This window comes from Xyrauchen texanus, chromosome 12, assembly GCF_025860055.1.
Source record: "Xyrauchen texanus isolate HMW12.3.18 chromosome 12, RBS_HiC_50CHRs, whole genome shotgun sequence".
Classification (NCBI taxonomy): Eukaryota; Metazoa; Chordata; class Actinopteri; order Cypriniformes; family Catostomidae; genus Xyrauchen; species Xyrauchen texanus.
Window position 1 is genome coordinate 17,281,379 of NC_068287.1, and position 117,927 is coordinate 17,399,305.

The 117,927-nt window shown below is 37.8% G+C and overlaps 5 protein-coding genes, 1 long non-coding RNA gene and 1 other non-coding gene across 9 annotated transcripts; 3 read left to right on the top strand and 4 right to left on the bottom strand.

Moving 5' to 3' along the window:
• The first annotated feature begins 16,384 nt into the window (after nt 1-16,384).
• Nucleotides 16,385-19,081, top strand: rmi2 (RecQ mediated genome instability 2). Its single transcript, XM_052139729.1, has 2 exons — nt 16,385-16,728; nt 18,919-19,081. Exons 1-2 carry the CDS (start codon nt 16,431-16,433, stop codon nt 19,068-19,070), a joined length of 450 nt encoding a protein of 149 aa, XP_051995689.1. The 5' UTR covers nt 16,385-16,430; the 3' UTR covers nt 19,071-19,081.
• Nucleotides 19,082-19,086: 5 nt separating this feature from the next.
• Nucleotides 19,087-21,590, bottom strand: litaf (lipopolysaccharide-induced TNF factor). The gene is made up of 4 exons (XM_052139728.1): nt 21,392-21,590; nt 20,858-21,082; nt 19,809-19,965; nt 19,087-19,681 (listed from the first exon to the last, which is right to left on the bottom strand). The coding sequence occupies exons 2-4, from the start codon at nt 21,069-21,071 to the stop codon at nt 19,573-19,575; spliced, it is 480 nt and encodes a 159-aa protein (XP_051995688.1). The 5' UTR covers nt 21,072-21,082; nt 21,392-21,590; the 3' UTR covers nt 19,087-19,572.
• A 6,414-nt stretch (nt 21,591-28,004) lies between these two features.
• On the top strand, nt 28,005-32,362 carry snn (stannin). Its single transcript, XM_052139523.1, has 2 exons — nt 28,005-28,180; nt 28,977-32,362. Exon 2 carries the CDS (start codon nt 29,066-29,068, stop codon nt 29,327-29,329), a length of 264 nt encoding a protein of 87 aa, XP_051995483.1. The 5' UTR covers nt 28,005-28,180; nt 28,977-29,065; the 3' UTR covers nt 29,330-32,362.
• zc3h7a (zinc finger CCCH-type containing 7A) lies at nt 31,947-56,061 on the bottom strand. 3 transcript variants are annotated; one of them, XM_052139520.1, is made up of 23 exons: nt 55,415-55,730; nt 55,140-55,245; nt 54,836-54,875; nt 54,545-54,742; nt 54,232-54,390; nt 54,066-54,146; nt 52,204-52,257; nt 52,087-52,129; nt 51,682-51,989; nt 51,064-51,304; nt 50,073-50,104; nt 49,804-49,975; nt 49,552-49,710; nt 43,696-43,901; nt 42,827-42,927; nt 42,480-42,661; nt 42,326-42,396; nt 41,741-41,877; nt 41,231-41,336; nt 40,973-41,081; nt 35,152-35,285; nt 33,013-33,176; nt 31,947-32,923 (listed from the first exon to the last, which is right to left on the bottom strand). In XM_052139520.1, the coding sequence occupies exons 2-23, from the start codon at nt 55,205-55,207 to the stop codon at nt 32,734-32,736; spliced, it is 2,955 nt and encodes a 984-aa protein (XP_051995480.1). In that variant the 5' UTR covers nt 55,208-55,245; nt 55,415-55,730; the 3' UTR covers nt 31,947-32,733. The 3 variants fall into 3 exon arrangements, with proteins under 3 accessions (XP_051995480.1, XP_051995479.1, XP_051995481.1); XM_052139519.1 differs by lacking the exon at nt 55,415-55,730 and adding an exon at nt 55,947-56,061 and having other exon boundaries at nt 31,948-32,923; XM_052139521.1 differs by lacking the exon at nt 55,415-55,730 and adding an exon at nt 55,947-56,061 and having other exon boundaries at nt 31,949-32,923; nt 52,087-52,126.
• Nucleotides 56,062-57,481: 1,420 nt separating this feature from the next.
• pla2g10 (phospholipase A2 group X) lies at nt 57,482-65,755 on the top strand. Its single transcript, XM_052138387.1, has 4 exons — nt 57,482-57,784; nt 60,165-60,333; nt 62,786-62,892; nt 64,829-65,755. Exons 1-4 carry the CDS (start codon nt 57,748-57,750, stop codon nt 64,975-64,977), a joined length of 462 nt encoding a protein of 153 aa, XP_051994347.1. The 5' UTR covers nt 57,482-57,747; the 3' UTR covers nt 64,978-65,755.
• An 8,558-nt stretch (nt 65,756-74,313) lies between these two features.
• LOC127653281 (uncharacterized) lies at nt 74,314-95,105 on the bottom strand. Its single transcript, XR_007971789.1, has 3 exons — nt 94,990-95,105; nt 89,151-89,242; nt 74,314-74,680 (listed from the first exon to the last, which is right to left on the bottom strand). It is a non-coding gene; the product is annotated as an uncharacterized LOC127653281 (long non-coding RNA).
• Nucleotides 95,106-98,851: 3,746 nt separating this feature from the next.
• On the bottom strand, nt 98,852-98,923 carry trnat-cgu (transfer RNA threonine (anticodon CGU)). The gene has a single exon. It is a non-coding gene; the product is annotated as a tRNA-Thr (tRNA).
• Nucleotides 98,924-117,927: the final 19,004 nt, after the last annotated feature.

The following is a 117,927-nucleotide window of genomic DNA, read 5'->3' on the forward strand; positions in this document are numbered from 1 at the left end:
CAGAATAAAACACAAGAATCAATTCAAATCCTGTGCATTTGAAGCTCAGGAGATAAATGCAAGTCACGTCTTTATATCAAACTGGTTAATTTTTATGTATATATTGATAACTGACCTATTTAAAGGGATAGTTCTCCCCAAAATGAAAATTCTCTCATCATTTACTCACTGTCATTCCATCCCATGATGTGTATAACTTTCTTCTGCTGAACACAAACAAAGATTTTTAGAAGAATATCTTAGCTGAAAGTCTCATGGCTAAACTAAACTCTTGATCCATTTCTCACCCACACCTATCATATCGCATGGATTAAATGACTGGAGTCTTAAGGATTACTTTTATGCTGACTTTATGTGCTTTTGGAGCTTCAAAGTTCTGGACACCTATTCACTTGCTTTGTATTGACCTACAGAGCTGAAATATTCATCTAAAAATCGTCATTTGGGTTCAGCAGAAGAAACAAAATCAAACACATCTGGGATGGCATGAGGATGAGTTATTGATGAGAGAATTTTCATTTGTGGGTGAACTATCCCTTTAATGTAAAGTGTCACCCATGTTTTATAATTGGCTTTTTGAGTTGCTGATGTTCAGATTTTGCCTACAAAGCTGACTTTGTAACAGTGCAAACAGCCTTGATGAATGGCTGTTGCTGAACTTCCAAACATTCTCTACTATCGCAAGTTTAGGAGATTTCACAACTCTGAACCAGAAATTTAACGAAGTAAAGAGAGAACAGAGCAGTTTACCACTTTAAGTATATTTCATATGCGCTCATTCAAATCATATATTTATTGCTGAAATAACTTATTTCAATCTTTTTGTTTCTTTGTTTCTGGTTGTTATAGACAAGCTCACCCCAGAGCGGAGAGCTCACCTGATCTTTAAACTAGGAGCATCTGGTAATCTAAATAATGTTTTTCCAAAGTTTCCTGAAGCCACTCCGTTATTGAGACCATTTGGAACATTCATCAACAGTATGCCTTTATTTCTCTCATTAGGAATTGTTGTGCTTTGATTGCACATTTTCTCAAAATGTCAATATATATTATTATTATTATTATTTTAATGAATGAATGATTAATGAAAATGTTATCAAAATCAAAATGTGTAAGATAGCTATGAATCCAGTGGACTTAATTCACTGCTTCAAGATAAAGTACCATGTATTTTCTGTCTATGAGTCAGAGCTGAAACTACACAGCTTCTGGTGAACTGGACGCTGAACTTTCTCTCATAAAACACAACAAAATTACACAACTAATGCTTTTAACATCAGCCATATTAAAGGGTAATTAAACACCTGCTCAGAGTCTGACTCCACGCACTAGAAATATTTGAAAATGCAGGAAAAGTGGGCAGACCCCGGCGGGGATAGAGGGAACGAACCGAGTGCGGGGCTGAGCGGGGGGCTGAGACTTGTAGTGACGGATTAATTGACAGCTGCTGTCAGACTCTATGTTATTAGGCTTGTTTGAGATGAGCAAAATCTGCGCAGAACCGATCACCGGTGATCAGCGCGTAATGCATGCCGGTTAGAAATGTGTCCGAGAGTAGTCCGCCTTGCTCTGATGTCATGCTGACGTATGTCAAAAAACACTCGCGAGCGCAAGGCGCACGTGTCGGATTCTGCAGTCGCGCGCAGTTGCTCTCCACCGACTGCGCTGATCAAAAGCATGATGGGAAACGACTTGCTGACGACACAACTTAATGCTCATTGGCTGCGATTGTCAGCTGATATTTTTTTCCCTTAATTCTAAGAAGTCCATTACCTATAGCCTAATACTATTTACTTTTTCTATAGTACTTTATTAGTAATTAGTACATGTGCTTTATTTATCCTTTTATTTTTATTTTCTTGGTTTTAAGTCCTGTTTGTTGTAATTTTCTCTTTATTGTATTGTATGCTTGTGTTAATTTTGTACATTGACATTTTTGTACCACATTATTCCATTAATAAATTAGTCAATCCATCAATACATGCATACATACATCTAATGTGACGGTTTTACAATTAGGCCTCATGTTTGTGTGTTTTTATCTGATATCTTTATCTGGGTATGTCTTATTCCTGGAGTGCAGTAAACCCACACATGCATGCTAATTTCTTAATTTAGAATGTGTTTTTGTTTCATATTATTTTTGAATAATAATTTGCTGTACACACTTTTCCTAATCATTAAACATGAAATTCAAACTTACATTAAGGTGACAAACAATTGTGTAATATATTTATATAGAATATTTTTCATGTAAAAAGGGATAGTTCACCCAAATATTTTTTTTTCTTTGGGTAAACTATCCCTTAAGTAGGATACACATCATTAGGTTAATCAGCTGTGCCATATCCCACTCTGAAATGTTTAACCCATAATTAGGGATAACAATGTAAACAGCATCTGTATGCTCAACATTTCTCATTATGGCTTTGTTTATAAGAGGCACCCACAAAGTTAACAATTGTAGCAAGATGGAGAATGTGTTATTAACACTATCAGACTCCCAGGGAGCAATAACATTAACAGTAAGCAAAGAAATTGCTGAGACAATAAAGAATGGTGAGGAAAAAAAATAAAAAATTTGGATGCTTGATGATGGAATTAATTTTATTTTATTGATTTAAATTCCTTTTACAGATAAAAAATATGCAGCATATATAATGCAACAAGTGAGAAATGCAGAACAGAAACAAGGTAAGGCATTTTAAGTAATGAGCACTGTTCACTCTCCTCATCATAACCATCTTCGTGTAAAAACAGTGGTATTTCAATTGCATCCACTTCGTCTGCGATAAAGAACGCGAACGCGATCTCTTCCATTGCTGACGTTTGCAGTCCACAACACAGCGAGATTCAGGAAGTGTCCGGCTTGCCTGCACTTTTTTCACTCCTCCCCTCACTGCAGCCGCCTACTCTCACCTACATTTCAGGCGAGGCAAGGCGCATCTCAAACAAGCCTATTATTATTCCTCACACGGTCGCAAGACGACATGTACATGAATCTGGCGTGGTGAGCTGGAACCTGCTTACGTCAGCTGTCACCGCTTACGTCACGAAGTACCGCAACAGCCAATAGGAAAATTCAACTGCAGTAGCCACCGTTCAACCTGAAGAGGGCAGCACTCAGACGTTTTTACACCATATATTGTAGATATATATGGAGTTTAAATACACCAAAATGGATAGCACACCAAAGAATGAAATTAACTGCAAAATAAATGAGACCCTAAACAGAAATAATGTAACATTTCATGGAAGACTAAAACATGTTATGTAGAATAAATATTTTTTATAATCTGTTCTTAGAAAATTTGGGGAAAGTAATGTATGTAAAGTATTAAAGGGATAGTTCACCCAAAAATGAACATTCTCTCATCATTTACTCACCGTCATGCCATCCCAGATATGTATAACTTTCTTTCTTCTGCTGAACAAAAATTAAGATTTTAAGAAGAATATCTGAACTCTGTAGGTCCATACAATGCAAGTGAATGCTTACTAAACTTCGAAGGTCTAAAAAGCATATAAAGGCAGCATAAAAGTAATCCAGAAGACTCCAGGGTTTAAATCCATGTCTTTAGTAGCGATATGATAGGTGGGTGAGAAACAGATCATAAAAATACTGATAAATATTGATCTGTAATATATATATATATATGTATATACAGTGGTGTGCAAAAGTTTGGGCACCCCTGATCAAAATTTCTGTTGCTCTGAATAGCTAAGCGAGCAATAGATGTCCTGATTTTCAACAGGCATAAAGTTAAAGATGACACATTTCTTTAATGTTTTAAGCACTTTTACTTTTTTATATCCATCTTTTACAGTTTCAAAATAAAAAACGGGAAAAGGGCCCGAAGCAAAGGTTTGGGCACCCTGCATGGTCAGTACTTAGTAACACCCCCTGGCAAGAATCCCAGCTTGTAAAAACTTATTGTAGCCAACTAAATGTGTTTCAATTCTTGTTTGGGGGAATTTTTTCCCCATTCTTCTTTGCAAAAGGCTTTTGGTTCTGTGAGGTTCTTGGGCCGTCACAGTCTTGCATGCACTGCTCTTTTCAGGTCTATCCACAGATTTTCGATGGTGTTTAGGTCAGGGGACTGTGAGGACCATGGCAAAACCTTCAGCTTGCTCCTCTTGAGATACTCCATTATGGATTTTGAGGTGTGTTTAGGATCATTATCCTGTTGTAGAAGCAATCCTCTTTTCATCTTCAGCTTTTTAACAGATGGTGTGACTTTTGCTTCCAGAATTTGCTGGTATTTAATTTAATCCATTCTTTCCTCTACCAGAGAAATGTTCCCCTGTGCCACTTGCATCAACACAAGCCCAAAGCATGATTGATCCACCCCCGTGCTTAACAGTTGGAGAGGTGTTCTTTTCATGAAATTCTCCACCCTTTTTTCTCCAAACATATCTTTGCTCAATGCGGCCAAAAGTTATATTTTAAGTTCATCAGTCCACAGGACTTGTTTCTAAAATGCATCCGGCTTGTTTAGATGTTCATTTGCAAACTTCTAACACTGAAATTTGTGGTGAGGATGCAAGAAAGGTTTTATTCTCATGACTCGTCCATGAAGGTCATATTTGTGCAGGTGTCACTGCACAGTAGAACAGTGCACCACTACACCAGAGTCTGCTAAATCTTCCTTAAAGTCTTTTGCAGTCAAACAGGGGTATTGATTTGCCTTTCTAGCAATCCTACAAAGAGTTCTCTCTGAAAGTTTTCTTGGTCTTCCAGACCTCAACTTTACCTCCACCGTTCCTGTAAACTGTCATTTCTTAATTACATTCCGAACTGAGGAAATGGCTACCTGAAAATGCTTTGCTATCTTCTTATAGCCTTTTCCTGCTTTGTGGGCAATTATTTAACTAATTATTCAATTATTTACATTTTCAGAGTGCTAGGCAGTTAGAGGAGCCCATGGCTACTGATTGTTAGGACACGATTTGATGAGTCACTGTATAAAGCTTTGACATTTGCATCACCTGGCCTTTTCAAATGATGATTGTGAACAAGCCTTAGCCCTAACAAGCTAATTAAGGTCTGAGAACTTGGTAAAAGTAATTGCCCAAACTTTTGAATGGTGCTCCTTTCCTTTTTTTTCACTCAAAAATTTTACAAAATAAAAATAATTCACAAACATTTATATACATATATAATATATGTATTTTTTTTATTTTTGTGCACCGGAAGCTCTAGTCACCAAGACAAATTCCTTGTATGTGTAAGCATACCTTTTCAGATTCAGATTTTTGGGGCTTCAAAGTTTTGGTCACCATTCACTTGGTTTGTCTGTGACATGGCATGGAGAAGTCTGGGAATCGGCTGTGACATGGCATGAAGCAAACTGCGGTTTGTCAGTGACATGGCCTGGAGCCGACTCTGGCTCGGCGACAGCCATGTCGAGGAACTCTGGCTTGGTATCCACCTCCCCTACAGTGAACATGGAACCAAAGATCTGCAGGGCGAGGTCGATATATTGGGCCAGATTGAGGGGACTGTGACCGCCAAGCATCAAGGAGGAGATGGGCTCATTAAGTCCCACCCGAAAAATTTCCATGGCAACCTCATTGACCATTTAAATTTTTACATTTATGCATTTGGCAGACGCTTTTATCCAAAGCGACTTACAGTATTACAGGGGCAATCCCCCTGAAGCAACCTGGAGTTAAGTGCCTTGCTCAAGGGCCCAACAGTGGCATCTTGGTGGTGCTGGGGCTTGAACCCCCGACCTTCTGGTCAGTAACCCTGAGCCTCAACCACTGAGCCAACACTGCCCCCATTGAAGCCCACCTTGCTGGCCAGATCGCAGAAATCTCCACATATTCCTCCAGGGGAGAATACCCCTGCTGTAGGCTGAGGAGCTGAACTGCTGAGTTCAATGTTGTGGGATGAGTATTCTGTAATGTTTCTGGCAGGCAGGACACAGGAGCAGACGAAGACAATGATGAGATGAACTCAAGTGCAGTTTATTTACATCAGTGGTAATTCCAAAACGTGAATCCAAAACATAACAACATAAATTACTTGACATAGACTTAAACGTGACTTAGACTTTGAATGAATCATGAAATGACATTACATATATGACAATACTTGACAAAGGACAATGGCAAACATGAGGCTATAAATACATGGACTTGGGAGAACACATGAACAAGATAACCAATCACAAGACTGAACTAATAAACAAGATAACAAGACAATTACCATGAACCAGTGAAATAACTAGAACTGATAACAACATAATGAAACAATAAACCTATGAAAACAAGACACATAAATATGGAGGGAAAACAGGACATCGCATGACTAGACAAGGAAGTGAACCATCCATCCATCCATCCATCGTCAACCGCTTATCCTGTGTACAGGGTCGCGGGGGGCTGGAGCCTATCCCAGCTAACATTGGTCGAAAGGCGGGGGACACCCTGGACAGGTCGCCAGTCCATCGCAGAAGGAAGTGAACAAATTCCAAAATAAAAGGCACGAAAAACAGGAACCAACGGAATAAACATTACATTATCATTGTGTTAATATTGGCAGGAGGATGTTCTACTGCTGTTGAGTTTAAGACAATTAGCTGATTTTTACTGCTACCCCTGTTGTAATGACAGATCTTCGAAATGCCATCAGTGTAATGCAAATTGTGAAGGATTACCAGTTGCGTGCTTTCTTTGACATCTTTTCTCCAGCAGTGCAGGTATAAAGAAAACATTTAACTTTATTAAATGTTTTAATAAAGGCTTACATATAAACTTTATATCTAGATAGTAATTAAAAATTGTGGATAATCTTGCAATAATATTCACCTTCTCTCATTCACAAATCTCACTCACACAAGATGTCAAAGTCACACTGATGCAACAGATATTTGATAGTCAATCTGTCTAATCTAAACATTCATAAAGAGGAAGTTCTGGTCTGGATCAAGGATAGACTAAAACCTCTTATAAACAACCAACAGCCTTGTGGCTCCATTTTCAGCATCCTCAATACAGGGACTGCAACATCACTCAAGCTGTGTAAAAACAGGTTTCCTATTAAGTTTATTTTACCTCAGATTTCCAAGGCGGTGGCATCAGAGCCCGGAAAGCGGTCAAATTTGGAATTGCCCAAAGCCCAGCAGGCTTTAATTGAGGAACATTGCTGTTTCTGTAGCACCTCAGAGGCTGTGCAACTACAAGAAAGGGACATTATTTCTTGCAGATTATCTCATTTGAAACAAAACGTTAATTTGGTTTGGGATTATGTAAATAATTTTATGGAAATTATCATGACACACCACAACTTTCCTGTGATGTTAATGTCATTGACAAAATTCAGATTTAGAAGCCAGAGTCTAGAAATAGCTTTATGATTTTGAAGCTCACTGTAAATGTAAACTAATTTTTTAGTCATTTATTTCAGCTCATAAACTCCATAGCTACTGCTGAGCTGGGAATCTACCTCAGACAGCCAGATGTAGTGGACAATGAGGCAGAGATCTGTGTTTTTCTTAAAAACTTTGTCAGAACCCCATAGTTCTTGGAAACTGTGAGTTCTGCTTTGGAATTTTTAATGGCCATGGAAAGTCAAACAACTTCAATTCTTGGAAACTTGAATACATCTTGCTCCGATGTGTATTCTGAGGTAAATATTCTTTTAAAAAAACACACTCTCATAACGAAACATCACTATAAAAAATTTTGCCTGCACCATCAAAACGTAACCCTTGGTCCATATGTTAAAAAAGGCTACATTTCTAAAATGAAATTCTGTGATCATTTCCTCGTTATCATTTCATTTTTATTTTGTTTGCCATTGGACACAAAGGAAGGTTTCATTTGTAACCGATTGTATGGATGTATCTTTTTAATTAAGATGTGACTGCCTCACACAGTTTCACTCTGTCCCTCACAAAAAGCTATTGTGTGGCTTCAGAAGACTTGGAATGCAGCATGAGTTGCCTGGAATACTTGTTTTTAAATAAATTATTGTACCTGTACTGTTTATCTGATTTTTACATATTTTATATTGTTGAGAAGCGGTTAGGTTTAGGCTTATGGATGGCTTTAGGGAATCAAAAATATTTTTAAAGGTATAATGTAACACTTATACTGTATTTATATAATCGTATAATAAAACATATTGTGACTAAACACACATCGAAGAGTGCCAAGCCTATGATGGAATGCACCAAACCGAGGTGAGAGTGTGATGACGCTGATGTGTCCGTGGTGCAAGCAAAAAGTCCCTTCAGTAACGTTTCCCTTATGAGACTATCCTGAACTTACTGATGTTCCATTACTTCAGATATCTACTGTCCTTGCTGGAAATATCAAAACCATAAATGCCAATACTTTTAATACATTGGGAAATGTAATTTTTGGCCTAACAACTGTTCAGTTAAACTCTGCAACACCAGCAGTTCTGGCCAGTGGACTCTCAGTACTCCGCACTGTGTTTGGGTGGACCCACAGACAGGCTAAGGCAATCATAGGAGTGCTTTTCAGTGGAAAATTTCAGGTAAAATTATTTTAAGATGGAAATATACTGTCTATTAAATATTTACATTTAATACATTCAGTATATGATCCTCAAAATCCTGCTTATATGCACTAAGTTAACAGCAGAACATTGCTAAAACAACTCTTCTGATTTCATCTGCAGCTCATCAGTGCCAACAATTTGCTGAGTCAAGGATCTATGATCAGAGGCATCCCTTCAGCAAAACTGACTGGCATTGCTCCAGACCAAATTCTACTAACTTCTAAAGACCCAAAATTGAGCCAAAACATACTTAGTGCCCCAGAGATTGTTCAGAAGACCTATGTGACCCAGATATAAGATCAAGATTCTTGTAAATTAAGGGAGCCAACTCAAAAGTCATGTCATTTTTATTTGTATAGCGCTTTTCACAACACACATCGTTGAAAGTAGCTTTACAGAAAATAATGTTGTAACAGAAAATTAAGCTGTGATGTCTGTAATGTTTTAAAGTCATGTTTATGCCTTAAAATAACATTTATTGTGGGAGTCACGTAACGCCTTGCGAGGATCGTACATGTGAACAGTGAGGAGACTTTAATCTTTTGATTAATTCAGTCTTTGATCATAATGACGCAAATGTGTAAGCCCCCTAGAGCAACATTGACACTTCACAGGGTTTGTCAAACATCTTGGTCTTACCATTATTTGGAGGCTTTTGAACCCATCTGGAAGGGACTATACATTTTTTTTATCAGTTCATAAGATTTACTATAGATTTTAGATATTATTCTAAGTCTCTCATTTCATCTGTTGTTTATTGCTCAATTATAAAACATTTTAGTCTCAGATCATGCTGTAAAGGGGTTAAAGAGAAAGGAGGAGGCTAGAACCGGCTTGACAATATAAATAGTTTAATATAAAACTTAACCAAAAAGACAAACACACAAAGGTGTCGGACAGCTGTCCGTAAATCTCTCTCTCCATCGCATTGCAGCTTCCAGTCTGCCTTTATCCCTCTCTGAGACTTGATTAGCCTGATTACGGGCTGGGTGTGTGGAATCAAGACCCGGCCCCACCCTCCGCTCTGTCACATTCCTCCCTCGTTCTCTCAGGCTGGGGAGCCCCCGGTATGACGTACACCCCCTGCCCTGGGGAGGGGGGGCGTGCCTTCTGCACCGTCTGCCTGCAGGTCATCCCTGTCTACCTGGATGAGGGAGGGGACAAGGAGAGGGAAACAAAAAAAATAAAAATTGCCGCCTGCACGCGGTAATGTTGACTGTGCTAAATTAACAAAACATTTTAAAAAGAGAGGGAAAGGCCAACACGGAGCGGCAGTGGAAGAGAGAGAGGAAGAAATCACAACTCGGCCCCACCCTCCGCCCTGTGTAGAGGTGTTGCCACATATGAAGAAAAGGAAATCATAGTTGCCACTTTAATGTATCCCTCTTGCAAAATCCTGAATTCCAACAAATGTTAAAGGCTGAAATCAGTGTTTATATGGAGATCAACTGGTCCTCAGTATCCTCTGGGGGCGTGGCTTGGGAGGCACTTAAGGCAGTACAGTATGCCGCTTTCACCAAAAAAATCCAAAACACAAGAACTGGAAGGGAATGTTAAAAGGCAGAGCTGAAGCGCCGAATGTAGGCTAATCCGATAGAAATACAGATATAATACTATTTTGTCCTGGAAGGTGTAGTTTTGGCTATTAAGGGCAAGATAGTCATACGGTGAGTTGGGAGACAAAGCAGGTAAACATCTGGCTAGATAAATAAAGCAGAGAGAGAATTTCTCTTCCATTCTCTCAGTGAAATCCTGCTGTTGGTGATATCTTCACCTTGGCCATCGATATTCATAATGCTTTTAAAAGAGTTCTACCTTGATCTTTATAGCTCCACGTCTTCGTCTACTGATGGAAATATTAGACATTTTGTGTAACCATTAGAACTCCCTAAACTGATGACTGAGCAAAAATATTCTTGATTCTGAGATAAACTTGGAGCTTGATGAGGTAATTAATGCTTGCCTACAGGCAAGGGTCCGGGGCCAGATTGCTTTGCTGCTGACATTTTTCGATCTTATGCTACAGAATTGGTTCCACATTTGTTAGAATTTATATGGAATCATTAAAGAATGGAAAGCTTCCGCCAACCATGACACAAGCCCGGATCAGTCTGATTCTTAAAAAGGACAAAGATCCAATCGAGTTTAAGAGTTACCGTCAAAATTTCCCTGATCCAGCTAGACGTTCATTTTGTTTTACAAATTCTGGCTAACCGGATTAAGTAGTTATGTCAACTCTTATACATATAAATCTGGTGGGGTTTATTCGGAGCCGCAGCTTTTCTGATAATATTAGGCATTTCATCAATATCATGTGGTAAGTGGTGAATGATCAAACTCCGGTCGCTACCATCTCACTTGACGCCGAAAAGGCGTTTGATATGGAAGAATGGGATTATCTTTTTAAGATTTTGGAAATATATGGTTTCAGGGAATACTTTATTTGGATGGATTAAGTTACTTTAGAGACGTCCGGTAGCGGTGGTACAAACAAAGGGATTCATTTCAGATAATTTCACTCTGGATAGGGGCACTCGGCAGGGTTGCCCTCTTTCGCCATTACTGTTCTGTTTTGCCCTGGAACCATTAGCATATAAGAAGAAAAGATGATTTTCCAGGGATGGTGGCGGGAGGTGTGGTGCATAAGCTTTTGCTTTACGCAGATTATATTTTATTATTCGTCTCTGACCCCATCACCCGCCAAATAAAAGTTTAAACTTACGTGCAGATTTAAAAGAAAACAGTCCAATCGGAAAACCTGATAAAGCAATTACATACTCAAGGATGAAAACATCAGGGCTCTTCCTCTGTGTCTGCATGATTTGAACATGCAGGGTGCCAAACTGACAAGCACACACATCTGAAGCTAAACTAACACAGGTACTCCACAGAACAACCAATTATTTTGCTTGAAATGTTGCGTTTGTGCTTAGATTAAATCTCAACTGCATCTGGGAGAAACAGCACTTCCTTTGTCTTCATGACTTTTTTGCATTTATTGTCATTTAGTAACACACTGATATAGTGATGGATGTATGTCCATATAAATTCATACATGCTCTCCTCAAAATCCCAACACCACAATGAAAGAATGAATTGACGTCCACTGCAACAACATCTGTTTTAACTTGACAACGGAAGTAACACCCATATTTCTCGCTAAGCATCACAGGATGCAGGAAAAAGGTGGATACAATAGGTGGAAAACATTTAAGTAAACGGTTTCTTCTTTTTTTAAATTTAAAAATTTAAGGGGATTGTTCACCCAAAAAATGAAATTCTCTTATCATTTATTCACCCTCATGCTATCCCAGATGTGTTTGACTATGTTTCTTCTGCAGAACACAAATTAAGATTTTTAGAAGAATATCTAAAAAGATTTAGAATAATCAACTCTGTAGGTCCATACAATGCAGGTGAATGTGATCAGAAATCTGAAAGTTCTTAAAGGACATAAATGCAGCATAAAAATAATCCACATGACTCCAGTAGTTAAATTCATGTCTTCAGAAGCAATTTGATAGGTGTGGGTGAGAAATAGATTAATATTTAAGTTTTTTTTTTTTATTATAAATCTCCACTCACACAATCTGAAAGTGAAGGTTAAAGTAAAAAAGGATTGAAATATTGATATGTTTCTTACCCAAAGTGATTGCATTGCGTCATAAGTTTCACGTCTGTAACGCGAATGAGGCAGCGAAGGCAGACGAGGAGGTGCGGATCCAAATGCAGTTACTTTATTCAATGATCAAATAAACAAATAAACACAAAGGAAAAACCCACAATGGGGAAACAGGAAACTTAAACACAGAGAACTCGGGCAGGGAAAACATACCAGGCTAACAACACTCAAGGATTGACAGAGGGGAGTGAAAACAACTGGGTTAAAATACATGGACAAGGGAAAACGGGAGCCAATGAACAAACAGACCTCAAACAAGATGATAAGGTGATAAACAGAAACCAAAGGGAAACCTAATGAGGGCAGGTGAAAACAATGAACAGTGAACACGAGGGCTGACAGGAAGACTATGGAGGTACAAGGGTGACAAAAGTGAAAACTAAGGAATAACAAAAGTGACAAAAATGACAAACAAAGGGCAACAGTGAGACAAGACAAGGTATACGTAACAGAGCCCCCCCTCAAAGGATCGGATCCCAGACGATCCTAAAACAAAAACCAAAGACAAAAAAACCCCACAAAAAACAAAATGAGGGCACCAGGGGCAGACAGGCAGACCAGGGGGGGTACAAGAACAAGAAGGCAGTCCAAGGGGCACAGAGGGCAGGCAGGAAGTCCAAGGGGGCAACGAGGGGCAGACAGGCAGTCCAAGGGGCAACGAGGGGCAATGAGATGGTCCACAAGGGCACAAAGGGAAATGAGACAATCCACGGGGCCAATTAGGCAGTCCCTGGGGGCACAAAGGGACAGGTTTGGGGGGCCAGGGAGGCATCGACCGGGCAGGGACAGGTTTAGATGGCCCGGGGGCTGGCCATAAGGCAAGGGCCGGCTCAGGGGGCCTAGGAGGAGGCCACAGGACAGAAGCCGGTTTTGGTGGCCTGGGAGATGGCCGTGGGCCAAGGGCTGGTTCAGGGGACCTGGGACGTGGCCACAGGACAGAGGCTGGTTTTGGTGGCCTAGGAGATGGCCATGGGGCAAGGACTGGTTCAGGAGGTCTGGGAGCTGGCCACAGGGCGAGGATAGGTTCAGGAGGCTTGGGACCTGGCCGCAGGGCAAGGACAGGTGCAGGAGGTCTGGGAGCTGACCTCAGGGCAAGGACAGGCGCAGGAGGTCTGGGAGCTGGCCATAGGGCAAGGATAGGTTCAGGAGGCCTGGGAGCTGGCCACAGGGCAGGGACAGGTTCAGGAGGCCTGGGAGTTGACCATGGGATGTGGGTATGCTTGGGGGACCTGGGTGGTGGCCTCAGGATAGGGGCCGGCGGAGCCGCATGAGGCGGAGCCAAGGAGGACTTCGGAGGCGTAGCCGTAGAAGACTTGGGAGGCGGCGCCGAAGGAGGCGTAGGCAGGTCCGTGGGGGGCTTAGGAGGCGGAGCCGAGGGAGGCCCAGGACGTGGAACCGTAGAGGACTTGTGAGGTGGAGCCAAGGAGTGCTTGGGGGGCAACGCCGAGGATGGCTCAGGAGGCGGAGCCGGGTAAGGAGCCGGAGGCGGGGCCGAGGGAGGCTTGGGAGGCCGAGCCGCGGGAGGCTGAGCCGTAGGAGGCTCGGGAGGCGGAGCCGTAGGAGGCTCTGGGGGCGGAGCCGTAGAGGGCTCGAGAGGCTTGAGAGGTGGAGCTCTGGGAAGCTCGGAGGGCGGAGCTCTGGACGGCTCGAGAGACTTGAGGGGTGGAGCTGTGGGAGGCTCGGGAGGTGGAGCCGGAGGAGGCGGAGGTGGAGCCGCAGGAGGCGGAGCCGCAGGAGGCTCGGGAGGCGGAGCCGTAGGAGGCTGAGCCATAGGAGGCGGGGCCGTAGGAGGCTCGGGAGGCGGAGCCGTAGGAGGCTCAGGAGGCTCTGGGGCGGAGCCGTAGAAGGCTCGAGAGGCCTGAGGGGCGGAGCCCTGGACGGCTCGAGAGGCTTAAGGGGCGGAGCCCCGGCAGGCTCGAGAGACTTGAGAGGCGGAGCCCTAGAAGGCTTGAGAGGCTTGAGAGGCGGAGCTCTGGGAAGCTTGGAGGGCGGAGCTCTGGAAAGCTCGGGAGGCGGAGCTCTGGAAAGCTCAAGAAGCTCGGAAGGCGGGGCTCTGGAAAGACCGGAAGGCGGAGCTCTGGAAAGCTCGGAAGGCGGAGCCCTGGAAGGCTCGGACGGTGGAGCCCTGGAAAGCTGGGGAAACTTGGAAGGCGGAGCTCTGGAAAGCTCGGGAGGAGGAGCCCTGGAAGACTAGAGACTTGAGAGACTTGGGAGGTGGAGCCCTGGAAGGCTCGAGAGGCTTGAGAGGCGGAGCCCTGGAAGGCTCGGGAGGAGGAGCCCTGGAAGGCTCGGGAGGCGCTGGCTCTAGGACGGGCACGACCACTGGCGCTGGTTCTTGGACGGTCCTGGCTACTGGCGCTGGCTCTGGGACGGTCACGGCTACTGGCGCTGGCTCGTGGGACGGTCGAGGCTACAGGTGCTGGCTCGGGGACGGTCGAGGCTACAGGCGCTGGCTCGGGGACGGTCGAGGCTACAGGCGCTGGCTCGGGGACGGTCGAGGCTACAGGCGCTGGCTCGGGGACGGTCGAGGCTACAGGCGCTGGCTCGGGAACGGTCGAGGCTACAGACGCTGGCTCACGGACTTCTGAGGCTACAGGCACTGGCTCATTGACGTTGGAGGCAACAGGCATTGGCTGGTTGACCGTGGTATGCGCGAGCTTGGGTTCGCTGGACGCTGGGAGCCGAGCCACGGGGGGTTCTGGTGACGGAGTTGCGGTAGACGGAGGCTGGAGAGCAGAGCCCCTTCCCTTTCTCCTCTTCCTCCGGGCGGATGAGGCTGACAACGCTGGAACGCTGTTCGTGGTTGGTGTGACCTCAGGCTCGCTGACTGTGGCAGGAGTGGGCACAGGCTCGCTGACCGTGACAGGCGTGGGCTCGCTCACAGTGACAGGCGTGGGCACTGGCTCGCAGACCGGGCAGGTGTGGGCTCCAGGGTGGCTGAGGGGTCTCTACTGTGGGTGGGATGCTCGCTAGTAGGGTCGCCTCTATGTAGTCGAGGAGAGTCCAGCCGGGCGTTAGCAATGGTGCCCGCTCCCTCAGCGAGGGGTTCAAGTTGTCCCTGAAGAAGACCATCAACATTGAGTCCGGGAAGTTTGTAAGATTCGCCAGAGGGAGAAAGTTGAAAACGTGGTCTACTATTGGGCGGTCTCCTTGTTTCAAGTTGAGCAACTGGTGGCTGGCCCAAATAACTACTGGATCCATGGTAAGGGTCAATCGTTCTGTCACGTCTGTAATGTAATGAGGCAGCGAAGGCAGACGAGGAGGTGCGGATCCAAATGCAGTTACTTTATTCAATGATCAAATAAACAAATAAACACAAAGGAAAAACCCACAATGGGGAAACAGGAAACTTAAACTGGGTTAAAATACATGGACAAGGGAAAACGGGAGCCAATGAACAAACAGAACTCAAACAAGATGATAAGGTGATAAACAGAAACCAAAGGGAAACTTAACGAGGGCAGGTGAAAACAATGAACAGTGAACACGAGGGCTGACAGGAAGACTATGGAGGGTGACAAAAGTGAAAACTAAGGAATAACAAAAGTGACAAAAATGACAAACAAAGGGCAACAGTGAGACAAGACAAGGTATACGTAACAATAAGACATGGATTTGTATGGGTTACATTTATGCTGACTTTATGTGATATTTGGATCTTGAAAGGTCTGGTCACCATACAATTATAGTTTATGGAAATATTCTTCTAAAAGATTTTGTTTGTGTTCAGTAGAAGAAAGAAAGTCAAACACATCTGGGATGGCATGAGAGTGAGTAAATGATGAGATAATTTTCATTTTTAGGTAAAATCTTTAGACCTAAAAAAAGTTTAGTATTAACATTAATATTTAACATAAATAACACATATATTCAAAAATTATTGTAGTGTAAATTAGTAGTGTTCAAATGATCATACAATAGAAGAAAAAAAATCCAGTTTCTTTTTGGTCAGTAAATATTAAATGTTTGTTTGTATGGATGTACATTAATGGAATAAATAATTAATAGTCTCTTTTTATATACTACAGAATATACGTGTAATATCGATTGTGTTTTTTTTTTTTTTTTTAAATCATTTCTGCGTTTACTTGTTTAAAAACAAAAAGACGTAGAGTCGAGAGCTTTTATTTTGAAACAAAGTCGTAATTTCCGGTCTGATGGTTTGCTACCCATGTATAAAAAAAAATACCGCGATTTTGATGTGCACAGAAAATGATCGGTGCAAGTTTTTTGAGTGGAGATAAAACACGAAGTCCGCCTGTAAAAGTGTTATCAAGTCAGTTGCGTGAGGGGAAAGAGTGTCAAACACCACATGGGAAATCAGAGTATGTTATTAGAAGACTGGGATCAAGCACAGCGACTTCTTTACCGGTGTCAGTAGTCTGGATGCAAGGGACTGTGGTGGAGGTCAAGTCTGATCTCAACACTGTGCTGATTCTGGACGAAACCGGCAATTTTCTCGTCAGTGGCGTTAACAACGTGCCAAAAGGAAAACCCTGCCTTAATCCTGGTTAGTCGCTTTGACGTAATGAATGGTTATTAATTACTTTTCATAGGACCATGAATATGTATGATGCTGCTGCTTCCCCCCACTGACTCCAACAAAGTACAGAATGATTTTCCCAAAATAATAACAATGGTCTTTATGATAAATGTGTCTTTAGATTATAAACACTCACATTGATTGCTTCTTTTTGCACACAGTGTATTTAACTCGGCTGTTTTTATAGACCTTATTTGACATTTTTAACTAGAATTTGTAGAAAATGTACTAGATTTACGTAGCATAACACAACTGGTTTAAAAAATAGTAAACATCTTTAAAAAAAAATTGCATAAAATAAATAAATAAATACTTGTGCAAGGCCAAATATTAATTCGTAAATTTTGCAGTCGTGTACTTATATTATATCCAGGTTCAATTCAAGTTAAAGGTGCACTCATTAATTTTCCTCATTAAAAAGGTTTAACTCCTAAAGACATGATATGTCTTTTTACAATATATGTAGAACATCATGAGCTCTCACATTAAAATGAAGACCCCAGTCATATCAGTAACCTTATAAAAGCTGTTTTATTCTACATGGAGAGGGTCCGCACATGAGGGCTGCCATATTAACATCACATGACCAGCCGAATAATACTCGCTTAATCTCAGTAACCGTACTGTTATTTAATACTTTCACTTATTGATTAAAATAATCATGACTGACTGTGAATACAAAGTTTGTATAAATAACTGAAAACTATTGATTTTAAATGATGCTGCATCCAAGCCGCTAGGTGTCAGTGTAAGTCCAAGATGACAAAGACAAATGTTATTGAGAGCACCTTTAAGCTCAATAAACAGCATTTTTGGCATGATTACTACAAAAATACATTTCGACTTGTACCTCCTTTTCTTAAAAAAGGGGAAAATCTGGGTTACAGTGAGGCACTTACAATGGAAGTGAATGGGGACAATCTGTAAATGTTAAAATACTCACTGTTTCAAACGCATATGAAAACAGAATGCATGTTTATTATTTATATGATTTTGGTGTGATGAAATTGCTTAATAATCTTTTCTGAGTGAAGTTATCCAATTTTATCATTTCTTTGCCATGGTGGTGGTGGTGGCGTAGTGGGCTAAAGCACATAACTGTTAATCAGAAGGTCGCTGGTTCGATCCCCACAGCCACCACCATTGTGTCCTTGAGCAAGGCACTTAACTCCAGGTTGCTCCGGGGGGATTGTCTCTGTAATAAATGCACTGTAAGTCGCTTTGGATAAAAGTGTCTGCCAAATGCGTAAATGTAAATGATAGTGTAATGTCGTAAACCCTAAAATGACGTGATTTAAACAACTTAACAGTTTAAATAGTACACAAGTTGAATCGGAACAGTTATTTAAGTGCTTTTATAAAATTATAAGCTTCACATTTCTGCATTTAATCCCTCCAAAAAGTGTCCCCATTCACTTCCATTGTAAGTGCCTCATTGTAACCATGTTTTTTTCTATAAAGGTGGGACTAGGTGAAAGTAGTTTTTGTGGTAATCAATATTATGCCACAAATGCTGTCAATTTATCTTAACTTGTATTGAACCTGGAATATTCCAATTTTAATAAACTTAAAGGTTCTCCTTTGATTAATCTTTTGATTAATCCATTTATCAATGAGTTTAAATGGCACTTTCCACAAATAGACAATTTGGAGTTCCATTGCAAGCAATAAAGTCACAAATCCAATGTTCTTTGGAACGAAAACTGCTAGTTATGTACAAATTTTGGTAACAGTGATGCAAAAATCGCAAATCTCATATAAAAAGAGAATAAAACAATTTAAATGTTTAATTTTACCTCCAGAGATGGACGACATTTTCTAATTTGACCTTTTCTTGAAAAAGCCGCTTTGAATACTTTTTGTGAAATTGCCACAACATTTTGTGTGTGTGAATATAAAATTTACGGTTGGTTGTCCTGGTGGCAAATTAACGAGACATACTCATAAGATTATAACATGGTTTGTATGACCATATTAATATTCATGAGCTGTTCCATCACTGAGTTTTAAATCATACTTTGGTGTCCACAATTAGTAAGATTACGATATTTAAAAAATAAAATAAAAGCAACCAATTGCATATAGAGGATTCTAGTTGTCAAGAAACTAAAGTAGTGTTTGCAATGTGATGCTCAATCTGTTGAGTTGTTTCTACAGGTAAATATGTCATGGTTATGGGGGTCATCCAGTCTCATAGTCCAGAGCCAGTACTGCGTGCAGTGAAGATGGCAGATCTATCTGAAAATGCAACGATTCACAGGAGAAATTGGATATTTGAAGTGGAAGACCTCCAGCAGACATTACCATAAACCTTTTTTGTTGTTTGTTTCATGAGACTGGCTTTTATTCATTTTGCTGCTGCACCATGACTTCACAAAATTTGCACAACAAGTCACAATGAAGTGAAATATACACTTTTGCTGTTTTAACTGAGAAAACATATACATAATATTTAGTTCATCATGAAGCAGGTAACAGTATAAAGAGAATGTTATGCTTTCTAAACAGCAATAGTTCTGCATAATAAACTTTTTGTGCTACAAATTTTACAAATGGGAATGTGTTATTACGTAAATTATTATAGTGATTATTACAATGTGATTAAAGAAAATGATCGAAACATATTAAATCTAGTTTTAGTGAAAATCTGTCCGTATTCAGACCTTAAATTAAATACATATGTGCATACTATCTGTTTGAATATATATGTATACATATACCTATGTATATTTGGGTTAAGTCACAGTAACATTTTGTTCTTTCATTAAAAATTATACAAAGCACATGTTATAAAGTAAACTGTAAACTGCTTTAGATTCTCTTTTTGACTCCTAAAACGTTGTTGCAATTTGGACAGTGGTGTGTAACATCCTTCAAACTGTCCACACAGAAGGGAATCAGGCAACACCCATAGATGCAACTAGAGTAAGAGGAAAAACAACAAAGAGCAGAACAATAGGGGGACATTTCAAGTGACACCAAGCATAGAATTGTTATCAGTTCTTTAAAAAGCAAAAGATTGTATATTAAGTATTGCTTGTCCTTACCCAAAAATGGCCAGGCCTGCACAAGAGAGCCAGGCTAATGCTCCTGATGTGTAGCGCAGTTGAGTTACCACATTTTGTGCGCATACTGGGCAGTGTACCTGCACCGGAACATCTCCAAACATCAGAGCAGACTGCACGTATACAGTCTGCACGGCCACTAAAAAGCAAAGAAATGGTTAGAGGTCGTGCTTCATATGTTTGCAGTTCTCGGAATTCAAAGATGCTCTCTGAAACCAGCAATCTTTTTTTTTTTTTTTTAGCTGCATGCTGGTTTAGGTGGTTTATTAGCTGGACTACAAGCTAGTGATGTGGAAGTTGACCTGGTTATAGCTGTCCAAACTGCTACCAGCAAAAAGACTAGCGTGACCTAATTTGTTCAGCAGGGTATCCACTAATGTGATTAACCTTGTAAGGACTAGTTCACCGAAAAATGAAAATTCTAATAATTTTCTGCATGCCATCCCATGTGTGTATTACATGATCGCAGTCTCCTTGGCGATCATGATTTCAAGCTTGATTATACTTCCTAACGCAATCTAGAGCTCTGTGTGTGCATCAAGGAGGATGTGTAATTGGGCTTGAATCATGATCGTGCCTAGAGACTGAAATAGCAAGATGTACAGTGAAATAGGAGTTATATTTTGGTCTGTTATTGCCCAAAATCGATTATGGATTTAACCTCTGGAGTCCTATGGGTTACTTTTGTGATGTCTGTATGTCCTTTTTAGAGCTTCAAATTTCTGGTCACCATTCACTTGCATTGTGAGAACCAACCGAGCTGAAATATTCTTCTAAAAATCGTAATTTATGTTCTGCAGAAGAAAGAAAATCATACGCATCTGGGATGAGGGTGAGTAAATAATGAGAGGATTTTTATTTTTTGGGTGAACTGTTCCTTTAAATTCTAAATCATTCTTAAAATTGGAGTGATGTATTATTTTTGGAGAGAAATATGAAGCATCTTTGTTTAATTACATTTGTAGTAAAAAAAAAAAATTAAAAAAAAACTAAAAAAAAAGAATCATGTTCAAAGAATAGAGTGTCATTACCAGGACTGGTAGAGTCAAATTGAGCTTGTTGGGGTGGTGGATACATCTGGGCATTGGCTTGTGTTGAATATGGAGGCAGAAATGCCTTTGTATCAACAGGAGGATAGGGCATCGGACCTCCTGGTGGGTAGTTCTGGCTTGTACCTACTGTTTCCTCATAGGATGGTGGATATCCCACAAGTGTTGTTGTCTCCAATGGGGGTGCGCTTGCCATTACCTTTGGTGCTTTAAAGTAATAAAATAAAATATAATTAGTAATCGTTCTCGTTTTAATGTAACGTCATTTACAGCATGATTCAATTCCCGAACATTACGAAAAGCAGAAATCTGTTAATAACTAGTTTCGTTTTAACTAAAAGTGAAACAAAGTTCCCAAATCTGTTCGTTAGAATTCAAAACCTCAATACAACACCACTTTGCTCGTTTGAAAAAACATTTTTTTTAAATAACAGCAAAAAGTAGTAATGTTTGTTCGCGTCTTGTGAACACAAACCCAAGAGATCAAGAAATGTCCAGTTCTAGTTTTTTACTCACTAGCTGTACGTCCAATCCACTAGGTGTTTTCCAGTCTGTTCAAAGATTATGAAACTTAATGAAAACTGTCGACAAAATGAGATGTATATAAAGTAAATATGTAGGCTATAGCTAAATGCGTGTAACGTAAACGCGAGTAGGCCTATTACGGATTTTGGCAAGAAGGGAAATGGACGGTTCCCTCAGGTTCTGTGTTTGGTCACATGAGTTACAGGCAGTCCTTCACAATGAGAGTGTAGAATTACATTACACAAGTCTGTGAACTAGTTGTGTTAGCATGTCTCCATATGCAGTAGCCGTGGTTTTAACCAACACGCACACCACGCAATGAGGGGTGATATGATGTTCTGGGTAGGCTACACGTGTGCTGTTGTCAGCGCTGAAAGTGGTTCAAATTAGTGGTCCATTGGGTTCTGGTCATTCAAGTAGGACTTTGGGTTGGGTTTTGTAATTTATGAAAAAATATACATGACTTCTGAACTTGTTTCGCCCACGAGTTAAGGGCTGTTAACAATGAACGTGTTTTTGTGTGCTTACTCTATTTTTCTATGTAAACACGTTCTAGACGAACGTCCTTGACTGCTGTACGGCGTCTCGCTGTTTCTTCAGTGTCTTCAGTATTAAAAATAACTTGATAACAAAAACGCCCGCCGAGACACCTGCTTTCTGTTTCATTAGTTGCGCTGCGTCTATTGTTTTTTTTAGCGCAGGTGTCACAAAGATTTCACGGTCTGATCAAGTTCAGGTTGCAAAGAGGTGACTGTTACAATGTTGAACATTATTCCAGATTATTCTGCACCAAGCAAAGATTCAGTGCTTGATAAACGGCATTGTTTTCCCGCTCTAGTGTGCTGATGGGCTGCCATGCCTTATATGTTTACTGTAACGAATGTTGCCTATGATGCTAACATAAAATACAACCTTTTGCAACATGGTGAACAAATACACTGCAGATGAAAGTAAAGTAAATAAGACAGAAACATATTACCATTGTACACCCTCTTGAGACCCAGCTATTTATCTTTTTATCCACACTAAATAAACTTACTTAATATTGAACAATATAAAAAGAAAAAAGTATATAAATAATAATAATTAAAAAAATATAGGCCTATTGTAATACTTCAGATATTGTTGACTTTTGTACAACAAACTGCTTCTCATTGCTTCCTCATTTGTAAGTCTGCTAAATGACTAAATGTAAATGTTCTTAAGAGAAAACCCTGGGCTTTTCAGAGATAAGAAATGTTTAGGAGTTTGGCCACAACATCTTCCTTGGTCTGTAGAAATGTACATTGAATGGCATTCAGCACAGCAAATCGAATAAAAAAAGAAAGAATATATATATATATATATATATATATATATATATATATATATATATATATATATATATATATATATATATATATATATTATGTGATTTTTATTCACAAAACACAAAAAAAGTTACAAGTTTTTTATTTTTATTTAATTTATTTTATTTTTTTGCTGGGTCTCAGGAGGATAAAACAAATCCTCAAAGTAATAATAATAATACTGCTTCATACTGTATTATAATGAAAAATGGACAACAAAGAATAAATGTTGGGTTATAATAATAATTATAGTAGTAGGTTTTGCACACCCTGTTCATATAAAAAGGTGTTTTTGTAGATATATGTAGGAAATATTGCTTTTTTTATCACTGTATTGTAAAAAAAGAAAAAAAAAGAAAAGGAAATCATGCATTAATTAACTTTCAAAATGTTTAATGAAATAAAATTCTAGTTAATGTTCTTGGCTGATAGGATGAATAAAAAAGAATTATTTAATATACATTTTATGTAATGTTTTGAGCAAAATTTACTAATGGGGCCCCGGGCTGGTCAGTTGCTTTGGGCCTCAGAAATCGTAAACCAGCCACTGGTGTGGCAATGACTTATGCAGAAGTAACTTTAAACAAACATTAAGATACCCAAACCAGGTGCAAATAGAAGCTCATGTTTTTTAAGTAAAAACAAACATTGTCAGCAAATATTTATTGACTTTTGTTAATTATTTAAATTATGTTTGGCAACATTTTAATCTCATGATTAATACAAATGGATTGTATCATTTGCTTGGCTTGAACCATGTGTATGTGTAATAATTATAATAACAATTCGTTATTAGTTAGTGTGTATGTATGTATGTGTGTGTGTATATATATATATATATATATATATATATATATATATATATATATATATATATATAATTTGGAATAATGTACAGACTTTGCTGTTTCGGAAGTGAAATTATTCACACAAAGTGGCATTCAACTGATCACAATCTTTAGTCAGTACATTAATAATGTGAAAAATTATTATTACAATTTGAAAATTTTTTCAGAACAACTTCTAAGAATTTTCAATGTCCCTATTTCAAAGAGTTATCATAAAAATAAAAATAAATGTATTTAAAAAAATCCTCCTCGTGCAGCAATGACAGCTTTGCAGATCTTTGACATTTTAGCTGTCAGTTTCTCCCACACTTCCTGTTGCACTTGCCATAGATGTGACTGTCTTGTCGGGCACTTCTCACGCATCTTACAGTCTAGCTGATCCCACAAAAGCTCAATGGGGTTAAGATCCATAACACTCTTTTCCAATTATCTGTCCAATGTCTGTTTCTTTGGCCACTCTAACCTTTTTTCTTTGTTTTTCTAATTCAAAAGTGGCTTTTCTTTGCAATTCTTCCCATAATTCCTGCACCCCTGAGTCTTCTCTTTACTGTTGTACATGAAACTGGTGTTGAGCGGGTAGAATTCAATGAAGCGGTCAGCTGAGGACATGTGAGGCGTCTATTTCTCAAACTAGAGACTCTGATGTACTTATCCTCATGTTTAGTTGTACATCTGGCCTTCCACATCTCTTTCTGTCCTTGTTAGAGCCAGTTGTCCTTTGTCTTTGAAGAATGTAGTGTACACCTTTGCATAACAGTTTCAGTTTTTTTTTGGCCATTTCAAGCATTATGTAGCCTTCATTCTTCAAAACAATGATTGACTGACGAGTTTCTAGAGAAAGATGTTTCTTTTTTGCTATTTGCCATAGTGATGGTGCTGTTTTTTTTACATCAGTAATGTCCTGACTATACTTTGTGATCAGTTGAATGCCACTTTGGTGAATTAAAGTACCAAACAGCAAACTCTTTTCATTATTCCAAACTTTTGGTCGCCAGTGTATATATATTTAGTATGTATGTATTAATGTATGTTTGTATGTAATGTAATGTAATGTATGTATGTTTAAATACCAATGTTCTAACCAACCCAAAAAACAATGTGATCTTTTTGTAAATTATGTTAGTCAATTTGCATTACTGCCAAATTGGCTAACAAATCTTGAATGAAAACATAACTAATACCATCACTATAAAATAAAATTAATATATAAAAAAAAACTGTTCTCATTATTATCTTTAACATTTTTGCAGAGAGGTTTCATTTTTGTTTTTGACAGGTAAAATGAAAAGTTGTCTGTCCCTTAACAGATTTTAGCATTGAATGTCCTGTCAGAATCTTTTATATATATATATATATATATATATATTCATTATCTTCCCTGATGTCCACTGATAATGTTAGTAAAGTTTTATTTTTTCACCAAAACGGTCATCATTTAGTAATATATGATCATTTACCACCTTGTCTCAGGCCATCTTTTTTGAAAAGCTTGATTTTTGCCTCGGCTCCTCCTTTAAACTTCAACGCAAATGCACTATGTTCTGATTGGCTTACAGCATGCAGCCACTCAAATTCAGCCATTTTGTAAACTCAGTCATAAGAGAATGAACAAGCACCAAAACATTAGAAATTTACATTTCACAGGTTACAAATAACACCCATCCAACACATTGCATCTGAATATATTACACTATTCATCTCAAGCACAACTGTTAACACTCACACGTCTACAACAGACATTAATGATGCTGTCAACAATGGAAAACAGCCTCAATCCGTCACGTCAATGGACATTCCCAGTATAGACAGCGAGTCAGCATCATAAACAATCATGACATTTGAAATATTAATGAATGGAACTGTTTAGTTACGTTTTTGATCAAGTCCAATAGTCAACAATATCTTCAATATCGCACCACCAAGTTCTCACATATGCTGGAGTAGTAAAGATGCTAGCGCACAAGAAAGAGACAAAGATATGTATTTTTATTTTTATATATATATATATATTTTTTAAAGTAAGTGAATTCAGTGTGGATTGGTTAATAGCCCATCAAACAGTGTTCGATGTTTTCAACTGTTTCTTGAATACTGAGATGGTTTCAGCAGATTGTGTGGAGGTTGGAAGCTCATTCCACCACAGTGGACCAGAGAGAGTGAATGATCGTGAAATAGCCTTTGAGCCTCTTTGCGACGGGAACTTTATTTACTTTAAAAAGAGGTATGTCACACGAATTGCTTCTAATTATCATTTATATTACTGTTTCTACTTAATTGAATTGAATCAAATGAAATTAATGACTGAGGTCAGTCATTAAACTTGATTCATACTACAGCTTTGCACATTCATATGGACAAGAGGGAAAAAAGAGGATCCAACTTCACCAAAGGGAACACTAGTCACCCTATTGGTTACGAAATAACTAATAACAGTAAAATAACATCACTAATACTAAAAAGGGCAGAAATCTCTATTTATTTCCTAATAACTAATTAACCCTTGTGAAGGACATTTTTGTGTTTTTCATTTTAGTTTTTTCGATCATTTTGTCTGTTAATATCAATGGCATAAATATTGCCAAAGGTGTGTATTTTTGGGGGAATTTTGATATTTCAACCTCAGTTCCTAAAATACATCTATAATACACTGTGTACACAAAATAATTACACTCAGGAACTTCAGGACAATAATTTTCAACCAGATGGTGTTTTTCATGTTTAGCCTATGGAGCAAATACATGCTGTTTTCCTATTGTCTGTTTGCTGTATTATAGAGCACTGCAGGCCAATTTAATAAATGATGCAGCTAACATTGTGTGGGTATGGATGTCAGAGTGTGTTTTGTATGTGTGAATTGAGAAATTTGTGAGTGTGGGTGTGTGTGTAAAACAACAGCGGCATTATGTAAACAAACTGCCATTTAAAGGGTTAAAATCCTGAAAACTAATGAATATTTGGTAGTTATGATCAGGACTGATGTTGTGAAGTCAGTGAAAGTGGAAAAGAATATTCATATCTAATATTATTATGGCAGTTTATTGACATAGACATTTTTGTCCGTTAATGTGGCATTTTTTTTTTGTATTGAAGCTTAAGGGTTAAATGTCCCAATAAGTTATTTTTGACTCAACAAACATGCTTAAATTATTCTTGCTTAAGGGCTTATGGGTATTCCCCACAACCTCAGTTCTGTACTTGATCATTTGAGTTAGTAGTACTTAAAATCTTTAAAGTGCACTCAGTACGTTTTTGTTCATATCGTCTAAGACTTACACTGACACCTAGTGGCCTGGTTGCAGCATCATTAAAACGCAATATTTTTCAGTTACTGATTCCAATGTAAAACTTTACAATTCACAGACAGCCATTATTAATTAATCCATGAGTTATAGTGTCCAATAACAAGGCGGTTACTGAAATGAAGCAAGTAGTATTAGGCTGGTCATGTGATTCTAACATGGCAGCCCCCATTAGGAGACGCTCTCCATGTGGAATAAAACAGTTTTTATGCCAGGTCTCCTAAGAAACCAAATTGGCCCGGTTGCTAGGGAGGGTAGAATCACATGGGGCAAACTCCTTGTGGTAACAATTAGGGGTTCTCGTAATTTGTGCGTGGATCACGGAGAGTAGCATGAGTCTCCACATGCTGTGAGTCTCCGCGGTGTCATGCACAATGAGCCATGTGATAAGATGCACGGATTGACAGTCTCAGAAGTGGAGGCAACTGAGACTAGTCCTCCGCCACCTAGATTGAGGTGAGTAACCGCGCCACCATGAGGACCTAGTAAGTAGTGGGAATTGGGAATTCCAAAATTGGGGAGAAAAGGGGATTAATTACGATTAATTTCTTAAGGAGTACAGCTTTTTTAATGAGGAAAAAATTACTTTAATTTCAAGCTCACAGTCGTTCATTTAATTTATGTATCACTCTAAGTTCAAAATGAATAACTTCAAAATGTATATTTTGTGTTGTACACGTTTTATAAATATGTACGTTTATGAGTAGAAGCAATTTATTATCATATGTTATGGTTGTTGTGCCAACAATGTTTTTTTCAGTGTTGGAAGGTATGAAATTGTGATAAAATATTTAATATCCAAAATGCATAAATGTCATTTGTGAATCTCTTTTCATTCATCTGTGAATATAACACAAAGTTCGCCCATAAGAAGGCCTTCTCTGATAGACAGCCCATGTCCGCGCAACCTCTTTTGCTGTTGGTTGAAACAACATTCGCTGTATTTGATTGGATATGCATTTTATAATTTTTTACAGCTGTGATCTCATTTCCGGTACTGTGACAGGATATTTATTTATATAATATATATATATATATATATATATATATATGTACATATATATATATATATATATATATATATATATATATATGCATAGGCTAACAGGAATATAGGATATTGGGTTTAGAGTTTGCTCTATAAAATATAACCGCTGGTAAAGGACTGATTGTTGCTGCTTGCTGCGCGTGGAAGCATGAAGTATCGCGTTTCGTCCACAATATGGTTCAGAACCAGACAACGCATATAACGGTTATTCTTTAAGAAAAGTCGGCCTGGTTTCGGTAAGATTCACTTTTAAGTATGACAGTTTCCTTCATTTCATATCAGTATTTGTATCTGAAACGCTATTGTTTATTCCAGTCCACGGTCATTTATATCGCATGTAAATCGTCACTGTTAGGAATAAAAAGGCTACATGACTGACCCCCCCCCGTTCAGAAAGCAGTTTTGTGCAGAAACAATGGCTGCGGCCTTACTTGACACTTTCGTTTCCGATGATAGTTTTGAAATGTCGTAACAAATACATTTCAGTAAGCGAGGCTCATTCAGAATGATAATTAGAGCTCGAGCGCATGTATCACTGTGGCGCGTGGGTTAGGTGGAAAGACTTTTCCGAGATGCTCACAGCAAATGTTGCATAACCTGTGGCTTCATGTAGGAGATACGCAACATTTTGTACAGCAATGATAGCATTCCTTACTGCGTAGTTACACTTAAGCTCGCAACAGTAGTTTCATAGCAATAATGACCTATCACGTGTCGTGTTGATCATATCCCCAAATACAATCGTGAATGTAAATTCACCAAAAATATGCTAAATATGTCAGAGGACTGCAAACAGCACATTTTATTGATTGTAAGATTGCCAATTTTAAGTTTTCCCAAAGTTAAGATAGCATCATCCTCGGCTGAGGCTCACAGACAATTAATTTCACTTTCTGTGGTGCTCAGTTTCATGCACTTGTCTCATCCAAGGGGTACTAGAGGGGGCATTGCACCCCTGGTTTTTTCTTGTGCACCCCTTTTAATAGTTCCCTCTTATTGTTAGTCATATGTCTTATTTCTAATGTCTTTCAGCTGTTGGAGGAACAATAATCTACAACCGCTTTGCAGAAGCCTCTGCCTCTTGTGGAGACCAGTAGCTGAATTTTTCATTGCCGGACAGCATGTCTATCATGGATCATAGCCCCACCACTGCAGTTGTGACAATCATTGTAATACTCATTGCCGTTGCTGCACTAGGGGCATTAATTCTTGGCTGTTGGTGCTACTTGCGACTGCAGCGTATCGGCCAGTCTGAAGATGAAGAAAGCATTGTCGGTGAAGGTGAAACCAAGGAGCCCTTCTTGCTGGTACAGTATTCAGCCAAGGGCCCACGGGTGGAGCACAAGACCAAGCTCACCCCTAACGGCACAGAGAGCCACACTTAATCTCTCTTCGCAATGTAAAATATGTGGTGGACCATGTTCAGGCTCTTTCAAGTCTAATGATTTCAATACGTCATATTATTACGCAGTACTGACGTTAAATTCCATTTGAAATGGTGCTAGAACTTCACCTTTTAAACAAGCTGATAAATGATGACAAAATTAGTGCATGCAGTTGTCTAGTTTGTTGCTTTGAGTAATGACCATTGATTGTTTTCACCCCTTTTGTGGTGGTCCGGTATAGAGCCCTATCATAATGTGAAATTGCTGATTGTCTGCATTTGTTGTCATATGCAATGCTATTTATTTATTTTGTTTGCCCTTAACTGCTTTCATCCAGAGCTGGCTCTGGTATCAAGATCAATACACATTTTCATTTCACTGACCATGTCAAAACGATGGTTAAAGCTTTTGAACAGTTTAAAGCTTATTAACCACTTGTCATCGTTATATTTTTAATAGAAGCACGCCAAGATGCCATAAATGGGTGACTAACAAAATCTGTCAAGAAATGTCCAGGTGTAACCCAAAATGTATGCAAAAAATTATTATGTTTTTAGGACCTTTAATGGGATAGTTTCCCCAAAAATGAAAATGCTCTCATAATTTACTCACCCTCACGCTATGCCAGATGTATACACTTATTTGTTCTGCTCAACACAAAGATTTTTAGAAAAATATTTCAGATCTGTTGGTCCATACAATGCAAGTGAATGGTGACTAGAACTTTGAAGCTTCAAAAAGCATATAAATTAGGCATGAAAAAAATCCATAAGACTTCAGTGGTTTAATCCATGTCTTCAGAAGTGATATGATAGGTGTTGGGAGAAACAGATCAATATTTAAGTTTAATTAACCTTTTTACAATAAATCTCCTCTTCCAATTTTTTTGGGCATTTCACCCCCTACTGTTAAGTTGAATTTATTGTTAAAAAAAAATACTTCTGCAGAATTGGGGTCAAATGTGCTAAGTATCATGAATGTTAATGGTCCTCCATTTTTTGATTTTGAAGTCAAATTGGACCAGGACATTTTCTTGACAGGCTTGGTGAGAACCCAAGTTGTGTAAAAGTAAATTGGTTTACCAAAGGTCTTAGATTACATTCAACCATGGTTTACAATCATGCTATCATTTGCACTTTTTAACTTTCATTTAATGTGTTACTGATTTCATAACAGCACTTGCTGTTTTCAATTTAATCCTGCTAGGAAGCCACAATAAGAATGAAGGCCAATGACTGGGCCCCATTTATTATAGTTTTATTCTGTTGGATCCAGAGGCATTCACTTTTGTGGTTGAGCACATTTCTACATTGTAAGGTTGAGATCATTTTAAAGTGTAAAATTATTTTTATAGATGGCTTGTTGTGCAGCTGGATAACAAAAACAGTCCTTCACAGTATCATTTACTTTCATTTGAATCCAGATGTTTTGGTGATGTAGCAGTGTTTGATGTTTGTACATGTTAAGAAATTGAGAGAGATTATTTATTTTTATACAAGATCCATGCAAATGTTGTCTCTAGAATTCATTGAGCAAAGTCAACAAGCCTTTTAAGGAAGGTAGCCAAATCAAAGCCTAAAATGCAGCTAAAATTATTTAATTGATGTTACTAGTACTTTATCATATATTTAGGGCACTGTCATACATTCTATGGCGAATGATTTTTGTGAATTGAACAATGAGAGCTCTCCAATAAGCCACATGAAGGATAGTGCATGCATGTTAATTGAATTTGCATATTTGAGAAGGCTGAGCATTGATGAGATTGTCACTCATCCCAGTGAGTCCAGCGTTTTGAACAATAAAACTGCATTTGTAACTAGAGGAAATGTCAGCCTAGTGTCTGCTCATGAGTTTTGTTTGTATTTGCAAGATTTTAAAATGGTACCTTTTACACTTCAATGTTATAAGTAGCACTAGGTTTGAATTGAATGGCTTATTGATACCAAACATAGTACCTTATATGGCTCTCATTTGAAGGTACCAAATGGATTAATAATAGTATTTTGTGTTTGAAACACACTGTTGCTGGTACACAATCCAAAAAACCAAAAACATACTGAATACATCCATTTAGGCCCAATCGTGCATTAAATCAGATACTGGATTCTGACTTACAATTCTTACAAAAGTGTATGTCCAATTTGGATAATTAAGTCAGCTATAATAAAGTTGAATGCTTTTACAGATTTAAATGATCTTGCTTGTATAGCATGATTACTGTATTTACTTGTAAGTATAAAAATTCATAGGAGTGTTGAGAAACCGAATGTCTGATGAATGCAAACTATGTGCAGTGTCTGAGGTATGCAGTGCAGAAATGTTTGAAAGAGTAGATGTGACTACAGAAAAGTGCCATACATGTCTAAGAGCTTGTGTAGTGTACCCAACGGTGTATAACATACCTTTAATTAAATTGCAGTTCACCAAAAAAATTATTTAGTTTGTGGTGACTCATGTAAACTTCCACTGAACAGTACTGAAGTTTACATCAAAATAAGGGAGTTGCCCCACCTTTTGACCAGTTCTTAAGACAAAAATAGATTTAATCATTTGTTTTTATTAACTATAGTCACCATCTGATTTTAAACCAGAGCATGTGTGTCATTCAATAATAATAATTAAAAAAAAAGGATTAAAATGTAGGAAATAAAAATGCTCAAAGAGCAAAATCTAAATGCTCACCAGATCCAAGCCAGAATGCATTTATTGAAAATTTGTATAGAAGTGCAAATAGAAAGGTCATTCTTTTCCAGTATCTCTCACTCATGGGTAAAACATGTCATGACATCAACCAAACTCACTTGTGTGATGCCAACTATATCCCTTATCACATCTCTATTAATACACCAAAATGGTATCAATTTGGAAGCTGAAAAGATGAAGACTTTGCGTTTTATGTTGGTCCATATAATACCAACAGGCTTTAACACAGCAATCATACAATATACTAATTTGGTGAGGATGTTGAATAACAGAAACAGGACCCAACATTCCAAAACGACAGTAAAGAAACAGCAAAAAAAAAAAAAAGAAACTTCATGGAAATCTCAGATGGCTTCTCTCACTATATCCATTATGTCCTTCCATATCTATATACTGCACTTTTGCTTGGATTCATGAACAAAATCCACATTCCACTTCCTGAAAGGTGATCCGCCGTGATATTTAATAACAAAAAAATAAAAAAGGCAATGGTGCGTTCATTTTAATCAGTCATAAAAGCAACAAAGCCAGTGATAACTCTGAACACAAGGCCAGCTCTGTGCTTTCCATTAAAATCTAGGAGGAACGTTTTTCCTCCTACACCGAGAGCTACACCATGCTCTCCTGATTCAATACTGAGCCAAAGATGTATTTTAATTCCAGAACACCCTGCATCAATCGTCAAATTAATTAAAACATTAGTTAATATCTTTAAGCAGAAAACTATATTTGCCAAAGTCATTATCATTTGGTGCCATCAAGTGATCTTTTCTGGCTTTGGCCAGTTTCATCAAAAGGAATTCTCTTCGGTCCTTCCATTCCTTCAACTCCTCCTCCCCATGTGCCAGTTTACAAAGTTCCTCCTCCGTGCAGGTGCCCTTGAGGAACCTGGAACGATCGAAACAAATACGTTAACACTACTTGTCTCAGCCTTTCAGAACACTTTGACTGGTGTTACATATTAACATGCGACTCACCGCTCACAGACTTTGAAGGTGCCTGTAGGGAAGCGATATTGCCAGCAGTTCTGATCGTCCTCCGAGTTGAACACTCGCTCCTTGTGCTTCTCAGAGGTGATGTGCTGCTGCCACTGCTTGTCGCTGTTGCAGTTTTTCCCACACAACCAACAATGGTTGCCAGCCTGATGAAACAGCAATATTTAGAACAGGTCTACTCAACTTCGGAAAGTCAGGTGCCGCAAAGTTGCATCCCTGTACCCTCGAGGGCCTCAATCTTAATTAATATATATTGTTCACCTAAAAATTCTCTCATCATTTCCTCACCTTCATGCCATCCCTGATGTGTATAACATTCTTTTGCTGAAGACAAATTAAATACATATCTCTGCTCTGTGGATGAGACACAGATCAACATTTATGTCCTTGGCATTTTTTACTATAAATCTTCACATTCACTTTTAGATGTGAAGTTGAAAATTTATTGTAAAATAACGACTTAAATATTTATCCGTTTCTCACCCACAGCTATTATAAAATCGCTTCTGAGGACAGGATTTCACCACTGGTTTCTTATGGATTACTTTTATGCTGCCTTTGTGCGTTTTGGAGCTTGAAAGGTCTAGCCACCATTCACTTGCCTTGTATGGACCTACAGAGCTGAAATATTCTTTTAAAAATCTTAATTTGTGTACTGCAGAAGAAAGGTCATACACATCTAAGATGGCACATGAGGAAATAAATGAGCAGTTTCATTTTTAGGTCAACAATTCCTTTGTCATTTTTTTTTTTAAACAGAAGGTCGCTGGTTCAATCCCCACAGCCACCATTGTGTCCTTGAGCAAGGCACCCAAGCAACCAGGTTGCTCCGGGGGGGATTGTCCCTGTAATATGTGCACGAAGTCGCTTTGGATAAAAGCGTCTGCCAAATGCATAAATGTAAATGCAAGTTTGATTTTCTGATACAGATCAGTTCTGTGGTCACTGTGATTATCAACTAACAAACACTATGAGTGTTCAACATCACACACCAGAGATGTGTTCAAAAACAAGAGCGATATATCCAAAATTAGCAGCAAAAAGGTGTGTACACACTGCCAGCGACATCGCGCGCGACAGCGACTCAATACCATTCATTTTCAATGCGAGCACAGCGACTTCCGGCGACACGAGCTGTCGCGACCGTTGGCGCGAGATGTGGGTGTGTCCAGCGACGCGACAAAGTTGAGAAAAGTTCAACTTTGGAGCGACTAACGGAAGCGACAGCCAATAGGAGAGAAGACGGGAGAGCTCACGTGATCCTTCTCTCTCTCTCAGCTCCTTGCTGTTAGAAATTTTCCAGTGTTCTATGATATGATATGTCTCTTCCCACGTACAAGGACATTTTTAAGAAAAATAATGTGCGGAAAGGTGTATCTGAGATCGCGGGGATTTTATGGACCCAGACAGACCGGCATTTGCATTTTCGCCGCAAATAAACAGCCGCTATGGCAAACAGCACGCCTTGTTTCTCATTCATCTTTCATATAAAGCATGTTATGTACTGATTCCATTTATATTTAGTCTTTTCCCTCCAAAATGTTTGTTTTTAGGTGGCAAGAAAAGAGATTCGCTGTCAACAGCAATGGAATGGCATCCGTGAATGTCATTTATAAACGTTACTAGGCAACCAGTAGTGGGAACACCCACTAGCGACTTCACATACGGTGTATGAACGTGCGCACAGACTGTTGACTGCTCTCATAACATCAGCCATGCCCAGATATTATTCGTTTTTGTAACATCCTCTTGCAATTGAATTTCCTCTTAAACGTGTTTCAGCAATGTAGAGAATAATCATAAATCCTCATGAAAACAGACAACTTAAAATTCATACAGATTTGATAGGCTGCTAATGTCTGATGGTGACACAACACAGGCTGCCAAAGATTGCTCGATGGCCACGTGTTGTGTTGCAATGATTTAAAATAATGTTTTAAGAAAGCATTTCATTAAGTTCTTTCTGATATGAGGAAGAGCTACTAAGGAAGTTGACAAAAGCAAATGGAAAAGGTGCAAGTGATCTTACGAATGCCAATCATAAGATCTAAATTTACATTATTGTACTACAGAGTTTCTCTGATATATAGCACTTGAAATTAAATATTAAAATGTCCATACCACTTCCTCTGCATAATCTGTGGGCATGTGAATCTGTTTGCCATTCTCTCTGGCAGCACTGCTGGAGGTTTCCTCACTCCAGCCCGGCTTCTGTGACTGCAGCCACATCTCATACAGCTGCTCCATGTCTGCAACTATACACACATGATATTGGTGACAATCTATTAAACGCAGTGTTGAGAAATGGACTACATGTAATCTGGATTATAGAATCGCATTACAAAATAAAGTATTTGTAATTACATCAGATTAATTACTAGTTTATGGATTACATATCAATTCAAGGGACAGACAAATAGCAAATTGATTTCATGTTTCCTAAGTGTTGGGAGTTTAACAAGGATAAATAATAAATTTTATTTAAAACCAACATAACCTAACTGATTTCTGGATGGCTTTACAGGAGAGTTTTATTCACTTTTCTGGTCAGAGTTAGTTCCATTGTTTATGTTGATGTTAAATGAATTTTATAGCCAAGGCATTATTCCAGATTCTATGAGTACAGCTCAGATATCTTAAAAAGGATAAAGACCCTTTAAATTGCTCCTCATATCCCCCAATCGGTCTCCTAAAATCAGACTATACAATAGTTACAAAAATAACTGCTTCACGACTTGACACTGCTTTCAAAACGGGCAGACTGGTTGTCAAAGAGAGATCCGTCTCAGATAACACTAGGATATTCTTTAACCTAATGGATTATATTAAGTCACATAAAAGTCCTGCTTTATTGATATCATTAGACACAGAAAAAGCTTTCTATAGAGTGGAATGGTAATTTATATTTTCAGTTCTTGAGAAATGTAATATGGCTTTTATTTGTATTAATTGGATGAAAAAAAAATTTACACATTACCAAAAGGCAGTAATTACTACAAACTCATTGAATTCGAAGATGGGTTGAATCGAAGTTAACGTTATCGACAACGTCAATCATAAAAAAAAAAATACAAAAAATTCAACACATATTAGATGTCGGATAGTTAACATTTAACATGAGATCATTTAAAATGCTAATGATGACGCAGGAGAGCAGCACTTTAGCTGTCCTCGATCAAGTCCGATTGAGGAGAGGAAGAATGAACAGCGATGTAGACCACAAAGTATGAAGGAATTATAATAAAAATGCAAAATAAGTAAATACAGAACAGAAGCAGTGCCGTTGTGATGTAAAATAAAGCAGAGCCATACATGCCATCCCACTGAAGAAAAACTTGCCTGTCAGAGCATCTAAAAAGGAAACACCCCAGTGTTAAATCTTTAATAAAAGGATGCACGAAAGTTCAAAGCAGGTTGTATAAATGAACAAACTCAGAAACTGGCATTTCTCTGTGGGGTCAAAAAGTGTTTCAAACTTCTCCCAGCTCATTCACTATCTCACACGGAGGAGCTCTTCACTCGCTGCAGCTAGATTATAACGTGATGGCTCGTGACATTGCGAATCATAATGTGCATCATGGTGTGCATCTTATTGTGAAGAAAATAGTGATTCAAGCTCTATTAGGGAGAGTGTTTGAGTTAAAGATGGATCGAAATCAAGAGAACAATAAGGTGAGTGTAGTCTTTGCCCATTAAAAAATGTTTTGGTTTTTCCAATATAAATACCCAAAACTCCTTAAATACATTTACTTTTCTGCAGAAGAAAAAAAAATTGTTATCTGAGAATGCTGAATATAATATTTAAATATTTTTTAAATATCTAAAAATCCTTTATTAAAAAAAATAAATAAATAATTAGGCAAGGCAAGTTTATTTATATAGCACATTTCATACACAATGGTAATTCAAAGTGCTTTACATAGAAGAGATTAAAATAAGAATAATTGAAACAGTTTAGAATATAAAATAAAATCCAGTACAAACAGTCGGACACACAGTGGCACAGTGCTCATTCAGTAAATGCACAGCTAAACAGATGTGTTTTAAGTCTGGATTTGAATGTGACTAATGTAGGAGCACATCTGATCTCTTCTGGAGAAACAAGATATTTAGACTTCCTTTCAGAGAATGCATCTTGAATAGAAGTAAATTCTCACTTTACTGCACTGGCAGAAGTATGAACAAGTGACAAAATACACTAATATACAAATATTCAACATACATTCTCTGAAAGCAAGTCTAAATATCTTCTATAAGCTATTGCTTCAAGTAAATATTTCTTGTTTTAAGGATTTTTTTTAGACAATTTTAAATGGAAAACAAGACACAGTTGATAACAATAGGATTTTTCGCAATGATTTTTAACAAATTAAACAAATCAAGTATTTTTCCCCTTTAATTCAGTGAATGTCATTTAGAGGTATTTTATGATGATTTTGTCCACTTTATTGTTAGTAAACTTGTTTAATGCAACCTTTTAAGTCGGGCACAATCTGAATAATCAGTTAAAAGCTAATGGTTAATCGTTGCAATAAGCACACAAATTATCGTTAAATTAGTAGATTATCAATATCATCGTTAGAGCCCCAATTTGAAGATTTTACGTTAACGAGGGGAGCAACGCAGGGTTGACCTTTGTCCCCTTTATTATTTGCTCTAATATTAGAGCCTTTGGAATCAGTTAGGACCATTATTAATATACAGTGAATTCAAGTAGATAATTTTGCATCAAACTCTTTGTACGCAGATGCTGTATTGCTTTTTATGATGAATCGGATACAGTCACCTCTTAAATACAATTCTTGAACAGCTGTCTGGGAAGAAACATTTAATACATCTTTAGCTTGCCCATTAAATCAGATTTCTTTTTATACTTACCAAAAGTACTGTACTAAATTAGGACTACCAAAATTACATATTTTATTTTCGTAATGTTAATAAAATTATACATAATGTTTCTCCCCCACCCCACCCCACCCCAGTAATGCTTAATTGTAAATTTGAATTTAATACACTTGATTTATACAAATTATTATTGGTTTTTTTTAAATGCAATAAGTAACCCAAAAGGTAATCAGATTAGATTACCTAAAGAGGGTAATTTTAAATTATACTTTTAATAGATTTTAACCTGATTATATTTCAGATTTAACCTACCCAACACTGAATAAGTGATTTTGGTAATGCTTTACAATAAGGTTGTATTCATTACTATTGGTTAACTACGGAAGCCCTGAAAAAAAAAAGTGAAAAAAGAAAGGTGAAAAAAAAAAAGTGTGTCTCAGTTCCTCCCTGAGCCCAAGTCTTAATTTTCTTGAAAAAATACTCACCCCTCAAAAGAAATATTTTTTTCCCCACATAAAAACAAAACAAATGCAGTACCAACCTTGGCCACTAGGTGCTACTATAAGTGAACATGTAATCTTGTGCTTTTAATGCTTTAAAGTTGCCATGTGCAGACTTTTATGGTGAAATTTAATTTTAAAGTTTTTTTTCTCCACCATGCGGTTTATGGAGCTAAAAGAGTCTCAATAAAGATAAATGCACACACTACATTCACATATGCACACACAGGATTCATACATGCACACACAGGATACACAAATGTGCACAAAATTCACAAATGCACGCACAAAATTTAAAAAGCACAGAAGATTCACAAATGCATAAAAAAATCATAAATGCACACAAAATTCATAAATACACACACAATTCAGAAATGCAAACAAAATTTACAAATGCACACAAGATTAAGAAATGCACAGGACAAGATTCAGAAATGTATTTCTGATGCACGCACAAATATATCTTGATTTACAAACTTTTTGCGGTCTGTGAACTTCACTGCATTTGTGTGTGAATTTTGAGACTCCCCTGACTTGGCTCGACACACAAATGCCTTTTTTAAACAAGGAATGATCTGGAACCAATCAGATATCTCCCTTGTTTTAGCCAATCACGAGAACGCACCCCACGTGGGGGATTGAGCCAATCACATGAACGCGTTCGCACAGCGCGTGCATGTGGTGCGGGCGCGTTCACGGTCATTGTCACTCAGTTGAGACCTCAACATGGCTTCTGGCAACGACAGGGGAGCGGTAAGTATAACTTAACGTGTTTAGCTAGTTATAGCTACGGAAGCTCAAAGAGGCCATGCGTTATTATTATTTTTCTGTCTCGTTTTCTCGTGATCTTGACATAACTAAGGTTGTTATCTCGTGATCATGACTTAATTTTCTCGTGATCTCGACATAACAAAAAGTTGTTTTCTCGTGATCTCGACATAACAAAAAGTTGTTTTCTCGTGATCATGACTTAATTTTCGAGATCTCGACGTCTCTCTGTCATTGACAACTTCCAGATTAGTGTCAGACACTTTAGAAGAAGACTATCACGTCTACAACTTTTTCGTAGAAAATACAGTGAACGTTTGGAACGTTTGGTCAATTTCATTGCCCGCCAACTTGAGGGACCGGGACTTCTGCATGACTGCAGTCAAGCCAGCCGCGATTTAGATCCGAGTGCGCGCATATTACAGTATTAACGGTACTTTGCGGAAAGCACATAAAGACGTGCTTCTTGACTCCTGTTGAGTGCAGAAGAAAGCAAGTCTTTCTATATTGATGAAAAGCGTTTATTAAGTGTTTGTGACGTGCTGCCTGGTGTTTATTAATATGTTTGATTTAGCCTATGTGAAAGGTGACTGGTTAGAACACTCTTGGATAGGGCAGGTGAATATTTTATAACCAAAGTGTAATGAATTAACATAACTTTACATTTACATATAATAAATTGTACTTTTCTGCCAAAGATCTCTCATTGTCCTTCATACCTTATAATAAACTTTTAATTGTAAATCCTGTAGCTCAATTAAAAACTGTATAGAAAATTAAAGGCAAAAACAACTTTTTGTTATGTCGAGATCACGAGAAAACAACTTTTTGTTATGCCGAGATCGAGAAAATTAAGTCATGATCACGAGATAACAACCTTAGTTATGTCGAGATCACGAGAAAACGAGACAGAAAAATAATAATAACGCATGGCCTCTTTTAGCTTCCGTAGCTATAACTAGCTAAACACGTTAAGTTATACTTACTGCTCCCCTGTCGTTGCCAGAAGCCATGTTGAGGTCTCAACTGAGTGACAATGACCGTGAACGCGCCCGCGCCCGCACCACATGCACGTGCTGTGTGAACGCGTTCATGTGATTGGCTCAATCCCCCACGTGGGGTGCGTTCTCGTGATTGGCTAAAACAAGGGAGATATCTGATTGGTTCCAGATCATTCCTTGTTTAAAAAAAGGCATTTGTGTGTCGAGCCAAGTCAGGGGAGTCTCAAAATTCACACACAAATGCAGTGAAGTTCACAGACCGCAAAAAGTTTGTAAATCAAGATATATTTGTGCGTGCATCAGAAATACATTTCTGAATCTTGTCCTGTGCATTTCTTAATCTTGTGTGCATTTATGATTTTTTTATGCATTTGAGAATCTTCTGTGCTTATTAAATTTTGTGAATTTTGTGCGCATTTGTGTATCCTGTGTGTGCATGTATGAATCCTGTGTGTGCATATGTGAATGTAGTGTGTGCATTTATCTTCATTGAGACTCTTTTAGCTCCATACGGTTCAGGGCTTCCGTAGTTAACATGAACTAAGATGAACAATAATTTAAATATTAATCTCCTTTTTAATGTTAAGTTCAACAAACTAACACATTTTTAAAAGTTGTATTTGTTAAAATGAATACATAATTAACTAACTTGAACTATAAATGAACAATTTTATCTTTACAAAAGAATAAAGATTAATGCTGTAAAAATATATTGCACATTTTTAGTTCATGATCCCTAATGCATGGAAGTAATCAAATAAAACCTTATTGTAAAGTGTTGCTGTGTTTAATTATTGGCATTGAGCAATCCTAAAAGGTACTACTTACTATTGTTTTCTTTCATGAAAGTCCATAAATCTCGTTCCTCTGTGCTGTGCGCAAAGGTGCAGTTTCCAATGTACTGACACTTTTTGCCTGATGCCACATGCAGACAAATCTACAAACATGCAAATAACACAATTAATCAATAGACAGAGGTTATTATATTCATAAACCTTAAACTTGGTGAAAAAAAAAAAAGTGATGGAAAAAAAACTGGAATCTTTCATTAAAATTTTGTAAGCATGAATTCTACGTTACACTTACTTCAAACTGAGCAGGAATGGGCTTTTTTGTTGGGAGAGGGCGAACTGTTGTCCACTTTTTCCGTTCAACTGAGCTAACCAGAACCACTCGTCTCTCTTTAGACCAACTGGTCAACAGGAAGTCGCAAAAAAAAATACTATTAGTCACTGTCAAAATATTCGACTTAAAAGCTGATGTGTGTAATTTTTTTCAGTGTTTAAATTCTGGGATACCCAGCTTAATATGCAGTCTCAAAAATAAGTTAGCCATTTGTAGGTTTATTTCACCTAAAATGAGTAACATTGTGGTGCTATTAAAACATTGCTGTTTGAGCAGTCCGATGAGCCCGACAAAGCAGTTTGGGTCAGGGCAATCTATTTTGTACAGACAATGGGAGGAACATTTCTATTTTTTTTATTTATTTATTTATTTTTTTAAACAGATGTAATTTTTGCTATTCTGTCTGGTGACAGAATTACACACTTCAGTTTTAAAAACTGCAGTTCAGTGAGATAATAATTCCATACTCACGGATGCCTAGCCTTGGCACTGCAGTACTTCTTGTCTTTGTCTGGCTCACTGACTTGACCGTTTCTCCAACACTGTGCACATACGAACTGCAACTTCAGGTTAGGTGGTCCAAATCTGCGCAGAGCTTGATGGAGCTCCTATGAGGTCGCAAAAAGAAAGACAATCCAAGAGATGTCTCAGAGAAATGTGGGCATAGATGTGCTATGATATGCAGGGTTCCCAAACCTTTTGACCAATGAATTTCCATGACCATTCCAGTCGTTTGAGACAACTGGATACAAATTTTAACAAATAATGTTGATTTAGACCAAATTGTTAATGAGTCTTTTAAACAAACATGTGAACCAGACAGAGCAATTCAATGAGAAGAATTGACTTAACAGAAAGATTTGCTAAAAAAATAAATAAATCAGGTAACAATATTGCTTGCCAGTAAGTTTCACTCCACAAAAGAGCATTGCCAAGCCAATTAAATACTTAAGAGCAAAGTATAATAACTTTCATTAATTTTGATATTCCCGAATTTTCCATGACCTTATGAACCCTGGATATATAGTCGGTAGTTCCGCTACAAACTAACTCTACCTGGGCATGAGGAGCAGCATCCATATTCCAATATTTCTGGGACTCTTGAACGATACTTTCATGTTTGATACCTAAAAGCAAAAAAGGTATTTAAATAGTGTTTTATGTACTCTTATGTCTTAATATAATTCACTCATCCTGAGTGGCAGGTCACCTTGTTCACTCTGCATCATCCAGACTTTGAGCTCGATGAGGCTGTGCGCATAAAAGCAGGAATCCTCTCTCTGACACCCATATCGCACCTCATGCCTACACAGATCCATCTGGCAATATGGGTGGTAGAGACGGATTTTGGAGTACCTAACGGTTTTGTCCTTCAAAATATGTACAAGGCACCTGAAGAATAAAGCAATAACAGCCTTTTGTTATTCACAAAACTTTGCATGACATCACGAGTGTCACACAATGGGTTTTTATCTTTTATTCAGAACAACTTCATTCACTGCAAGGCATGCCCAGACAGTAAATGTGCATATTCATGCCCACACAAGAGATGCTTACTTCTTTTCCTCAAATGCATGCTTTGTCACTGGGTGAGAGCATAGACTGGGGTTGTCCTTATTGGTTTTGCTGATTATTCTGGGTTTGTGATCAAAGCATACCTAGAGACCAAGTCACACACATTAGATATGTACAGCTTCATAAAAATTATGCAAATTTCAACTGTGACTTGACAAACACTGAAACTCCATTCCTTTGAAAACCGGTAATTCAAGTTGACGAATGATGAAATGAGATTAGGCAGATTAAAAGGCAGATAATCAGTTGCTAAAAAAAAAAAACTGACTTTGACAATGACAACTGTCAAATTACTTAGACTTTTCAACCCCACTTTATCTAGAGTCATTGTCTAAGTTTGTTCACATAAAAAAATCTGGGATTCAAAAATGTAAACACGCAGTAAAAATTTAAACAAGCAGAAAATAGACATTGACGCAAACCGAAAAAGCAATGGTTTGCGCACTATTTATAGGTCACTAAACAAATATAAAAGGAAATTTGTGACATTGACCATGTTAACAGATTTCCTTGTGTCCATTGAAGCACACAAGACACAAGGGAATCTCCAATCATGCTGGATAACACAGATTATTAGATTTTCCACAAATTTATGAATTCCATGACAGTTTTTGTGCATGCTGTCATTAAAGTAAAATGGGTAAATTCATGCTAACTCTTCTCTCAAATTGTTATGCTGAATCTAATGTGTGATGAACTGTATTAAATAAGAAAAATGTTAAATCGAAGCCTTTCACAAGCAGTTTGAGACTTTTTGATCTCAAATGTACAGCAGGTAAATTAACTTACAGATGTATCAGGGATTTCATCTATATCGAACAAGCCATTTGAACAAAAACAGCACAATTTACCTCACAGAGGAACATAAATATCCCATGGTGCTCCTGTAGGATTTTAGGAACAGACAAATTGATCTTGGGTCTCGATCCATAAGGATCACACAGATTGTCTCTGCAGATGAAGCCTTTGCGTTCCAGGGTCCACACATCAATTTCCTCTTGGCAGTAAGCAAAGGTACAGTGTCCTAGATACCTGCATTCTTGTCCCATTGCTACATCTATAAAGCATAATATTTGAAGCCTTTAAGTAAGGGATAATTTACAGCCAGCAGATATTTATTGCAAACATGTTGCTCAGGACCCAGTTGCAAAATTAGAGGTAATTTAGCGGTCAGTATTAGGGCTGTGAATCAATAAAAATTGTAACCAAATAAATTACATGATATGCCAATTAATCACATATCAATACTTGCTGAGAGGACCCCAAATAAATACAAAATACAAATAACTAAATATCTATAATATAATAATTCAGATCATTGAAAAAAAAACATTAGTGTGGCAGACGAGTAAAGAAATTATTATTAGACCATACAAAAAAGGCAATATCATATCACTGAACATAAGCTTATCACTGGCCTACAGTGCAAAGTAATCAGTTTTGCAATTGAGTTCAACAATTTGTAGAAGTAGACGTAAGGGCTGTGCACACAAGCAGAGTTTTTACGTTCTGTATAGTATAGCATCACTGTACATCCAACTACACAAGTCCCATTACAATTGGCAAAAGGTTTCAAAAGTCATAAGCAATTACACAATTTGACAAGTTTGGCGCTGTCCTCAAACTTAATACCTTCAGGACATGGCTTCGGTGACACATACCAAATTGTGTAATAAGCCAATGAGTTTCTAAAATACAACTAAAGAAAAAATTCTATATGGTCAATGCACAATATGGTCAACATACAAAAATTGGGGAACATTCTACTCTATATGCCCCAACGAATCTAAAAGAGACCAGTCTCATTTGTCTTAGGCCAAACTATTCAGAAGTTAAAAGCAAAAGCCATTTTGCATATTTCTTGACCATTAGGTGACACTGTGCCGGTACATTCAACTCATGCTTGTGATCATATAAACTAATACGTTTCGTGTTACAGCCTCAAGTCCATTTTGGGATCCTCGTCGTTGAATATGTTCCTGTCCTTGTCACAAGTGTCTATAGATGCTGCATACAAAACTACAAGCGAATCGGACCTACTGTCTCAGAGATCAAAAAAGTACACTAGCGGCCAAATTTTTACAGATGTACAAAATGTACAGATTTTGTCATTTCGGTAGGAAATTGGTACTTTAATTCACCAAAGTGTCATTCAGCTGATCACAAAGTATAGTCAGAACATTACTGATGTAAAAAAAAAAAAAAACAGCACATCACTATTTTTTATTTAGATCAAAACTTGACAGGCCCCATTTCCAGCAGCCATCACTCCAACACATTATCCTTGGAGTTATCATGCTAATGCAGTTTACAATACACGATTTTAAGCCCGATATGCATGCGCCGACAGTTTTGTGGAGATTGAAGACAAAAGCCTGAAATCGTAGGCAAATCAGAGCTCGCTCCAGTGAGTGAAGATCGCAAATGTATGAACTATCAAAGATGTGATTTGAGAGAAGCGCCGATGCGTCACCAATGTCAGCGAGATATCTAGAATGTTAAATGTCTGGACCTGTCTGCGATTCCAAAACACGCAATGTGAAATATGTTTTGACTGAATACATCTGCAACGTTGACCTACAGGCAATGAGAGAGAGCAAGAAATTGGGCACAGGAAGTTTCAGTGGAGTCCTGATGTACCTGCAACAGAACATCAACTAGCATGTGGCATCAAGTAAGACTCATTGGAACGTAGAAATGGAGGAAAATGTTTAACTTTGACAGGAGCACTAGTGCCTATTTGATGTTTCCTCTGAACTGTACCACAACCGGGTGGAGAAAGAGAGGAGTTGGGAGAGAAATCGTCAATTCTCCTGGACAATTAGGTAAGCAAATAGGTAGATTTTTCATTAGGAGGTACTTTCATATTGGAACCAATAAAATATCCGATTAAAAAACCTACTAGGGCTGCACGATATATCGTTTCAGCATCGATATCGCGATGTGCGCATCCGCAATGGTCACATCGCAGAACGTGCGATGTAGTAAGATAAACATAGTCTACTTGTGTTGTCAAATACTTTCGAACGCTCACAACAAGCAAAAGATGGCAACAAGCAAAGCAGAAGCTGCTGCGGAGGCTCAACTGAATCTGGTCGAAAAGAAAAGTGGAAAAAGCCAGTTTTGGAAATTCTTTAGATTTGAGGCTGGTGAAAAGGGAAATGTCATAGATAAGCAAAAACCTATTTGTAAACGCTGCTTTCGCAATTTTCTGATGAGAGGAGGAAACGCATCTTTAAAGGAAACATGCGTTACATCTTAAATGCAGTTATATTTAATGTGTTATAGCTTTCTTAAAGTTCAAATAATACAGAAGCAGATCATGTTAATAACTATAAACTGGCATTTCTCTGTGTGGCGAGCGCCTCTTCTATGAGTTGCGCGAATGTACCGATCTAAGGGGGGAGAGATTGAAACTGCACCAGCTGAGAGAGACTCTGCCTCAGATACGCTCATCCCTCAAACGCGGACGCTTAATGCAGCTAGATTAGAACGAGATTGCTTGAGACTTATTTAATCATAATATATGTCATTGTGCATTTCTTATCGTGAAGAAAATTGGCAATATGCAGCTTTATTAATAAGAGAGCACTCAGCGCATTAGTTTGGAAATTGTTTTTTATTCATTCTATTGTATTTTTTTTAGTACTTGGTAAAAACTTAAAAAGTAAAAGTTGCAAAAGTTGAAGCAAATCTTATATAAGAGTTCAAAAATACTTTAAACATACATTGTACAGATTTTTTATAATTCAAAATTAATATATTTAACTCAAGTGTTGCTCAAATGGCATATTTCTGTTCTTAGTTCTGCTGCTAATGTTTTGTTAACTTTGTTAATAAAAAAGTGTTGTTTAGTAACCTGTTTTTGTGTTTTACTTTGGTACCAAAAAGGTATTAGTACTACTGAAATTTTGGTACCGTGACAACACTATAGTCTACAATATTTTTTTTCCAATAGGAAAAGAAGCATTAAATCTGGCTGATATTACGGAATTTACTTTGATTTATGGGTTCATAGATACAGAGTTTATTATAATTCTTAAAAAAAAAAACATTCATTGCTGCACGTTGTTGACGTGCAGGCTCTGCTTGCGCTTGATGAAACGATGAGCGAGGAACAGGCAAAAAGAAATGGAGGATTTGGTTGCAAAAAGAAATACATTGTCAGTTATACGGAAATATTGTGTCTACAGACAGGATGATGTTGACCAAAACAAAAAACTATTTCAGATGCCTTTGCCAGTTACACCATACGAGAAAGTTTCCAAACGGCAGAGAAAAATCAATGCTTCAGTAACATTCCACCTTGCGAAAGACATGGTAACAATTTAGCAAAGAGGGTTATAAAAACATGATCCAGTCACTTGACAAGCGGTATGTAATACAATCAAGCAACTATTTAAGTTATTTATTTTATAAACATTTTATGTTGTATTTTTGTAAACCACTCAGGGTTGGTGAATAGCTGCACTTTCCCCCCCCAAAGGGTTTAAATAAAAATATATTTATCGTTTAAATTTCTTTAAAAAAAAAAAAAAGTTTGAAATCTAATTTGTAATATAATAAAATGTTAAATTATTAACTTATTTTGTAATTCACATAAATTATTGTGATAATGAAACTTCCTTAGTGTAATGCTCCATTTTAACCTGGTTGGAGTACAGAGATAAAGCCTCCTGTAATCTCCCGAATCCCTTCTAGACACCACCTTTATTTTAGGGTAAGCAACATGCATTATTAATATCATAACATGTTAGATTGTTGACTTTAGGGTGAATTGATATAGTAGTATTACATGAATACAATGGAACCATGGTGAATTAAACAGTATTAATTATAATAAAATAAACTACCCAAAATGTGTCAAACAAAAGTCATTTTCTTTTTTTAATTAAAATTTTCCATGAAGATGCAGTTCTCTACAAAATCACCCCAATCATTCTAGAATAATTAATTCTTCTCAAACAGAGCTATTCAAGTCATCTGGCGAAGTTATCCTGTATTTTTTCATATCGCAACATATATCGCAATGTCAGTTTTTTCCAATATCATGCAGCCCTAAAACCTACACACCATATTTTGAAATGCATAACATATGATGCATGCATTGGGTTTTCGTATCTCGCATCACTTCTCGCTTGTAGGCCTACTCTGTTGTGAAACGTAATTTGAGTCCAGGCAGAGTGTCAGGGATTCGTCAATAGTGAAATGTTTTGTAATGCGTTCACCCGTTGCCGATTTCTTGTGTAATTTGAAAACGCTATGACTTCCATGACAAGACGGACAGTTGTGTAATATGAACGGTACCACGTTCTGATGTCTTTGAAAGTAGTCTAGTGCATAGGAGGCATAAAATCACTTGCCATTATATCAACACTGCTGAAAGCTATTTGGCTCATTAAATGAAGCTTAACATTGTCTGTGTTTGTATTTGAGTTGCCACAGTATGCAATGGACTGGCATGCCTTAAGGTCAATATTAGGTCAAAAATAAAAATAAAAACTGCTTTCTCTAAAAACTCAGTCAATCATTGTTTTGGAGGAATGAAAGCTTGAAATTGCCAAAAAACTGAAGATGTTATGCTAAGGTGTACACTAGTTTTCAAAGACAAAGGACAACTGGCTCTAACAAGGACAGAAAGAGATGTGGCCGGCCAGATGTACAAATAAACAAGAGGGTAAGTACATAAGAGTCTCTAATTTGAGAAATAGACGCCTCACATGTCCTCAGCTGACCGCTTCATTGAATTCTACCCGCTCGACACCAGTTTCATGTACAACAGTAAAGAGAAGACTCAGGGGTGCTGGCCTTATGGGAAGAAGTGCAAAGAAAAAGCCACTTTTGAAACAGAAAAACAAAGAAAAAAAAGGTTAGAGTGGCCAAAGAAACAGACATTGGACAACAGACAATTGGAAAAGAGTGTTATGGATCTTAACCCCATTGAGCTTTTGTGGGATCAGCTAGACTGTAAGGTGTGGGAGAAGTGCCCGACAAGACATCTATGGCAAGTGCTACAGGAAGTGTGGGGTGAAATGTCACCCGAATATCTGGACAAACTGACAGCTAGAATGCCAAGGATCTGCAAAGCTGTCATTGCTGCACGTGGAGGATTTATTTTTATTAGAACACTTAGTAGTTTAAGTAGTTCTGAAAAAAAAATCCAAGTAATTTTTCATGTTATTATGTCATGACTAAACATTGTGATCAGTTGAATTCTACTTGGGTGAATTAAAGTACCAATAAGAACTAAATCTGTACATTATTCCAAACTTTTGGAAAATTCAAAATGCCAGAAAATCTAGTGAGCAGAGCTTTGAAACGATGCAACCTACTGGGACTCAACATGACCTAAGAAATCAAAGGAAATCATTTAGTTTTTAGGCCTTATGGTTCAAAAGTAATAGGCTGAAACGGGTGTGCCACTTTGAACCATTTGTGGCACAAAAGGGGTCAATTTCTTTTGAGAGTGATCTCAATCAGGGTTCCAAATTTCATAACTTTCCCATGTATGGTTATATAGGTCATAGACTTTAAGTGCAGAATAATAATAATAAGGATAATAGATACAAAAACTACTCTGCCCTTAAATATTAGACTTCTCAATGTCTTGATTGACCAATCAAAATTAAGTATTCCAGAAAAAGAAGTAATAATCTGGGAAAGAGCTTTATGGGAAGTCACAACCTATACATTCAAATCTGCTTTACCTTTGCAAATATAATAAGGCCCCATGTACTGGTTTTTGGTGGGTCTTGGACGAATAAGCTTCCATGTTGGGAGTTCTGTGTGTTTAAGTCGTCCCAAAAGCAAATCATTTTTGCATTTGTGGTCCTCTGGATGGTAGGTGTAATCCAGTACTCCAGGTCCTGTGTATTTAAGCAGGTGATAAAGCATTCATATGCAAAACCTCATGAGCTGCAAATGTTGCCTAGCAGCACTTCTACATGACTGATGCTTACCGGTTTTAATATAGCATGAGGAACAGGCCTGTTTGAAATCATGGGTATCAGCAAGAGGATTCTTGGCAAGATCCAACTGTGGCGGATAATCATGCATATATGTCCCATTGGATGAGCTGAAACCCATCCCGATGGGTGGAATACTTGGCACTTGCATGTCACTGTTGCCCAGCTGAAGGAGCAAATCAAAGAGTTAAACCAAAGAGAATCAATGAGCACAGCTGAATGTAATGTTAACCAAAGGGAAAATAAATATATAAACTTCTTACCGACATGAAATGATGCTGGCTAAAATGATTTTCTGGTCCATTTTTGAGGTTTAAAGAAAAGGAACAGAAAAGATAAATCAGAATATATAAGACAAAACAGACAGAATTCTTCTTGAAGAACAGTACAGTTTCCAATTACCATTTAAAAATGTATGAATTTGTAAGTGCATTGAATATAAAAGTGCCATTTGCAAACACTGACTTCTGAGGAAAGGCATTTTTTTTTCTTAGCTGTTTTTGCAATTCATTTTACAGTAATTCTCCCAAATATTTAAATTCTCATATAATTTACTCACCCTCATGCCATCCCAAATGTGCATAACTTTTTTCTTCTGCAAAATGTAAACAAAGATTTTTAGAAGAAAATCTCAGCTCTGTATTTCCATAGAAGTGAATGGGCTCCAAAGAAATAAATACATAAAACACGAAGTCAGCATAAAACTAATCCAGAAAAGTCAAGTGGTTTAATCCATGTCTTCTGAAATGATCCAATCAATTTTAGGTGAGTACGGACCAAAATAGAACTCATTTTTCACTGTACATCTTGCCATTGCAGTCACAAGGCAGGATCATGATTTCAAGCTTGATTACACTTCATAGTGCCTGACGCATGCACAGAGCACTATAGCCAAGGAGACTGCTCATGATCAACATTTACAGAGAAAAAAGGAGTTGCATTTTGGTCTGTTCTCACCAAAAACTGATCGGATTGCTTCAGAAGTCCACTTCTGGTTTACTTTTAAGCTGTCTTTATGCCCTTTTTGGAGCCTGAAAGTTTTGGTCATTATTCACTTGCATAGTATGGTCCTACAGAGCTGAAATATTCTTCTAAAAATCTTTAGAATCTGCAGAAGAAAGTCATACGTATCAGGTATGGCTTGAGGGCAAGTAAATATTGAGAGAATTTCATTCTGGTGAAACCATTCCCGTTGTCCAAATAATTCTTGGGGCTACTGTATGTTAAGATATCTATAATGTTATGGAAACATACCTGTCTGAGACTCTGAAAATGACAAACTATCCAATGAATCCAATGATGTAAATGTGTCCAAACCAAGAGAATATGATGAAATTGGTTTGTGGTAGGGAGCAGGCAAATTTATTGTGCAATGTGAAGCCATGTTCATAAATGGATGGCTCAGGTGGGAAGGCATGAGCAGAGAACTCTGCATTGAACAGCTGGCAGCAATACTGGTTGGTAAAGGAATAGGACCATCTACTGTAGGAATATCCTTGATGGGGAAAATAGAAACATAATTAACATCAAGATATTGTTTTCGTTTTCTTTTTCTTTTGTTTGCACTCAAATCTTAAATTGATCTCATGCTTTAAAAGGGATAGTTCACTCCAATAAAGATTCACAAGGACATAAATTATTCACCCTTATTTTGGGTGAACACATAAGGAGGTGTTATTCAGAATGTTATTCTCAGTCACCATTTACTTTCTTAATTTTTTTTAAAATAAAATGAAAGTGAAAAGTGACTAAGCCTGTCATTCAGCCAAAATTCTCATTTTGCGTTTCACAGCAGAAAGTCAAAGGTTTGGCACACCACAAGGATGATTAAATGACAGAATTTCCATTTTTGGGTTAACTACCCATTCTTACCAAAGAATTCTCTGAAGGACTTGCTCTGTCTAACAGCTCATCTAAATCATCGCCAATTATATCTGTATCATAGTCCAAGCGAGACTCTGGTATTGTGTAAGAGTCATTGGGCCTGGTTCCATTAACCAGGGGAACATGCAGAGGCATGGGAACAGGCTCTGGGTACTGAGTTTCAACTGGGATGACTGGTGGTGAGATTACACCGGCAGGAGGCTTCACCTCAACCTCATCCTTCTCAATTACAGTGCAACACACTGGCATGCTGACTGGTAATGGGCCACCCATACCCTGCATAGACTGGCCAACTTCTATGAAGCAAATGGGGACAATGAGGCATTAATGAGATGAGCGCAACCGATTTCCAAAACTAGTAGTTCCTGTATAAAAAAAAAAACATTGACTTACCCATTTCAATGTCCTCAACAGATGCAGAGTTTTGAGAATGCTGCTGGGATACAAATTGATTCAGCAAAAATTTCTCTTTACTACATTCACAAAATTTTACACTGTAAGAAGTCTTACCTTATCATTAACAGCTCCTGACAGACTGGAGCCAGGCAAAACATTTAAGGCAGGCTGTTTAAAAAAGAAAAAAAGGGATAGTCAATTTAGCACAAACATACATCATTTTATAATAATTTACTCAAGCTCATGTTGTTGCAAACCTGTATGCCACAGTCAACATTCACTTTCATTCTATGAAAAAAATGTTGCATGAGAGTAAATGGAAACTGATGCAAACGTTCTGCCTAAAATCTCCTTTTGGTTTCCATGTAAGAATGAAAATCATACGGGTTTGGAGTGCATGATGACAATTATAATTTTCAGGTGAACTATTCCAAAAAGTAAAATTTTCTCTGGGACAATCAATTAATTAACGTTCATCCTTTTTATGCATGCACTACATTTTTATGGCTGATGCTGATATTTAAGCTAATATTGTACCTAAAAGGGTACAAAAGCATAATGCATATATATATATATTTTTTCTACCAATAAATAATTAAACATGGATTGGAACTGTTGAACACATGACAGGCCAAACTTTTTAAGAGAGTCAGCCACAATGAAAGATAAATAGAAGATAAAATAGATAGACAAAAAATAAATAAAAAATATAGCATGATGATTGATGGGGGCAAAACTTTTTTGCATTTTTGTTTTTGCTCTTCAAAACAACAGAACTCACATTTTAAATGCATGTATATGATAGAAAATTACAAATTCATACTATTGAGCAATTCCACAGAAATGTCAACCACATCATTGAAAAATAAGAATTTTAATCAATGCCCTTTTCTGTGCTACTAGTGGCACCAAATGGAATTATAAGTGCAGGGCATATTAGCGACATTTGCAGCAATCTCATTATTAGCACTCTTGTTTGCCAGAGCGATCTCATCATTCGTGGTGGTGGTGTGTGCCTCCACCAACTTGTAAATGCAACGGCAATGTTCAATCTGGTTTTAATCAGTTCTCCATATTTTGGCCTAGCTACATTTATTTTCCTCTGTACACGTCTGCTCATATACCCCCAGGCGGAACAGGTAGCCAAACACATGCAATAGTTTGAGCTAGAAAGGGACGGGTGGGGCAGAGCAGGCCGCTCAAAATATAAACAAAGTTTATATTTTTAGGGATTGTAAACCAACTTACAGCGGTCAATGAACATAAAACTGTGATAGTAGCACGTATTTTGAAATAATGATAAAAAAATAAGTTACACACTTCACCTTTAGATTATATTATGGAGTAATGGATAATGCCATACAGACCGCTAGACACAGTGCTCACACATTGCTGAAAGCAGACTATATTTTAAAACGCAGCCTTTAAGCTTTAATAATTGTGCGAGACGATATGGTGATATTAATCTTAACTCAGTCAATCATGCAGCCTTAATGGATATCATACCGAGGTCTCAGAAGTCAAATTGAGCCAAAGCATTTTGGATGTTTTCTCTCGTCATCTAGTCTATAGGCAAGTGCAACTTTCACAACTGTCACTCAGGTTTGTCCTCAATGTGTGAACGAGAAATATATATATTTTTAAAATATTACTTGCTTTTAAGAGTGCCAACCCTTCTACATTTTATGGCTTACATTATGTCTGGCTTATTTATGGCTTACATAGAATTTACAGAGTTTTTACAAAACATGTTGACAATTATAAATAAACCATAGGTTTTTCATATCGCATTTTCATGCTTATAACTTATATGTTAATGGTTTTAATTAGGTCAATAATTTGCTGATAAATATCGGTAACCGATACGCTGGTGCATCCCTAAAAATTTAGAGAATGTCTAATTTCTAAACCTTAAAATTCAAATTTCCAGTTTGCTACAAAATGGCCTGGCCTAAACAGGAAAACAAAAAGGTTACCTTGCTCCTCACATAAGCCTTACGGATTTTCAAGCCCAACATTTTGGCAAGCTCCTGAGTCATTTCAATCACATGAGTATCCTGCAAAGTAAATGAAACGTGAAGAACAAAGTCTTACTACTATTAATACTATTCGATTAAACCCCTCAAAGTAAAGTGGTCTGACCTGAGGCACTGCCAAGGAGCATTTAGCAACAGCCTCATAAGCCTCTTGATGTCTTCCAAGCTCTTTAAGACATCGTGCTTTCCGGTAAAGTGCCCTGTAGTTGCTTTCATTCAACTGGAGAGCTTTTTCACAGTCTTCCAGGGCTTGATCGTGCACTCCCTGCATCAAGAACCACAAACAAACGCATTAAGATGCATTTAAAAACCAACAGCGACAATTTACTTGTTCATTCTGCGACATAAGTACTCATCAAAACCCACAAGAAATATAGTATACGTGTATATAATATCTGCATGTGAGTGGATTTTCGTACAATGTTTATGTAGGATGCTGCACGATTAGCATGAAGATTCTCCCAAATGTTTTGAGAGATGCAGATGTCCTCTGATTCTGCATACTCTGCTATGTTTAAGGCCTCAGTGTATGATTCAACAGATCTCGCCCAGTCGCCTTCCAGAAACATGTCATTTCCCTCACCAAACAGATTCCTCACCAAACTCTGAATGAACACCTACAGGTAGGAATCATTGCACATTATTAAGCATCCACTGGTAATCTGAAAACAACATCAATACTTGACAAATTGTGAATGTGATCAACAAACCTCATACTGCTCCTGGGTGCCAGGAAAGGGCAGTGTAGACCTGCAATTAACCACATGGTTAAGAGTATATTTAGAGACAAAGTAGTATAAAAAAATCTGTTGAGAAAATACTAGTGCATGTCACTATAAATTAGCTGTGACATACAGCAACATGACATTTTCTGAAAATTAAATAAACCATCACGTTACAACTACTGTCCTTTGTAACACAAACCATTTACAGTAGTCTTTGTCGTAAAAGCTCACCAGTCTTCTCAGTTTACATACAGATCCTTTAAATCTAATGAAAAAAAAAATTACTTACTGAATAAACTGCAGTCCTTTCTGAATGTCTTGCCACCGGCTGCTTCGGTCCGGACATGTTGTTGACATTTTCCCTTTCGCGCGTAGGACTTGCCTGTGGTCAAACCCTACGAATTTTAGATATAAAGATCGATTAGGCAGATCTTCATTAGCATTTTATGGCAGTGCCTTCCTGTCCCGTTCTCGGTTTTAAACGCCCCATCAACGGCCAGATTTCCTAACTATGGACAGTGAAATTAGCATGAACGTGGCATAAATCAGAACACGCTTCCTTACCTTTTGCCCGATGTTACATATATTTGCCTAGAACTTTAAGGCAACGTTGGGGAATTTATTCAGAGGTGGCGTCAGATACTGATTGTTGTAGCCAGATGGAAACTTCTGACACGACTAACAAAGAAAGCGCGATTCGCTGGAAAAAGACGTCCGTCTAGCGCGCGTTCACATAGAAAAAACGATTGAAGAAAAAATAGCGCAGACGGGCACAAAACGTGTTTTGGCCATTAACTATTGTTACACCGCCAATGTACGGTCAAATAGGTCAAAAAGGAACGCTTTAATTACCATTATGAGCGTCAGTATTCCGAAACTGTTCTTAATAAATAAAGTAAGGAACACTTAGATCACGTGTTCTCGCCTGATGTTTAGTCATGCGAACTCCTGCGCTACATGAGCAGTCGCTAGGTAGACTAGCATGGTAGCACTTTTACCGCGCAGCTGTGCCCACTATACCAGCTAAATCAGCCTCCAGCCGAGCATATGTGTGTGTGTACAAACAAATATATACATTACGATCGTAAAGACTCACCTTAAAGAGATAAATCATAAGTAGAAAGCAGGCTACTCCATTCAAACACTAATGTTTTCATATGTCCGTCAATCGCGTCTCTTTGTGGAGACTTGTGTCTCTGCAGAACAAAAATGGGCTTTTCTCAATCAGTGGGCGTTTTCAAACCTTTGAGATTCGCTATTTCATTGGATAGTTTGGAAACGTTAAACTTGTCTTTGGGCAACGTGATCTTCTTCATGACGTCTTGTTCACTTTTTTAAGGGTTAGTAGTTGAAGATGGTTAGAGCGCCCCCTAATGGACACACTTGACAACAGCCAGCTGAGTTTTTATTTCCTGATTGATTGATTGATTGATTTGGGAAAGATGTTTTTTTCTCAATATTTTGTCAGTTGAAAGTTTAACCCTTAAACCCATACCTTGGGTCTTTAGTGACCCGGGATCTCATTTCACCCCCTGTATCTCATACATTTTTGGGATTTGTGCCCACTCTTTAGTGTTCCTTATTCTATAAATAGTGTAAAAAAAAAATAATAAAAAAATGGCAAGGTAACAATTCATGTCTTTAGGAGTTTAACTTTTTAAATGAGGGAATAATTACTGAGTTTAAGTACCAAAAGTGTATAGGGTAATTCGAGACCCAATAGGTTACTATGTACGTTTTTGTTGTTATTGTTGTTGTTGTTGTTGTTGTTTTTTTGCACTTCTATAAATTATATTTTTATGATTATTTCATACCTATTTAAGCTTAATATTACCGGATCTCTATTTCTTTTGTTTATTACAAGATAAACAAGTACTATATTCATACAAATAAACACTGTATCATGTTTCTTTTCTGTGCAACAATGAATTAACAACAATGGTGATTTATCAGTATTCAATATGCCTGTACACATTCATATTATACATGGTATTTCTTACTCAAGGTGGCGCTGATGTTTCAGTGATTGACTTGATTACATTTGACATTGCTGGCTGACATACTAACTACATGGAAGTAAACTATAGCAAGTATAACACATGCACAGTATGATATTACTATTGTCATTTGGGTGTACTCTGAAACTAGGTAAGCTGCATGTATTTAGACTTAATAAGTGCCTGAGAAAATACTTTTGTGTCTCAGGAATATATAAAATTGACAATCTCTGGGCATTTTGTAGATCTATTTGTGATAGATCTAAATTCTGGGTTTCTGAAGAACCAACTATGTAAGTGTATGGTGAATTTCATGCATTCAATGGTTAATTCAAACAACACTTGCTACAGCCACCAGCCAAATATGTAACATCGCGCTACTTAGAAAAACTGTTAACGAATATTAACTTGAGCAAAAATAAATAAAGTATACAATATGCCAAACTAATACATAGAGCAGTGAAGACTGTAACAAATTGTTCCAGTGAAACGCCCTAAACAAACGTCTATGAATGAATAAACAAGCTACTTCGTGTACAGAGTAAATAGCTCGGGTGCGTGTTGGCGTGTTCAAGGACTTCCCATCTGGCAGCATTGCTCAGTTCAAGCTGTTTCAACCCATAGGGCGGTCCTGACCTGATCGTCCAACTTATCATCATTGGGGTACATCATCCAACATTCCCTCACTTTAAACTTTTCCTTCATTCTAAACCTGAGGGAAAAGCAACCTCCAGGAGTTAAATAGCGCGAGGATTAGAGTAGACTAGAGTGAGGAGTGATGTCCAGAGATTACTCATTGAGTTAATTTATCTAAAAAAAAAATTAAAAAAGCCCAGCACTGAAAAAGTGTTTATCCGAGAGTAAGCAGAGACTCGACAATAACCTGCTGCTGTGAGCACAATGACTCCACTGTATCGGACACTCCTGCTCTTCACAGGTGAGACAGTCCACATCTCATTTCAACAATCCACTTTCACATGTACATTTATTCATTTAGCATTCAATCATTGCGATTAGCCTTTTGAGGTGGGCTCAGGGCACATAATACACTCAAAACAATTAGGGGTGACACTTCACAATAAGATTCAATTTGTTAACTAACAATGAACAATACTTTTACGTCATTTATAAGCTTTGGTTAATGTTAATAAAAATATTTTTAAAACCAAAACGTGTATATTAACAAAAGTTTATGCACAATGGACTTACATGAACTAACAATGAACAATTGTATTTTTATTAACAGACATTAACAAAGATAAATACATGCTGTAAAAACATGTTGTTCATTGTTAGTTGGCATAGAAGTCATTTTAAATGTGTGTATGTGTTTGGGGGGGGGGTTTAATCTGCTATCTGTAGGTGACTTTCACAATTAAAATAGCTTTAAATATTTAACACAGATCTAGTGACCGATTAAACTATTACCTCACAAACGTGTAAAAAGCATAACTTAATGAAGACTCTGATGCAGAATACAGTAAACGCTTAATAGAAGAATTGTCCTTTGTTTTTGTTTTGCAGTGCATTTCAGGTAATGCTGCCAATCAGGAATGATATGCTGATAAATAACTCTCGGTTGTGTGTTCCCCATCTCTAGATTATTAATTTAGATCAACATCAATGCCGATAAAAAACATGGATAAAAGAGCATTGTTGAAAGCAACTTTGTAGAAATTAACGGAGCCGCGTTGTTTAGACTGACGGTTGTTTCAGCTCATGAAACTCACTTGTGATTGGCTGGATGGTCATCAAGCAGCCCAAAATAAATAAACGCAAAGAATACTGTATACAATCCACTATTTGGACTCGTTATGGGTTTAGCTCACGAAATGTGCGGGGGAAAAAAATCCATTTTTTTTCTTTTTTTCTCCCCAATGTGCTCTAAGTTCTCGTTGTGGTGTAGTGACTCGCCTGGGTGGTGGAGGACAAATCTCAGTTGCTTCTGCGTCTGAGACTGTCAATCCATGCATCTTATCATGTGGCTTGTTAAGTGCATTATCATGGAGACATAACGCTGGATTCGAACTTGTGACTCCAGGTGTGGTAGTCGCCGTATTTACTCGCTGAGCTACCCAGCCCCCCTTTCCAAATTCACATTTCAAAGAGTGTGGTGTGCCCCACATCCCGCGCGGCTGCTACGCCCTTGCTAATACAATGATAATATCAACGAATGGAACCTTTGGAGATTTACACATTCATATTTCCAAAATTCCATCAAATTTAACTGAGTAATCTTAATAATAATAATAAAAAATAATTTTCAGAAAATATTTGATGTTTTATTAACAAAATTTATTTCAAAATTACACAATTTAATTTGATTATTTTTTATGACATTTAAATGCATAAATCCTAAAAATAGGCTAAACATTTTTTGTTTTAAAATGTCACACTGTATGGGTAAAAATTGTCTTTAACTCATAGGGAACTCCTCCGAAATGTCCAAATTGCAATATATTTAAATGTTATGTAACATATTTTGTTATCCAAAGTGGCATTTGAAAGAATTAATTTCATTTTAAATAAATTCTTGGAAATTTGATACAGTGTATCTACTACACAAGTAAATAAAGCTTTTTCATATTTTGTCAAATGAATGTAGTGCTTTATGGCTATACAGTCTGGCATATATTTAACTTTGCCAAGACTACAGACTAATATTTACATAAAAATTACTTATCATTGAAAATACACTACCGGCCAAAAGTTTTGAAACACTTACTCATTTTTTATTATACTTTTTTTCACATTTTAGATTAATTGTAAAGTCATCAAAACTATGGAATAACATAAATGAAACTATGGGAATTATGTTGTGACTAAACAAAATCCAAAATAAATCAAACTGTGTTATATTTAAGCATCTTCAAAGTAGTCACCCTTTGCCTAGAAATTGCAGACATGTACTCTTGACATTTTCAAAACCATCTTCTTGAGGTATCACCCTGGGATGCTTTTTAAACAGTATTGAAGGAGTTCCCATCTATGTTGGGCACTTATTATCTTCTTTTCTTTTTTATTTGGTCCAAGTCATCAATTTCAAAAAGTTTTTTTAATTATATTTTAGGTTTATAATGAAAAAAATGTATATGGTGGCACAATTATATTTTTGTCTACAAAACAAATTCAAACATTTAAGCATAAACTCAGATCAAAAGATTTTTAAGATCATGAGAAACATTTCAGTCAAGTGTTTCAAACTTTTGACCGGTAGTGTATATTCTTTCTACTTTTTCTTTTCCTTTTTTCGTTACATTATTGTGAAAACCTGCTATGGGCTAAAAGCAGTTCTTCTGATTTTCAACTCTTTCAAGTCAGTATGGCTTCCCTACAGCCACAGAGGTCTTTGCGGAGTAAAAGGGGTTTGCTGGAACTTGCTGGAGTTATCAAGTGCAGCACTGGAAGAACAGCTTTAGCTTATATGATATACGGATGTTACTGTGGCCTTGGGGGTCAAGGGTGGCCCAGGGACAGAGCAGACTGGTAAGGCACCACTTGAAGATCTGTGTAATTATGTGTAATTGCAGCAACAAAGAGAAATAGTTGATGTGACTGCATGCACTTCTTTCACAATGGTGAGATTTACCCATTTAAATCTACTTCATCTTGGTCAGACTGTGTCATTATTCCGTGGCGTTCCCTCAGACCTACACACAGCCCTCCCACAAGGCATACACACAGCCCTCCCACAAGCAAAATAACAATTTCCCTTAAACCCATTTTCAACCTCATTTTAGGAGGCAGATATGCATCTTGATGCTCTCAGTGAGAGTGATCTATGGAAATAAGCAGAATGAGATAAAGAAGAATAAACTAAACTGCTTATATTATTCCAACACATTTCACACCTGAGGAATTGTTTTGTAATCATATCCTACAGGGCTAGGTTGTTTGTGCTGTTTCATGAAAGATAATCTCCAGGTCATCTATTCCAGATTTTCCCAACATTTTCTGTTTTAGGAACCCCATCAGTAGAGAAGGATATAGCTGCCCCAAAAAGAGGGCGGGACTTAAAGCATAGAAATAGGGAGTCCCTAACCTTTTCGCTTACCCTAACCACGAGTGGAAGTGATGCCCCCTTTTGGAGTTGGCGCAACCCCATTTTGCAGTTACGTTGCCCTCTTTTGGAGATTTCGCCCCCATTTGGAGATATCTGGCCTGCAGCTATACCTATTTGCTTCAGTGAGGTTAAGTACCCCTTCATCGACACTTAACTAGAAATTTGTTCCTAATTCAATGTTGGGTAAATTACTCAAAAAAGTAATCCACTAAAAATAAGCTAATTACATCTATCAAATTACAATCAGATTACTTTACTGATTACTTTATCAAAAAAGCAATCATATTACTGAATACTTTCATTTTAAGTTACTTTCTAAAACACTTCACAGAAATATTTTTGTTTTTTTTTGCTTACAGAATTCAAAATTATGTCAATATTTACACCTTGTTCATTGTTGCATGCATGTCAGACAATCAACACACCTTTCTTTCTTACAATGACTCAATAGATTGTGCACACCATTAAGCTGTCACAGAAACGCAAACAGACATGTGAACATAATTCTTGTTTTTAATTTTTATAAATATATAAATCGACATCAGTCTGGTGACTTTGTATACATTATATGCACATATGTTCAAATCATCTACAAATTGACAAAATACTTATATTATTAGGTTTTCTTTTGTTAAAAATAAGATGTTAAGATGTGTTAAGATGTTAATTACATAAAAAAGTAAAATCACAATCTTTTGCCCATAATATGTTTATTTGAAAGTCATAATTTCTGTTTCATACTGTAGGTTTAACAAAGTAAAATTGATATCTTGCCAAGAACCCCCTGAAGTATGTGTATCCCACAATAGCACTGTAACTTCTAACAAGTTCAGTTTATTTGAAAAACGTATGGAAACCAAAAAGTATGGAAACTGATTGCCTAATATTTGCAAAGTAAACTTCAAGTAAAAATTGAAGTCAAGTTAACAGTCAGCTAAAAGTAAAGTGAAATTACTCTTCCTGAGTAAATTATGTTTGTAAAGGGATCAATGGAAAGGAGGAGGCGAGAACCGGTTTGACGATACAAATAATTGTTTAATTTTAAACTCAAACAAAAGACAAACACACACACATGACGGACATGTCCGTAAACGATCTCTCTCTCTCCTGCACGATCCTCTGCAGTTGACCTTTATCCCTCTCGGATGCTTAATTCGCCTAATACAGGACCGGGTGTGTAGGATCCGCCCTGCCACAATGTTATAGATATCAAGTTAGTTTAATATGTAGATTTCAGGTAATATTATGTGTACTAATCTTACTTAAAGGGATAGTTCACCCAAAAATGAAAATTCTCTCATCATTTATACACCCTTGTTCCATCCCAGATGTGTTTGACTTTCTTTCATCTGCTGAACAAAAATGAAGATTTTTAGAGGAATGTATCAGCTCTGTAGGTTCAAACAATGCAAGTGAATGGTGACCAGAACTTTGAAGCTTCAAAAAGTACAATGCCAGCATAAAAGTAATCCATAAGACTCCAGTGGTTAAATCTATGTCTTCTGAAGTGATCCAATTGGTTTTGGATGAGAACAGATCAAATTTTAACTCATTTTTTACTATAAATCTTGAAAGCACTCTCCTTGGCTATCATGATATCAACCAGAAAAACTTTGTGCAATTGGTTTGCTGATTTTCTTTAAGAAGTGATGTGAACATGTCATTTTTAGTAAAACTAAAACAGAAGGACTCGAGACACGTTTGAAATTCTCAACAGTTTATTCTTCTAAAAAGAAATCTAAATAAATAACTAAATAAATAAAATGCTAGGCAGCTTGAATAAACATTGAGGGCATGTGGTGATTGGGCAGGCATGTCTTCAGGGACAACACCAATCTGGTCTGCATCTATTCTGTTTATCCTGCTTTAATCCAGGTGCTGTCACAAGCATGACTGCTGTTATGGGGATGCAGAATTTGCAGGCTGTCAAACAAAGACAGAGCAGTACCACTGGACATGTGACGATAAGAAGGCTGACTGTGGTATGCTGTTATTCAAATACTAAACTGGCAGCTTTATACTCTTTTAGACCTATTTTTTGCTATAACAACCTGGGCACTAAATAAAACAGAAAAAACTCAATAAAACTTAGGAGAGGAAACTGAGTGGAAAAAATAATCAGTGACTATAAACGTTTTGGTTGGTGTGTTCCCTCAGTTTCAGGAAATAGCAGGAATACAGGGTGCATATTATAACAGATGGGAGAGTTCAGGCTAAAATGCGGTAGTGTTCTTAACCAAACCACAAGATATTTAAGGCCTCGTTCCCACAGTAAACACCATAACATGCTATAGGCTACACTCATGAGATTTAGAGTGTATTGTTTAAGAGGAAGCCATAAAATGATGGTTTTAAGGGGGGAAATATTATGCAAAATCCACTTTTTCTCCCAATTTGGAATGCCCAATTCCCAATGCACTCTAAGTCCTCATGGTGGCGTACTGACTCGCCTCAATCCGGGTGGCAGAGGACAAATCTCAGCTGCTTCCATGTCTGAGACCGTCAACACACGCATCTTATCACGTGGCTTGTTGAGCGGGTTAACGCAGAGATATATCATGTGTGGAGGCTTCACGCCATCCATCATAGCATCCACGCACAACTCACCATGCGCCCCACCTAGATAAAACCACATTATAGCGATCAGGTGGCAGTAACGTCGTGTGTCTCTACCCTCCCTAGCAACCGGGCCAATTTATATTGCTTAGGAGACCAGGCTGGATTCACTCAGCACAGCCTGGGATTCGAACTAGCGAACTCCAGGGGTGGTAGTCAGCGTCTTTACCACTGAGCTACCCGCAAAATCCACTTACATTTTTTTTTTTTTACATAATTATGTGTCCCCGCATGTGTAGACAACAACAAAATAAGGTAAAATACCATCCCCTCAGTTCTTTCCTTTCCACATCAATAAAAAAACCGTGTCTCCAAACGAGCTGTTCAGGTTTGCCACCCCTTATGACGTCAAAAGGGGAAATTTACCACCCACGGATGGCGAAGAGATCTGCCCGAGTAGCTTAGATCCGCCCTCATTAAAACCTGAGCAAGCAGCGTACAGTCCGTCATATTTACCTCCTCGCTAGCGACACTTGTGCTAACTCAGACTGTTTCATCGATGTCAACAAGGATGATCGATACCAACTCTCCGTGACCCAACTTCAGATATGCAATTTGTAAGTTTTGCTTACTTATTTTAACTTTTTTAATGTTTGCAAGTTGGCTTTCTGAATTTGCTTGTTTGCACGTTACAGGAAAACGTTTTTTGTAAAAAACATTGTGCTTCGTGTAACGCAGTAACTAGTCTCTAACTAACTTATTCCTCAACAATGAGCTGTAGCTGTTTCGGTTATGCTATAAACTGACTGGCAGCCTCCACAGTCCCGCTTGAGTGGTCATGCAATGAAGATTTTCTGTGGAATAAGACCGGTCATTATTTTCAAAAACGATTATGAAACAATATTGGTATTTTCGACAACTATAGCTGTTTTTCATATTTCATAACTCGACCTTTGTTATGCACAATACAGTAAGATGATTGACTTTGTGTGTTCTCTGTGTTATTTATAATATTTTAACCATTTAACCATTTAATTATTTTGCATTGTTGTCGCTATGGTATCCATGACACCAGCAGGAAAGTTACAGCCCACTTCCAGGTCCTTTGCATTTAAAGCTACAGACACTAAAACAGCCTGTTTGGAACAGGGCTACAAAACAGGGGTATAAAGTCATGGTAGATTAAACGATCTGTGAGGTATTTTGGGCTGAAACTTGACTGGGGGCACCTGAGACCTATATTACGTAATGTAAAAAGTGCATAATATTTCACCTTTAATATGTAGAAAATATGGTTTGCTTCACTCTGTATACATTTCACACAGCCAATCATTTACATTTTGTGATGTGTCTTCGGCACAGACTCCTTTAATGACAGATGTGCGAAAATCCTCTGCCGATGTGACAGGGAGGCAGCCAGATGCCTGAGGAAAGCACCATTCAACAGAAAATACGCTCTGTGGCCAGATTTCCTCTGTGGAAGCGTACATCCTACCTGCAATATTTACTAATTTCAGTAAAGTATATTTGGTAATTCAATCTTTTGAGAACATCTAAAAACATGTATTGTATATCTGATGACAATTATATGTTGATTGACTTTTGTCGATATTTTTAAATTATTTCCAATTTCTATTATATGTCATTTGTTTTTCACATTTGCATAACTGAGTGAAATAAGTGAATGCATTAAAATATGTACAAAATATTATTAATTATAAGCCTCATCCTATATGGAAGCTTCCAGTGTGTTTTCAGAATGCCACTTCACCACCTTGGTCTGTAGGGGAGGCCGGGGCTAGTTGTGACACATTTTACCCCAGTCCATTTCTGTAGACACATGCCTTAAAGCGTTGACTACAAAAAAAGCTATTGAATATGTTCACTGTTATTGCCCAGGAAGAAAGATATAACTAAGGTTGTACACATGTTGACCTTTTGTAAATATATGGTATGTTACAGTATACTGTATACATGCTGTATTTTGAAATGTATTTGTAACAATTGACACACTGTTGATGTCTACTCATCAGCTGCTAAGTTTTCCTTTTTATACCTACCTGAGCATTGTTAAACCATCAAATAACAAATAAAGAGTAATAGATCTTAAACTGTACTTCAGGAAGCTCAGACATCTATTAATTGCATTACATTTCTATTAAGCTGTTCATTAGCTGCAAATTGAGACAAAACATGGCACAATTAAGTATTAAAACAAAAGTTAAATGTATGTGTACTAGCAAAATGTAGGGTCTGTGAACATATGGTTGTGCATATTAGAAGTGCAAGCACATCTGTTTCATAGCCAAACCCATCCTGTGCATGCATGTGAAGGTGTTAGGGTGAATTGTCTTTAACAGTCCTCAATAAGCATAAAAAAGAGTCTCTTGCATGAGACAGACATCAACATATGGCAATGAAAATGTAGGAGGTTAAAGGCTATATCTCAGTAAAGGTAAGATTTAGAGTCAAAAGTTTATTGCATGAATGTGTGCTTTCTCTAGAAGAGGTTTCAAACACCAAGTTTAAAACCCTTTAAATTAGAATACATTTTGTGAATTCTATCCTAGAAAGTACATTTTCACCATCATCTAATTGTTGTAACTCTTGGATGAAAGATAATCAAACCACCTTGGCATACATTTAGGCAAGGATCAACTATATCATGTAGGCAGCTTTTTACAGAAATGTTGAAATGTGTTCTTAGAACAAAAGTATTTCTTAATGAAAGTCAGGTCGGGGCATGTTGTATACAATTGTATAAAATTTATCAATTGCAATATTTGTTGAATGAAACAATGTTCTGATTTTTTTTTACCTTAGATTTTCCATTTGTGTTGTTTAATGAATCTTCATGATTGTTTTAATTTTTTAAATGTTGCTGTTTACAGTAATGCAGATGCAGATTTGACACACTGGTTTAATAGCATGTTCCACTGTAACAACTTGCCCCATATAGTGTTACATCAAGTCCTACTATAGGGGCAAGTTGTCAAAAAGGTGAATGTGTGCTCAATAAACTGTATTTTATTTCCTGGCCAATTATGGTGGAAATGTTCAACTGCTTTTTTGAGCCAAGACTTTAAGGAATTTGCATAGTGAAATTGAATTTTTTGAAAAATTGACCTAACAAAAGAAATATAAGTGTGACAACTAGCCCCGGTTTCACCTACTGCATTTTCTGAAGAGGAAAATAAGCAAATCAGTTAAAATGTGGAGACAATGACAGGTACTGTATAAATGCATGAACATTTTTTTTTATCACTTTTGGGCTTAAAGGGATAGTTTACCCAAAAATGAAAATTCTCTCATCATTTACTCACCCTCATGACATCCCAGATGTGTGACTTTGTTTCTTCTGCAGAACACAAACAAACATTTTCAGAAAACTATCTCAGCTCTGTAGTTTCATACAATGCAAGTGAATGGTGACCAATACTTTGAAACTCTGCATAAAATAATCCATAAGACTCCAGTAGTTTAATGTCTTCTGAAACAATATGATATGTGTGGGTGGTGGGAACAGACCAAAATGCAACACATTTTTCACTATAAATCTTGACAACAACAGTCTCCTTAGCGATCATGATTTCAAGCTCGATAAGGCCATCTAGCGCTCTGCGCATGCATCAAGCACTAGGAAGTACTAGAGACTGCAACGGCAAGATGTATAATAAAAAATGTGTTACATTTTGGTCTGTTCTCACACAAAATCGAATAATCTCTTCAGAAGAAATAGATTTAACCACTGGAATCATATGGATTATGTTTATGCTGCCTTTATGTGCTTTCTGGAGCTTCAAAATTCTGGCAGCCATTCACTTGCATTGTATGGACCTACAGAGCTGAGACATTCTTCTAAAAATCTTCCTTTGTGTTCTGCAGAAGAAAGTCATACACATCTGGGATGGCATTAGGGTGAGTAAATGATAAAAGCATTTTCATTTTTGGGTGAACTGTTCCTCTAATCAAATTGTACATTAATGTCTCTTAAAAATAATAAATCAGATAGATTAATGTTAATAATTATAAATGATATGCTGACCTTTAATACTGATCACACTTAAAAAAAGAAAGAAAAAATATCTGCCTTATCTATTTTGTTATACTGCAAGTGGAAAAAGCAAACACATTTTGTTATAACACACTGTTTAAGTTTACATGGATATCTTTGAAACATTAAGGAATTATTGGTCAGTGCTGATTTACACACAGATTAAATATACACACATCACTGACCTGAGACTGACAAAAACAAATTAATGGAGGTTTCTGGAGCAATGAATATTACCATAGCTGGTCTGGTGCACAATTCCTTTACCTAAAACGAATGTGTTGATATCCAGGCGGGAATGATTGGAATTCTGATACTGGCAAAGCTCATGTTGTCTTTTTCAGGCCAAAGAGGAAATCTAGCTTCCCCCTTTGTCCTTAAAAGTCTTCTCATACACTGTGCTATTGCTTCCTGTCTGTGGGTCTAATGCTTATCCACTCTCTCATTCCCAACATAACCTAGAAATGACATCAGGTTCATTAATAGAGCTTGCTGTCATTATGTGTGTGTGAACTGAATGAATATAGAGCAACAGAGGGAGTTACAGACCTTCATATGACATCAGACTGCAGGTCGCATGAAACCTACCAGTAGGTGGCGTCCTACGATCGGTTTTCACCTGAACATACAGCACAGACAACAGAAGGAATTTTTCGTCTTTTTTCATTTTAATGTTATTGCCAGTTATCAGACTCATTATGAATTATACACCATCATATCGCTTAGAATATTAAATCCATAATCTAAAATAAACATTTTGCACTTCAAATCCAGATTTCACAATATTTTTGGACTAGCATCATTTGTAGTTTTCTTAAATGAACTTTGCCACTTATGGATGAACGATGAGATCTTATTGCTAAAATAAAATAGAAAAAAAAAATAAAAAAAAATTATAATTATAAAGAAAAAAAATATATCTCTCTGGTTCACACTTTTTCCATGTATGATACACAGTGCGTCTACGTCTAACACACTTGCTGCTGCAACCTGGTCTCATAGAATGTTACCATACCTACATTTTTGCAAATTGGACCCTTTCCACACTTCCGCGTTCGCGAAGTTGAAGTCCTCATAGTTGGGTAAATGCAATATGGCCGCTGCCGAGTTGTAGGTGTTTTCACATTCCTTAAAATTTTGCCTGCATTTACATTTGGAGACATTGACCGCATTGTCCATCAACGGTTAAATCTAAATAAAAAAAAAAAACAATTTTCAAGGGTGATGTGCACAAATATAAAGGTATGTCGATAAAAATAAATTATTAAGAGGTTTTGTGTTAAATCAGCAGGCACATATTTATTAAAGGAACGATCTACAAATCTGTCGCCATAAATTGAAAAACTGCAAAAATGAAGGCACAGTTAACAAATCTGTGAGTTGTATTTGGTGAAACTAATACCTGATGGGTGGCAACACAGGAAGTGAAGGAGTGGAGAGACCCATGTCCTGCTCCATAGTCTACTCTAGCGTTGGTTCCGATATGTAATCATTCCAGTGAAACCAATGAAACTCAGATTTCAAAGCGTTTTAGAATTCCTGTGAGTGATTGCTGTAAGTCTTCATCTTAAAAATACTGTCCACAGGCAAAAGTGCTTCCTCATTTAATAATGAAGTTTTATCCTACGCATTTAATTGCCTGAACACACCAAGCTCGTACTGAGTTCAGCATCTTTTGGAAAATCAAGAAAACCAAAATCCGGACATTTTCTTTTTGATCTTGCACAAATAGGAACACTGCAGTGGCACTGGTTAGCACTGTTCTTCCCAATTGATGCCATAGTTTAAGGCCCAACTATGATGACTTCCGCTTCGCGTATGTGGAACTGTGTGAAAAGGGTCATCTTTTCCCCCTGTGGCACATTGTACGTATCGCAGTAGTTTTCTTGTTCTTGTAGCACCTAGTTCTTGTAGCCAGTCAGAGTGTACTGACTGGCACATGTTCAGGGAGGCTGCAACATATGGCGATTCTACCAACTTGGAGGAATACACAGCATCAGTGACCAGCTACATCAGCAAGTGCATTGATGATGTCACTTTCTCCAAGACCATCACCACACGCTCCAACCAGAAGCCGTGGATGACTGCGGAGGTGCGCACGCTGCTGAGGTCCCGAGACTCCGCCTTCAGAGCAGGCGATAAGGCAGCCCTAAGAACAGCTAGGGCCAAACTGTCACGGGCAATCAGAGAGGCAAAGCGCGCACACGCCCAGAGAATCCACAGTCACTTCCAGGACAGCGGTGACACGCGGCGCATGTGGCAGGGCATCCAGGCCATCACCAACTACAGGACAACATCAGTTGCCTGTGACAAAGATGCCTCCCTTCCAGATGCGCTGAACGACTTCTACGCTCGGTTTGAAGTGCAGAACGACATGATGGCGAGGAAGTCCACCCCTCCTCCCAACGACCAGGTGCTCTGTCTTACCACGGCAGATGTGAGGAAAATTCTACGTAGAGTCAGCCCACGGAAGGCTGCTGGACCAGACAACATTCCTGGCAGAGTGCTCAAAGGCTGTGCAGACCAGCTAGCAGATGTTCTTACCGACATCTTCAACATGTCTCTGAGCAGCGCCGTCGTTCCAACGTGCTTCAAGGCCACCACCATCATCCCCATGCCAAAGAAGTCTTCAGTGTCCTGCCTCAACGACTACCGTCCCGTCGCACTTACACCCATCATCATGAAGTGCTTCGAGAGGCTCGTCATGAGGCAGATTAAGACCCAGCTACCCCCCTCACTAGACCCACTGCAGTTTGCGTATCGTTCAAACCGTTCAACAGACGATGCCATCACCACAACCCTCCATCTGGCCCTCACCCACCTAGACAATAAGGACTCATACGTTCGAATGCTGTTCATAGATTTCAGCTCAGCATTCAACACAATCATTCCCCAGCACCTGATTGGAAAGCTGAACCTGCTGGGCCTGGACACCTCCCTCTGCAACTGGATCCTGGACTTCCTGACTGGGAGACCTCAGTCAGTCCGGATCGGGAACAGCATCTCCACCACCACCACACTGAGCACTGGGGCCCCCAGGGCTGTGTGCTCAGTCCACTGCTGTTCACTCTGCTGACTCACGACTGTGCAGCAATGCACAGCTCGAATCACATCATCAAGTTCGCCGATGACACGACCGTGGTGGGTCTCATCAGCAAGAACGACGGGTCAGCATACAGAGAGGAGGTGCAGCGGCTGACGAACTGGTGTAGAGCCAACAACCTGTCCCTGAATGTCGACAAAACAAAAGAGATGGTTGTTGACTTTAGGAGAGCACAAGGTGAACACACTCCGCTGAACATCGACGGCTCCTCTGTGAAGATCGTCAAAAGCACCAAATTCCTTGGTGTTCACTTGGCGGAGAACCTCACATGGTCCCTCAACACCAGCTCTATCACCAAGAAAGCCCAGCAGCGTCTCTACTTTCTTCTAAGGCTGAGGAAAGCACATCTCCCAACCCCCATCCTCACTACATTCTATAGAGGGACTATTGAGAGCATCCTGAGCAGCTGCATCACTGCCTGGTTTGGGACTTGCACCATTTCGGGCTGCAAAGCCCTGCAGAGGATAGTGAGGACAGCTGAGAAGATCATTGGGGTCTCTCTTCCCTCCACCAAAGACATTTACAAAAAACACTGTATCCGCAAAGCAACCAGCATTGTGGACGACCCCACACACAAACTCTTTACCCTCCTCCCGTCTGGCAAGAGGTACCGAAGCATTCGGGCCCTCACGGCCAGAGTGGGTAACAGCTTCTTCCCCCAAGCCATCAGACTCCTCAATACTCAGAGACTGGTTTGACACACACGTGTCCTGAGTTGCACTTTAATTACTGTCACTTTATAACTGTCTGCTACCTCAATAACTGCTATGTGCATAGAACACTATCTCATAGTATGTTATGTTTACATTTTTAGAAACTGTCATCTTTTTGCACTACTGAGTACTGGTCGGTGCTGCACTGTCTATTGTCCTGTTCATTGTCAGAAATTTGTTGTACTGTCCCGTACTTTTTGCACATGTTTGCACGTGCACTTTATATAGGTATATATAGGTTTTTTTATATAGGTATTTTATTTCGTTGTGTTGTCTCATGTGGTCCTGTGTTGGTCCTTTGTTGTTTTTATGTAGCACCATGGTCCTGGAGGAACATTGTCTCGTTTTGCTGTGTACTGTACTAACTGTATATGGTTGAAACGACAATAAAAACCACTTGACTTGACTTGACCTATAGTGGCAATTCCACAACAACATTATTCACCTTCACACAAATCAGAATTAAAATGGCAGTTCATAAACAGTGTTTGATCTGTTTCTCACACAATGCTATCTCATAACATCAAAACACATTTAGTCAAGTCAAGTGGTTTTTATAGTACTATAGCACATATGACTTGTAAGGCTATACATTTTACTCTTTGCATTACATAACCAACCACATTTGCAATTTATTTTAGTGCGATCAAGTTGCTTGGTATCTTAACTGACTGAAGAGCATGTTAACGTGGGTAGATAATGTCATAGCTTCAGTGATATTGTTTTTCATCCCACGTTTGGTTTTTATGACACTATTGATTAGGTTTAATGTCTAGGGTGGAGGAGTAGGTTTTTGTTGATTTACATTTACATTTATGCATTTGGCAGACGCTTTTATCCAAAGCGACTTACAGTGCACTTATTACAGGGACAATCCCCCCGGAGCAACCTGGAGTTAAGTGCCTTGCTCAAGGACACAATGGTGGTGGCTGTGGGGATCGAACCAGCGACCTTCTGATTAACAGTTATGTGCTTTAGCCAACTACGCCACCACCACTTCTTTAAAGATTTAAATCTTGATAAGAGCATTAACCTTAAAAACCTAATCTTTTTGGAAAACATTTAACACGCTTTTAGCACCACGTAATGGACATTTCACCCTGGGAATGCCACAATACGTGTAATGAACCACGTAAGGTCATTTAGCAAAAATGTCACCACATTCATATATTTGTCTGGCTGTTCGCAACATTTAATGAACAAAGAACACACAGTGCATCACTCTGACACAGCTATTGCACTGTCTACAGACAGCTATAAAAGTAACTCAATTGTAGGTTCATGTGTAGATAAGGTAATTTAATTTACCAACATGGTAAATTATGCTAATCTGTTTTTTTGCTTTGTGCGGTGCTTGTTAAGGGATTTAAATGGACATAAATGGCCTTTGTATTCCATGCTTCACTCTTTTCACGGGACTCTCATGTGAAGTTCCTCACAGTCTGTTGTCGGGAAGGGCGAAGAAGCTGTCTGAAACAGGAGAAGATCTGCCTGCCCAACAGCCAGAGCTGGCGACTAAAACCTGAATATCTGGGGCAAGTTCCACAAACACTCGCTCAATTGTGTCCTGCCATTAGCGGTTAATGAACGATGAAGTTATGGAAGTCATATGCCTCTGCAGTCACATGGAAGGGGGGAATGAAGGGGGTTCTTAATTTCACGTCTGCTTGTTTACTTCCTCAAAGAGCATCTTGAAATTGTATGTGACCATCGGTAGACAATGCCCTTACTTGTTTGAGGTTTTAAACTCCTTGCATATGTTTTTTTTATTTTATTTATTGCAATGAAGTCCATCTGGTTACTGGAAACATACACAGAACTGTAGGTTCCATCCTTGCGTATTCTAAAAAGAGGCCTTGGATAAAGACCACTGGTTCTCAACTGGGGGGAAGTGAACCAAAAATGTGTTGAAAATCTGTTCTGAGAATCAAAAGCAATGCTAAATGCAAATAATAAAATGCAATTAACCATATTATTATTCATAGTTATGATAACTAAATACTGTAAATAGGCTTATCACTTCCATATCTTTTGTCATTGATGTTGAAGGCAGCGTGTCCAATAAAACCTTTACAGGGTTGTTTTGATTTGGTGTAAATTAATTCAAGTTACATGAAATGCCCTCATCCTCGAAAACCATTATATTGATTAATTTCAAGGTTTGACGGAAGAATTTGTTTACTTTTTATAATATATACAATTTTGTTTGGCCTATTGTAATGCCAAATCTGGATCCTGAAACAAAACCAGTTGTGAATCACAATAGATGTTACAAATGTTGGACTGAATGGGATGAAAGATGTATCTCTCTCAACATGTTAAAAAAATCTTACATCACAATACCTTGACTTGTTTCCTGGATATCTATCAAAAAAGTACCTTTGGTGTCAGATGTGATTCAAGAAAGTATTTGTGATATGGCAAGCTAGCCAAATCATGTCCAGGATATGCTAGGACATTGCTACTAGCGCAAATGTCCATTCCTGAAGTCTACAACTGATTTAGTAAAAATATTTGTTTTTATCTATAATTCGTGTTTTCAATGTAAATTTTAGATATAATGTTATTAGAACTAATAAGAAAGCCTTTTAACTGATCTTTAATTACTCTTTAATTTATTGATATCCGAAATCAATTTCCAGATATCTGAAATACTAAATTGAATATGTTAAAAATGTATTTACAGGTACTGTATATATATATATATATATATATATATATATATATATATATATATATATATATATATATATATATATATAATGTTTCTAGTTGTAATTCCATTGTTATTATCAGGAATGGACATTTTTGCAAGTAACAATGTAATTATTGATGTAAAAAATTATAATTTTTACTAGAAAGAAGTACATGGCTGATATGTATATTTGGAATTCCAACTAATACAAAATTAATTATCTGTTAATGCATTTTGAATAGAACTGAATGAAAGATCATTGTGAAATTCTACTAGTGAAAATGCAGTTACAGATATCAATAATTTAGTTTTTTTACTAGTTGACATTACATTTTTACAAGCTTCATTACTGATATAAACACAATACACATTTCTAGTAGTAATTCCATTGCTAAAATCAAGAATTACCATTTAAAATATAGATATCTATAATTAACATCTTACACGTAATTTCGGCTTGCCATGCATGTAAATATTCTGGGTACAATCGTACTATTCACTCCAAAACACCTGGAATCAATTGACAGTTACTTGGAAAACCAAGTTAAAAAATAAAAATACATTAATAACATTACAACCGGCCCCTTCAAGTGCCTTTAATCATCTCCAACAAGGTCTCCAGTGGCTTGTTCCGAACATTTACAGGAATCTAGTGGACACAATAAACAAAAGTTTCATCAGTTATACTGTCTTCAAACACATGGAGGAATATAAATTATATATATGTGTGTGTGTGTGTGTGTGTGTGTGTGAGCTTGTATTTATCACTTTGTGGGGACCAAATGTCCCCATAAGGATAGTAAAACCCGAAATTTTTGACCTTGTGGGGACATTTTGTCGGTCCCCATGAGGAAAACAGCTTATAAATCATACTAAATTATGTTTTTTGAAAATGTAAAAATGCAGAAAGTTTTCTGTGAGGGTTAGGTTTAGGGGTAGGGTTAGGGTATAGAATATAAAGTTTGTACAGTATAAAAACCATTATGTCTATGGAAAGTCCCCATAAAACATGGAAACACAACGTGTGTGTGTGTGTGTGTGTGTGTGTGTGTGTGTGTGTGTGTGTGTGTGGTTAAGTTAATCATTAAAGTATTGTTTATATCGCCAGGCTGGTTCTCACCTCCTCCTTTCCATTGAACTGCTTTACAAACATACATGCAGTATATGGTACATGAGTGGTGACCAGCTTACTGTATATTTCCAAGAAAGATTGTTTAATACAACCTTATATCATCAGCCCAGTTTAACCATGATATGGGGTATAATTGCTTCTCTTCAGTAAGTACTATCCAATTTTGTTCCCATATGTAACCCTCATGATCACCCTCACAACAGCAAGCCAAATAATTAGTCTCAAGGTTTAATGTTCTCCAATCGAACAGCTCAACAAACTGGTGAAGGAAAATGCTTCAGTGGGTTTATTTGCTTAGCATAAAAGCTACATTCTTTATTTATTTCCATAAAATGTCGTTAAACTCCACTTTTGGCTGTGAACAAGATTATCACCCAGTTGACCATGTCTTAATTGGTGTAACCTGATATAATATTGCTTTGGCTTTCACACCAAAGAGATGGATCTAATTAAAGCTTCTAGAGAATACAGCAAGCATATGGAGCTCCTTCTAACTGTTTCCCACCTGTCAACAAACACAAGGAATGAATCTCTAAGCTGTAAAAAATAAAATGTTGAGTAAACTTAAAAAAGGCAATCAGCTGGAAAGCATTTGAGTTTACTCAACTTCAGGAAAATTCTTTAGCTTAACAATTCAAATAGGATTATAGGTTTCATTAACTTAATACAAATGGTTCAGCAAACTCAAAAATATCAGTGATCATTAATTTCAGTAAACTTGAATTTTTAATTATAGCTGTCCATAATTTCCAATAATCTTGAAAATAATATAATACAAAATATTTTTCAGCAGATCTACATTTCGACATAAGGTCATGTATAAGCCCCGCCAAGAGACCAAATAGTTGGTCTAACTTAAATGGTGGTGTAGGTTACAAGTACTTCAACTTTTAGAAGTTTAATTAACTTCATAAATAAAGACATTTCATCAAAGCGATCACAAATTACCCTGATGGTGACTTTAAACAAAACACATTTTACAGCAAACATATTTAAAAACATAAAGAGAAAATTCATCTATTGATTCAAAACATATTATTTAAAATTATTATATGTCCTCATAAATCGGCACGCTTTAACCAAACACACTTAAATAAATTAAAGAGCAGGGGATTGGGTGGTGTCTTCAGCCACAATGCTTCTCCAGTGGGCATGCTCAGTAGCAGGTGCAACAATGTGAAGTTCATAGTGCTCAGCCTTACAAGATTCCCCCAGATTTTGACCCATGAATTTTCAAGACCTTACAATGACTTTAACAAATGGATAACATCATTAAAGATATCAAAGTCAAAATCAAAGATGTACAATCCCACATATTTCCTGATTTTCTGTGGTAGACCCTGGCTTTATAGACTTACAACAATTCAGTAGTTCGCAAGTTAAGATAAACCTACTTAGTGGATAGTGTAAACATATGTGGCTTGCTGTCCTGGGCGAAGGGCTCGAGGCTTGACCTGAGCTTGAATACCCCCCCGGACTTAGATTAGTTATTAGTAAATAGATAAGAGGAGAAGTGGGAGGTGGAGGGATGCCGGAAGTCTCGACACCATGTAGAGGTAAGCTGCTGTTTATATACGCTTACACTGGTGATGTGACTGGTCGGATTAAATGACCTTGCTCTTCCTGAAACTAGTTTATAAGTCTCCATTAAAATGTAAACTTCCATTTCACAGAAGTGCACAAAGTTTCAAATAGGGGGGTGTTGGAGGGTCAGTGATCAAACTGAGCATACTCAAATGCCTGTATGTTCTACCTTCACCACCAAACTTGATATTGTATGTGCTCACTGTTTAAAACAACTTAAAAAAATAGTTGACTTAATAAATTTTTTTTAAGTATACTTACTTTTTTGGACATTAGATAGTTTAATCAACTTTTAAACCTGAGCTTATATGACAAAATTGAAGATGGATTTTTTACAGTGTATCTGTTGGGTTTGACTCCCAGACCACAGATGGTAATTGGGTATAGATGCTGTTGGATCACCAGACCTGCAGTCTCATGATCTTATTTAAAGTAGCTGCTCTGGAATCAACCATTCTGTTTTCCATTTTTCGGCTGTTGACTGCATTGATCCAGCATGTTAACAAGTTCAGAGTGGCCAGATCATGAACTCAATGTTCCTTTATTGAATTAACTGTGGCCTCTTTGCAAAAAATTATTTTACCACTGCCTTTATAAACAAATCCTTCACCAAATGCTAGAAAGCATGAGGTAGCTTTCATAACCTCTCTTTTGATTTAGCTAGCATGAAAACTAAAATCCTGTATCTGTTGCAACAGGATTAGGGAATCCTTTGTTTTACAAATGAGATCTTTCTTTATAATTTTTTTTAATCCACAAATGCACCAAGACATTTCTGTGATTTGGTGTAAATATACCCAAATCTCTTTAAAGTAATCTAAAGCAGCATAAATACCCCTGTAATTACTAATGCAAACACTCCATTTTGCAGGTATTAAAAAGGTAAGCCCAAATAAATCACAGCTCAACCCTTGTACATTTATGTCTTCTGATTTATAAAGACATTCATAAAGAAATAGTTACCATTTCCTATTTCTGGCAACAGACAGACAGACAGACAGACAGACAGACAGACAGACAGACAGACAGACAGACAGACAGACAGACAGACAGACAGACAGACAGACAGACAGATAGATAGATAGATAGATAGATAGATGGACAGACGGACAGACGGACAGATGGACAGATTGATATGGATGTGCAGGAAGATGGATGGATGGATAAATGGATAGATATACGATGGATGATAGATAGATGTGAAACTTACAGGATTACGAAATGGCATGGGTCTACGATTGATACATGCATTTGATTTGACTGATGAGAATGACGTCTGGGTTTGTAGCATACAGTTAATCTTTTCTGAAACAACAGGATGTTTCTCTGGGAATAGTGAATCAAGTCTTAACGTGTCTCATCTGTTTCAGTCTAAAAAGTGAGTGAAATGTAATTCTTCCCTGCCCTTGTCATATAAACATGTAAATGATAGATAAGGAAACTGTACAACTGATCCATAACTGCCAACTTTACAGATGTTGCACACACGGTCATATAATGTATGCATATCTTGTCCCTCACATTGAACCCATAAATCCATCTGATGGGATGTGACTCAGAAATAAAAGCCATGTGCACTGGCTTCCTTTCCATTTCCCTTTAAAAAAAGGCCCAAGACACATCAGCCACAAGAGCACACAGGAAGTACATCTTCAAGGATTAACCCTTGGGAATCATGACTGTGAGATTCCCTTAAAACCCAACAACTTCCAAGAGCTCCTCACTCTGAACAAAGACAAGAAAAATGGCAGCGACGAGACAAACATGTTAGCAAATGAATATCAGATGATTGCCAGCCATCTTAATTTATTCAAAATAGACATTCATTCAGTTTGTATGTGAGGGGGCGCATGTGGTTTGAGTTAAGAGCTGAACTGCTCGGACTGACGTGTAGGCTTGCTACAGCTCAGTCTAACATCTCTTGCTTCTCTCTGACCCCATGACTCATGACAGCATGGCTACACTTCTCTCCCACACAATAGGAGTATTACAGATAGAAAGAATGCAGACTAATGATACACACACTTTACAAAAATGTGCGTAATTTTAAAGGTAAAAGACTGTATAAATGCTACATTAAAAAACGTAAATAGGTTAACGAGTAGTTACCGTAAAATATACTTTAAAATATACTTATATTTAAAAAGACAATACATGTAGTTTTATGGGTAAATAATACAAAATTTACTTTTTTTTTTGTAATAAAAACTTTTAATGTAAAAAGTATGATTTTCCAATATAATTAATGGATAAAATTAATATTATGTTTAACAAGAGAGTACATGTACATTTTATGGTACATTATTGTTAAAATTATGGTAAAAAACAGTGACCGGGTGTTCCCAGAATCCCCTGTGTGACCCATCACATTTCATTTCATTATATTTTATGGGAATAGTTATGTTTCACATGTGTTACCCTGATGGTGTTTAGTGTTCCCCTTCTGTCACTCACTCGATGTTGTGTGGATTGTAGTAACACAAGGGGTCTCTTCTGTGAGCCGCGCGTACCTCTAAACTTGAACTTGAGAAAAGGCCAATGTCAAGTTGGCAGACAGAATTTGCATGCCCCGCCCCCAGACAAACGGGTAAAAAGGGAGCGGGCGAGCGAATGCCAGACAGATTTCTTCTTCGGAGCCGATCGGTTGTGTGATCAGCAAGCTGTGTGACACGACTGCTTCACCCACCTCTGCAAGTGAGCTTCTGTTGGATCTGACGGTGCATTCCAGCTGCTTTCTCCTCTCTGCACGCTGTGCAGACTCTGCCCCTGTGCGCTTCAATAGCGCTTCTCATATAAAAGAGTTAAACTCTTCTGAAAGAGTTTATTTTCCTCTAAAATAGTTTGTTTTCCGGTAAAAGAGCAACCTACAAAAGCGAGCGTTGAACATCCTTTTCAGGACGTGTCTTTTTAAAGACGCCCCTCCGCTGCTGTGTAGTTCCTGGATGTGGATGATTTCTCTCCACTTCTGACAGTCATAAAAGCTGTCTCGTGTGCCCGGGGCTGCAAACACACGCAGGCAGCATTTTATAAATGGTTTATGTTCTCTGTTTATGTTCTCTGTGCGAGAACATAGCCATTGCAACATTGCATTCGCGGCTTTCTTTTCTCATGAGAGAAAGCCACTTCAGCCGTCAATCCTTCTTCCCACGGGATTGAGGACGACCCGTCTGGCGTTGAAGGCGATTCGGGGATGCCGACGGGCTCGGTTTCGCCGGGCCGCCGTGAGCGCGAGGCCTCCGAGGCCTGTAGGACAACGTCGTCACTGACCGTGAAAGCCTACTGCGCCACTGGACAGGCCGCCTCCGCCTTGCATGCCATGGTTCTCCTGCAAGTACACCAAGCCAAGGAACTCAAAGATCTGCACCTGGGTAGTTCCAGAGGCTCCTGGGGCATATGGCATCCTCTGCCGCGGTCGCGCTTCTCGATTTGATGCATATGAGACCGCTCCAGCACTGGCTTCATACTCAACTCCCGAAATGGGCATGGCGCCGCAGCACATACCATGTGTTTATCACCCCTTCCTGCCATCAGACTTTCAACCCTTGGACAGACATCTGTTTTCTGTGGACAGGAGTCCCCCTACAGCAGGTGTCCAGATGTGTCGTGGTCACCACTGACACCTCTCAACTGGGTTGGGTTGTCGTGTGCTATGGGCACGCAGCCGCTAGCTCCTGGACGAAGCCCTGCCTATGTTGGCACATCAACTGCCTCGAGTTTTTGGCTGTTCTACTTGCCCTGTGGAGGTTTCTCCTGCTGATTTAGGGCAAGCACGTCTTGATCCGTTCAGACAGCACTGCCACAGTAGCGTACATAAATCGCCGTCACAACTCACCCACCATCTCCTCCTTTGGAGTCAGCAGCGACTCAGGTCTGCTTGCCACTCATATCCTTGGCAACCGCAACACGACGCCGGACGTGCTGTCGCGACAGGTATCACTCAGCAGAGAGTGGAGGCTCCACCTCCAGGTGGTCCAACTGATTTGGGGCTGCTTCAGCAGGGCACAGATAGATCTCTTTGCCTCCCAAGACAACTCCCACTGCCCGCTCTGGTACTCCCTAACGGAAGCCCCTCTCGGCACAGACACGCTGACACACAGCTGGCCCTGGGGGCTGCGCAAGTACGCATTTCCCCAGTGAGCCTTCTTGCACTGGTGCTGTGCAAGGTCAGGTAGGATGAGGAACAGGTCACCTTTGTGGCTCCTTATTGGCCCACCCGGACCTGGTTCTCGGATCTCATGCTCCTCGCGACAGCACCTCCCTGGCCAATTCCCCTGAGGAAAGACCTGCTTTTTCAGGGACGGGGCACCCTCTGGCACCCGTGCCCAGACCTCTGGAATCTCCACGTTTGGCCCCTGGATGGGATGCAGAAGACTTAAGTGGTCTACCACCTGCAGACATAGACACGATCAACCAAGACAGAGCTCCCTCTACCAGGCAGCTTTACGCCCTCAAATGGCATCTGTTCGCAAACTGGTGTTCTTTCAGATCTGAAGACCCACAGAGATGGTCAGTGCTTCATTCCTGCACGAGAGGCTGGAGGGGAGGCTGTCTCCCTCCACCTTCAAGGTGTGTGTCACTGCTATCGCAGCACACCACAACGCAGTAGACGGCAAGTCCATTGGAAAACTCCCTCTGAGGTTGAACCCTTCCTGGCCAAGCCTGTTCCCCTCCTGGGATCTCTCAGGGGTCCTCTCAGGCCTTCAGAGACCCCCCTTCGAGCCACTTGATTCAGTCAAGCTCAAAACCTTCTCCTTGAAGACGGCTCTCCTGATCGCGCTTGCTTCCATCAAGAGGGTTGGGGACCTGCAAGCGCTCTCTGTCAGCAACACTTACCTGGAGTTCGGTCCGGCAGATGCTCACCTCATCCTAAGACCATGACTGGGCTACTTGTCCAAGGTTCCACAACCCCCATTTAGGGTTTAGGTCGTGAACCTGCAAGCGAAGCTGCCTGGGAGGAGGCAGACCCAGCCTCTTCGTTGCTGTGTCCGGTACGTGCTTTGCATACCCATGTCTTCGCTCTTTGTCAATAAGTGCATTAAAATCCAAGTCTTGAAAAGCAGTCTTTGTCAATAGAACCAGTCAGCATTTTCCTCAGTGTTCCTCACCCCCTTTGATCTCTCTGATAGAGCAACGGAATAAAAACACCTCTCTGTACGGTAGTTGACATTTACTTCTTTATGAAATACAGCATTTGGTGGTGAAGACCTCAGTCAGGCTGCTATTTTTACCACTATATTTAGAAATATATTTATAAGTTCATGTCATTCCAAACCTGTTTGAATTTCCTTTTTCCGTAAATAGAAAATGTGCTTCATGTTGTAACATCTAAATTAACTGGCTTGATGAAAGACAAAAATATTATTTAACATGTCTGAATGAACCTGACTAAGGTATCCGGCTGTCAGTAACTAACATTCTGTATTTTGTGTTACACAAACCATAGCAAGTCATATGGGTTTGGAACAATATGAAGGTTAGGAAATGATGACAGAATTAAAATTTTTGGGTTAAATATCCCATGAAAATGTAAGTTGCTTTCTAGAACATTTTTCACAGAATATTTTCAATTCTAAGTTCAAAATGTCTACATTTCCTCTTTGTTCATTGTAGCAACCAAGTACACTCGACACCACACATTTCTCCCTTACAACGACCTTCAGCTGTCACAGAAATGCAAAGATAGGTACATATAAAATAATGAATGTTTAAATTCTTCATAAATAATACTATTTTAGAAATGTGTAACCCATAATGTAGTTATTTGATGAATGTCAGAAAGGAGAGTTTATAGTAAAAAAGACTTAAAGTTTGATCGGTTTACAACCCACACCTATCATATTGCTTCTGAAGACATGGATTTAACCACTGGATTCATGTGGATTACGTTTATGTTGCCTTTATATGCTTTTGGCCCTTCAACATTCTGATCACTATTCACTTGCACTGTATGGACCTACAAAGCTGAGATATTCTTCTAAATATATTTGTGATCAGCAGAAGAAAGTCATACACATCTTGGATGGCATGACGGTGAGTAAATAATTACAGCATTTTCATTTTTGGGTGAACTATCTTTAAGAAGAACAGTGGCCATCAAAGTTAATAAAACCACAGAAGATAAAATGCATATCTCAGTATGATTAAGTCATTCTGTGTCTATCATTAACTAACAAACAACCCAATAATTACACTGATTTTATGCCACTTCTATGTGCCAAAATCCATTATGATACTTTTTCAGCTCTAGAGTGGAAATTCATTGGAGTAATTACTCCAAAGTCCAATTACTCCACATGTCGAAGCAGGCTATCGTTCACCATGGATCTTTGTGCTGAAACATTCAGAGGTAATTCAGAAAAATTATCCCTGTGAGCAATATTGTAGCAAAGTGAAATTCAAAGGCTCAACCTGCAGAATGAGCCATCTCAGATTCAGATAAGCCATGTTAACATACATGACTGTAGCAGTGAATCGACGCTTTACGCTGACTCAAAACATGCACCCTGTTTTCAGTTCAAACTTTCAGACCATTTCTAAATATAACTGTAGGGCAAGAAACTGTAAACATATTCCTCTTGTGTTGCGCAATGGCAGCTTGTGACATGAGTATTTTCTTTATATTTTACTGTGCTGAGACCTCTGAGACCCATTCACAGTGCACGGCATGGTGCCTCTGCAAACCAGTTGGTGCACCAGTGACAGCAGATGAATTACTGCATGAGTTGTCCATGTCTAGACGTTTCAGATATACCTAATGGCATTTACAAGCACTGTAAAACAAATTAATGGTTTTATTAATAGTGAGATATTTCAAACCTTGCAAGTTCAGTGTTTCTTCTTGTTTATTTAATATATTTTATTATGAAATCTATATACACAAATTACTTTTCTAATTATTGCAGTATCAAATACTACCTTATACTGACTGAGGGCTCTAGTGCAATATGAACAATAATAATAAAGATCAAAATATGATGTGTTATGGGCCTATTGTGAGCCATACTGATGATTTGTCTGTTTACAGCAGCTTTTGAAAATAATTACATTCTCGCCTCAAAGTTTTATTTCCCTGTGGATTCAGTTAAATTCGTCCAAAGTCTCAAGATATTCTATTTTCTGACTAACATTTCTATTTTGAATTAGTTTGAATTAGAAAATTACATGTTTATTTCTTTTTTCACTGTAATAGGGCTAATTCTATATATCACCCTTTCATGCGTTATCCATTAATTATCAATTGAATTAGAAAAATATAATACCCTCAAATCACTGAAATAGACAGGTGACTTTTACAAAACATAAATCCATTTATTCTTTTGTTTATAAGCCTGGAGCTTTACCCCAAGGAGAAGAGCGTTTTGCTGTCTATTTTAAGAGTAACATTTTGTCTTTGAGCATGGGGACTGTTGAGACAGTAGAAAATTGTGAAATGATGCTCAGGAGGCACACACTTAAGTTCTCACTTGTGTGTACTTTAGCCCACACCTCAAGAGGTTCACTTGTACACTCAATAAATGAAGTTATTACCCTTAATTAATTTAATTTGAGATTGTGTTTACAAGCAATTGAATTTCTTTCATTCAAAATAAGTCAGTTTCATTCAGCCAACATAATTTAGTTGAATTAGGCCAAATAAATGTACCTCGACTTTTATGAGGTTCGTCAAATTAAATGTAATTATGTTTAATTCATTTTCTTATGGTGGTCCAACTTAACTTATTTTATGAATCATTAGTATAAGCCAGATGATCAAGTGTAAGGTCAGTAGAGCTGTTGCACTGTCAATTTGATAGCAACTGCTAGCTAAGCGGAACTTAATTAAAACGTCACTTGAAAGTAGGGATGGGCGGATCGATACTTAAGTATCAATACTTCCGATACTCACATAAAAATACCGATTCTGAAGTTTTTTTTAAACTAATGATATTATTATTTAGATTACATGAATATTAATGCATCTCATAAGCTTCAAAGTGGAAAATAATAATTATATGACTGAATTGTTGCATGGCACCATAATTGATGCACAGAAGTGCTAAAATACACCAGCAGACAGTGCTCACCCTTTCAGTCATATGGGAGCAGTGCTTTCCTGAGAAAATGACAGATAAACAGCATCTGGAGTTATTCACACCAATTAATGACAAGTCTAGACGTGACATGTATTATAATGGGCTTGTGTGACCATTTTTACAGGATTCTTTCAATTCAGAGTCGTTAAAACATTGATAATGATCTTTAATCCTCATTAATAAATGATACCCTCATGAAAACTACCCATGGATTTACTTAAGTAATATTGTATTAAACATGAATAGTAACCACGACTGTAACCATGTTTTTTGTTTAGTTTTTTTGGCAGTAACCAAGGATGTGATACAATTAACCATGGTTTTACTACATCATTACTGTAGTATCCATGTATCTAACTTGATTTTATTAATAGTAACCATATAATAATATCTATGGTTAATTTTGTTTAATTTTTTGTTTTATATGTTGCTTATACTTGTTTTAAAAGGTGAAAATAAGTGGTATCACCCATCCCTACTTGAAAGTGAATGTGCATCCTCAACCTAAGCACCAGTCTTCATCACAGCGGTAACCTCCAAAACTGCAGCCTACAGATCCTCTTTATAAATACCAATATAACAGAACATTAAACATTAACAAATATCAACCTATTCTCATCTTGCTCGAAAATACATAAAACAACAGTTAATTTTAACATTTGTTCACCCCATCCAGTCCCATGCAAAACATGCTGGGAAATGGAAATACCCTAACCAGTTTCATCAATGCTACAAAAAGTATTAATGCAGTCCAAACTCAACTGCATTAAATGTGCAGTATGTAACAATTTTCATGTAATATTTGCCTTTTTTGCCAATGTGTGAACGGCTTGTTATGCAACTTAAAAAATCATTCCTTCCCGGACTTTCTAGGTTGCCTATTAAAGCTGTATACTGATTTCCATGCAAAGACAGTGGGTCGGTTTTGCCAGGAAAATCCAGAGGATGTGACGTTTATGTGCGCTCCCGAGAGAAATGCGCACATTTCTCATCCGGTATTCAACAGCGTCAATAAACTGCAACACTAGCTAACATTATCTTAGAGATGGAATCCATCAAACATCCAGCTCACAGCACAACACCGACTCCCACATAAACTCATAAAAAAAATATAAATAAATATATAAAAATGATCTACTAAATCCTGTCTGGCTAAGCGGGAACGTGATCGTGCAAAAACTACAGTAAACATCGGCAGTGTATTTGATTCCTGGAGGGAACTTTGTTCAGTTTTGGGGATCAAAGCAGACCCTGAATTGGCGTTCTTCTTGTTGGACAGGTAAGCTTAACCGCAAAGCATGAGAAATATAGTGCCATAAGGACTGATGTAATTTTAGCTAACTTGATCTTGCCTGCTTATGCTGACGAATTGCAAGCTACCTTGCTTCGTAACTTTAAAATAATTTCAACGATCTTCTCTTTATACAAAAAGTCATGTACGCTGATTCACAGCAACCGTCATAATCAATGTTAATCTGTAAATATTCAGCAAGGTAAACTACAATAACACATGAAATGAATGCTAAACAATGTTCAAGATAATGCAAAAAGCTCCATTCATTAGTGTAACATAACATGGTTATACAGAAAATATAAACAATAGCGCACCAATATATCAAAATGACAGTTGAGATTGAATCACATCAATACTGTAATAATGGATATAAATGCAGTCAATGTATCATGAAAAGAAAAGTGATTACTTTAAACTACAGTCTCGCATAGTCAGACCTATATCCATACATTGTTTTATCCCTGTTCCAGCACTGGAGCTATGACAATCATAACTGTGTAATTTTAATTATGCTACCTCATCTGTCAGCATGATGTCAGTGAATCACATTCAGCCTCTTTATACGTTACGTCATTGTTTCGGTCGATGCTCGCTTCCCTATGGAGTGTGTGTGCCCGAGTGCGAGCACGAGTAACAGGTAGCTGGCAGCAGTTTACTTAACGGCCACAGGTGTCATTAATAACAAGGGTTTCTGAATCTTATATACTGCACCTACACACTATATGCCATTTCAAGGACTGTTTGTTGGTGACGTCATTGTTCAATGAAAATTTCCTGCTTGTAAAACAGAGATTTAGCAGAGATGGTCCACTTCTATTAAAATTAATGGGAGAGATTGGAACACCCAATAGCAGCCAGCGGTCAACCCACCTTACAGGTAAAAGAGCAAATCACCTTTTAGATACAGAAATCGTCTATCAATCAACTCGAGAACACACATGCGCATTAGCATGATCCCAATGAAGAGCCTAATCACCACTGCCTTTCAAACACCAAGCCAACTCTCCTCGGGAGACTGATCTTCACCTGCTGGAGCTTTACAGGTCCAGGAACGGAGCGGGGTGCAAGTTAGATTCATCGCCAGAATCGCACCCCGGAACCCCAGCGTGAGTTGGAGCATGTGTCATGGCCGACGGTTCAGGAAAGCCGGACCGCTCAAGTGAAGCCGTACAGTGGCTCCCTCCGAAGAGCTGAGCCCTGGAAGTGGGAACTCTGAAGGTAGCAGGGCACTCGCATCTCATGTATGGCCGTTTGGAACACCCTTGATGAAGGGAGTAATGAAAGACTTACATCACTTCCCCTTTGTCTTCGCCTGAAACATTACCATGATGACACGGCACAGCTGTTCTAACAACAGGAATCTCTTATTTATTGCTGTCAATTTCTTACAAATAAATATACCTTTTGTAATAGTTTTTTAACATTACCTTTTGTGTATTATTTAAAATGTCTTACTGTTGCTTTTTAATAATAATAATAATAATAATAATAATAATAATAATAATAATATACAGTGAATGTACATAAATGTATATAAAATAAATGAATTTAGATTGCCCGCTGAAAGTTATTCGGTGCACAAGAGGTCTTAATAATAAATAAATAACAATAAACCAATTCTTTTTTTTTTTTTTTATAAAAAATGAGTCCTGTTTTTGGAGTATCGGTTCCGGCCTCTTCCTTGCCCATCCATTTGACTGCTCAGTCAAAGTCCCCATCTCCTCCTTGCCTCCGTGTGAATCCATTAAACTGGTGCCAAAACCCGGAAAGGAGGAGGGATGTGCTGTCGTAGAGCCCTGACCACTGATGGAGGGTCCAAGGAGGTATGGTCCAGTGGTACTGGAGCGGTTTGCCAGAAGGCAGAGGAGCCCGCTGTAGTCCGCCAGGGGATGAAGGAGCCGCTGCCATCTGCCAGGAAGCAGAGGAGCCACTGCTGTCCGCAAGGAGGCGAGGTCCAGTGCCATTACCTGGTGTCGCGGAGGACTGCTGCACAGCTGGCTGAGGACCAGTCGACAGCGTGTTTGCAACCAGTGAGACAGTTTTCTCTCTCTCTCTCTCTCTGTATCTCCCGCTCCCACTTTCCCTCTCCACTCTCCCACCCCTCGCCCTACTCAGATTCCCAGGAGGCAGGGAAGACTGGCCGGACCATTCTAATTCCTTTGTTTTTGTTTACATTCTTGAAAAGGTCTATAAATGACTGAATCAACTTTTATCTGGGCACATATTGAGGGCAAGGTGCAGGAATACATTAGAATTTGCAGAATTGCTACAGGACTGTGAAGATTATCTTTGTCAGGGCAAGATTCTATGTTTTTTTTACAACAGGGCCTGAAATTCGGCACGGGATTGCGGTTATAGTGCACAATTTCAATCACTCCTGCAAGCTCCAAATAGTGTGGGAAATTCCTGCACACTTTTATTCACTTTACAGTGCAGCTGCAAATTATTAAACCAATAGATACTGATGAACAAATCAAATCAATAAACTTGCATTTGTATCGAACTGTAACTCCAGAAGATAAGCATTGAGCGCTTGTTGAGTTTAGTGTGAGCATGCACATCGAGGGACCACTTTGACGGATAGTTAATGAACTTAAGATGATACAGACGTATAAACCTTTCTAAATCTGTTAATTTAACATACAAATGGCTTTATATTGTGTCACCGTTAGCAAGCGACGCAATAAAACAATCACTCCTGTTAACATTCAACAATGCTGTTAACACTGCAAGCGCGTGATGATGGAGCGATCTATGGTTTTGACATCTTTCATATTTGGAGTGTGGCAGTGTGGAGTTGAGGGCGCAGTCGAGCGCCCTGGGGAGACAGAAAGTGGTATGGACATCCACCCGAGATGAATTGTGACTAATTAAAATTTCCAAGTTCACAGTGAGATTCAGGGGAGATAAAAGACGGCCCAGTCCACTGAAAGAGAGAGAGAGACTGCGTTTCTGTTGCAGAGAGTGTATATTACTGTGCTGAAAAGCTGAACTGTGTTTGTTTTATGCTGAAAATCAGTTTAATATTTGGTCTCACCTGACTGTTGAAACCGGCACCCGCTTCCTCCTTTTGATCCAAATACGAACATCTGTTACAGGCAGAAATAGCAAAAATGCTTTGTGTCCCAGCTGCATGGTGAAGAGAGACACTTAATCACATTTTACATCTCTCATCTCCATCTCTGTAGTGTTCCATTCATGGTTGAAAATGAATGGGGGCTCTGGACAAAAATGCCCCTTAAATACAAAATATGGTGGCTGAAAATGCACCCGCAAAGAGTTGCTGTCCTTGTTGTTTTATATTATTAACATCTGATATAGGCATAGTCCAAATACACACATCACGATCTTCATTTGAATTATACAGTACTTGTTTTGTGTCGTCCGTTTGTGCAGATGTCAGTGGCGGATGCTCACGTCATAAACGCGCAGAGCAAACACTCCACTTCTCGCTTCGCATCAGTTTGGTGTTGTGCTCACGTGCTAAATTATGTGACTGTTCGATCCGTGTTATTTTTTCCCACACCGTATTCCGGCAACTCTCGCTAATTACACGTCAAATGTTTGGACGAAAGTTATCAATATGTCACCAGCTTGACGACGCCTTCTGATTGGATGGTTATCTTATCCACCTTCAATATAAGGCATAGAATTCTATAACTTCTGACACTGCCGTTCTGACAGTAGAAAAACTGTTTGTGTTTTCATTTTTATTAATAGTAAATGGCTGAATAAATGTACTGGAAAGAAAAGGTTTTTTTAATGACAAACTGATTTTGCCTGGTTCCCACATTTATGGTTTCACTGTATGCCCATAAGAATATAAAAAATATCATGGTAACCATGAGAGAATATGTATTTTTTGTAATAAACTATTTCAGACTTTTCTGAGAATGCTGTGGAAAAGAAATTGGTCAGATATGCACATAGACACAGTTAGAACTGAAAATATTGTAAGGTAATTTAATTTCATTTAAAGCAGAACTTGAATTGATTGAATAATATATGGGGTCAGATGCATTATTATAGTTATAAAACAGCAAGGTTGGAAGTTGGCAGTGCATTTCTTACTTTTCTGTAAGCCAAAAAAATATAAAATCTTCAATTATTTCTAACCATATTCCTAGAAACAGATACATATTTAAGTCCCATTTCTACCGTAAATCTAAACTTTGACTTTCACTTAGTAACAAAGGACTTTCTCACACACAGCAATCATTTTGCTTCATTAAACCACTTCTGAACTTCTAGAAAAGTGACAAATGATGTTACATATTGTATATTAAGCTGTAAGAATATACTGTATAGTAAATAGGTTTATCAGCTGTATAGGACAGAAAACAGTAAAGACACACACGTTCATACACTGGAAGCTGCGATGTTACATCGCTCCCATTTATAATAATAATCAACAACGCTTTAAACAGCTTATTTAAATGCATGTGATAGTTTTGTCTTGTCTAATGTTAACCATTTAAAATTCACACTGAACTTCGAACTTAGTAACTGTTTGTTTTTCTGCAACTTATACGATATGACACAGGGGCAAATTCTCAGGGCCAGCAAAGCCTTCTCTACTGGTGTAAAATGCCAAATAAAAAAATATTTTTCATCCAAAAGTTTATCCAGTCAGAATTTATTTACAAGCAAAGTGTGACAACTGTTTCACAAATCGTCCGAAGCAGCATGTAAGTTTGAACTCCACCCCCTCAGGCCTTCAGCATTTCCACAGAATCCCTCAACAGTGCAAATTAATTCGCATCTAATGTCATATTGTCAGATTCATCAGCCAATCAGATTGATATATTTGTTCTTGGTGAATGTGGTTTTTAGGATATGTCCTATTCTAGGCCTTCTAGTTGGCCTTGAGTGAGGCAATCATGCTTTAAGTGATGTAATTTGAATGCGAAGAGTGCAAGATCTTGCTGATGAGTCGACTGTCATCACTGCTGGTATTGCTGTTGAGAAAGAGATCCTTCTGCATGACCATGTGATTGCTTAATTTATTAAACAGGAAACTAGAACTGATTTTCTCTACAAGAAAATTGGTACCATGCTTTTTGCATTGTTATAGCAACATCAGGAATTCTAAGTGTAAATTAGGCTGTTTGAGCATTCAGTGTCGGATCAAGTTTTGAAAAGTAGTGGTGCTATCATTAAACTAGGAAAGTTGGATTTTACAACTTCCTACTAGGAGAAGTGCAATGGAATGCATCTTTAAATCAGAATTACAACTTTAAGGCTCGTGCAGAAATTCTCAACTCATGATATCACACAAACATGTCGACACTCAGACAGATATACAAAGTAAGTGATAAGCATTCACTTTATTATGTAATATCGATAAATGAGTTTGTTTCCACATTACATGATATTAAAGCTTGTTTAAGAAAGGCCTGCAGAAACAGGTGTATAAAACATGGTAAATTATAACCTCTTTTGATAATCATACACCTGTAGCACAAATGCTAGTGCTGCAGCATTGTTTATCAGTTGGGTTGCTAGGAGACATCTCCAACCCATCTGCTCCAGGGGCGCCGTATCATGGCTGACCCTGCACTCTGACCCCAGCTTAGCTGGGATATGTGAAAAATAAATAATTTCACCATGTATATGCAGAAATGTATGTATAATGTGTGACAATTGATCAATTTTCTTTCTAATGAGAGTCAAACCCCTGTTAAGCTAATGGGAGCATTGCAGTTTTGTTTCCTTAAATGCCATCTTCAGAATATCGGAGAACAAATGCATTTATGGTCGGAGATATTTACATTTATATACATGCATTTGGCAGATGCTTTTATCCAAAGCGACTTACAGTGCACTTAATACAGGGATAATTCCCCCGGAGCAACCTGGAGTTAAGTGCCTTGCTCAAGGACACAATGGTGGTGGCTGTGGGGAATGAACCAGCGACCTTCTGAATACCAGTTATGTGCTTTAGCCCTTAGGTTGTTCAGAGGGGCCTGAACAACCTAAACCACTTGATGTAAGACTGCTAATGTGAACTGCCAACTCAACACAAATAGCTCTCCAGTGCATTCTTTGAGACAGATTCAGAGGCTTTAATGACGTCTAAAGGAACAATGAGCAAGTGACTTTGCAAGGAAATATTTTTAAAGGTTTAAAATATTTCAAATGTGACTGATTAAGATTCTTTTAACCTGATCCAACATAGGGTTTGGGTAAGGGGTTGGACCTTATGGTTAGTTTTAAGTTTGGGTTAGGGGTTAAAATTAGGAACATTTTTAATGAAATTGTTCGCTGGTTTGTTTATTTTTCACTTTGGATGTAAAAGTTGTACGTTTTGTATAACATATTTTGCTATTATTACGACTTGTCATGAGACCGGGTTGACCAGATCTTTGACAGATTGGTTTAATAGCTCTATTTAAGGTAGTTTTTCTCATGGTGATTGGTGTTCGATTATGTATTTCTCATTGGATTGCGTTATAAATCATCCTAGTTAATATTAATACACATTAAAAGTACAAATACAAATGTGTGCCAATGAAGTTCACTGTCTTTATTGGGAATTATGAACCTATTAAGGTTACGGTCACCACAACTATGTCATTTGAGTTCAGTTAGGAAGGATTCACTGTTGGCTGTTTGGGGCGTCAATAATTACTTTCCCAGCTGAAACTCTCCCTTTCTCCTATTACCATGAGCTGAGTCGTAACAGAGCCAGAGAAAAGAGAAAGCACTTCAGCTAATTCCTGCTCATGTAACCAGCCCAGTGCCCAGAGATATCAAAGAGGTGTCAGCCACTGCAATATGCTTGGAAATCCATATTGATTTTGGCCCATCAAAATAAATTAAATTCTACTGATGATTACTGAATACAGAGTATGAGAAAGTTTATGGCTTAACGTTCCAGATATTGCAAGTTGCAACAAAACTATCTCCTAATCACATGTGGCATACGGCTCTTCAGATTCTTGGAATCACATCCTGTTCCCTCAACTAGCAATAGATCCCTTGTTCTTATAATAACATGGCATGATGTGTTTGGAGTACACTAAGAGATCACCGAGACACACAAACGGCAGTCACTATGGCTCTTTTTTTTTTTTTTTTTTTTTAATTGATTGAGAGAAATGACACAAGTTTAAAGTAAGGTTGCGCTTTAATGGATAAATGCCCCTATTGTTTATCAAACTACATGAAGTGCATACTATAGCAGTGGATGTTACTCTCATTTCTTCATTCTTGTCAGCTGTAGCTTTGGGCAATGTCACATAATTAGAGTGACAGATAGAACTTCTACCCATTCATGAACTGACATTCTTCATAATGACAAATAGATGATTAGCATAGAGATGTGAATTTGGACTTGGGCTTGAGAAATTCCTTTGGTGCTTGTCTGTCAGGGGACGGGCCCATTCTATGTTTCTACATGAGGATAAAACCGGTAGGACATAAAATGGAACGTTGGTGTAACCTAATGTCTTCAGGTTGATTTGGCAATGTTCAATAACATTTATGACTTGGATCAAACCAGTAAATTTAGATGTTAACACATGAAGCATATTCTGTTTGCATTAGTTCCGATATGTTAATACTATTAGCTTTGGAATACAGTGCATTCATGTTATGGTCAGGAAACAACTCCTCTACATGACAAAGACAAAGCTGAAATCCATCTGTAACAAGCAGTCTATTCATCACAATAATACAAAAGTGAGCATATGGCCTTTTTACACGGTACATGACATTATAATAAGTCAGTGGTGATCAGTGCAAGAGCAATAAGGATTTTTAGGGGCATTATGATGGTAAATCTGAAACACAAGTGCCCCCAAAAGCCCCTCATTCTCCCTGCGGCATTACATTTAGACTTAAAATTGCATACATTTGTGAGCCACATTTTCTGAGAGTGTCGATTTCAATTTTGTGAGATGAGTGAACAGGTTTATACACAACATGTACAGTAAAATCTGTGCTTCACTGTCATCAGGCACAAATATGTCAACATGACGTAGCCTAATTATATTAAGTACTTGTGGCTGATAAAATTGATGTAGAAATATCTACATAAAATGCATGCAGTGTAAACTCCTGTCGTGCTGTGAGAGTGAGTCCCAGAAACGGGACTTTATGGGCCAGTTGGATTAAGATCAATACTCATCTTGCCCCCAAAGTCCCGCTACTGAAATCACCATGTATTTTTTAAAACCTCAAGAGACTGACTGCTGCTGATGACAAGCTAATTTCCTGTCTACCACCATCTTTTGAGCATTTCTGTTTCATGAATATATGATCTTAAACAGTTTTCAGACAAATCTCATGTGTCTCCATTGATTCTATATTTTTCATGCTAATTCCTCAGACTCCACAATCTCTTTTCTCTGTTACGTTCTCTGTTAAATCACAAAGTATAGCAGGTGACCTTCTTAAGCCATAGTTAACATGCCAACTGAATCATGTCACACATATGTAACACATACAAGGCTACAAGAGCTATCACATGAAGTTCACAGATACTGTCCAAGCACATGTTTTAAAAAAGGAGACAAGCTTTTTTTGTTTGCAGACAAATGGGCGTCAATTGAGTCCCAGACAGTGTGTTCGGCTCCCTAGAGAGTTAGGTACTCTCTCAGACACAATCTGTCTGCCTCGTAAAGCAACATCCGCGAGAAATAAAGCGTGCTGCAATGTGCATCTAAAAATGTCATGCTGCATCTTCTCTCACTATCTTTCCCATTTAAATTCAAATTTAAATCCCCATTCTAACGGTTAAAGACTGTTTATTATGACATCATCAATGGAATTAATAAGTATTCTGTTCGCTGCCCGGATTCTGATCACACCTGCCATTTCAAGAAAACACGCGTATTGTATATATATCGATGTATTTGTCAATTTAAACTTACCTCGTATGAATAAAACGAAACATCTGGCTGGTTCGATTCAGACATTGTTTGTTGAGTACACGCTTGACGTGCTCCCGGTGGTGAGATCAGCAAGCGTCTAGAGAAGCAGACTGACTCTGTGCATGTTAAGATCTCACTGCTCATGCATTGCTTTATGGTCACGCTACTAGGTAAGCAGGGGCCGTGCAAGGGGAGATTCCTTTTTCTGTAACACACTCCAATTGTGAGCTAAATTATTTTCGGACATTCTTGAGTCTATTAATGATCATCAGTGGGTGGCAATATGTAAAATCGCTCACACTGTAAAACGTGAAGACGACAAAGTTTAACACGTGAAACTGGATATGGAGCTGGCCGTTTCTATTTTCCTAGAAATCACCTCCAAATATAGAAACGAGGAAAGAACGTTCTTAGAAACCCCGAGTCGCTATGGCCGAGTATACTTCTTTTATTGCCGTTTTGTTGGCGAAATATTCTTCAAAGCACTCATGTATTTATGTAAATAATATTTACAGAAGTGATTTGACTACGATGTCATAATGGAAGACCTTAAAAATCGCACATATCCTGAAAGTCAGTCGCAGACATGCTACACTTGCAGACATGGAGTCAATCAAGTGTTTATAAATGCAGTAATTTCCTATAGGTGATCATAAAAACGGCAATCAAACCTGTAGGATTACAGTAGGCTACTGATTTTGTTGCTCTTTGCCGCCCTCTATTGTTGAGACTTAAGTTGCAGAGATGTAAAGAGAGAATGCAATAAGGCATTTTTAGATGGAAATACAAAGATGCATGCACAATATACGGTATACTACACCATAAATGCATTATTGTAGTGAAATGTATTATTAAGGACCACTTAAATATTCGCATAATTATATATATATATATATATATATATATATATATATATATATATATATATATATATTAGTATAGAGCTTTTTAGGAACACTATGGTCCCAATAAAGTGCCAGAGGTGGTCTTCTGCTTTTGTAGCCCATCCACCTCAAGGTTTGACATGTTGTGCATTCTGAGTGGCTATCTGAGTTACCGTAGCCTTTCTGTCAGCTCAAACAAGTCCGGCCATTCTCTGTTGTCCTCGCTCATCAACTAAGCATTTCCATCCGCAGAAGTTCCGCTCACTGGATTTTTTTTTTTGTGGCACCATTCTGAGCAAACTAGAGACTGTTGTGTGTGAAAATCCCAGGAGATCAGCAGTTACAGATATACTCAAACCAGCCTGTCTGGCACCAACAATCATGCCACAATCAAAATCACTGAGATCACATTTTTCCCCATTCTGATGGTTGATGAGAACATTAAAGGAATATTCTGGGTTCAACAGAAGTTAAGCTCAATCAACAGTGTTAGTGGAGTAATACTGATTACCACAAAAAATTATTTTGACTCATCCGTCCTTTTATTTAAAAAAGCAGAAACTTGGGTTACAGTGAGTCACTTACAATGGAAATGAATGGGGGCCAATTTTTAAGCTTTAAAATACATGCTGTTTCAAAATAATAGCTCCAAGTCATAAACAATATGTTTGTTAACATGATTTTAGTGTGATAAAATCACTTACTAACCTTTTCTGTTTAAAGTTATAGCCAATTTTACAACTTCGTTACCATGATGATGTAATGTCAACAAATCCTAAAATCCTACAATTAATGTAAAAATTACAATTTAAACAATTTACCAGCTAAAATAAAACACAAAGATTAACAGAAGAATGAATGCAAGTGCTTTTATAAAATTATAAGTTTCATATTTCTGCCTTCAAAAATGGTCCCATTTACCTTCCAATGTAAGAGCATCACTGTAACCTACATTCTTGCTTTTTTTATTTAAAGAAAAGGAGGGACGAATCGAAATACATTTGTGTGGTAATCAACATTATTCCACAAATGCTGTCTACTGAGCTTAACTTGTATTGAACCATGAACATTCCTTTAACTGAAGCTCCTGACCCGTATTTTATGCAGTGCACTTCTGCCACATGATTAGCTGATTAGAAAATTACATGAATAATTAGGTGTACAGGTGTTCCTTATAAAGTGAGTGTATATATACACAGTATATTCAGAGAGTGTTCAGACCCCTTCATTTTTGTCACATTTTCTTATGTTGCAGCCTTATGCTAAAATGTTTTTTTTTTTTTATTATTTATTCTTTTAAACATTTCCACATCAATCTACACTCCATATCCCATAATGACAAAGTAAAAAACAGATTTTTGATAACTTAGCAAATTTTATAAAAAGAAAAAAACTGAAATATGATATTGACAAGTATTCAGATCCTTTGCTATTACACTTGAATTGTAACTCAGGTGAATCCCATTTCTTTGTATCATCTTTGAGACGTTTCTACACTTTTATTGGTGTCAACCTGTGGCAAATTCAATTGATTGGCCATGATTTGGAAAGGCACACACTTGTGTATATAAGGACGCACAGCTGCAAATGCATATCAAAGCAAAATCTAAGCCATTAGGTCAAAGGAACTGCCTGCAAAGCTGAGAGACAGGATTGTGTTGAGGCATAGATCTGGGGAAGGCTACACATTTTTTTTTGGGCTTTATTGAAGTTTTCCAAGAGCACAGTGGCCTCCATAATTCTTAAATGGAAGAAGTTTGGAACAACCAGGTCTCTTCCTAGAGCTGGCTGTCTGGCCAAACTGAGCAATTGGGGGAAAACAGCCTTGGTAAGAGAGGTGACCTGGAGCCCGATGGTCACTCTGGTTGAGCTCCAGAGATCATGTGTGAAGATGGGAGAAACTTGCAGAAAAACAACTATAACTGCATCACTCCACCGGTCTGGGCTTCATGGCAGAGTGGCCAGACAGAAGCCTCTCCTCGGTGCAAGACACATAAAAAAAGCACATAAAGGACTCTTAGACGGTGAGAAACAAGATTCTCTGGTCTGATGAAAAGAAGATTGAACTGTTTGGCCTCAATTACAAGTGTCATGTCTGGAGGAAACCAGGCACCGCTTGTCACATGCGCAATACCATCCCAAGGGCGAAGCATGGTGATGAGAGCATCGTGCTGTGGGGGTGTTTTTCAGTGGCAGGACTGTGACTGGTCAGGGTTGAAGGAAAGTTGAATGCAGCAAAATACAGAGATATCTTAATTACACCAAAGTGATTCGGACCTCAGACTGGGCCGAAGGTTCACCTTCCAACAGGACAATGACCCTAAGCACACAGCCAAGACAACTCAAGACTGACTTAAGGACAACTCTGTGAATGTCCTTGAGTGGCCCAGCTAGAGCCCGGACTTGACCCCAATCGATCATCTCTGGAGATACCTGAAAATGGCTGTCCACCGATGGTCCCTATCCAACCTGACAGAGGTTGAGATGTGTGCAAGGCCTGTTGTATCACACCCCAAAAGACTTGAGTTTGTAATCGCTGCCAAAGGTGTTTAAACTAAGTACTGAATTAAGGGTCTGAATACTTATGTCAATGTGATATTTCAGCTTTTTCTTTTTAATAAATTTGCAAAGTTATCAAAAATCATTTTTTTGCTTTGTCATAATGGGGTATGGAGTGTAGATTGATGTAAAAAATATGATAATAATTGAAAGTATTTTAGCATAAGGCTGCAACAACAAAGATTAAGGGTCTAAACACTATATATGTGTATATATATATATATATATAATCAATTATATCACCTATCAATTATACAACTACAAGGTTCAATTATCAAGATTGGAATTAATGACTCATGATGTGTTCAATACTCTGAGCTTTATGGGAAACCCACATGGAATAGGGTCTTTTAGTGATTGTCTGTTGAGACTGTTCGCCAATGTATATTCATTATGAGACTTATATACATTCATTTAAAAGGCACGGACGGGGTTCGAACCCGCGATCTTCGGTTTACGAGACCGACGCCTTACCACTTGGCCACCGCGCCTGCGCTCTTCTCGCTGTACTTCCTGAGTTACAATCCACATACTGTACACTGTTATTCCATAGTTTTGATGTGATTATAGTCGTCTCTACAGAGGAATACCAGTGTACAACTCGAATTTGTCGTTCGTTTTATGTACTTAACGAAAAAACACAATTACCAATGTCAGTACAAATGTTGTGGGAACAACGGATGTTTAATGTAGAAGAGCAACAGACTGCGGTTCACTTCATAACTCGTTATTATTCAGACACTGGGTGATCATCGTGTGATCATCGTGTAAAAAACTTTTTTTTTTTTAACATAATGCTAATTTCTGATCACTTTAGCTTATGTAACACTTTCACATCCCTCTGTATCACGCCAGTGCAAAACTAGATGATTCGTGCATCCACAGGGGGAGGCTGTTGAATCGCTCTTCCTTTTCGAACACAAAGTACTGAAGAGAAAAAAGGGGAAAATACAAAAAATCGAGACACAACAAAGAAATAAATTCTCAGCCACAAAGATATATATATATATATATATATATATATATATATATATATATATATATATATATATATATATATATATATATATATATATATATTTTTTTTTTCTTTTGAATTTTTTTTTTTTGAATTATTTTTTTATTACAAATATGGCATTCTTGCCATTATGAATTTATTTAAACAAATAAAAACGTGTATCTGTTAAAGGTACTATGAGGGTAAACTGCAGATGGAGCAGATTTATAGTTTGTTTTAATTAAACTCATTGTACAATTTTGATACATTCACCACTGAATCCATAAATAAATCCTCATATTTAGAATGTATGTTGCAACTTCCTATGGTTGCCAACACTGTGGTTCTTACACCTCTGTGTGTTATAGGGTGAAGAAAAAAATGGTTTTGAGTAGCACAGATGGTTTGGTCAGATGCACTCCTTATATATATCTGTGTCCTTTAATCTTCCCTTGTTTTGTGTGCAGTCTTTCATGGCAGGCCTGGGCTCCAATCTTACAGCCTGAGGGGAGGAATAAACAAGAGTCTCTGGGAGAGACAGCTAGAGGTAGGAGGGGGAGAGCAGTACAAAGATGCGGGTGGGAGTGCAAGAGGAGCTCATTTTTGTTGCTGAAACCTGAGCATGCTGAGCCCTAAACTGAGATTTGGAAAATCACTGTACATGCAAGAAGCATATTTTGAATAATACTCTGTAAGTGATATGTTTTCAAAGCCTGCTGTGTGATATGTACCCATAAGGATGTGTTTGTGCTACTCTTGCTATATATTAGAGTGAAAGAAAGGAGAGGAAAAAAGTTACATGTATATATTATATGTACATCTTGATATTTATAGTTCTTACATTTGAATTGTTCACACAGTTTGTAATACAATATACAATGGGTCAGAAAATAGAAATTACTTCCTTTTAGGCAAATGCAAAAAAAAACAAAAAAAAACAAAAAAAAAAAAAAAAATATATATATATATATATATAAAAGAAAAAAAAGCTCTTTAGCTGAACTTGATTCAATCATGGACAGTGGTTCCACCTATCTTAAAATTTTCTTTACTTACATTTTAGTTTGCTCAACGAAGTGAATAATCAATTTCATGTGCAACATCTACTTGTCCTCATTGTTAGCTCAAGCTCCACTCTTCACCATAATAGTAACCCCAAAAACTCCAACATAACAGAAACTCTTCTAAATCTCAACAAAACATTAACCACTAACAAGTATACACCTTAATATTCATCTTGCATAAAGACATAAAATGACACTTAATTTTAACATCTACATTACTGTCTTTATCGAGTCAGATTCTGGGAAATGGATACACCATGTCCAGTTTCATCAATGCTACATTAACACCACAAACAGTATTCATGTAGACCCTAATAGATTAAGTAAACTTTCATTCTATAAATTTAAATGGATAGAAGACAATGAAATCAAGTTGTGAAAAAATACTCTAGAATTGTTACTTTAGTTCATTTAAAGTTTTTATAATTAACATTTTTTATTGATTCATTTATTAAAAAAAGAAAAGAAAAACATATACAAACAGAATCAATACTTAACCCCCACTATATGTAATACGCTGATGCCTCATAATCTTTTCCAAAAGCAGAGGGCGTAAACTACTCCCAAAACAGTACAGATCAGGTGGCGCAGCTGTAAATACTTATAGAACTGAGATCTGGGAATCCCAAAATCTCTTACTAAATCAGACAAATTTGCTGGGAATAAAATGCCCAAATACTTAATGCCCTGTTTGGGCCACTGAAAGGCACTGAAAAGCCATTACCAGACAGTACACTGTCAGAGCCAAAGCTTCTGATTTAGACCAATTGACTCTGTATCCTGAGAACATAGAAAAGGAATTAATAATTCTGTGGAGGCAAGGCATAGATCTAGTTGGATCGGTGGCAAATAATAAAATATTATCAACATAAAGCAAAAGCTTATGTACCATACCTCCTGCCACCACCCCTGGAAAATCACCTTCCCTTCTTATCGCAGCTGCTAATGGTTCCAGGGCAAGACAGAACAGTAATGGGGAAAGAGTGCAACCCTGCTGGGTGCCCCTATCCAGAGTAAAATTATCTGAAATGAATCAATTTGTTTGTACTGCCACTACCGGGTGTCTATAAAGTAACTTCCATCCAATAAAAGTATTTCCGAACCCATATATTTTCAAAATCTTAAAAAGATAATCCCATTCTTCCATATCAAACACCTTTTCGGCATCAAGTGAGATGGCATCGACCGGAATCTGATCGTTCACCACTTACCACATGATATTGATGAAATGCCTTTATCAGAAGAGCTGTGGCCCTGAATAAAACATATTGGACCTGATCAATATGTATAAAAGATGTCATAACTTAATCAGTTAGCCAGAATATTTTACAGTATATTTATGTCTAGTTGGATCAGGGAATTTGGACGGTAACTCTTAAACTCGCTTGGATCTTTGTCCTTTTTAAGATTCAGACTGATCCGGGTTTGTGCCATGGTTGGCAGAAGCTTTCCATTCTTTAATGATTCCATATAAATGTCTAGCAAATAAGATCTAAAAAAATTCAGCCGCAAAATCATCTGGCCCCGTAGCCTTGCCTGTAGGCAAGGCCTTAATTACCTTGCCAAGCTCATCTCAGAATCAAGATCATTTTTTTGCTCAGTCATCAGTTTAGGGAGTTCTAATGGTTCTAAAAATAAATTAATATCTTCATCAGTAGATGAAGAAGTGTAGCTATAAAGATCAAGATATAACTCTTTAAAAGCATTATTAATATCGATGGCCAAGGTAAATATTTCACCACCAGCAGATTTCACTGAGGGAATGGTAGAAAAAACTTTCTCTGCTTTATATATTTAGCCAGATGTTTTCCTGCCTGTCTTGCCCTGAATATCCAAAACTCCTTCCGCAAAAAATAGTATTATATCTGTATAGGCCATCAGACAACATTCAATGCTTTGGATTTTTTGGTGAATGAGGTATACTGTATGATCCCACACCTAAGAACCACCATAAGAGCCTCCCTGGCCATGCCCACAGAGGATACAGAGGACAAGTTGTCTCCATATAAACACTGATTTCAGCCTTTTATGTTTGTTGCATTCAGGATTTTGCAAAAGGGATACATTAAAGAGGCAACTATATGATTTATTTTTCTCTGTATGTGGCAACACCTCTAAACTCACCATGGTGTGATCTGAGAGTAAGATGTTTCCAATTGAGCAATCCACAACAGATGAAATGAGGAACTTAGATATTTAAAAAAAATCTATTCTAGAATAAATCTTATGGACTGATGAAAAAAATGTATAGTCCCTAACAGAAGTTCAAAAGTCAAAATATCTGTAAGACCAAGATTTTTACACATCCTGTGAAGCATCAATGTTCCTCTAGGGGGCTTACACACTTTTGCTTTACTATGATCAAGGAATAAGTCCATTAAAAGATTAATGTCTCCTCCCAATATTATATCATGAGGGGTACCAGTGGCTTGCAAAATCCCTTCAAGATCTATAAAAAAAACTGATCATCAGCATTAGGTGAGTAAATATAAGCCAAAATCAACATTTGCCGCTGAATTTCTGCTAAAGCAATAATGACTCTTCCTAATTTATCTTTAATCTGTTTGAGACATTTGAATTGTAGATGATTACTTATCAATGTAATGACACCCCTGCTCTTACTTGAGCCAGCGCTAAAGAAACATGTCCATCCCATTTCTTTCCAAATTTTTCAGCTTCCTGCGGGGAAAGATGCTTTTCTTCAAGAAACACAATATCATATTTCTTACGTTTAAGAAAATAAATAACCTTCCTTCTTTTTATAGGGTGCCCCAACCCATTCACATTCCACGTGGAGAGAGACAATCCACTCATACTAATATATTACATTTTGACATATTAGAAAAAAATCTATTGTGTGTCAAAAATAAAATGATAAAGACCTCATACCAGCATTGGTGCAACATTAAACCCCCGAACATCCCCCAGAACAAAAAAACTGAAAAAAGAAAAACATGTGCATTAACCCCATGCATGACAGCGCCAACCAGCGTCCATCCCTCTAAACTCAAACAGTCCATGTACGCCTACGAGAGTCTTCGTGACAACTTTGCCATCGGATTGATTCTATAGAAATTTTGTGAGGCAGAATTACACAACAGAAAATAATCTAAAAAACAAACTCCAGCCAATAGGTGGAATAAAAACAAAGAACATTTAGATTCATCCACATAACTGTCCCGAAGGTGTGTTCCTCCAAAAAAATAAAAAATCTCCAGCCGCTATCTGAACCAGAACAAAAAAACAAAAAAGAGCATTTAAATTTCCTCGGTCAGTCAAATTATTGTTCAGTTAGCTGGCCCATTCGGCTGTTACATGAGTGTAACAAATGCCCTAATCCCTCTAATGATTTGCAAGAAATATTCAACAAAACAAACTCCATCCAATAGGAGGCATAAGCTCAAAGAACGTGCAGATTCATCTACACACCGTCCCGAAGGAATGTTATTCCACAAAAAAACTCCATCTGATAGGTGGAACCAACACAATAAGAAACAAAAAGGCGCTCAGTTTCCTGGGACAGTCAAGTGAATGTTCAGTGAGTCAGGTCCACTCAGCTGCATTGAGAGCATCACACAATGACTTACTCATTCCTTTGACTTTATGAAGGGCATCGCTTGATGTGGGCATGTAAATATTTTGCGTCCATCCTTAGGATCTATTCTCAATTTGACCGGAAACACAAGTGCAAAAACGATCTTCCATTGATGTAAGAGTTTCTCGCATTCGTTGAATCAATCATGTTTCTCTCTTGTCGAATTCACAAAGTCTGGGAACAAGAAAATGATGTGGTTCTTCCAAGAAAGCCTTCCTTTACACCTCGCCTTGCGTAACACGATATCTTTATCGGATGATCTCAGAAATTTGGCCAGAATTGATCGGGGCCTGTCTCTGTGGAGCTGGTACTCTGTGAGCTCGCTCAATTTCCAGCTCATGGCCTGTTATGTCGAGCAGACTCGGGAAGAGCTCGTCTAGGAATTTCACCAAATCTCTGCCTCCTTTGTCTTCAGGAATTCTAACAATTTGGATGTTGTTTTGCCGATTACAATTCTCAAGGTCTTCCAGCTTTTCCCAAACGCCCTCCAAGTCTGTCCATGTCACTAGCGGGGAACCTCGCATGGCCACGTGACTTCTAGTTCATTTTAATTAAGTAAATTGAAGAAGCAACATATATCCTTTTTTGAGTGCAACTTATAAGTTGGAATATATTCAGTTTTGATACCACTTTACAACAATGTTCTATTTTCTAGCCTATGTAAATGAACTAACAATAAACAATAGACTTCCATAAAAAAATGTTAAACCTTGTTTAATGTTAATTTATAAATAATACAACTGTTCGTGGTTTGCTCATGTTAGTTAATTGTGGCAGGGTGGAGGGTTGGGCTGGGTCGTGATTCCTCACCCTCTGCCCCTAATTGGGCTGATGAAGCCCAAGAAGGATAAAGGTGACCGGAGATGGCAATGCAAGAGAGAGAGAGAGAGAGAGAGAGAGAGAGTTACGGGCAGCTGCCTGACACCTGTGTGTGTCTTTTGGTTAAGTTTATTATTAAAATATTATTTATATTATCAAGCTAGTTCTCGCCTCCTCCTTTCCACTGAACTGTGTTAAATTAATATTGAATCAACTACTTTTACTATACTGTATACAACTTTTAATTTTAATGTAGGTACTAGTTTATGTTAAAATTAACCAAGATTGATAAGTGCTGACAAATTATTGTTCATTGTGATTTTATGTTAACTAATGTAGTTAGTAACTAATGTTAACAAACACAACCTTATTGTAAAAAATGTTACTGTATTTTTAAATTGCAATGATACAATTGCTATGATACATCCTCCTTTAGAGAATATTTCTTTGTAATTCATAGATTTTGTGTTGTGAGTTCTGATTTGATTAAATTCAACACACAAGTTGTCCATTCTATGTTAGAAGTCAGTTTGTATCATTGGGGGGATGAAGTGAGCTTTGAGGTGGTGGGTTTTATTGTTATGCAGAATTGATTCTGCATTCTGAACACCTTTGCTATCCATTGATCTTAAAATCAATGCTGCACATGTGAGCCTCAATACTCTCCTTAATGAGGCATTTTTTTATTCTGAAACAGTCGACTTGAAGTCTGTTCATACCCTCTTTGTGAGAACAGGGAATTCTGAGAATGTCTTCCAGCTGTGCATTATGTTAGGTAAAACAGTTTACTGTTTGAGGTGAAAGAAGTCTTTCTCTGTAGCTCAAGTAAGAGACGTCTGATAAATGATCCTGAGGAAAAAATGACAGATTGTCTTAAAAAGTATAATAAAAGTATAAAAAATAGATTTCATCATGAGGCATTCAGTCCTCAAGGAGGATAAAAGAGATCTAGAACTGATGATTCCTTTGATTTATCATCAACTGCTATCGATCATGATTGGAATCAGAATCAGAATGAGCTTTATTGCCAATTATGCTTAGACATACAAGGAATTTGTCTTGGTGACAGAAGCTTCCAGTGCACAAACAATAAAAAAATACAAGACAGAAATAATAAAAAAAAGAACAAAAAAAAAAGTGAATAGAAAATACAAGTATATATAGAAATACACAATAAGACAAAAAAATATATATATAACGATGGTCTGAGATGGTCCGAGGTTAGTTACATTGATATCATTAACTAGTTGTAATGACAACAGCACAAATTAATTTTTACTTCAAAAAAATTTAAATGGTTGTTGCTCTCCTTCTGGATTAGCTGGAAGTGCGTCTTGAGACCAGAAACAGAAAACAGGCAACTAGAATCATCATGGCACCGCCAGTGGTTGCTCAGGACCTGTGGATATACAGATGTTGGATAAATTTAAATAGACTAAACTGTGTATTGCACATAATTATTGCTCAGTGGGGTAGTTTTAACTGTCCATGAGATAGATAGTCTGAGGGTAAAAACTGTTCTTCTGCCTGACGGTTCTGATGCTCAGTGCTCTGTAGCGCCGGCCAGAAGGCAACAGTTCAAACATTGGGCTGGGTGAGTGGGGTCCACAGAGATTTTTTCAGCCCTGTTCCTCACTCTGGAAGTGTACAGTAATCCACTCAGCAGTCCGAAATGTCCTTTGTAGTCTTTTGATGTCCGATTTCAAAGCTGAACCAAACCAGACAGTTTTGGAGTGCAGAGAACAGGCAAAATGACTACTGAGTAGAACATGATTGGATTTTAGTACCTTACTTTGTGGGAGCAGTTTGTTCAGTTTAGGTTTGATTTGGTTTTTAAAAATAGGCTTGTGCCAGTGAATATGATTATGTTAGCTTTATTTTAGAAGTGTAACATTTAAGTTAAATGACTTGCAAGCTGCCATTATTTTACCAGCAAGAAACTGGATACTCTTTTGACACACCTTCCAACCCTCAGGATATTTCACTCTGTTTTTGCTGACATGTTTAAGCCACTCCTCCTTCCCAGTCAATTTCCTTGAAATTGATCCCTTACTATTATTTTACACTTTTCTATGTCCTTATCTGTATAATCAGTGATCTCAAACTAAAATGTGCACTCCCAACAATTATTTACATCAAAATCACATCTATACCACCATCATTCTGTGTGAAGATTTTAAGAGAATGTTTGAGTGACAATGAACATTGTTGAATCTACTGTATTATTCAGAAAATCCTCTGCTAAATAATACATCAGTCTGTTATATAATGACCTATGCATCTGACCTCACCAACAGTTTTGCAAGGTATTGTTTGTTTATGATCAATCAAATGTACTGTATGTTGATTCTCCGGTGGTTCTTTTTTTTATACTGTATGTTCTGTAGAATTGCTCTATAGGTGGTTTGCAGCATTTTAATGATTTGTTGCTCTGGTTTTGTATTTGCCCTTTTCTGCCCACAAAGGGCTAAGGGGAAAAAGAGATCTGTCGATCTTTCATCAGCAATATTATGTCCCACTGCATCAAATGTCAGCACTTTTTTAGAATTTTTACTGCATTGACCTCCACAAATAATATATTATTTGAAGCTTGTTTGGTTTGTTAATTCCCTTACAATTCCATAATATCCACTGGCTTATCTACAAAGGATGGGCCACTTATGTTGGGAATACTGTTGAAGTAAAACACATTTACATTTATGCATTTGGCAGACGCTTTTATCCAAAGCGACTTACAGAGCCCTTATTACAGGGACAATCCCCCCGGAGCATCCTGGAGTTAAGTGCCTTGCTCAAGGACACCGTGGTGGTGGCTGTGGGGATCGAACCAGTGACCTTCTGATTAACAGTTATGTGCCCACTATGCCACCACCACTCCAATGTCCATTTAGTTATTGTAGTCAACTGAAATCAATCTTTAGTATATTTAGTCCTATCAAATGGACCCTGTATTACCCAATATAGGGTTATATTACCTAATTAGATTAATTGCAATTTATTAAATAGTACTAATATGTACTAACATTGTAATTACAATGTAGTAGCATTATTATAAGAAAACTGGACAACTGAATGGGTTTTCAAAGAAGTACAATTTATAAGGGCCGCACTGCTTATGTATTCAAAATTAAATGCATTTATTATTTTGATACCTCTTTTTTGTGTTTCCTCTATTAAGGAAATGCACCATATAAAGTCCCATAAAATATTTGTAATAATAATAATACTGTTAGTATTGAAATGACTGGTTTACACAGTAGTTTGTATTGATAAACACTTCAAAAAGAAATTACTCTTTTAAATGTAATGTAAGTGCAGTCTCCCTCCCTCAGTCAAGAAACCCCCACCCATATTAGCCTGTGCACTGTGCTGAGGGGCCACTGAGACTAATGGCCAGCTGCTATTTTGTAGTGACTTTCTTTTCTCAGTAGTCACATTGCTGTTCTTCAATGTGCAGTGTGTGGAATCAAAACTGTCTGTTCAATAAGAGTCCAATGCTAGCCGATACAAACCCCAAAGACAGCACGACGAGAAGTCCTGAAAACAAGACAAAGTATGTGTGGTAAATTTGTTTGAGAGTGGCGGCGCCAATGCAAATGCAAGTGGCAGGCAATACCAAGGATCCTCGCCAGGATGGCTTGAATGGAAAATCGGTCATTGTGGGAGAGGTTTGCTGGGTCTGACCCTGGCTGCTACTAGACAAGCAAGTGTGAAATCCATATGAAAGGTAAGCAGCTGATAACATTACCCAACAATGGCAATATCATCTTTCCCCTTCTCCACATTTTTTTTCCACCACTCTCATCTGCCTTCATCGTTTGTGTTTCACTGCTCAATATGTATATTTGTGAATATTATTTATTTTTTCATTTTTGTTAAATTAAATACACACAGATATCCAATAGCATTCGCATTAAATGCGTACATCTGTCCATAGCTTTTTTTGTAAAAGACCGCTACTCTATGGTCTTTGTGTTCCATTTTCATCCTGCTTAGAATGGGCAGCATATAGGACAGTGCTTAGCTTTGTTTTTGTTTTAAAGCTTATTGCATTTTTGTAATTGTCACCCTAAGTATCGGCACACTTTGTGATAATAACCAGTTCCAATGCTAATGTTTACTTTGCAATTAGGAGCAAATCACTCATGCCTGTGGGGTCTGTTGCCATAGTTACAATAGGGTTCCGAGGTCTATCATCTGGTCCTTGCATCCACCAATCAGGTTGCAGAGCTGAAGCTGCAACATAAAGTAAAGATGCACATCTTTCAGCAACACAGTAGTAAGAAACAGAAAGAGATTCATGAGTATAAGAAAGTACTCTGAGGTGGCAAGTAGGCGACGGCGCCCAGTTATGGCGGACCACAGAAATCACAGAGGAGGAGACACCCAGCAGGAGAGGCAGGTGAGAGCATCAACCATTTTGAGACTTAACTCACATTATTGTTCTTGGAGACTATACTCTGTGAAATATGTTGGAGATGGTGGTCAACAAGATTAGCATTAACATGAAGCCGCCAACAGTGAAAAGAAACGCTTGATAATTGGGGCTTGAAAAATTTTCTATGATTGTGTGGACTTTGTGAAAATGAAAGCGAGAAAAAACAGCATGCCCGTAGTTCTCAATATGATTATTGAAGCCTCTTCAGATCAATTTTTTCCAAAGCGCGATCAAAGAACTCCAGCTGGGCTCTTGTTCAGTGTTTTTCCGTTAATTTTTCGATGGGAGGAATCGTTGCGCAAAGTTAATTTGATCGGTCAGCGAATGCATATGTCCATGTCTTTTGTGTTTTTATGTGTGTGTATGAAATTGGCCTTGATTAATCATAGCACTCTAAATCTCATTACTTGGAACATCTGAGGGAACGCTGTCTTTAAAGGGCTCTTTGGAGGGGGCTTTCAAATCAGGCCTTCATCAGATCAAAGGCCTCAGATCTGGGAAGAATATTTGTCCTCAGTGGATACGTTTAGAGATAATAAAGCATGGTCAGAGAATCCTCGATTTGCTGAATCACAGCAGCGAGGGCTTCATGTTCATGTCGAATACCTACCGAGCAGTCCATGAACCTGTCAATTCCATGATATGATGTCAAAAGAAGACCCTTCATAACAAACAGAGAGGGGGCTGGGTGAAAAGCATGAAGATAAAGAAAGATGGAGGGGAGGAGAATCGCCAACTAAAACCAATTGTGCTTAAAGATGGCGGCTGGGCATGCCGCAGACTGCGTAACGCAAGACCCGATCCGTTGAGAGACAATAAGGATATTTTACATTTAGGAACACTGAAACGTGCCCACATTGAGGTAACCTAACAAGAAGATAGCATGTGCATAAATTGTGTAGCATTGTACAAGCAATTGCAATAGCGGCAGTTTCGTCTTCCTTCACGTTGCATTGTTTGTTATGTCTTTATTATTTAAGGCTTACGATTGCATCTCGACTTGTAGGCTTGCCTCTAGTGTGGCCCTCTTGATTTCATAGACAGCGCATCAATTGTTATGACCGCTCGCTGTGCATTTCCAGCTCAAATTATCAGTGATAATAAGAAGCTTTTAAGCTTCTCTGACAGTGCATTTGTTTGTGTTCAAGATCTGACTCTTTCGCCCATTTGTACATGATTTCGCTGTAGCCCTCTATCATTATCCAATATTGTTTGCCGACCAAAGCAAAAGCAGCCAAATATAGCATTTTGTGCATGTTTTCTTATGGAAACATTCATCAGTAGTTTAGTGTTAGACAAACGGCAAGCAACAAACTTTAATCCTCTGTGCCTAATCCACTCTTGGCCTTGTTAGTCACGATTTATTCAGCTATGACAAAAGATATCAGCAGGACTCCAGAGTGCATTCTGACAGTCTTAAGATACAACCTTTCTCCCAAGACTTCCAATCACTAAAAAGAGCAGCTTATCCATACACCAAAGACATTTTCCCTTTATTATGTCCCAATCATTCAAATATAAATCAGATTTTCTCGACCAGACCCTCGTTGTCTTTGTTTCATAGTTCATCTAGTCCAATCATTTCAGGCATGCTTCTTTGTCTATTTTTGGTTGAATCTCACAAATCTTTGTTTCCCCCCATAATTCAAAGCCTTATTAGTCCACTTTTTACAGAACAGTTAAAGGAACCTTGAAGTAACTTATTTGAAGGAATAATTATCTTTTGTATAAACAAGAAGAGCAGCACTTTGCTTTAACATCTAAATGGGGTATTGTCAACTGATCAGCCCCTTCAAAAGATAAGCCTATTTCAAGCACAGCCTACAAGGAGGTGTAAATTTGCACTGGCAGCTGTAACAAAAACCAACACAGAGGAATGCTCGGTAGAAATGGGGTTTCTTTCTCCTGTCAAGAGGACTTATATCATGACATCAGAATAAGTCATTAATTTTTTAGAAACAATTTCCAGTACAAATTTCTAAGGTAACAGAACCTGTTTGATTTCTAGAAAAAGGTAAATAAATATATATGATATCTATGACTTTTGAGTTTCTTCATATTCTTAATAGTAATAGTGCAATTTGAGTGGTAGATGTTCAAGATTGCTTTTAAAAATATTTAACATTTTAATGAAAACAAAGAAGAAATTGTTCAGATTTTAAAATAGAATCGCTAAGTTTACTTGTTCTTTCTTTGGGTAAATGCTGTTACCATTGCTTTCCACACCTAACCTCTCATTAAACGTAATAAGCAGGCTAAATATTTTTACAGTTTACATTTGTATTTGTTAATTAATGAATATATCATTTGCTTGAATCAGATATACAAACTAGTGCCCCCTCCAAAACACATTGATAAAAAGCTAAAGGACACCTGCAGAACTCACCCCTTTCTTCAAATTCTAAGTAACATAACATGGCTGTCATTGCCTTTTTATTGAAAGATTGAGTAGCATATTAGTCTGTCACAGCTACTGAAACGGTTGGGCCAAGGCAATGCATACAAGCACTAGTGACATGCAATTGAGAGTTTGGAATGTTTTTTGTGTATTTCTATGCTAGTTGTTTTACAGTGATCGGTGGCACTGTGGCCAAACCTTTGATGCCATGAAATCAGTGCAAATGAATAAGTATGTTTTATTTGTTTGTATATTTTTAAAGACAATAACTTTAATAGGACTCAGTACAGAGCTACTTCATATTACTAACATGAATTTAAATATTTATAAAGGGTTTAACATTGTTTTAAGGATTCTGAAATGTTTCATTCACTTACAGTTATTTGTATACATATGGAGAATCTCACTGTACAAAGAGCAACTAACTGTGAAGATTACATTTTGATGTGGGTGATTCAAGATATGATGAAAAATGTATTTGGCAAGTGTAATTAATTATATTTCTCTAGAGTCCCCCAGCCACTGGGGGTTGTGTCAGGAAGGGCATCCGGCGTTAATCCTATGCCAAGTCAAATATGCGGATCACGGATGGTCCGCTGTGGCTACCCCTAACGGGAGCAGCCGAAAAAAGAAAAATTCATTTTATTTTTCTAAATTTTTTGATGCACATCTCATTTTGGTTAAAGAGGGTTATTGATTTGGTTCCTTATATGAAACATTACTTCTGTGCATCCCTGTGCATGCCCACTCATCTGCTCCTTCACCATATAGTGGCGAATCTGTGCAGATTGGGAAGTCACAAACAATAGGTTTCATGAAAGACTGCCATGGGCTTGACTTAGCTTATCCTGCTTTTTACCAGATGTGAGATGCCGCAAAGGGATGGGTGACACCACGATTTATTTAGAGGTGATTTATAAAATTTAAGTGAATGTACCTTCTGCCACATTTATTGTCCTGCTTCATTTTTACTTTCTGCACCTGCCTTCTTAATGAGGATCTTAATTTTCTGTTGCACGGTATTGTCTGTGCTGTTCTCTGAATCATTGTTGGTTTTAAAGTAAAGCATTCTTACCTGTGTTTTTAGGTAGACAAAGAGAGAGGCTCAAACTTACTATATTGTCAGTTCCTAAATGTTTTGCAGTGTTATTAGAAAACACTTAAAGGATTAGTTCACCCAAAAATGAAAGTTCTCTCATAATTTACTCACCCTCATTCCTTCCCAGATGTTTATGACTTTCTTTCTTCAGCAGAACACAAATGAACATTTTTAGAAGAATATTTCAGCTCTGTTTGTCTTTTCAATGCAAGTAAATATAACCAGAACTATGAAGCACCAAAAAGCACCATAAAGGCAGCATAAAAGTATTACAAATGACTCAAGTGGTTCGATCTGTCTAGGTAAGAAACAGATCAATATTTAAATCATTTTGTCCTATAAATCTCCACTTTCACTTTTTTTTGTGAAAGTGAAAGTTGAGATTTATAGTATAAATGATTAAATATGTATCTGTTTAACACCCACACCTATCAAATCGCTTCTGAAGATATACATTTAACCACTGGAGTCATATGGATTACTTTTATGCTTTATACTTTTTTTTTTAGAGCTTGAAATGTCTAGCCACCATTCACTTGCATTGTATGGACCTACAGAACTGAAATATTCTAAAAATCTTCATTTGTGTTCAGCAGAAGAAAGAAAGTCATACACACCTCAGATGTATGAGGGTGAGTAAATTATGAGAGATGTTTTATTTTTGGGTGGACTATCCCTTTAATTTAAAATGTCATAAGTTTGCTGTAAACTATGATCAAACTTTGCCCTCAGTCTCTTCAAGTTTTAATTTTTATTTTATTTTATTTATAACATTTCAGTAACAAAAAGTGCAATCTTTACAAAAACAAAGTATAATCTCAGATATTTACTTGTTTTACCAGGTCACATACAATGTGCTCATTTTTGGTGCCCCGAAGGGAGAACTGGATAAACTGTGATTCCTCAAACTACAATAAGTTGCATGTTGATGTAACAAATGGTTGAACAAGAATGTTTGTGATGACATTGCAAATAGGAAAAATTACAGGTAATTACTTTTATGAACCTGCTATCATGCCATGTGTCACGTACCACAAAGTTCCCGAGTTGTGTTTATGATGCAGGATGTCCTTGAAGCTGGAAATTACTCTTGCAGATATAGACAAGCCACAGAGACACGGCAGTCCCATTAGTCAGACCTGAAAACCTTTGGAATGTACAATTATGAGTGTTGAGGTGGAGGCACATCTAACTTAATAGCCCATATTTTTTAGCTGTTTATTCAACTCATAATCTTAAGGACCATACCAACTTCTTTTGTAAAACAAATGCAATTTTAGAGAATGAAATGTAATGCTGTATAAAACTACTAATCGGGGGCTTCAAAAATAATTCAATAAGAAGATCAGGAAAAATTGTAACACACTTTGTTTTTTACTCATTTATTTAGAGAATGTTTAGCTTAAGCGTTCAAATTTTGCCTTAATCACCTTGTGCACATCCATTGCAACCCCTGCCAATTAAATGTATAACTTAAATGAGACAAAAATGCAGTTCAACTGTAAGTACACAAAGGCAGATGTTACATATTCAAAACTAAGCTGTATAAAAACAACTCAAAAGCAATGCTAAATCATAACTCTTAGAGGAGATATTATTATAAATATAATAATATTTACAGTTATGATGGTGATATGATTAAAACTGAAAATTACAGCTTGTTAAGACATTTCTGTGCAGTGCTATTACTGAGACTGTTATTTTGCGAGCAGGTGGAGTATTGAATTGTGCAAGCATATTCCTGATGTTTAAAGTTTTTACTAATGTTACATTGATTGAGCATTACATTTATACCAGATCTCCCCAATTTTTGACATCCCTGCATCTTATTTGATCAAATCTATCTAAGCAAGTAATATACAGTACATTTACATTTACGCATTTGGCAGACGCTTTTATCCAAAGCGACTTACAGTGCACTTATTACAGGGACAATCCCCCCCGGAGCAACCTGGAGTTAAGTGCCTTGCTCAAGAACACAATGGTGTTGGCTGTGGGGATCGAATCAGCGACATTCTGATTACCAGTTTACCAGTTATGTGTTTTAGAACACTACAGCACCACCACTCCAATATATTGAAATACATGTTGGATACACAACAACACAATTTTGGAAAGAAATCCAAAATGCATATTTGATCTATTATGATCCATTATGTTTTAACTTCTTTCTGTCCTGTGACTGTTTCCTGAGTCTGGGTTTATGTGAGTGGTCTTTAAAAGATTATGGCTTTATTTGACAGCTATAGACAAAGTTTTCTTTACATTTGATAAGAGGAAAATTGGAAAACATGACCAAACTTAGAATAATTCAGAGCAGTGTTGCTGTCTATTTTGCAGCCTACCAGCTACTTTGTAGACAAGCAGGTACTTAAACTGAAATTGCACCTGTCATGTAATTTGTCTAAGAGTTCCAAGGCCACTCAACAGGTAGCAGAATGGCAGCTACAGCTGCCAGTCACAACCTCCATCAAACCTTGTGTATGAAGCTTGCCAAACACAGCTGTCAAATAATTCCAATAGTTTCCTCTGGGACCGTGACTTTCACTATATGTAGAAGAACAATGATAGAACAATCTGACATTCACCCATGTAACACTGACCTCTGGTTACATTTTCCCAAATGTCTTTATATGTGGCAACAATTCCTGCTCACCTCCAATTGTAATTCCCTTTGTGAAAGTTCCAAATGCAAAAATAATCTGGCTTTGAGCAATTACTAAATACTCTCCTAATCTGTACAATCTCTGCAAATCTTTTCCAAACACCTCTATTTCATGCTGTTTACCCCTTGATTGTTTCCAAGTGGTTGCTCAGAGGTTGTGCACTGAGTTGGTATGCACTCATGGCCATGTGTTGGCTCGTGGTGGGGGGCCCAGTAATCAAAGCCATGCAGGCCTCAGGAAGGGCAAGGATAGATCTGAGTTTGCAGCTGCTGATGCCATCTGATTTGGGCACTGGCCCAATATACCTTATGGTATTTACTAGCCCATGAATTAAGTAAAATGCATGCCCTTTGACTGCAAATGTATATGCGTATCCTCCCTATATACAACAGTTTACAGTAATGAAACATTAGTCAAAAAAATATAGCCAAAATCACCATGAAAACATTTATTCAAAACCAGGATTTGAAACTTCTCTTTGTTAAATAGAATGAAATATACACTGTTTAACCAGGCATAACTAAGCTTGATGTTAAATATTCTTCATACTTATGTTTCAGATTCGAATGGGCACAATAAATAACCTGGAATGGACAGTTTTATTTGGGATAATCAGCTTGGTTTCTCTGAAAAAGAGAAGGATGCCATTTTTACTGGAACTTGATTTTGTAAATAGTATTGAAATGGAATCTTCTGCCAATGGAGGAAGATTTGGGGGATGCCAAGAAACACAAGACAGAAACACAAGGTTTCCTCAGGTAATGCATTTAACTTCTTCTTAAGGATACACTTAGTACGTTTTTGTTTGTGTTGTCTTGTACTTACACTGACACCTAGGGGCATGGATGCAGCATTGTGTAAATGCAATAGATTTCAGTTACTGATGCCATTGTAGAAATTCCCTGTTCACAGTCAGTCATGATTAATTTAATCCATGATTTAAGGTGTCCAAAAATGGGGTGGTTATGGAGATTAAGCGAGTATTATTCGGTTGGTCAAGTGTTCATAACACTCTCCATGTAGAATAAAACAACTTTTATTAGGCTAATGTATGACTGGTGTCTTCATCTCATGTGAGTGATCAGGTTTTTATACATATGTTTTAAAATGACTATAAAAATTTTTTAGGAGAAAAACATTTTAATGAGGAAAAAGTTACTAATTATTGAGTGCACCTTTAACTAACTGAAGTAAGGGAATATAATGTGACATAGTGCATGAGGCCATTTAGAGTACATCTATAAACAGTAAACTGTACAGAAATGAAGTATAATACTGATATTTATTGTTGTTGTTGGTCTTTGTTGTTTTCAAATATACAAACAGTACGCAGAACTTTCATGACAACACAAAAACATTTACATTTTAGATACGTTTCATCATCTGTCCACGTATTTATTTTTTACATACAAATACCTACAAATAACAACGAGAAGAGCCTTACTAACTTAACACTAGTAAATTCATGGCAGTGCTGGCTGTTATCTTGTTGCATGAGCTATGCTTTTCTCTGTGCTTTTTAAAGGGATAGTTCACCCCAAAATGATAATGATCTAATTTACTCACCCTCATGGAAACCCAGATGTGTATGTTTCTTCTGCTGAATGCAAACAATGATTTTTAGAAGAATATCTCAGCTCTGTAGGTCCTCACAATGCAAGTGAATAGGTACCAAAATGTTGAAGGTCCAAAAAGCACATAAAGGCAACATAAAAGTAATCCATATGACTCCAGTGGTTTAATCCATCCATCTTCAGAAGCGATACAATAGGTGTGGGTGAGAAACAGATCATTGAAGTCCTTTTTTACTATAAATTCTCCACTTTCAATTAAAACATCTTATTTTGTTTTTGGCAATTCACATTCTTTGTGCATATCGCCACCTACTGGGCAGGAAGGAGAATTTATTGTAAAAAACAAAACTTAAATTCGTATATTTCTCACTCACACCTATCGTTACGCTTCTGAAGATAGATGGATTAATCCCCTGGAGTCATATGGATTGCATTTATGCTGCCTTTATGCACTTTTTTGACCTTCAACACTTTGGTACCTATTCACTTGCATGGTGAGGACCTACAGAGCTGAGATATATTATCTCAGTTTGTGTTCAACAGAAGAAAGAAAGTCACACATCTGGGATGGCATAAGGGTGAGTAAATGATGAGAGAATTTTCTTTTTTGAGTGAAATATTTCTTTAAAGCAATCTAATCACACTTATGTATTTGCACATTTTCAAATGTTTCAAATTGTTTTGGAAAACTCTGCCTACTTATTTAATTTTTGTCATATGTATGCTCTTAAAAGTAAAAAAAAAAAAAAAATGCTACAGCAAAGTAATTTTCATAATAATAAGAGCCTTAATATAATTATTTAACATAAAAAAATAAAATACGATAGTCCGGATACAGCCATGTG

Excerpts from the sequence above, each read along its gene's own strand:
- pla2g10 (XM_052138387.1), top strand. The coding sequence starts at position 57,748 with ATGACTCCACTGTATCGGACACTCCTGCTCTTCACAG. Across the intron at positions 57,785-60,164 it reads GACACTCCTGCTCTTCACAG|TCAGTATGGCTTCCCTACAG; the intron begins GTGAGACAGTCC and ends AACTCTTTCAAG. Across the intron at positions 60,334-62,785 it reads CCCAGGGACAGAGCAGACTG|GTGCTGTCACAAGCATGACT; the intron begins GTAAGGCACCAC and ends GCTTTAATCCAG.
- rmi2 (XM_052139729.1), top strand. The coding sequence starts at position 16,431 with ATGATCGGTGCAAGTTTTTTGAGTGGAGATAAAACACGAAGTCCGCCT. Across the intron at positions 16,729-18,918 it reads AAAACCCTGCCTTAATCCTG|GTAAATATGTCATGGTTATG; the intron begins GTTAGTCGCTTT and ends TTGTTTCTACAG.
- litaf (XM_052139728.1), bottom strand. The coding sequence starts at position 21,071 with ATGGCAAGCGCACCCCCATTGGAGACAACAACACTTGTGGGATATCCA. Across the intron at positions 19,966-20,857 it reads ATTTGACTCTACCAGTCCTG|TGGCCGTGCAGACTGTATAC; the intron begins GTAATGACACTC and ends TTTGCTTTTTAG. Across the intron at positions 19,682-19,808 it reads GCAGGCCTGGCCATTTTTGG|TTGCATCTATGGGTGTTGCC; the intron begins GTAAGGACAAGC and ends CTCTTACTCTAG.
- snn (XM_052139523.1), top strand. The coding sequence starts at position 29,066 with ATGTCTATCATGGATCATAGCCCCACCACTGCAGTTGTGACAATCATT.
- zc3h7a (XM_052139520.1), bottom strand. The coding sequence starts at position 55,207 with ATGTCAACAACATGTCCGGACCGAAGCAGCCGGTGGCAAGACATTCAG. Across the intron at positions 52,258-54,065 it reads AGGCTTATGTGAGGAGCAAG|CCTGCCTTAAATGTTTTGCC; the intron begins GTAACCTTTTTG and ends TTTTTTAAACAG. Across the intron at positions 49,976-50,072 it reads GCCAGCATCATTTCATGTCG|CTGGGCAACAGTGACATGCA; the intron begins GTAAGAAGTTTA and ends TTGCTCCTTCAG.